General features: G+C 38.1%; 2 protein-coding genes across 8 annotated transcripts; one reads left to right on the top strand and one right to left on the bottom strand.

Moving 5' to 3' along the window:
* Positions 1 to 8,618: 8,618 nt before the first annotated feature.
* On the top strand, positions 8,619 to 33,766 carry PRPF4B (pre-mRNA processing factor 4B). Of its 5 annotated transcripts, none has more exons than XR_008430513.1 (19): positions 8,619 to 8,681; positions 12,433 to 13,626; positions 16,502 to 16,675; positions 16,950 to 17,105; positions 17,836 to 17,917; positions 19,429 to 19,639; positions 22,082 to 22,155; positions 23,520 to 23,610; positions 24,005 to 24,152; positions 25,390 to 25,527; positions 26,715 to 26,868; positions 27,789 to 27,903; positions 28,390 to 28,541; positions 28,990 to 29,076; positions 29,742 to 30,019; positions 30,378 to 31,071; positions 31,592 to 31,678; positions 32,500 to 32,545; positions 33,581 to 33,766. XR_008430513.1 is itself a non-coding variant. In XM_053940685.1 (15 exons), exons 1-15 carry the CDS (start codon positions 8,644 to 8,646, stop codon positions 29,943 to 29,945), a joined length of 3,018 nt encoding a protein of 1,005 aa, XP_053796660.1. In that variant the 5' UTR covers positions 8,619 to 8,643; the 3' UTR covers positions 29,946 to 31,277. The 5 variants fall into 5 exon arrangements, 1 of the variants encoding a protein (XP_053796660.1); XR_008430510.1 differs by having other exon boundaries at positions 29,742 to 30,512; positions 31,026 to 31,071; XR_008430509.1 differs by having other exon boundaries at positions 29,742 to 31,071.
* Positions 33,767 to 41,528: 7,762 nt separating this feature from the next.
* ECI2 (enoyl-CoA delta isomerase 2) lies at positions 41,529 to 69,467 on the bottom strand. 3 transcript variants are annotated; one of them, XM_053962331.1, is made up of 11 exons: positions 69,393 to 69,459; positions 57,287 to 57,476; positions 53,406 to 53,568; positions 52,014 to 52,112; positions 50,120 to 50,311; positions 49,235 to 49,304; positions 47,762 to 47,864; positions 46,068 to 46,188; positions 43,893 to 43,982; positions 42,902 to 43,045; positions 41,529 to 42,079 (listed from the first exon to the last, which is right to left on the bottom strand). In XM_053962331.1, the coding sequence occupies exons 3-11, from the start codon at positions 53,526 to 53,528 to the stop codon at positions 41,924 to 41,926; spliced, it is 1,098 nt and encodes a 365-aa protein (XP_053818306.1). In that variant the 5' UTR covers positions 53,529 to 53,568; positions 57,287 to 57,476; positions 69,393 to 69,459; the 3' UTR covers positions 41,529 to 41,923. The 3 variants fall into 3 exon arrangements, with proteins under 3 accessions (XP_053818306.1, XP_053818299.1, XP_053818291.1); XM_053962324.1 differs by lacking the exon at positions 69,393 to 69,459 and adding an exon at positions 57,971 to 58,026; XM_053962316.1 differs by lacking the exon at positions 57,287 to 57,476 and having other exon boundaries at positions 69,393 to 69,467.
* Between the last annotated feature and the right edge of the window lie 60,744 nt (positions 69,468 to 130,211).

The raw sequence follows: 130,211 nt of genomic DNA, 5'->3' as shown, positions 1-130,211 counted from the left end.
TTCAAATGAGGAAAGCCAGATTCAGTATAAACAGTTATTTAAGTCCTAGAAAATATTGGGATAAAGAAGCCTTTGGGGAAAAAGCTTTGATAATTTGAATTAATTTACGATAACATAACTGTGAAAGTAAGAAGGTGACCTCTCTAGTTAAACTATTGTAAAAATGTTTTCTGACAATGTGACAATGTTGTTTATGGCCATAAACAACAACAAAAGGAGAAAACATCCCAGCAAAATGTACATAGAAGAAACCTAGAGAAAGAGATGTACTCAAGCTTATTTACCTAAATATTAGAAATGCTATCAGAATATTTTGTAACATCATTTCATGGACAGATGGCACCTGCAGATTATTATCTTCTTTATCAAAGAAAAAGAGATCTTTTCTGAATAACAGGAAAGCATCAAATGCCTTCTCAAAATCTCTTTGGAAGAAAGGATGCACTTGAGGTAAGGCAAAGTCTTGGTGTTAACTCTTACAAGTGCAGGTAAGTAGAATTTTACACTAACTGATAAAATTGGTGCTTCAGTTAATATTCCTCTTAAAAATGTAGCCATGACCCAAAGAAAGCTGTTTTGTCACCTAGTTAACTTGCAGAATTCCAAGAAGTATCACAGCATTTCTCTTGGCTCCTGAAAGAGCCTATTTCAGTGGCTGTAGTTTGTTATTGCCTGTAACAAACTACGGCAGAAAACCTTAGCTGCACCTTTTGATCAGCACATACTTTATTCCAAAGACTGGTACTATCACAAACCAAGTAGGAGGCAGTTATTCTTAGTTTTGTTCAGGCTATCTAAGAGCAACTTTCTTACAAAAATATGTAAGTAAATAAGCAAATAAATAGATGTGCCAGATTACTAAATATTCTGCAATGAAGAAACAAAATAGCAAGTTTTGCTATAATACAGATCATACCTGCTGTACATACTGCATTTAAATTAGCTTGAATCCTTCTTTCGAGTTCCTTTTGTGTTGAAACACACAGGATTATCTTAAGGCTTCTTTCTTCTCTTCCTCTCTTTCATTTGTGGGTTTGTTGTTTTTTCATGATAGATTTGTTTGTGATGTCCACTCAATTGATGTCTGATTTTGAATACCTGATCCTGAAATGAAGACAAAGGAGTGGTAGCAGTTCTGTAATTTTCCATACGCTCCTTCAACTCTTCTTTGGATTGCCATTTAAGAAATAAGCAAAGTAAACTAATTGAAAAAGAAACCCAAAATACACTATACCAATATTTTGTAATACCATCAGTGATGGAAAGACTTAAAAATCTGAGATATGAAACTTTCAGGTGATGAAAGACAACGTTGTAGAGAAAATAAACCTTGCTCCTCATTGTGTGCTATGCTTGTGAAACACACATAAAATAAAGCTTCTCAAGAAAAGTAATTTGTTTGAGTTGGGTTTTGTTTGTTCATTTGTTGTTTGGGTTTTTTTTAACCTGTAGGGTAAAATTAGATGTAAGTTTAAGATAAGTAATTTTGAGGAAAGGACTGCTCTGTTTTATTTTTGTGTATACTACAAATACAATACGCAAGTGATTTACAGAAATGTTTAACTGCCATTCACACACATCTTGGAAGTACAGATTATCATTACTGGATGCACACTTGCATTACAAAATTGCTAAAGTGCTTCTCAGCACAATGAAAGAAAAGAAATAGGTAAGCACAAATTATAATCATAAAAATGACAGCATTTGAAAAGTTACTACTGTGTTTGACACACTTGCCACAACAATAAATATCCCTTTCTTTTTATAAGTGACAATGCAGGAAGGAGAAACATGATTTTCAGGTTTCTCACGTGACCTGAATCGCTCTGTTTTACCAGATTACAATGTATTTATCATATAAAAGCTTTATCCTACAATGCACATTTCTAACATTCCTGTCTTTTCTAAGTTTCCTCGAGCAAACTTCCAGTGATCATAATATATGCAGATAAAGAACAACCAACCTTTTTACATAATACATCTACCATGCTACAAGGAATTGATTTTCATTATGATATGAATATCCAGAAATTGTTAAAATAACATAAAATTCTAATTATGTTGTTAAGACTAATACAAAGATCAGTGAAATGCATTAAGAAATACAATGCTGCATACACTTTTAAATATATACCATACTTTGTAAAATTAGGGGGAAAAAAGCCCATTACATGATTGAGAAGAGACCCGGTGTTTGTTTCAGAGTAAATGAAATACTTTCAACCATGCAAGTATCATTTGGCACAGAACAACTTAATTTGACTCAATTTTTTTCGTGCTGACATAGTTTGTATATTATTGTTGTTGTACTAGCAACAAACTACCAAAATACCAAAAATTACCCTTTCACCACCCTCCCAAAACCTTACAAACAAGATATAAAAGCTGATGTTAATTGTTATATAAATAAATGAATCTCAAAACAGTAGTACCAATTCTGAAGATAATTTGTAAAAAGCAGAACCTGATCATGTGAGACATTTTAGCAGACTGATATTACAGAAAAAAAAAATTTAAAGACGTTTTTCCTTACCCAGTGTCACCAAGCCTTATTTATTAAATTGCCCACTCTTTTTAATGTGATGACACAGGAAGCATCAGATTACAAATAGTGCTGGATTCTGGAGTCTCTAGTGACTAAGAGAAAAGGGAGAATAAATTGTTTTGTGACCATGTACAGATTAAAAAAATATTTAAGAATCTTATTGTTTTTTTCATTTGATGTATTCAAGCATAAATAAACACTTTCCTGACTCTCCAATTCTTTGTGCACCAGCGTGGTTCAGTCAAGACACCACTAACACATGTAAGGATGTTGTGATGGAGCTGAAGCCAGTAACTCTGAAGGGTCTGTATGTCACAGGACATAAGGGAGAAATATGTGAACTTTTATATAGCCACTGTATGGCACATTCACGGGGTATAGCAATGTAGAACCTAGTAACTCGGAACATACAACAGGACATACTGCTAAAGAAGACAGCATTTCTGGTCATTTATTTTAGTATATTAAGGTAAATTCCCAACATATTTCCCACAACATAAAATAAAAGCTGTATTAAAAAATAAGCAAAGCCTCAACTCATTAAGGTTGCTAAGACAAGAAATAAAAATTAGGTATTGCCAAAATCAAAGTTGCCTTGGTAAACTTAATTTCATTATTTTTTGTATATCTACTCTGCTCTCTAAAGAATAAAGCAAGGCTAATGAAGCACTACTCATTCTACACACTGAATTTCAAAAGGATTACTAGGAGCAGATATTTGCATACAGGCAAATCAGGCAATTGAAGATTTTGCAAGTGTAGCCACCCACACAGATGAGTTCTTGGCTTTTTGACCTGTATTGAGAGTTCTCTTAATTTTGGGGTTTTTTTTGTGGTTTTATTTTCTTTTCTACACCCAGTAAGTTTTAGGTTTCATTTTTGGAATCAAGATACCTAAGAAGTTAAAACATTAATGCCAGGTTTCACAATGGGGAATATATATACATACACACACCAAAACCCTCTGATGCTTGAACTAATTGTCATTTGAGTAATGGCAGCAATAGTAAATAGAAGTGATTGTGCACCCTGTTAATTTAATGCTGGTTCACATGTCTGAGACTAAATCCTTCTGTCCACTTCAGACCAAACTGTGGCCCAAGATACTCTCATTTTCTGAGACTCCCCATCATTTTACTATTTTCCCACTTTGCTGTGACCCATTATCACTTTACCTAACATGCCAAATTCTGCTTAAGTTCATCTCCTCATCTCATCTTTATCTCTGGCAACAGCTCACAGGTTTTCCAGCCCCAATGGTGTTCAGTATCTAACATCTTTTATATGCTGTCTACAAAAGAATTAAAAACCTTTGCAAGCCAGGTGCCAAAGGAAACTGGCAAGTTTTCCTAGTTCCTGTCCCTGCCTCCCTAAAACAGTCTGTCACAATTAGCTTCCTGCAGTAAGGTATTGTCATTGTTCACTGCATTTTTCAGAGACATTGAAAAAGCCAAATCTCAACAGATTTTTCCATCAGGAATGTGGCCTTTCAATTGTTCTAACAGAAGACACCTCCTGAAAAATGCTTCTATATTTCCTTCAAGCAATGGATTATTTGGGCTTTTTAAATAAAAGGTATCCACAGTCTTGCAGGTTTACATTTCCAAGCACATCTGCTGACAGTCCAAATTTGGTCTGGAGAAAGCAGTGGTAGGAGGTTGCAGGTTTTGCACAGAGGATTTCTGTTTAAAGGGAAATGCAATCAAGACCACTAACCCCTTCTTGTAAAGGTTTCAATATAAAATAACTTCATAGAAACTTCTGAACTCTTTTTTTAAGATTTAAGATTCAATTTGTACATTGCCTTCCACTAACCAGTTAGGCTTTCACATAGGTTAAAAGCTACAACAAGCATATTGTACCAAATAACATTAGCATTAGCAATTACAGTGAGAACTTGATACAAAGTTAGACACAAGCTTAGCGCTAAGAAACTGTGTTTAAAACTATTTCAAAAACTATCCCCATAGCCAGCAGGAAGGCTCTCATTGTATCAGCTCTACAAGCACAAGGAATCAGCAGACAACAGTTCCTTATAATTTTACAGTAAAGCTTCCTTTAATGGAATGAAACATCTGAAAAACACTAGTGAGTTGAAATTTCTTAGTTTCTTTATTGTTTCTTCTGCACCTCAAAAATGTATAGAAATTAGCATGGTGTTAAATAAATATTTAGAAAGGTTTTCTTTGCTCACATTTATCACAAAAATGTAAGAAATATTCAGAAAAAAATATAAAATATTTACAATTCCACAATACTACCAAGAGCTTAAAAAATTTGAAGTATTTAACCTATTAAATTTTTCACTAGGAAGCTAAAATTAAGTAAACTTTCTGTATGCTAACATAACAATGAATAGTAAGTTATAATCTTCAAAATTCATCGCCCCCAGACATAATGGAAATTGTCGAAAGAGCATCTCAGGAAACCCAGTTCCAGGTTTTCTCACTACGGTTGTAAGGAAGATGGATTTTTGATCCCCGCGCCTCCCACCCAAAAGGAATGAAAATACTCATTCAAGAGAAAATTTATCATTTGTTAATAATAAAGCAGTTCTCTTTTCACTTAAAAACCAACAGCTTGTATAAGCACTCATGAATTTTTCACTGCTGTAGTCAACTCTGTTTTGAAATACTGTGAATTTCAATTGTCTTTCCATGTGTTTTCCTTCCTATCCCCTTAGAGAAAAAGTTATACCGGACTGCAGCCTTGTTCTTGGCTTACAGCCAAAATCAAGGGGACACTGTAAGTCGTTGTGAAGCAATTAAAAAAAAACTGTTTTGCTTTTAATTCTAAAAATTGCCATTTTCTCAATTACTTTTCCTCCAGAAATTCTGCTATGACCTTTAAAAAAATTCTATCTCCTGCCCTGTCAAGCAGTAAAACCTCTGAACAAGCCCATGTATCCCAAAGACAACAAAGGCATCAAAACTAGGCAGCATAACATATAATTCAGTCTAAACCTTTCCATCAAAACCCTTCATAATCTAATCTAAACCCCGAATCATGACACAGATGCCTGGCTACAACCACGGGATGCCCTGTCATTCCACATTCCTTCACGTTCCTAACCTTGCCTGTTTCCTTACCTGACCACTGCCACAAACTCCGGGGCACACCTGTGAGGCATCACCTTATTTCACAATCACCTGTTCTTTCACTCGGCCGTACTGAGCAATCAGAACCAAAGCAGTAGTTCAACCCACAAAACAAGAATTTGGTTTATATGCCAGCAGCAGCCAGGGAAACCTTGCTAAAATCAATTAATCACTGCAACCACCTGCAATACTGAATGGTTAAACAGAAAAATGCCCAGACTACCTTTGTGTACTGCCATTCAAGATTTTAACCTACAGACATTAAGGTGAGCACTAAATGCATAGTTTTACAGAGGGCAAAGCACTTGAAATTACCAACAGAAACATTATTTAAGCAATGAGGAAAAAAGTGTAATTGGTACAAAAGTGACATTTGTAGTTAACGCAAAGGGGAACAGAACTAGAATACTAGAGCAATGTCCTTTTTTGATTTAGGAGACAGATTATGCTAGTCAAGGTCTTTCATTTATAAATGGAGATAATATTTAGCTATTAGAAATGTCACGAAATATAGAGCTAAAAAGCATTCACCTAGATAGAACTACCTTCACAGTAATGTTAAGAGTCATTAAAAAGCTACTAATATTGAAATCGTTGGAATATGATGGTCAACTACTCATAGAAACATTCATAATCCAAAATATGAAATGAGACAGGATTTTGCAGAATGAACATCATCAAAATGTGAATATTTACAACACATTTTTAGAAATTTTACACTTCTTACGTTTTCTTTGCTCAAACCAGCATGAAGATGTTTTACAGTAGCTTCTGATGATAGCATTTACAGTTTATACTGAAAGGCTCCATACATTTTGCATTGACCAAAGTTATTTGCAGCAATAAGTTTAAGCTGAGGAGGCAACTGGATGAGTGCAAAAAATAAAACCTGACTTACTGATAAAATCACTGTGTGTGGATGTAACCATATCCTGATAATGCCAAACAAGCTACATGAAGATTGCTTATCTGCTCAGTTTCAGATGATGTGCTCTGAGATGAGGTGTCCTCTGATGGCTGTTTCTGTACACTTTCCAGGCACTTTATAAAGTGATATAAAAGCACTTTCACAGATGGAGCAATGGTAGGTTTCTTTTATCCACAATCCACATGTGTGATTGTCCATGATTTTCCATTAAGACCTACTCAGTCATGTGACAATAAACACATTTAAAGCCATGATCTACATCATGACCCTTTAAGTGGATTTTCTCAGCATCTTGTGGCTCTAGTGCTACATTCCACACATTCAGAAATGCTGCTGTTTCTCAGAACCCAGCTTTAAGGCACAAGCACCTTCCATAGGGTGAGTTGAGCCGTTAGATCCAGCTTTCAAGTGATTTCCCTATGATGTTTACACCTTCATTGAGCTTTAGGGACCTTTAATTTCCCCAGCAAATGTCTGGGATCTAACACTGGAAATGTGACAGATGCTAAGAGGCATAGACTGGGTTTATCTGTCCTTTCTCTTGGAATACGGAAGAGAAGTCGGCATTGCAAGATTCCTCAAGTTGAAAATAAGCTGCTTTTTCTCCAAACCAGGTGCTCATTTCACAGGAGTGAGATGCATGAGGATTATGCTTGAGCTCATGTCACAACAGCAAGGACTCTTATTTTAAGGCATCTGATACAAAGGCAACAACGGAGTAATTTTCTGCAAGATTTTCTTTGTTTTCATTCTTTTCATCTCCAATGCTACATAACTCATTTTTACCTTGGTCCATTTTAGGGCAGCCTGAAATTTGACACGCCATATTAGTTTCACAGATTTGAGCCAGGTGTCTCCTGATCTTACTTTTGATCCTGCTTGTGAAATGGCAGAGCTTGCACCTATATATCTGCACTAGAAATATTTCCACCAGACCAGGCAATCTGGGCTTCAAAATGCTCAAGCAGAGCAGCACACAGCAGGAATGTTGTGATGTCTTCATGGTGATGTGTGGGTTCATTGACAGCACACATTGATATTTGTAGTTAGATTTGTTAATTTTCTGGAGCTGCAATTGGTTAGAGCATGGAGCTGGTGGGTGCAATCCCCATACAGGACATTTACTTAAGAGCTGGAGTCGAGGATCCTTGTGGATCCCTTCCAACTCAGGATAGTCTGTGAATCTGTAAAAAGACAATAAACAAAAGAGTTAAAATCCACTTCATGATTTCAAGTGTCTTATCTGAAGTCTGGGGAGCAACGACATCCAGATTCAGATTCTAGCCCTAGGGATGGCTGCAGATTTCATGACTATCGCAAGGAAGTGAGGGTTCTGCATGAGAAAAATGATGCCATAAATGACTGCTTAAATAACCTGTTGAAATTAAAAACGAAATACAGGTTAGCAACATCTCGGCACGTCTATAACAGCTCCTGTTCGCAGACGGGCAGTAGTAGTAGTGATCTTAAATCTAATACTCATTTTAAAAGGCGAGAACGCTGGTGAGAAACCTGCACCCTGCAGTCCAGGAGGCTCCAGAGCGCCCCCAGACACAGCCCCGCGCCCCGGCCCCGATCCCCACCGACCCCTTCCCTGCAGCCCGGCACAGCCAGGCCGAGCCTGGACAGGCAAACTAAGCGGAGCGACGTCTTTCAACAGGACCACAGAATTACAGAACGGCTTGGGTTGGAAGGGACCTTAAAAATCACCCAGTTCCAAGCCCCTGCCATTCGCCGGGATACCCTCCCACTGGACCAGGCTGCTCAGAGCTCCGGAGAAACCGGACTAGAACGCTCCCAAGGATGGGGCAGCCACAGCTTCTCTGGGAAACGCGTTCCTCTGTCTCAGGGCCCTCACGGCGAAGAGTTCCCTCCCACTACCTGATCCAACCCCGCTGACTCCCGGCCGGACCCATTCCCGCCGCCGCCTCCCCCCGGCCGCCCCCAGAGGCGGGGGGGCGGAGCCTCCGCCGCGCTCCCGGCCCCGCGCGCGGGGTTCACTTCCGGCCCCGCGTCTCCCCCCGCCCCCTCCCAGCGGCGGCGGCGGCAGCGAAGGAGTTCGGAAGTTCAAAATGGCCGCCGCGGCCGAGCCCGAGCAGCGACCGCCCGAGTAAGGACCGGCTGGAGCGGGGGAGGCTTCTCGCTCTGGAGCTTTGGGGAGGAGGAGGAGGAGGAGGGAGGTGGAAGGAGAAGCGTGGGCGAGGGGACTGGGGAGGGAGAACACACACACGGGACGGGGACGACAAGAAGCGGCCCGGGTGGAAGTGGTGAGGGAGGAGGAGGAAGGGAGTATGAAGGGGAGGATGGGGGAAGGCGGCCGCTCCGGGGGAGGGGGGGTTGCTGTAGGCGCCGCTGGCTCCGCGGCGAGGCGGCCCGGCGGGGCCTGGGGCGCTGGATCGGCCCGTGGATTCGGGCGGGCCGCGCGGGGGGAGGGGGGAAGGGAAGCGGCGGCGGGCGCGTGTGCCCCGGAGTCCCGCGTGCGCCTTCCCGCCCTGGTGGTGCTCCGGCCGCGGGGAACCGGGATTGCCGCCGGCGAACCGGGTTTGCCGCCGGTGCGGGGGACGTGGGACGTAGGAATGTGCATCTTCCGCGTGGCTGCGAGGCCGCTGGCCGCCCGGGCGCGCAGGGCTCGGGCATCCCTGAGGCCGATCCGGGCCGGCGCTCCCCGGGATTCCCCACGCCACTCAAACGTACACGCACCCCCACGCACCCTCTCCGAGCGGAGCCGGGGGGCTCCGGGCGAGCGGGTGCCGCGGGGCTGCCCTGGGGCCGCCGAGCCGCTGCCCGCCCTGCGGCGAACCCTCCTCCCTTCCTCCCTCCTTCCTCCGGGCCCTGACCGCTCTCGCGGTATAGAAAGTGCCCGTGCTGGTGGAAGCAGAAAGTGATTTGTTGCCGCCAGCCCCTCCTTCCAGCCCTCGAAATGACTGGCAAGTCCCGGCTCCCGTTGGGAAGCGAAGATCGAGCTGCCGCCTTCCTGCCGGAACGGGGCTCCCGGGCGTGCGTTTTCCAGGCACCCCGGTTAGTGCCCGGGGGTTTTGGGTTTGTCCACACTCAGGAGCTCGTGAACGCAGTCTTCTGGAAATTCTTCTGGGAGTTGACGATTTAATGCTTGCTCTATCGCTGTTCTTTACTTCGTTAATATTTTAGCCATATAAACTGCTTTCTGTGTCTTTTTCTCCTTAAAGAGTTTTGATTTGAGGTTTGATTTTATTTTTTATCCTGGGAGTAGAAAACAGGTGAGGAAAAGCAATGGGGGTACATGTGAGCTATGTAAAACACATGCACGTGAAGAATAGCGTTTAGTATTGTAGAAAGTGAAGTAATAAGGTAGAAGCTGATGATAGGAACCCTGTATGAAGGAAAAAGATGGGTGAAATCACTGCACATCCTTATGAACTTCCTATAATTCTTCTCCTTGAGTTGAAAAATAGGAAAAAGTAGGGCTATAACAGGTTCATGTCACAGTTTCTCTCTATTTAAAGCCATGAGCACCTAAACATGTAGGCATGCCTCATCACCTTCTGAAATATTCTTTAAAAGCTTTTTTATCCGTGTCATTGTATCTCTGAAGCATTTGCTGGAAGTAAAAGTTTATCCACAGTTTAATGAAATTACTTGAAATAAATGTATCCCTGTACATGAAGAAAACTTGAACTATTTCTTGTATATTAATGAACCTAATGTTACTGTTGAGTTACAAAGACAGCTGGCAGTTGTATTGGCAGCCTGTAGTGGCCTGAGCTGCTGCTGTGGTGATGTGTCTCATCTGGCACCTTAGCTACCAGCTGGCTTTTTCAGAATTTAAGATGAGGTTATTACATAACTCCAAAATACATACAATAGCAAAATAACTTCCTTAAAGATTTTGGTATCACTTTCTGCTGTTAAGAGAAGGAAGACTTACCTGGAACAGCTTGAACAGATGTGATTTGTATTTAATATTTTTATAATGTCTTGAAGTACCTTTAATGTGCTAACTGGGGACTTACACAGGATCCTGGGTCCAACTAAAAGAAATTTTGAAGGGCACATATTTCCCTTAAAATTCTCCTTGTCACATTTCCCCACTTATGTCACAGATGACTTGCTCAGAATGGCAAATCCAAGTTGAAGTTTTGCATTTAATGCTTCTTCTTTTTTAAACTTTTTATAATGCCAAGAACAGGATAAAATAAGCTCTTTTAAAGCCAGTTTTTCCTCTTTTGTTCTGATATTCTCTTATCATAATGGTCTGGAGTGTCAGGAGGTAGCAATTAAGAAAAACACCTTTCTGTATGCCTTGAGTAAGCAGAAGTAGTAATAAAAAGCATTCTGAGTTAAGTCTCTGAATATTCTATATTCTTAAGTCAAACAGTTTGTTCCTTTTGGAAGTTGATACTTTCATAGCACTGAAGTTTTAACAAATAATTTTAGCCAATAATTTTAGTGTACTTTGCAGAAAAGTAGGCTTTATTTACTAGTACAAGAATTTGCCTTAACTCAAGCAGGAGAGAGTAAATGTGCACTGCTTGAAGATCCTGTCCTTAATTAGGAAGACACTAATCAAATTCATAGTGAGGTGCTGTCCTATAGGTCTGGCTTAGAATATATATCTCTGATACATTTATTGGATCAGATTATTGATCGTATTCTTCAGAAGCAACTGAAACCAGTAGAGTTCAGAAGATAATTTCCACATTTCTGTGTACATTCACCCCCTGCTCCTGACTGCCATGTCTGGGGGATTTCTTTTCACCTAATGAGGCTTAGTATACAGCAAAGAGCTATGTTTAAGTTATTAAAGTGGTAACTAGTAAATTTCAAAGCTGTAGTTTAGATGGGGTGAGTTTGTAGAAAGGTGAGCTTTGGCATCTGCAATATTATTTCAAAAGGCAGATGTCTGTATTAATAGACAGTAACTTAATTGATGTTCTGAAGGAGATGGGGAGGTATTTGCTAAACACTGTAAAAACCCCTATTGCTAAGCCAGTTTCAGTGGCTGTGGAGGATAATACAAGGAAACGTGTAGCATCAGGACTGAATTTTATATTTTTTGATGTTACTATTTGGCGAAATTATAGTTAATTGAAAATATTCTTTTTAGAAGAAACACTGTATAATATTATTTTAATAACCTGCTGTACACTTATTTTCAGCTGTTTTGGTCAATGGCATTTTACCGGTGTCAAGATTACCATATTTTTGAAGCCACTAATCTGCTGCATACTATCAGAAGGTTGCTCTGAAATTAGACTTCCTTAATTTATCCTGTTCCGCAATAGTGTTCCCTGTATTACATAAATAATATAAATTATTTTACTTTTTTTTTTGTTTTCTAACAGGTGTGTACATTTAGAGTGCAGTTAAGAGAGTTAGTGAGCTCTGCATGAGATTTTGCAAGAAGGTTTCGTAAGGTGGTCAGCATCATACCTTGAAATAAATTTTGATCTTTGGAGCACAACTGTTTTCTGCCCCTTGAAAATGCTTGTTAAAGGCATAGCTTGGGTTAGGCATTGGAATGGAGCAGAAAGTGACATAGGTGAGGATGTACTGACAAATAAATATTCAGCACTGTTGTATGCTATTAACAGGTAGTTCAGAATTGAATGTAAAGGCATAAGCATTGATTCCATCCACACGTTTGGTTTTATCAGTGCATTTGCTGTCTGTTCCTTCCATAATATTTCCTTCTGCAGCTGTAGCTGTCTGTTCCTGAGGAAGTGTGTTTGCTGTTATAACTTACTTAAATTAGCGGTACATTTTTAATTCTCCCAAAGGTAGGTGAATAAATGCCAGTTAGCTTCTATCATAAAGGCTGTCTATTTAACATGAAATAAAGGACTACAGTGGGTTGATAGTACTGATCTCTTTATTTTTTGCAGGGTTGAGGATGCTGAGGCATCCGAGAAAAGTATGAATGAAGAAAATGGGGAAGTGTCAGAGGCAGACCAACCTCAGAACAAGCACAGCAGACACAAAAAAAAGAAACACAAACACCGAAGTAAACACAAGAAACACAAACATTCTTCAGAAGATGACAAGGACAAAAAACATAAACACAGACACAAACATAAGAAACATAAATGGAAAGAGGTGGCTGATGCCTCTGACAAAGAAGATGGACCAGCTAAAAGAACTAAAATTGATTTTTTGGCTCCTCTGGAAGACTTAGAGAAACAAAGAGCATTGCTGAAAGCTGAACTTGAAAATGAATTAATGGAAGGAAAAGTCCAGTCTGGGATGGGATTAATATTACAAGGTTATGAGTCAGGATCTGAAGAAGAGGGGGAGATTAATGAAAAAGCACGAAATGGAAAAGGACCTACAACAAAGTCAAATACTAAGGGGAAATTAGAACCTGTGGACAATAAAACTAGTTCCAAGAAAGCAAGTAAGAGTGAATCAAAAGAAAGGACTAGGCACAGATCTGACAAAAAGAAAGCCAAGGCAGGAGTTGATGGAGTCAAAGAGAAGACTACTAGAAGCAAGTCAAAAGAAAGGAGGAAATCCAAAAGTCCTCATAAGAGAAGTAAGTCTCAAGATCAGACAAGGAAATCTAGGTCTCCAATACTTAAGAGGAGATCTCAGGAGAAAAACAGAAAGTCTAAGTCTCCTCCAGAGGATAGAAATAAGGCTGATGATAAAAGTAAATCAAGAGACCGCAGAAAGTCTCCGCTTGTAAATGAAAGCAAAAGCAGAGATCGTGGTAGAAAATCTAAATCTCCAGCAGAACTAAGAAGCAAATCCAAAGATAGAAGATCACGGTCCAAAGATAGAAAACCTAGGAGATCAGAGACTGACAAAGAAAAAAAGCCAATTAAATCTCCTTCTAAAGATGCTTCTTCAGGGAAAGAAAACAGGTCCCCTAGACGACCTGGCCGCAGCCCAAAAGGGAGAAGCTTATCTCCCAAACAGCGTGAAAAGTCAAGAAGAAGCAGATCCCCTCTCTTTAATGATCGTAGATCTAAACAGAGTAGATCCCCCTCTCGAACCCGCTCTCCAGTTAGAAGAGTGAGGAGCAGATCTGCAGAAAGAAAAAGAAGAGAATCAGAAAGGAGGCGTCTTTCTTCTCCCAGGTAACTTAAAGGTGTATGAGCCATCACAAAAATGTATTATGGGATGAACTATCTTCTAGTTTAGAGTTTATCTCCTCATTTTGTTGGGAAAATAGGTATTGAAAAAAGGTAATCAGATTGTACACTATATTGTGAGCTTACTTTGTATGTATTCAGTGTTTTTTAAAGACTATTTTTGCCAGCTGTCAGAGATGCAATTCACCTTGTGGTTGTTAAAGTGCTAAGTTATTTGCTGCTCACATCCTTACTAGGAACAAGTTTTGTAACTGTGTTCTCCTTTTTATCACTGGTTGGATTCAGAATTTGGCTTCTATTTTGTTTCTTTGTCAGCAGTTCTGTTGCTTTCCAAAACTTCTGTGGAGTGAGAATCCTCTCCAGTATTGTATATTAATGTTAGCTAAAAGTGGATAATTAGCCCCTCTTTTGCCTCAAAAAAAGCCCTAATGATAGAGTCAGTATGTGTGAATGTAAGCAGATTTTTATATCAAGGTGTCCTTCTTTGAGTTTTCTTTATTCAAAATATTGTAGATTTTCATTTGCTAGTGAGATGCAATGTTGCTTTGTTATTGGACTGCTGTATGCAAATATCATATTTTGCATACACTTAAAGGATAGCTATTTAATATGTTGGTGTAGTTGTGGCATTTTTTAAAAAAGACAGATTTAGCCTACGAAAGCAGTTACCTTGCAATTTGAAAGCTAATAATGCCTGGGTGGTGAGTTTCCAAGAAGAGAACAATGTATGTGTATGCATTTTTGGAAGCTAATTCGTTAACTGTAAGAAGTTTAAGAGTCAGAAGAGTTCGGCATTGGATAATAAATAATTTAAAATTTTGTATCAGGGGTTTAGCTTCACCCAGTCTGAGAACTAAGAAGTATGAATTTAAAATGAATTGGAACCACAAAGCTTAATGATTAGGCACCTAAAAATGTGAAAGTTTCAGGTGGAGGCACAGAAGGTTACTCTGGTTTCAGGTATGGGGTATCTTTGGGTACTTTGGAGAATGGTCCTAGTGATGCTCACCCGATCAAGCAAGTATTGTAAATGCTACCAGTTTATCTGGCTGCTTTCTGGTGAATCAGGAATGTGTCAGCACCCAGCCACTGAGTTTTTCTGGCATAGTAGTTGGTTTTTCCTCTGCAGTGTTTTGCATCTTACAGTTTTCATTTTTCTTGACAGCTTGCATTGCAGCCAGCTTGAATTGGTTGTCTAGACACTTATTTCAAGTGATGCATGTGTCTAGAATTTTGCTGTCAAATTCATACTTCTGTAACTGCGTGGTGAGCAGCATGTGAGTGGGGGACTAGTAAAATATTTTCTGCTGGAGGTGTTTGCAGATCAGCAGGAATAATCTTTCCTTGTAAGACATCTGAATTAATTCCACCTGTGTTCAAGTTTTAACTACTTGTAATTACTCAAACTACCGGAGAATTCCAGGAGCTTTAATGAACAGTTTTATCAAAAAAAATCCCAGTAATTTCGTTTTTCAAGTTTGTTTCCAGTGTTCTAAGCTTGTAAGACACTTCTCAGGTCCTTGACTGAAGTTACTCATTATGTGATGTTACTATGAATTCTTAATCATCTCCCACTTTTTATCTCACCCCTGTGATCTCTGAACTAATTTTTTTTTGTAATAGGTATTTTGATTAGGTTTTGGCAGTAAAACTACTCTGTTAGTCAGGAAGCCTGGAACTCTTCATCCTGTGCCTTTTTATGTAATACTGTTCACAAGAACATAATATAAATTAATTGAGCTAAAGGTATTGGCCTACTTCAGCATTTGAGTACAGTAATTCCTTGTAGAAACTGCCAGTACTCTGCACATGCATACATTTTCCTTTTGTCTCACTATTTTGCATCAGTTCTGTATGTCTGACCATTGTCTGTAGTTAAGGTAACTGAAACTGATGTAGCAGTCTCAAAACAAACGAAAAAAGTCACAGAATGGGTGGAATTAGTCTTTCAGACTTAAGATATTTTGTTCATTGATGAGATATAACACCTGTTATTCCAAGTTGTTCCAACTTGATTAAAAAAAAATCAAAAATAAGAAGCAGGGAGAAAAGAGTAGCAACACTTCCTTTGAAACAGGGTAAAACTATTTTCCAATTTCTAATGCAGCCTCATTAGAGTAGTTGTTAAAATTGTAATTTATATTCTTTCCAGTTTTTGACTGACCTCTTGCTGTCATGCAGTTACACTTTATAATCCCATCAAGGATATTTTTATCTTGAATAATTGTGAGTCTGTTTAGGCAAGAATAAACAAATTTTGAATAGTGTATATAGTATCAGACTTGAATGATTTTTTAATTTGAGAAGGGAGGTTTAGATTTTAGTTAAGAATTCTAGTTTTCATCTGCTGTTTTAGAATGTGTGAAATGTTGAAGCCGTGCAGTTGTAGTGCCCAAATTGAAACAGACATTATTGTCACTACTGTCAAGTAGCATGACCCTAAGCCTAAATTTCAATAGCATGGTGGGAAGTTGGTGAAATAATTCTCAAGGTTTTGGGGTTTATGTATTGTTTCAGTACTCTGTCTGGTACACATGAAAACAGGCCACTATTTATGTAAGACCTAAACACAAGCTTTGTTTTAAAACCTCTCTTAGCTTCATGGTAATAAATAATGAACTGTTTCCAGACTTGTCCTGAGCTAGATCTTTGTATGGGCACACAGTTCCCAGGGTGGGGAGAGACATGCAGGAGGGGCAGCCAGCTCTGCAGCCTACTTACCCATCCCTCCCTCAGAAGCCCATCTGGCGGTCCGTCACCTGCAGTAGTAGTTTTCAAGTGAGTTTTTAGAGGGAATGGATTTTTTTTTGTTTTCAGCTTGCTCCTGATTTTTACTATCACTCTCTTCCTCTATTTTAAGAACACGGACCAGGGATGACATTTTGTCTAGGCGGGAAAGATCCAAGGATGTCAGCCCACCCAGCAGATGGTCCCCATCCAGAAGAAGATCTCGGTCCCCCATTAGGAGGAGATCTCGAACACCCCTTCGACGTAGCCGATCTCCCAGAAGGCGGAGTAGATCTCCTCGGAGGAGGTAAAGACACCCTGTGTTGCTAAGTGTATTTTGCAAGATATTACAGGAAGAATAATGATTGCTATCATATGTGTAAAAAGACCGTGCTATTTTTTTTTCCATATTAATATGTGCTAGCACAATTAAATTCATTTTGTCCTCAGTTAATTAAATTGCTTTATTACTTGGAATCATTTAGTGTCTTCATGTTTTCTGAAAAGACTTTCCTTCTTTTCTTAAAAAAAACAAAACAACCCCCAACCCCAAATCCAAATCTCCTGTTCTTACCAAACAGGGATAGAGGCCGGAGAAGTAGATCTCGCCTTCGAAGGAGGTCCAGGTCACGTGGTGGCCATAGACGTCGAAGCAGAAGCAAAGTAAAAGAAGATAAATTTAAAGGTAGTCTTTCTGAGGGCATGAAAGCTGAACAGGAGTCTTCATCAGATGAAAAGTAAGACTATATTTGTAACTTACACTGATTATTTACAACTTGCAGTTCCATTGATACCAAGAATGAACGAACATTTGTCTTGATGGTATAGATTTGAGTTGTCACCTAAAACCATAATCATGTCTTTGTACTTGTGGTCTTGTCAAATTAGTGTTGTGAGAATCTGAAAAACTTTGGACTATGCAGAAAATACCAAGACCTGTTGGCTAGTGGGCAGACTTGTGGGGAGGATGTATCATTAGATTTTTAAATTCAACTTGCTCAGTATCTTGTGAAAACTTCTGGTCTGCTTACTAAAGCTTACTGCTTGAGGAAAAGCTTTAATAGCTGAAAGGATTAACTGCTGTCTGCAAATTGTGTTTCTATTTCCTGAACATCTGACTATTCAATTGTGCAGGAGTATGCATTGTTAATGAAATTATTAAGGAAAAATGATGCTGCAGTGAAAAGGAACAAGGATTTTTTGTTTGTTTGTTGTCTTCTAGAAGAGGGCTGTTAATTGTTGCAATTAAAAATAGAATGCAGAAACTCCCAATGAGATACCAAGAGATAAATTTTCTTTTAAGGAAATGTAAATATATGCAGTGGGATACACTGCATTGCTTTCTGAGGCACTTGAACAGCTATTGTTCAATATATTCTGTGCTTCATATGCCAAGGAACTGCACTTGGTAAAATTCAGTAGGTAATATATTTATGAAGTTATATTTTAAAAATCATATTTTTGTAGTCTTGAAGACTTTGATTTGGAAGAAGAGGATGAAGAAGCAGAGATAAGACAAAGGAGATTACAGCGGCAAGCAATTGTTCAGGTACATAGTTACAGGAACTAATTCTGTGTTTTTAGTATAAAATGTCAGGGTAATGGAAGACTCTTTGCCTACTGCTATATTACAATAGTAATTCCCATTGCTGTATTTTTCCAGTTAGTTCATTGTAAACGTTTGTCTCTCTTAAACTCCACACTTCTATTGTCACAGCATTTCTTTTAAAACTGAAGTGACTCTTCTGTGAGTCATTTTTTGCTACAGTCAAACATTCTCTGATGGTCTTGAGACATATTTAAAATGTTCTTCAGTTACCTTCATCTGTAGTTTTTCTCTGTAGCTGTATCATTGATATAATAACATCAGTGTAACAGTAGGTCATATATCGATTAACCTAACTGGTCAGTTTGTTTCAAGTAGAAGTTGTCCTTGTCAATTTTGTAAAGCCACTGTCATGGGTTCCTCCCTAAAAGTACATGTGAATTGCATGAACTTCTTACTCCAGTAACAAGGTAACAGTAATCACAGGTGTAATGTGTGAGCCAAACCCCTGAAGGAAGCTGTGGCCAAAGGCGGTGTCATTGTACAGTACGGGTGAGCTATCTCTTTTCAAAGGTGGGATTTGGCACACAATTAGAACAAGCAGGCAAAATGCTGTAGCGTATTTATTTAGTATCAGGTACAAATTTACTGGCTTTAATGTAGTGCTTATTTTAAACAGCACTAAAAATACTGTTCATGGTTTGAGTTTTATGTAAAGCCTGTTGTAAAATCTTTCAGAGCTGTGACTGAGCCAAACCATATAAATTCTTTTTAAAGACTGGTTACACCTGATGTTGGTCCAGGCTGGAAGCAAATTGCAGAGCTGAATTCCCTAAATGGAAAAACCTCTGCTTGTATTATTGAATAGTTCAACCTAGACAACTGAGTGGTAGCAGCATTTCTTCATCTTGATTTTTACCTTTTAGGATGGGAAGTGAGATCTGTATAATTTTGTAGTACCTAAGGGGGACCAAAATTGTAAAGATGATGTTTGAAGATTTTAATGCTTTTGAAATTTTTCAACACGAATGAATAAATAGGCTTTATAGTTCACATAAAAAAACCTAAATCTAAAAGCTACTTTTCTGTACCATAACACTAATAAAACTGGGAAATATTCTAGAATGTAGGATATAAAATAAGTAATTTTTCATCAAAGACTGTGTTTAAGTGTTTGTGTGCCAGGATGGTTTAGTAATAATTTTGTTGCTGCTGACATTTTGTTGTGCATAACTAAATAGATAATATTCAGTAATAATCTGTTTTTCCAGAAATGTAAAGACCTAAAGCACACACATAAATATTTCAGTGTTATGGTCTGGACTGTGGTGGATTGTGACAAATTGAATTTTCAGAAGTTATATCCCATTTTGAAAATAATCTGTTGTCTTTATAGACATAGGTGATTATGAAAGCAAAGATTAATGTTTCAGCTGAAAGCCCAAACCATTGAAAGGGTGGATGTGAAAATGTTTAAATTGTGATAAGCTATTAAAAAGTAAATTTCTTTTCAGAAATACAAAGGCCAGACAGAAGACAGTAACATATCTGTACCATCTGAACCAAGCAGCCCTCAGAGTAGTACACGTAGTCGCTCAAATTCTCCTGACGACATCCTAGAAAGAGTTGCTGCTGATGTTAAGGAGTATGAACGGGAAAATGTGGACACATTTGAGGCATCAGTGAAAGCCAAGCACAACCTCATGACAGTTGAACAGAACAATGGTAAGATTCTGACATCTCTCTAGTGCAATTTATGAGATCTCAGACACTTGGCTTCGTTTACTTACATACTTCCAGACTAGGAAGTAGTCCTAGACTACTTTTGGATGGAATTTGGAATGGTTTTGGATGGACTTTTTGGATCAAATTTGTGAATGGTTTTGCAAATATTATGGTACTTAAAACATAGCATTAAAATAAAGCTTCCTTATTAGGAAGGATAATATGAGTGGAACATGTTCTCTGTATTTCTGGTGACTCTTAACACAGTTTGTGCTTTACATTTGGAAGAGCAAATAATGATGCCTGTCTGTATCGTTAAGAGTTACCCTTCCAAATTTTTCATTTCACTCAGGCAAGTTGTTTTCTTAGAGGCTTAGTATAGTCCTAGAGTTTATTTTGTGAGGGTTGGAAGTTATGCTCCTTTTATACCTTTCTTTGGTCAAAGCCATTGTGTCAGAAGAATATAGGTGGGTCTGTAGTAATTAAGAATGATTAAGATTAATGATTAAGAACGATTTTGAGGGTCATTGCTAGTAAGTCCATTTTAGTAGCATAGCTAATTGCTGAAATGGGTATTTTCTTTCTCTTCTCCCCTGTCATGTACTCTATTGTACAGCCATGTTGAAATTAAATCAATTTTGATATAAAACCTGCCTTTTGCCAGCTGCAGCAAAAGGAACATGGAACATCTCACAACGTACCCTGTAGTATTGAAAGTCTGCTGCTTTTCTTGTCTTTTGAAAGTGGATTACTGTACATCTTCCAAGTAGTGAGAGGTGTGTGCAGTTGCTGTATGGTTGTATTTGAGCTAGTTGAAGCTGCTTTGGTTTCTCTCTACAGTTTAATTGCAATAGCAATGTTTAATGAGGGCTGTGGAGCCTGCCCAACCCCTCTGAGGGAGAGTTGCAGTTAGCTTGTATTTCATGTACTGTGCTACACCTATCTTTGGGGGCTAAATATGCTGTCTCTAATGGATGCTTCTCTTCAAAGTAATAAAGCTGCATCTCTTTGGAACTGCTGTACTGCTCTATAGTTTATCCTGGCATTCCCTTGAGCCAGCAGCATTGGTGAAAAGAACTGTTTTACACTTTCTTTGCATACCACAAGTTAAGGCTTATTATGTCTAACAGACAATGTGCTTTTCCTATTTTGTCAAAGCATGTACTGCTCTCTAATTTTGTCTATTAAAGCATATGAAAATTTAAGTCTTAACTGTATAGGCCTTTTCCACATAGACATGTAAAACTGGTTTTTAAAGTTACATTCACATTTGGGTGGTAGAATCTGGGTTGGAGGTGGCTGTAACAACAGCTGAAACCAGTGGGCTGTTTTCCTCTGCAAGAGTAAATTTTTATTTCTATCCTGACCTCTTGTAGGGCCAGAGCAGTAAGTTGCTAAGAAACTAGTCAGTAACTCATTGTAGCCCAGTACAGGTGACTGGAACTAAAAGGAATATTTGAGGAAGTTTTTAGAAGTGTCTGTAGCTCAAAACAGTGGTATAAACTGCCTCCCCACAAGTGTCAGGTGACAGGTCTATGCTTTAAAATAGTGGTATCAGCATGCTGGATGATTTTTTCTGCTGTCAGATTTCAGTCTGGTTATGTGGTATGGAAGGAGTTTGTGCATCACAAGACTTGAAGCCTCTGAGCTAAATTAACCGTTTATTTTTCTCCATTGCATAGTGAAAGGAGGGTTTCCAATTTACCATGTTCATGGAGGGCTGCCATAATGTGTGCATGAATGAAATAGTTTGAAGTTTGCTTGCTTTTACTAATGTGTACTTCATTTATATTTCTTTGCTTTTTATCTTATCAACCAAGTAAAATGTCTTTGGGATTTAAAGATGATTAAAAGGTGAGAAAGGGATAATCTTGCCCATAACAAAAATGTTTCTCTTTAACACATTGCATTTGACAAAAAGCTGCACACTGGGTCCTTCCTAGCAGGGTTGGAGAAAACATTTTCCAAAGAAAGAATTTCTGGGCTTTACAACTTTGGCTTTTAGTAAAATATCTTGTGATTAGCAGAAGAGCATGAACTTATGTATTGAAAACTGTATTGAATTATGACTGTATTTTTTCTATATATACATATAGTAATTTTTTAGTTCTTTCTATACATATATATATATATATAATCATTATTTGTAGGGAGAATGTAAGTATGTAGTTTTTTTCTTTCTGCTGTGCTTACTTGAAAGCTATTGCACATAGTTTTTCAAAGAGATACAAATTTTTGAGTTGTTTGAAGAACTTAAGTAGTCTTGAGTTTTATATTCTAGAATGTGAAATGGTATTTGCTAGAAACATTAGTAGAGCTACCTGTTTGCCAATGTACTGATCTTAGACTGTGTTGTAAAGATACCAAGTGCCAAATTATACTGGCAACAGAGTTATCATTTGACATCTTTTTCATGTTGAGTAATCTGAATTTCATTTTAAGGTTCATCTCAGAAGAAGCTGCTAGCTCCCGATATGTTCACAGAATCAGATGATATGTTCGCTGCATATTTTGATGTAGGTAATTCTTGGAGATGAAATGTATGATTTTTTTTCTGCTTGATTTGTGTTAGAGTCACTGTCATTTGAGGGTTGTGAGAACTTTGATTTGTAAAAGCATGTACTACTAAGTATGTTCTTAATCTTTTGGTCAGCCAAGGCAGGCAGAGTGCTTCTTAATTTACTATTCAGTGAAATAAAACCTGCTGAAATCAGTGGCAATTTTACCAGAGTTAGTGATTGGGGAATTCACCTGCTGTTTGAATACAATGGCACATGTTAAAAACATGAATCTATTTTTAAGTTCCGCTTATTATTGTTACCATGTTGCAATGTTCTAAATATGAGCTTTTTCCGGAGATTCATGTATGATTAATTAAAAAATGTGTAAGATACTGTAATTGACTAATGATGCTGTGTTGGAGTAATCTGGTGGTTTGTTTGGAGATTTTTTGGGATGAAGATATAAATTTCCTGGTTTTACTTTAACACTTTTTCATTAGCTTTTCTCTAAACATGCTGCAGTGACCCTCAGATATTGGCAGTTCAGCGACTACTTTTGAGACTTTACGTGCCATTCTCTATAAATCCTCTGCATTGTTGCTGATTTGCAACAATGAGAAATAATTAAAGACAAGAACTTTCTTCTTAACTTAAACCAAAATTAACAGGAGAATTTTTATGGCAGATACAACACAGGCTGTGGTTTCACTCTAGTAACACTGGTATCCCTCTGACCTGGAAAAAAGATGAATACTTGAAGGGTAGTGTCTGTGTGAGGGTGCATTTCTAAAAGTTCAGAATTTAAAAGTGGGGATTTATATGGCTTGTAAGTGAGCAGCTCCCCTTCCAGAAACTGTTGTTCAATTTAAGATAAACTTTGCTACTCATAGTTTTGACTTTGTGATTAAAATATTGCCCATTCTGTTAGGAGATGTCAACAGCAGTTGTAGAAGTGTTATGGTAGTATGTATAACAGTATGAAACAAGTGGCATGTAATGAACAGAAATTCAAGGCTTAAACAGTTGTTTTCCTTGCAAAATGCTGAACTTTTTTACTATAAACTTACTGTAAATAAGTAGTCTTACTTAGATGGTCCAAAATGTGCATTCTAATGTGACTTACATAAATTCCTTGTGAGTATTAATTGAAACTTTGCCCATTTATGTTTAATAATAATTCTGTTGGTTGATCTCATTCTCTTTCCTTGCATCAGTCTTTAGATACTGGTATGTAAATAACATTAAGTTGTTTCTCCTGCAAGTGTGTTTGTATTGTGAAGAGAACAGTTTTTCAGTAGGGAAAAAGGGCTTTGGGAAGTAAACATCAAAGAAAAATACAGAGCACACAAGCAAAGCTGTTAATTTTCTTTTTATTTCAGAGTGCTCGTCTAAGGGCTGCTGGGTTTGGAAAAGACTTCAAAGAAAACCCCAATCTCAGGGATAACTGGACAGATGCAGAAGGCTATTACCGTAAGTTGTGTTTGTTTATCTGCAAGGACAGGTAGAGGGAGGGTGCTGAGTAAAGGTCCTCATGTATAAAAGTATGGAAATGTTGTTCTAATGCAGATGTATCCCATCTGCATTAGAAAAACCCAGAGCCCTCTCTGAGTGTGTAATGTAATGGATGAAACAAGCATGCAGGTTTTTACCTCAGTTTTGAAAGGACTCCAAACTTAGAGAATCACCCCTTGTTCCCCATAATTTCCACAAAGCTAGGTGATACAAAACATTGTACACCATGAAATTAAAGAATCTTGCTATTTACCCTCATATTTTGTAATGCTAGAGAATGGTTGATTTTTCTTAAAAAGTTCCATTATGCTTATACCTGGTAACTTGAACTTGCTTGGTTTTTATCCCTCAGGTGTTAATATAGGTGAAGTTCTAGATAAACGTTACAATGTCTATGGTTACACTGGTCAGGGAGTCTTCAGCAACGTGGTGCGAGCCAGGGACATGGCCAGAGCAAACCAAGAAGTAGCAGTGAAAATCATCAGGAACAATGAACTTATGTAAGTAATGGGTTTTTTTGATGGTAATAAAGCATGTGGAACACTTGGAAGTTTTTCACGGTGTGACTTGAATCTCCCTTTGTTTCAAGTGAAGTAACAGATCACAGCTGTGATTCCTGCCTTTTCTGCTAATACGAGCCAGATAATGGGAAGCGCTTGAGGACTATATATCCACACTGCTTTACAGCTATCACAGGAAGAATGGTATTTGTATTTTAGTCAGGCACTTTCTCATTTGCAAAATTGCAGGGAACAGTGATAGCAACAAACAAGGTTACAGCTAATTATGAGCCCTACGTTTCTTGAGATGGGAGATGTGAACTGTAAAAATTTTGTTTCAATGGACCAAATCTGTTTGGCAGGCTGTGGGTTGGATCCCAGTCAATCATCTGCAACTTACAAAAAGATCTCCATACATTGAATTATTTTTGTATATTCTCTAAACATCTGCATGTATATGAGATACATAAAAATAGGTGGCATTCTCACTGTTGAAATACAAAATAAAAAAGAGGTCTTTCAGAATGGGTGAACATTAACAAGTAATACCTCTTAAACTATGTCATTTGAGGACTTGACTTGTCTACAATACTTGTTTTTATTATCTGCTGCAGTATTTATACAGTAATTTCTTTTGTCCTCTTCTGTTAATGACAACTTAAATGAAAACCTTTTCCGTGTATTTTACCTTGGAAGTTTTAAAAGTTGTCTTACTGTGTGTATAACTGGATTTGTTTTCATTATATGAATAAGTATCTAGAAAAGTTTTAAAGGCAAAAGGGAGGCTGATAAGCTGTTTCAGTTTGGTATGTTGTATAGGTAATAAGTTTGGATGTGTAATTGAATTCATAGTCAGTTCAGTTTAAATCTTTTAATACTGTTGTATGTGGTGAAGCACTTCTTTAAACAAGTAAACTTCCCAAGTGAGTGCCATTTGAAATTTGTCATGTTACAGGACAAAATCCAGTTTTAGCCTTAGATAGAACTGAGAGTAAGGAAAGTATAAGTAGGTTGCAAAGGTACAGTGAATATCCAGGAATTAAATGAACTTGCCTAGTATGTAGTCACTGACAGCAAACCGTTGTTGTGATCTTGGTTTCTCAGCTGTGGTACATTAAGTATTGAGAAGGCACTTCTCATTCCTGGATAATTATAGCCACACAAGTGAATGTTTAGATTTTAAAAGATACTAGAATTTAACTGATTTTCTTTTATAATCACATTTCTCTGTTTTCAGGCAAAAAACTGGCCTAAAAGAACTGGAATTTTTAAAGAAGCTCAATGATGCTGATCCTGATGACAAGTTTCATTGTCTACGGTTGTTTAGGCATTTCTACCACAAACAACATCTCTGTCTGGTATTTGAGCCTCTCAGGTAAGATAACAAATGTTTGGGGTTCTCTGTAAAAGATAAAGTACTACTGTGTGTTCTTTACCTTTCTGAATTTGGCTGTTGTTTTGATACCTTGTTCTAGTGCCAAGATTCAAGAATACAAGGAACTTTGGAAAAAAAAAATTGTCTGTGGGCACAAATTCACAGACTACTGGACTATTTCTGATTTATTTTTAGCACTGTTGTGAGTTTTCTGCCTGGAAAATATTTGAAACAAGATAATGTATTAAAGATAGTTCATCTCTCTTGTACTGGTCTTAATGATTTTTTTGCATATGTCAGTATTTTGATTAGTTTTCATAATTCTTCTTTTTAAGGGTTTGTGTTAAGATGCATTCCCAGAGAAATTCAGGAAATGCTGTATATTCTGTAAAGAGTACACATATAGTAACAGCCTTAGGGAGAAAATTGTTACAGTGATTCTTTGCATGCTCACTTTCTGTTCAAGTAATTAAGCTCTTGTGACAGGTTGATTGTAGATACTTTTTTATGGTAGATCAGTTATATTAATTGCCTTAGTCCCCATTCCTACCTAGAGACATCAGTTGTTCAAATCCTAAGTCTTCTGTCTATGTCATATTTTAAGTTTTGCCATGTTTGGGGTGAAGATAAGTTATATATTGAAACAATGCAAATTTTGTGAGATTACTATCATATTTCATTAATAAGCTGTAGAACAAATTATTGTCTTGTGCTACACTATCTCTTGATAAGACACTTTTACCTTATTTATGTCCAGTTATGTTTTTGTCCTGGAATGATTGTCTTTCTGTCTGCTGCTTAAGTCACCAAAAAAGTCTCATCAGCTTTTATCTTTCGCCTGTTTCCTTTTTAATTTATGTCTGAAAAAAAATTAGTACAAAGGGTTTATGGTTGCTAAGAAAATCCTGTTCGTTTGCAAATAAATACTCTCATATCAATATTGATTAAAAATATGCTCTGAACTAAGTAAGTCTATTGCAGTAAGTAATTACACAGCATAAGACAGATCTGATTGACCAGCCTTTGTGTTCAATTCTGTAGCTCACAGTGGAATGTTGAATGCTGCATTTCTCAAAAAATATGTAAAGCTAACTGGTTTGTTCAAGTTTGTCATAGAATTTAGGAGGCCACTATCGGTTTTTCTGTTAAGCTGTTTCCAATTCTTTCTTTCCCCTTTCCCTTAACAGTATGAATTTACGAGAGGTGTTGAAGAAGTATGGGAAAGATGTTGGACTCCACATTAAAGCTGTGCGTTCCTACAGCCAGCAATTGTTCCTGGCTTTAAAACTTCTTAAAAGATGCAATATTCTACATGCAGATATTAAACCAGATAATATTTTGGTAAGTAACAAATAATTTAAAACCTTTTTTTTGCATGGTCTGTAGCGTAAAATAAAGTATTTGTAATTAATATAATTCTGTTAATTTAGGTGAAGTGGTGAAGTCAAATTTGCTGAAAATACTAAGGGTTTGCACTTTGATATAAAATGATATTGTGGTATGAATAGTGAGAAAAAATACAACACACCATCTAAATAAAATCTTTTGCAAACAAACATTCATTGCCATCTATCTTTATAGAAAGCAGACTTTCCAAAGTAGGACAGTTTGGGAATATTTCTCTTACAGGAGAAATATTCAAAATTTTCCCATCAATACTTGAGAGATGTTCTTGCTTTCTGCAAAATGGTTGTTTGGGTCTGAATGGAGATTCTGTTTATGTGAGTGAGATGAGGGGGAAAGGTCCTTAATGCCTCTTTTCCAGTAGGGCATGTGAGCTACATCAGAGGAATACAGTGGTTTCCTTTGGTTTTTTTGGACATCATCCCTGTGACAAACTCAGATGTTTAATTTATCTAAAATGTTCTCTTATTACTGTCTCAGCACTAAAATCTACTATTCACATCTCTAAGCATGAGATGTGAATAATATGCTGTTTTATAAGTGGTACTCTGGATACTGGAGTTGCAAGTCTAAATTGCTAAAATTTCAATATCTGGAATGAAATCTGGGTCCACAGATATTTTGTTATGGGAAAAGTACATGAAACTGACCTTTTTTTTGTATTTTGTAGGGTCTGAAGACATTAACTCTCATTTTGAGAAAGTTTTATAATTTTTAGAATACTGAGAGGAAGGAACTTCCAATTTAAAGGCTGAATATTTTTCCTGTCTCTGACTTAAATGTGTTGTCACTTTTACAGTTCTGTTATCAATTCTGTCCACAAATAGTACTAATAGATATTTTTGTTTAACTTGCAGGTGAACGAGTCTAAAACGATACTAAAGCTTTGTGATTTTGGCTCAGCTTCACATGTCGCAGATAATGACATCACACCCTATCTAGTTAGTAGATTTTATCGAGCTCCAGAAATCAGTAAGTATATTTTGGATTAGCTACATCTATCACATACCAGCAAGTGCCAGTATTAGCAGATGAAAATTTGACTTGAATTTATTGTCTAGTCTTAGCAAAATATGACTCTGAGAATACAATGGCTGTCAAAAATTCAGACTTTGAAGGCATGTTCGTGTGACTCTTCATGTATGCTGGTGATCAGCTCAGTGAAAAGTCATTCTCATGGGTTGTAATTATGTTTCAATTTAGAGGTATTGTTCTGACTTCTTGGTTTTTGCTAATTTAAAGCTGATCAGTTTAGGCGTTAGGTAAAAGCTTCCCTTTCTAAAATAGGGGTACTTCAAAAGCTAAAAGGTTTACGTCCTTCTTTTATGGTAGCTTTTTATTCCTAAGAAGAGCAGCACCAATATAGTGTACAAATCAGATTTTTTTTCATTTATCTGCTTTTGTGGTATTATATCAAATTTTGCCTTTATGGAATTAACTGGAATTGCTCTGTTTCAGTTATAGGAAAAATCTATGACTATGGTATAGATATGTGGTCTGTAGGCTGCACATTATATGAGCTTTATACAGGAAAAATACTGTTTCCTGGCAAAACCAATAATCATATGTTGAAACTTGCCATGGATCTCAAAGGAAAGATGCCAAACAAGGTAAGAAAAATAAGTACTTAATATATTAAAGTGCTCTAATGAACAGTAGAACTTAGAGTCTTTGTTCTCCTGGAATTCTGTTTCTTATATATTCTTAACAGTAAGTACTAGACTTTGCTCTGACTGTATAATTTATACTGATTTAAAATCTTATGAAGTGAAAGTATACAGCTTCTTTTTCGTAGACTTAAGTATAAAGTGAAAACAGAAACCTTCTAAGCACTGACCTGAAAAAAATGCGTAAGTCAATTAAAGATACTGTGTCCTTTTTTAAAGGGTTTAAACTGTATCTTTGTACTCAATCTCAACATCTCTTCCTGTCGTTTGGTATTTTTTTTATTAGTATAAAATTACTTATTTTAGTATTATTAGACATTGATGTTAATTGTGAAATGTGTAAGACACAAGAGAACTTGCCTGAAACTCTTGCCTCTTCCTCATTTTCCAGATGATTCGAAAAGGTGTGTTCAAAGATCAGCACTTTGATCAAAATCTCAACTTTATGTATATAGAAGTAGATAAAGTGACGGAAAGGGTAAGTCCTCCATGTGTTGACTAATCCATGGCTTTTTCCAAGCTTTCCTACTACATGGTCTTTCAAATGTACCTTGGCTTCCTAATTAAAAACAAGATTTTATAAGCTATTACAAAGTCTTTTGCAGCAGTATGGACAGATTGCATAGTTATAAAATGGCCAAAGAGATTTTTTTTTTCCCTAGGATGTAGGAACATGATTAAGAAAACTAAATTTAGTCTGGTAGATACACAGGGTATCTCCATATAATCTATCCTTAAATTATTAATAAAAGAAATTCTGCCTTCATTTTGTAGAAGGACATTTAGAATTACATGGTTATATGTATGAGGTCACTATTAATTTTGGTATCATCTTGACATATATTTAAGAATCACAAAATAGTGGTCAGATACGGGAACTGTCCATTTGGACTTCCATGTTCTGAGTTAACTGGGATGTCAGGTTCATGTGTGAACCTGTGTTGGTGGCCTCCCCCTCGACAGTGTTTTTTCCACTCTTTCTCTGCACATGATGATTTTATGAGGCTTTATGGGGGCAGGGTGTTGCTGTTCAGATATGAGACAAGCCTGCAGAGAAGCTGCTGCTGAGGCTCTGTAAAAGGGATGGATAGGGGGTTTGTGCATTACTTCTGTTCTACAAGGCTACCATTTCTGTGTTTGTAGGAGAAGGTTACTGTTATGAGCACCATTAATCCAACCAAGGACCTTTTAGCAGACTTGATTGGGTGCCAACGACTCCCTGAAGACCAGCGTAAAAAAGTGCACCAGCTTAAGGACTTGTTGGACCAGATTCTAATGCTAGACCCAGCTAAACGGATTAGCATCAACCAGGCTCTGCAGCATGCCTTCATCCAGGAGAAAATTTAAACCAGATGAAGAAGTTCAAAGGGTTTGATTAATTAAGATACAAAGACTGAAGAAATTTCACAGCAGTTATTAATGTATATAAACATAAATATTTCCCCTGCAAAGTTGAGGAAGAAATGATACATTTGAATTAACATCAAGGCTGATATTTCTTTTAGAAATGTTAGAGTAATTCTGTTTTGTGTCTTATGTGAAAATTTTCACTGTAGAACTGTTTTAATTGCCAAGACTGCACAAAAGTACAATGCTAATGTATATGGTTGCAGTTCGTATATATTATAAAAAGAAAAAAGCATCTGTTATAAAAAAAAGAAAGAAAAAAAAAAGAGAGCAGTAATACTGGGTGGTTGATTTGTTTTTAGCAGACTTGGCTTCATTTTTGTCTTTACAAAATGGCCAGCATAAATGCTGTTTATATTCACATTTTCCTAGGTGTGTGTGTGCAGGCCACAGCAGCATGCCCTTGGTGTAGTCAGTGCCGAAGGGGGTCTGTTCCTTCTTGAGCCTGCCCGCAGGGATGGTCTCCTCTTTTAAAGCAGGTTGTGTACAACTTTCAGTACACTGAAGGTAAGCTAACCCATCAACATCACCGGTGTTTAAGCTGTTATTTTACTGGAACAACTGGCAAATGAGAGACAATAGCATTGTGGCAGAATTCCCTGCATGTTTGAGAAATGATCTTGTTTTGTTTTCTGGCATTGCAACCGTGGCATAGTTACAACTTCTGTTCTGTTCATCACATTTAAAACTGGGAGAGAGCGCATTTGATGGATAGAGCGCCTTCAGTGTACTGTTTCTTATTAATTTAGTTTTTTTAATCAACTTGCTATAGACTTTGTATACATTTTGTTAAATACAGTTCACTATGACATAGAACCAATACTTACAGAAGAGTTTTCATTTAGTAATTACATATGTTGGGATCTCATTCAAAAGACCTTATACCTAAAGGATAGATAGACAACATAAAGAAATTTTTAACTATTTGTATGTCATTTTGAAAGTGTACTGCTTTATGCTAAAAGTGTTTCATTTGTTCATTGTTTTCATTATTTGTGATCATGTTGTCTTTCAATACAGGCATAAACCTTCCACTCTTGAACAAAGCAGCTGCTTTTTAAAAGCGGTAATTGCTTCTTTACCTTTTATTTCTTTTGTAAATGAAGCTTTTCTTTAAGAAATGTGACTTTAAAGTGTTGTCTCTTGCATAAAACAGTTGACACTTACTTATTGTAAAGTGAAGATTGTTCTGCTGCATGTAAAGTGGACCATGCAGATTTCTGTATGTTTTCAGTATGCATCATTAGATAATAAAGTCTTTTGTGAACAAGGCATTTGTAGCCATTTTTAAAAGAATCTGTCTTCAGTGATGGTAAATCAGGTAATTTGTAAGACCCACCCCTGCATTTCCTATTAATCATTTAATTAAAGGGATTATTAAATGTTATGATCTTTGGGAGAGCTATAGGCTATATTAATTGGATATATAATTATCACTGCTTTAAAACAAAGCAAAAAACCCTACAGATACTGTCTGTCTGCTTTCATTGTAATGAAATTATTCCTGTAGGACATGGGATTAAATTCAGGCTTTAACTAATGTTTGTGCTGTTTTTCTCACTTTTCCTTTTTGATGGTGCTGAAAGAGAAAAAAGGAAAGCGAGTCACAGGCCACTCAACGCCTACTCCATGGGTCTGATTTGCTGAGACACCAACTTCAGCTTCCTAACAAGGTTATTTCTGACAGCATGTGTAGATAAACATTTAGCAACAAGTTAAAAGAGTTGAGACAATTGAATTGGTTATACAGCGTGAGGAAAACAGAAACAACCTTTTCAGGTCCATACTGCTGTTTTAATGTTCTCTTTGACGATATTAAAAAGTTCATGTTTTCATTTTTTTATTAATATATTCTGACAGGGTGTGGAAACCCCACTGGTTTCACGTACTTTATAATACTTTGAACTAAGAAGGATTTTTGTATCCATCTAGGTACATAATGGCAACAGTCATGCACTCTTAGTGCACTCAAGAATGAGGAAAAATGCCACAAAGCAGGTCATTCTGCTGGTGGGGAATACCCCACCAAGGAGGTGTAATGAACTAACTACGAAAACAAGCAGGAGATGGGTGGTTTTATATACCTATTTGGAACCTTCAACCTGTCTCTTCTCAATTTATATTGTAAAATCCCTAATAAAAAACAATTTCTCCCTATTTCTACATGTTGAGGTATCTTTTTCATACAGGAGATGAAAGAAGTTAGCTTTCATGCTTAGTGAAACACTAGTTGCTTGCTAGTTAAATACAGCAAGTGTAACTTGCACTGTTACAACATAGGCAGCACGTCTGAGGGCACTTTTACACAGATGTAGTAATAGCTTAGTCTTTCTGTTGCTTTGTACTTTATTAAACTAGGAATATGAAACAATGAAATGAGTTGGTGATACAGAAACAAAGCAGTAGAAAAGATGCCCCTTAATGCCTACAGAATTGTTTTAAGCTGTTCTGGAGAAGCATAAAGTTGCTCGTTTACTTGTTCTTTGTGTTGTAGGTGCAGCTCAAAAGAAGATGAAGGCTACCAGAAGATATGAACAAAGGTTTCTGTCCTATAAAAGATATGAAAAATACTCTTCATCTAGTTCTGTCTTAATCTTTTAGTTTCCAGCATTTGAATTTAGAATTGATTAACACTGCTGCGTTACTGATAATTCCTGAAACATACTCGATGTAGTAAAATTTTTTACATGGATTGTTTTGTTTCTGGTTGAAGAGATTTTTTATTGCAATTAAATGCAGGTAAACTAGCATTACCTTTAAATTAAGTATTCTTAAAATGATAGAATGAGCAGTAAAAAATCTATTACATTTAGTAAAAAAACTGGGCCATTATATTTGGTTAAAATAAATGTGTTAACCAGAAAACATTTAAGCAGGTGATGCACTTTTTTCTTTAACTTCAGTAGTTTCATTATTTATTTCAATTCTGTCAAACTTATTATCCATACAGAGGATAGCTGGCAAGGGGTTATTTTTAAAAAAGTAGGTTTCAGTCCCCCATCCAGCTGATACTTCTTGTTGACAACAGTAGAAAACTCTTTAGTTCTGGCTTCAAAAACCTCTGGACTTGAGGATTTTTTGACACCATTAAGGCCCCTCTCCAGTTTTGGACAATGCCTGTCCCAGAACCTGAGGTCTCTAAGGAGAGTAGCTGTGGCTGCCATTACAGTCAGCTGAATTCTCACAGTTGTGGCTGGGTGCAAACAGAACAGCTGTGCAACAGTGAACAATTTCTCAGCTCATCTAATGGGGAGGATAACTTACCTTTTCCTCCTGAGCACAAATTTTTAATTTATGTCTTTGCTAGAGGTCCTACATAGAGAAGGTTTGGCTAAATCTACTGTGCTGATTTCTGTTACCTTCTCCCTCATGGTGACAGGGAGCTTCACATTTAACATACTCAGTTTTCCAAGCCTTCTGAAAAAACAAGATTCCAGCCCTGTGGAGTTAGAATGTGTTTTTATTACCTTGGTGTATACAATTTAGTTTAAAAATTAATTGCTGTTCAAGAGTTTTTAATAGAAGATAATGATTCCTTTAAAACCTTTTTAATAATACTTTATCTCCATACATAGGGTAAGTGGCATTAAACCTCTGAAGAACCTTTATGTGTATATTGACCCCCATACAGAAGGCAGACCAGACTGTGATACTGCTGGAGATAGAGGGATCTTCTACAGCATATGTAAAATTGTAATGTGGGTGGAGGATGTTGAGAAGTGGCAATTGCTTGAAATTAATAAACTATGCTTAAAACTTGACTTCATCCTGTCTTCTTTTGTGCCTCCATATCCTACTGCAAAGTTGTGAAATGTATGAACAATTTTTAAATGCACTAGAAATTAAGTGTAGTTCTTTGAAAGGGGTTGCCTCCTTAGATATCAGAGGCATTAGAGAATCTCTCGAAAAAGTCTTCCTGAACATGTAAAATGGAGCTTTTGTTAAATTGCTTGTATAGTTTTGGAAGCCCCCTCAAAAATCAAAAAACCCTCAGAAAACTGAAGATTTAATGTGGATTGACTTTCATTTTCACTGTGTCTTTTTTTATCTTTTATAGCAACGTATTAACCTGTACTGAGTCAGGGGATGAAAGAATTGCATTGTATTGCAGTAAAGAGAAGCTATATATACTTACAGATTAATCTTTATAAGGGGAAAAAAATAGGTGGGGAGTAGTAGCATGGTGAATTGGGAGGGAATGTGTGTTTTCATTTATTGTAAATTTTGTATCACATTATTAATTTAAGTATACTTGTGTGTGGGTACAGAAGTGAGACTTACCAATGTGTTCTACACTTCTGTGTCTTAGTTTTGTTCATCTAAGTATGTAGATAATTAAAACTTAATTTTAACTTGTGACAATACTTACTCTAAATGTAAAACCTTGGCCTTCCATCATACATCTATTGAATTCTTCACTGTCTTAATTACTTCCTCACAAACATTGATTTTGATGATTGTGGCCCAAGTATCTCTATAAAGTAGGTATAAGGTAATTATTTATAAAATAATGAGAATCCATGAACATTTACAAAGATTCAGTGTTTGGCTTAAGTTACTGAGAAATAATTTTACACTTATGGGAAGGTATAAATTAATAGACTGTATCTGATAGAGTAACTGTTGATGGTTCGGTCTCAGAAGTGACTTTTTAAGTGAGAGTGCAACAAAAGAAACCAAGAGGGGTCCCTGAGGATACCTGAAGTACACCTAGTCTGAAAAATGGGACTGATAGTAGCTACCAAGACTAATAAGCAAAGGAAGTCTGTACAGCTTTAAAAAGGAAGGTAACAAAAGTTACTGGGCACAAGAAGGCAGAGAAGAAAGCACTCTTGATTGCCGGGTTAAAATCCTAATTCTGTATTGTTAAAGGAAATGGACCTTTTCACAGACTCTTAGTGAAACTCTGACATGTTCAAGTCTTTGAGAGCCAATTTAAACCTGCAGCTACACTTTCCGTTTGGAGAGGCAGATCTGTCACAGAATCTGACATAGTATCAGGCACAAGCATAGTTTTAGAGGATGAAGTTGAATTCACTGGTGAAAAGACAGGTAACCACCTTAATCTGTCGGAGCATATTCACTTTTCAAACAGCTCTTAACTACTGATAGCTAAATTCCTTGTGTAAAGGGGACAGTTCAGATATTCTACAAATCTTCCTCCTATGTTAAAACAAAGCTCATCCTAAAAATGTTATCCAGATGAGGTACTCAGTGTAAAACAACCTGACATTTGGGCTGCAGCTTTTCCATGGGAAGGGAAAAGGTTTTGCTCAACTAAAGCCAAGCTGACCTCCTTACCATGGTTACTTGAGAATCTGCTAGTCAACTAGGAAGGCAACACAGAGTTGTGTAAATGATTTCATTAAATTTAGTCTAGATTTAATATCCAGACAGATTAGGCCAGCTAGGTTCAGCTGGTAAAGGTGTGTTCCTTTCAGCCTCTTGAATGAAGATGCAGCATCATGGCTGAACATGAGGACTGCCTACAACCAGTGTTCTTTTGGGTGATCTTCACACAGAATAATGAAAATTTGGTCACTGTGAGTTTTTAAGTTAAAACTGAAATGCACAGAATGCCTATCCTTTTACTCCCTTAAATAAATCTGGCAGAGCAAATTTAGGCATAGAGGTGCCTTCTTCTTTCACAGAGAACATCCATCACTCTCTGACAGGGTAGGAAATGGGTGGTTTCACAAGCTGACCCAAATTGCTTTGTAGTTCGTTAAAGCTAATATACCTTGTCCATTCCTATTTGCAAGTAATTTGCAATCTATTTATGTTTATAAGGCCCTAATAAAAAACCTGAGCTGTAAGCTCATGAAAATTCCAAGCGCATATAAGCACATAAAAATCCAAAATAATGCCTAGATCAAAACCTTTTTCTTTCTTGAGGGTTTTCTTTAAAAATAATCCAGAAATCCTAATTTCCTGTAGTAAATTACATAGTAGTTGAATACATGGAATTGAGAGCAATTTGGGACATCTCACAGACGATCTGCTTCAAAGACTGCAACTAATCCTGTGTAGGATTTGTTCCAGACTCCCACAAGAAGGTGCACACCCACTTTACCTTCTCATGCTGCTAGAGCCAGGGGGAGGCTGAGGACCTTTTCTGTACTGTTCCTATTGGATTCACAACATGGTTTTGATTTTCTACTACACTGATCACAGAACAAACACATAAACCAAGACATCAAAACAAAAGTAACATCTAGGCTTCCCTCCTGTTTCCCAGCTGGCCCTCAGTGACAGAAATTTGACTGTGGCAAAGCAGAGTCTTATTCAGAGTATGTGCTGCAATGTTATGAATTAAAAGCTATCCAAATGTCCATAACCCAGCTAGATGCCAGGCAAAATAAATAAATCAAAAATCACAAACCGCAGTCTGATTTTGGTCTAAAAAGTGTTCTAGCTCCAATCTCATTTTTTGCATAACAGTGAGCAGTCCAGTGCCCTGTGATGAATACCCAATGATAATACACTATCGAGAAGAAAAGAAAGTGTTATCAGGGTCTTTATCTGCAATAGGAATGATAAAAGGAAATGAAGCTTGAAAGGCCCAAAGGAAACTGTGGTTTGGTTTAATGGATTTTGAATGCAAGGGGTAGGAGTTTAAAAATGTTTAGTGGTTTCTTGGTTTAATATTCATCACAGAGGAAAAATATTATCTGCCTTTGCTGAGCACTCCTTAAGCCACTGGATTTCCACAGAGTTTTATGGAGTAGGGAAGGAGAGTGGCAGAAGCCCCCAACATGGTTCTCCCGGTTTCTAGTTGACTGAGCAGAGACAGTCATACATAGATCCATTGCTTTCCTGATTTACTATAGAAGGAGAAGGCACAACTGTTACAAGACTGTCCTGTAACAGGAAATGTAATATCACAGACATTCTTCCTAAATCTTTTGAAATACAGACTTTGCAAAACACTTGCAAAAGCATATTGAAAAGAAAAAACCTTCCAAAACCTGGCCATGTGCTCTCTGCTAGCTACAGCACATAACAGCAAAACCTGGGACAATTCCCCTCTCCACCCCATTAGTATCACCTTTCTCTGTTTTTCCAGCAAAGGGAGACCACATTCTCAGAGAGTAAGAACTATGAGGTAAGGGCAGGGTTTGGGAAAGAGAAATGTTTAATAGAAGAGGGTTTTGAGTTCTTACTTCCTATTGCAGAATTTGTTTGTCCTAGATGAGTAGATTAGCAGGAACTAAATTTGAAACCTATCTAAGGTTTGCTAAAAAGTTATTGAAATTGTTCTGAGGTAACAATTTTAGAGCAATTATGTCAATTCTTAGGGTATCTAATTGCAGCATTGCTAGACAATAATTTGTTAGTAGAATCATCAAAAGAAAATACAACAGTAGTAGTATGAATGGAAAGGTGCTTCTCTTCACTGAAATTCATCTTTTTGATTATGAACAATCCAGCTCATGAGTGTTAAAACTTGGTGTTAGCCATGTATTTTATAAAATAATCTTTTCTTCTGACATCTAACTCATTTACAAACACAATCAGCAAAAGCAGTAGCAGCAAATTCTGTGTGCTTTCCCAGGAAAAAGTGCATGTGAAGATACATGCCATTACCACACTTGGATTTTTCAACAGAACCTGTTGTGATATGCAGGGAGTAATGGTTTTAAACTGAAGGGGTGAGCAGGTTTAGACTGGATATTAAGGCCAAAGTCTTTTACAATCAGGGTGGTGAAACACTGGAACAGGTTGTCCAGAGATGTGGGAGATGCCCCATGTCTGGAAAATTCAAGGGGATGTTAGATGGGGCTCTGAGCAACCTGATCTAGTCAAAGATGTCCCTGCTCATTGCAGGGAGGTTGGAATTAGATGACCTATAAAGGTCTTTTCCAGCTCAAGCTGTTCTGTAATTCCTGCAGATCCCAATCTATGCCCTCTCACTTTGATAACCTGATGACTGCTGTTGAGTGTTTCAGCCAATTCTACATCCCTACAACTATGATTTAATTTAGATCCCATCTCCCGGTGTTATTTATTGCAGCTGCATAGCAGAACAGCACAAAATCCTTACTAAACTTCAATTACATTCACTGCTGTCCACTTACACACCAAGCAGGTCACACTAATAAAGGAAATTAGATCAATTTGATACAGTTTGTCCTTGACAAAATGTTTTGTTCTATTACTGTGGATTCTATTACTTCTTGGAAATTTTCAAGAAATTTCTCCACTGATTTTGTGTACTTACCTGTACTTTCTTTTACTTCTTTTTACAATGGCAGAACTTGATAAAAAATGGCATTCTGTACTTGTATCACAAAAGAACTGTAAAGTCACACATTTTCAAAAGATGAGGACTAATGGAACAATATCAGAATGTCAGAAGTTGGCTTTTGTTGCTCAGCTGCTTTAAAAAAACTTTTAAAATGTTCCACAGTCATCACTTTAAATGTCAAAATTAAATAGAACAACATTCAGCAGTGCTATAAGACAGTAAAAATATTCCTTCAATGAAAATTGCAACAACTTAGAAATTGTTTTGTTATCTTCTTTTAGGTATGTTGCTGCAAACTCCATGGAATTTCTGTAAGTATTTTAATTACTTTTTTTAAGCTATGCACATATTTTACAGATTTTAAAATTAACTCATATCAATAAATTAAAATTAATTCATATCAATATGAATTAAATGAAAATTAATTCATATCAATAAGTAAATAATTCCTTATTTCATATCTGTAAAATAGTTACACTACTTTTATCTAAAAGACAAGGTAAAAATACATTTGCAATAAATATTTTACTGGCTGAAAAACATGAAATGCTACACATCACTAGTTATTAATTAAGGTGAACATATTTCATATCCCTAATTATCATGAGGGATACAAATTGGATATATCATTATTTGTGTATACATTCAGGGAAAACAAGGTAAGTGATTATTCAAAGTTCAGGTTGGAGTTCTCAGTCTGCATAAATGTTTCCTATGAATTAGAATACATGGTGGACAAGAAATGCTGTTTGGAATTAAAGTACTGATGTGGTTCTGGTAGTTCCCGGATCTTAACTGAATTGGAAGAGAAAGTCCAGTACCAATAAGAGAAAAACAGCCAAGCAAAACCTCCCTTCCTGCTGTATCAACAACCAAAACCAACAATCAGACAGAGAATAATTATCTACTGAAGAAATTGTACTAATAATGGGATTCATGAATTGTATATTTAGATATCTACAAGCATCTTTAGAGTGCAACAGACTAACATGCTTGAGAGAAGACTCAAGGCTTTTACTGGAACACACTGGCTTTACCTCCCAAATGCCCTTCCTTAACTTTAATGACAAAAAAAATTGACATCAATTAGTAAAAACATGTTGAGTGCTCCAATTAGAAAGTACATAAACATAATTACCTGTTGATATTTAATTCTAGAGTGCTAACACATCTTTATGTGCACTGCTCTCCCCTGTTTAGCCTGGGTAGGTGCCTATGACATTAACTACTCAATTTAACTTGATATAATTATTAAAATATTACTTTACCTGCTCAGAAAAAAATTGTCTTCTTCCAGGCATAAAACATTCATTCTCTTTGATATTTTGAGTCAGCTAAAGTAAGGAAAATTTTGTTCAAATGTCAGAAATTTGTTCCACAATAAGCACAGGGAATATGAAATAAAACAGGATACCTAATTTATTTGGCCAACAAAGTTCACCTCTGTTATGCTACACGGATGCTCAGATAACCTCAAATTTAGCAAAAGGTCCACAAGAGTCCTGCAAAAAAGAAAACCAATTTGAGATACAGTGCATGTGAAAACACTTCTCAGAAATTATCGACTTGCCTTTTTCCTTTGATCTTTTACTAGAAAACTTTAACATGCTACAAGCATGTAATTTAGTTTCAGTGAGCTGAACCTGGCTTTTAACATACCTCAGGTGTTGGGTCTGCATGAACAAGATGGGAATTTTAGGAAGGGACAAAGGTTTTGGGCTTGTTTTTTCCTCCCCAGATTTTACATGTTGCATTCTAAACCTATTCCACCTAATTTTGGCTAAAATGTATTGATACCAATTGGTATTGACATTACGTATATGTTATAGGCAATACAGATTGTATTTTAATGTTTACTTGCTTGCAAATCGAAGAAAAATAATCTTTGAAGAAAATCTTGCAAATGGAAACATTTTGCTTGATTTCTACAATATTATATAATGTGCATAATTGTCTGTAAGTACCCAGGAAAGTTTCTAGGTGCAGGAAACCTTTTACTGATGACCATTGTTAAGTTTTTCATCATAAATTCTAACCTGTTTGAAAACTTTTTATGTCCTTGTTCAGATCAGAGATCTATAACATTACTTTCATGGAAGTGTTCACATCCAGCTGGAGCAAGGGAGAGGCACTTCAACACAGCACACTCATGGATATTCACTGTAAATTCAGTATGAGAAACACAAAAGCTGGCTTCATAATGCAGCCTGAAAATACTGAGTATGTCACTTATAGGCAGAATTTTTTGGGTTCTGACAGACTTTGGATTTCTAATTGTTGATCTCAAATGTACTTTTAGTCAAACAGGTGTTGTATTAGCAGTAACTATAATGAATATAATCAATGAATGTTGCAGATGTAATCAGTGTAAGCTTAGAACACCTTATTTTCTGAAAACTGGTGCTGGTATCTTGCCTCTGGTATTCATGTGGTCCATTTGATTATTTACCTGTGATTCTATACAAACACAGAGGCAGACAGCAGGTGTGTGTATAACTGTGCCAAGCAGGACCTGAATCCTGTTGTACATTGCACCCCCATTAGGAAAATGGGCACCATCCAACAGTGATACCTTGGAAAGGAACATTCAGGAACACTTACATAATTCTCACAATCTAATTATAATAGCTATAATTAATAAGTGACTATATTTCAGAAGAAATTATCCAAAGTTGCTGCTTTGTTGTATGGAGTAAATAGAAAGTGTCTTAAGAGATTCATCAGACTTCATTGTTCTTAATACCAGACACCTATACAATTTGTATAAATTCCTAAAGATGCTAATTCGAAACAAACATTTTGTGAACATAGAAGTTACAAACTTTCTAAGTGATCTGAGTCACTGATTTAACTTTTCCAAAAGTTAACCAAAACCACACAGGAGTTCCATTCCCTAGAGGTAATGCTGATTTACTCTCATTACTCACAGAGAGCAGTGGTTTATCTCCCATTGCTGTAAGAGGTATGCTGGCATCTACTGAGCAAGGCATCCCTGTTTCTGCTGTTTCATCCATCAACAGGTTATCACAGGCTGCATTTTCCCATGAGGAAAGCAAACACATCACACTTTTCCACAGAAAAGGAGTCATACGAAGCAATTAATGGAAAAATACATTGGGGATTAGACCCACAAAACTCAAAACAAACAACTTTTGAGTTGAATGTGAAGTCAAGTGAATGCTTTTTTGTAGTATTATTACATTAATAGGGCTCCCAGGAACTACTTGCCCCCTCACTCAGGATGTTTCACAGAAAGAATAAGAATCACCACAATGGTAATTAAATATTTCTATTTATTTTTTTATTAATACAGTATCTCCTTCCCCCCAGACAAATAAAAAGAATCATTCATAAGATATTTATTGAAGAGCTATCAAAACAGAGTGCTATAGAATCTCTTGCTTCTTTTGGAAGACAATTCGCTTTAGTATTATTCAGAAACATCACTGATGCCTACAGAATAATAAACCTTTTTCCCCAACCTAAACATCCATAATAGATCCAAGGCACATAACACTGTATTAATTTTGGGAACCAGGTTTAACCTAGTACTCAGAACAGAGATATACCACATGAAAAGGTATAAGAATTACAACTTGAAGAGGAAGTTTATTAATGATGAGGGCAGATTAGGCTACTGCCAAATGGTGAATTACCCTACTGGTGAAGATCAGAGTTTTGATTTCTTCTGGAAGAAGCTGACAATAGCATTTACACATTCATCAGACAACCACCTCTCCGTCAGCACTTCACACTCTCTACTGTTGACTGCATGGAGCTTCTCCTTTTCCATACTTCGTAACAGCTGCTTGGACACTGCCAAGGACTGCAGGAGAAAGAGAGGAACATTAGGAAGGTCAGTTTTCTTTTCTATACTTTAGTGCTTCAGGAAATAATACAAAACCCACACTGGAATCCTACCCCAACTGCATTAACATCAGATCTCTTAGCTTTCAGTCAACCTTTTTGCTGGAAGTATTTATTGCATTTAATTCCCTAGACTACTAATAAAGTGGAGAAGGCTCATGGGAAGCAAACAAGCAGCCCCCCCAAGTGCTCACAATCAGAGTAGATGGGCAAAAGAAACAAAACCCATTCAACTGTCTGCAGTGTCAAATGCCACCCACATTATCAGCAGCTGGCACAGCTCTCTCCTCCTGTCCAAGGAAACACAAGACCAGCAAGACTTCAGTAGTCTTGCAAATCCTAAACTAGTGAGCAGGAACACTGAGTTCAGCAAAAATTAAAGCCACTCAGTGTCATCTTGAGTACCCAGAGTGCACACACTATAATAATATTGCAGAACCAGTGGTAAGGTTCTTAAATATAAACTATTGCCAAAATAAAGACCTAAAAGAAGCCACCTAAGGCACTCACAGAAGCACTGCACAGGTGGATTAATCAGTTAATTTGTAAGGCTTTTCAGCACTGCATCTCTGTGGACAGTGCTCTGTCTTAGATGCAGACAGAGTAGAAGAGAAGGACCTGATTCCCAGCAGTAGAGGCACAGATCTGTGCTTGAAGGAAAATATATTGAGCCTCATTATTTTGATTAAGGATGAAGTGAAACCAAGTGACAGGACAAGTTTGGCAAAAGAATTGGGAATTCTACCAGCTTACAAGGTGGAGAAAAATTAAAAATACTGACATTTTTTGGGAGGCTTGCATAAGCTTCTAATCTTGCCCAAACTTCCTTCTGAAAACTGCTGTCAGGGAAGACTTCAGTCACAAGTCCCTGGGCACAGGCTTCTGCTGCAGTCAGCTTTTTATTGAAAAGCAACATCTCACTTGCCTATATAAAAAAAAATAAAGTGTGATTCAACAAGACACAAGACTTGAGTTATCTGACAGGGAAGCTGCATGCTTCCACATCACATTCATTTTACTCTCTTGCTTGTTAATATCTGCCCTCTGAAAAGAACACAGAATAGGTGATGATTATTATTACTGTAATTATTAAGGAATCTCCAGATACTTCAAAGGCCTTGCTCAAGCAGAGCACTCAGTCCCATCATCCAGGCCATAAAGAAGAGGTTAAGCAAGTTTTATACCCAGAATCAACCCCTGGGCTTCATCACTAGGGACTGGCCTACAGCCTACTGTTCATTAGGACTGTACATGTCTTTTTGAGTAGAGCTCCAAGGTTGCAATCTGAAATTACCTCATCATAAATGTGTTTGTTCACTTTTGCAGTGACTCCAAGATTTCTAGAACATGTACTGGCAGGCTGTGTCTCACTGAACAGACTACTCTTGGTACTTGGATGCCTATGAAGCACTTGTTCTGTTCTTTATAGATTTAAACCCTGCTCAAAAAAATACATTATATTAATGCATGAAATATAAGTATTTAAAACTACCCATATTTTTTTCTGTGGGATATCAAAAGAAGCAAAAAGGACTTATGTTGTTCCGAGAAAAAAAAAATTCTGCTGTCTCTTCATTTTTCAGGTTTTTTTCCTTTTTATTTCCTTTTTTTTTTTTTTTTTTTTTTTTCTTTTTACTATAAATTAGTTTCCTTATTTCTAGAATAGACATTGAAATTAAAAGTATGGACAGAAGACCACACTTGCTGTCATAGTCAGAGGGTACCAACACACAAAGGTCAGATGATCCCACAGGCACTGCACAAATTCTTACCTTGGCTAAGCCCATAATTTTTGGAAACAGGTAAGAGGAACATCCTTCTGGGCTCTGCCCAAGTTGACTAAATGGGCTGTGAAATGTAGCCTGGCAAAAAAAAAGAGAACAAAATAAAGGAAACCTTAGATCAGAGCATGGAATTGAAGTACTAGGATTTCATTTTCATTTTAAATCTTCTACTGCAACAGAGTACACCAAACACATCTGACCTATCACCATTATAGCCTTCAAATACCATCTGGTAACATTGCTTCATTCCCTCAATGCACCCCAGAGCCAACTTTGTATAACTCCATTCCCACATCCAACAACCCTATTGATGAAGTTACATTAATTGAATACAGCACTTAGAGAAACTAATGTGTATGTGCAAAATCTTTACAGAAAGGATGTTCATGCACATTTACCTTAAATGTTATTAAATACATATTCCAAATAACTTAGGAGGAAAAAAGCATTTTTGCCTTTCTGAAGGCAAAGCAAGTTTATTCTTCTGAAAAATTCAAGTCACTGAACCTTTTTTCACCAAATTTTAAGCAAATCTAAAAAGAGCCTGTGCCAGAAATGCAGCAAGGAGTCATACAAAATAATACCATAACTGCAAGTCAGAACTGAACAGTGAACAATCTGTAAGAACTGAGATCAATCAACTTTGAGAAGGCTTCAAAAATCTTGAAGGTAATAGGAAAATTGTCATAAAGGATAATCTAATGAAATACTAGGTTAGATGCTATAGAAATCCTCTGAGAACTGTAACCAAGGGTTCAAGCAAAAGTTGTCCCAGTGCAGGCAGGAAGGTACTAGCAGACTCTAAATAATGAACTTGCCATGGACTTTAAACACAAATATGCAGAAAGTGAAAACTGTATCACATAATAAGTATGCAAGTAATATAATCATGCAGAGATTTAAAAAAATACAAAGCAAAAAATAAGATGCATTTATCAATGATAATATATACAAAGTAAAAGGAAGTTCAAGTATGAACTTCAAGCCATTCAAAAAAGAAGGATAATGTTAACAGAACAAAACATTTTATGCATATTTGGATTAAACTTCAACTAAATCTACACTAACTCATGGGTATAAGGAGATGATATTTTGAAGGCAAGTGATTAGACTTCCAAATAGTCTTGATAAAATTGAGAGGTATGAGTAAGAAGATACTACTGATGGACAAGTTAAAGTTTGTTGGGAACAACTTGGTATGTAGCATGTGATACACAATAGTTTTCCTGGCAACTTTGCAGTAAGGGATCCAGGTGTTAGATCAGATCACAAGTATGTAAATCAAATAACACAGTGGGATGTCAAATCAGAAATACAGCCTGCAGAATGTGGAGAAGTTCTTCTGCTCCATTTCATGTTTAGTAAGACATGAGTTGGAGTGATGTGTCCAGCTTGTACCACTATGCTTAAAGAGACACAGAGCAAATGGAAGGAGTCCTGAGGAATGTGACTGCAGGCCACATGAGGAAAGGCTGAACAAATGGCAGCTGTTCAGCTCAAAAAAAAGGAAAATACTGAGAAGAGAAGGTAAACCTGAGATATATCTAATATGCTAAGTACACTGATGGCTAAGGTTATTCCAAGGGACGATGCATATAGACTGTTCTTTAAACTGAGAAACAAGGAAAAATATGTTCATCCTGTAGCAACAAAAGATCAGATGAGAGGGGTGAAAGAGGGAGAAGCCAACATTTTTCTAGTAGAAAAAGAGATCTATGGGCCATAATTGACTGAATAAATCATACACATTATACAAGCATATGTCAGGAGTGACAGTCATCAGTGATCTGTAATTAATTACTTCAGCCAGTTACTGAACTTCCATTCCATAATAAACTTCTGCTCCCCCTTTCACACCTAAAAGGGGCCTTACAAACATCATTTCACAACAACTTAGAAGAGGGGCTCTTAGAAAAGAGCCTCTAAGCTGGTCAGTAACTTGATAAGCTTAACTGCAGCACGGGAAATTCCATGCATGTTAACTACTGGCTGATACACCCCTGTGCTGGTTATTAATATAGGTAGGTGTTCCTTGATGTGATATACAAAGCCTTTAGACTTTTCTGAAGTGTTCTTTTCTTTCAGATTACCCCAAATCAAATAGTATTTAATACAGAAAGAGGCTTTAAGACTGTCTTGGGATAGGCCATGTAATATACTTACCCTGTCAGAAGCATAGACAAGGTCACATAAAGCAAGGACTGTTACACAGATTCCAATAGCTGGGCCATTTACCACTGCAATCAGTGGTTTAGGAAAATCAATAAAATGACCCACAAACTCTCTAGAGAGAAAGAAAAACAGAAGATGCAAGATGTAAGATAGACCTCAAGTGTTTTTCATCCAATATAAACAAATTGGAAAACACGTAATTTGACACCGCATAACAAAACCCATGCTATATGGAAACTATGTAATGTATGGTTTTTGAGCCTTTCAGAAATGAATTACAACAAAACAATAACTATCTGAAACAGCTGCATTTCCTTAGCAACTAAGAATCAAACCTGTACATGTCAGCAGAGCTTTCCTAGTTCCTGTGATCAAGTTATGGAAGTGTTTTCCTCTTTAGCTGCAGTTGCTGAATACAGTGCACTGACAAGAGCCCTCTGCCTACGCATCCATCCCAAGTCCACCCATGGGACAGCAATTCCCTTCACAGACTCTGTTCTGCAGTGAAGCTCCAACAGGCACCAACACTATAATGCTACCTCAACACAGAATTCCCTAGTGCTCTTCTGCACATGTTTGAGAAACAGCATTTTGTTTCATCTGACAGCTGCTTCTCCATCCAAGAGGTGCAAAATGCATTCTCAAAATAAAACATTTTCCAAAAGAGAACAGTGTTGCAAGAACTCCATTTTTCTGGCATCTCTGTGTATTGGTTGTAGTGAAGCACTGTGCCTGTGTAACAGTAACAGCCCAACAAACACAGGCTTCTCACAAAAGCAAGGTTAAAGGCCATAAAGCACACTAGACCCTGCATTGTGCTGAACACCCTGCAAAACACCACACTGCAGGTGGGAACACTTGCCAAGTACCACTGAGTAACATCTTCACAACAGGCTCACACCACATCATTATCACTTTGAGGGGCAACTGTGATCCACAGACAGCTCACCTAAGTAAAAACTGCAAAACTGAGTACTTTACTTGCAGTTCATCTTTAAAACATAATCCAAACCCACTGATTTTCTGTGTATTTTAGCTTTTTCACCAATTGCAAGTGCCTAAGGAAACAATCCAATTTGCAAACATCTCTCAGATGCAATTATCACGTACAGAAGTAAAAGAGAAGACAGAATCTGCTTATGTAAGGGGAAAAAAGAAGCAGACCCTTATGTGAGATGATATCCCTGATCTACTTGGCCTTAGAAAATAAATTCATTTAACAGATGAATTAAAACTTAAAGGCAGAACCAAGATCCCAGAATTACTGGGCAATTTTGAACAAGCTTATTATACCTGTCTCTGTTCAAAGAAGTCTGCCAGTGAGGGTATTTCGGCATTTCCTGTTAGTGCAGACACTGCTAGATATAAAACCCCCCACATTTTTTCATATACAGTTAAAACAGTGTTTTTGTCATTATACCTGTATGTACTTTGGGGATTAAACAAGGAAATCAAGTCTTTAGCATCACTGTACTTTAAAAGACTTCTAATATCAATCTATTTATTTCATACAATTAATACCACTCCTCCCACAGGATCTTTGTGTTTATGCACACGATGAGCCCATAGACACAGTCACCTAAATAGATGGATCTGGGTCTCTGCTGTTGTTTTCTAACAATGCCTTCAAATTATATTTTTCCCCTTACAGTTACTTATGTATATATGAAACTGAGATGTTCTACTTGAGTAATACTGCTCCATCTTTTGCCATCTTCTCCATTTCACCAGGCTGGACATTAGTGAAATTATTCAGATCATTTCCACTACTGTAGTAGTCTCCATTTCCTGCAGAGAACACATAGGAGTAAATGCACCAATGGTTTCTGAGTAGGAAAGAGAAGAGAAGCTTTCATTTATTACATTTACAAAAGAATTTCATCCTGAGTGTCTAATAACATTAATAAATTAGAGGGATTTTCTCAAATTATATACAATATCTTAAAGGACATCTATGGTTTAAAAGTGTTTTGACTGTCAATTTGTTGGAAAAAAAATCAGTAAAAAGCCAAAGGATGCTAGCTGTGAAATATTTGATGTGGAAAAATAATTTTCTTTTTTTTTTTTTCTGTAACTGTCAGATAGAAAAAATATTTTATTTCTTTCCCTGCACACTTCCTTAGGGGTTTTTTGTCTGTCAATTTGCAACCATTCAAACAATTAGATGTGAGAAATGTTTTTTTAAACAGGACAATGGAAATGTAAGTTGATGCATTTCCCTTCACCCACATTCAAACTGATGAAGAAATCAAAAGTAGACAGAATAACCTATTTAATATGTGGTAGAGTTTCATATTTTTAATGATCTATTGAGAAAAAGGAACAGCAGTCTAAAGACAAGACTGACAGCACTGCATTGACATCACTGTACTGGAAGATGGATTCTTCAGTAAGAAACAGATAAGCTGGTATTCAATGTATAAGTCAATTTGAGGCACCGCCTAAGAAACAAGAGGCATTTAAAAGCTGACTATTGCATGACTCAATTGCCTAAATCACCCTATGTTCCATGAGGACATTCACAGGATGGGACTTACGTTACACTGCAGTGCTCTTATTCACTGTGTGAAAAGGAATAGAAAGGTTTTGCAGAGGTGTTTGCTGTTGACTCACAGCTATATAATGTGTTAGACTTTCCAGCTTCAGTTGTGTGACTCGCCTTTCTTATCTTTTAAGGGCTGTGGTGCACAGTCATTGCTACAGAAAGGAAATCCAGCATCCTGGGAATGGGAACCAGGTGCTGGTAAAGCAGACAGTGGAGAAGAATTTGCAAGCAATTACCTCAGAGTGAACATGTTCAAGCCCAAATTCACCTTGAATTCGCACTACTTAGCTGTCAGCCAAAACTCAAGTTTTGGCTAATTTCCTAAAAAGACACTTCTCTGCAATGAGGACGGGCCAGACAGCCAGCTATTCAAAAGTAATAAAGCCTTTAGGAGCATTCCATGTCCATCTTCTCAGCTGAGAAAGATGTTTTGATGTAACAGCAAGCTTGCTTAAGAATTTAAAATTCCAGCTTGAAGAAACTTTGCCAAAACACTTCAGAAAATCTTTGGTCTATAACAGAGGAAAGGATTTCCTCACTTAATTTTACCTTAGTCTAAACACAGGTAGGTATTTTATGTCAGTACTATACCTTGGTATCACATAAAACATACCAGTAATAACTGCTATGGTAGAATCATTTTTTCCAGCTTCTTCAAGCGCTTTGATAATTTCTCTGTACATCTGCATAAAAGGAAAATGAACAAAGTATAAATGTGATACTGCAAAAGAACATAAAAATGAGATTGACACCGACAACAAGGAACTCAAGAGATAGATTAGCTATGATCCTTTTAATTACTGAAAAATTTATCATACACAGAAAGTTTGGTATTACATGTGAAGTACTTTGGACCATAAAGACACACGCTTGCAATACTGAAAACTTGCAGTGCAAATGTAAAGGACGAAATAAGGTCTTTTGGAAAAACAAGCACTGACGTGAAAAAGCCAGTTTCAATACAGCAGTTTAAGTGGACAAAATAACACATTAAAGAATCAGCAGCAGTGGGGTGAAGACCCTGCTCTGCTATCTCTGCAGTTGTGAACCAGGATGATTGTGATGTTTCCAACAGGATGGACTTACTCATGAAGATAACTGTGGGAAACAGAAGATCACCTACACATACATGCAGCAGTACTGAGCCAAAGGCTGCACAAATGCTTTGTTATACTCAACACAGCAGTCAAATCTTGCATCCAAAACACAGGCCAGTCTTCCTGCAGTTTGCTATTTTAATTTAGTCTAGACCATAATCCTATATTAAGTTTGAAAGAAATCAAGAGACACAGAAAAGCCTAATCTGTAAAAATTTAGCCGAATTATTTCATTTTGTACTGGGTATTTATTCCTTAGGTTGTTGTTGGATCCCTCACAAAGGTCAGAACACCATGCTTCAGTCAGTTCTGTTGAACCCATAGTAAGGACCCTTTAAAGATTAAAGTAGCTTCTTCAGAAAGAAAAAAAATCATTAATTCTCCCAAGTTCATTTCTTTACCTGATGGTTGATGGCATTTTTCCTATCAGGTCGGTTAAACATTATCTTTGTGATATTGTTTTTGGTAGTAACTATTAATGTTTCATAGCCATCATGTCTGCCCTCTTCTGGAGAAGCCTCTTTCTTCTGGCTAGCAGATTCTGCAGAGACCAGACTTGAGATAAGTTCAACATATTTCTGTCTGGCATCATCCTGATATAAAAGAAAAGAGATTAAAAACTCAGGTAGGAAAAAATTGAGGAAAAAAAAGAAAAAAATACTTTAAAAAAGTAAGAAGAAAATAACACACAAAGGATTATGAAAAGCTACAACTGAAATCAGTTGCAGTACTAATAAAATGGGTACCTGGGTGGAGGGGGAGGGGAAGGTAACTGCTTCAGGACAAAAGAAAATTAAAATCTCCATTATAACATATTCCAGTTAGGGGGGAGAGAAAGGGAACATGTTGTATCTGAGCACTGCAGAACACGTTTTAAGTCATCTTAAAGGCAGTAGCAATAGATTCACAAAATGAAAGTGCATAGATGCTGGGATGATGACATTTATTTTGCTGGAAGAGTGCTCCCATCCATGATTAACATTACCAGAGAGACTTTTGTCATATTCCCAGCATTTACATGTTTCTATGGATCCTTTGTTTCTGCTTTCCAGTCAGACATTTCTCCAACAAAAGTTTTTATTTTAGAATATGTGTTGCTGAAAATAAGATCACTGAAATGGATCTTATGGCATTTTAAAATTGCTTGAAGACAATAGTTTTCATTTAGCACTAACATGACGCACAGAAGCCTAAAGAATCCTGTCTCCCTACTTCTCAAGTAAGCAATGATTTAGAAGAATTTTAAGTAATTGGTGGTTACAACTTATTGGCTTGAAAGGATAGCGTACTTGGAACAGTTCTATAATCCATAATGAGTAGCACATGGATATGTCTATCCACTCTCCACTCTAACTGGAGGAGCCAATTCCTTTCCTTAAGTATTTCTTGACTACTCCTAAAGGCTGCAGGGCCGTCTCAAAAATAACCCTAAAACCCCAAACTAAACAAAATATCAAAATGCACCCCAAAAATCCCAAAGCAGAACAATATCTGATATTCATGATATTATGCAACCATGTTTTCTTTTAGAAAAATAAAAATACAAAACCCCTCTTCTATATTAAAGAATCTTTTTGACTGAGCTCAGCAACTACTTCTGAGCAGCCGGTCTAATGCAGCACTGACACAGATGAATTGAAAAGCTTGTTTCCTTCATTTACTAGCAGCTGAGATAACCATGGCAGCTCTATGCAGTCAGACTTACTAAAACCTGCATGAAAAAGGAATGCTTATGTATCTCTGCATTTTTATTCTCCCTGCTTCACTTGACTTCTCTAAAGGTTATGCAAGATACTAAAAATATCAAGATATATTGAGAAAGAAAGAATGAAGAGAGGCTCTCAATACACCAATTTTTTGTAGTCTTTTAGTCAATAGCATCAGAGACTGACTTTTTAAAATGGCAAAGTTATGAATATGCTGAATTCAGAGATTTGTGTTTTGTTGTAGGAACTGAGAAGCTCAATCCATTTTTCTTAAAGAGCAGAATGGACCATAATGCAAAATACCACTATTTTCATTGGAAGTCACCACATAAGATCACTTACACAGATACAAGCTGGCAGTAATAATGTAGAACTAGGCTTACACTAAAAAAAATTACTAAAAAAAAAATCTTCAAACAGCGAAGCGGTGAAGTGATTGAGGAATACAGTAGCAAACATTTTGATGGCTGAAGCAGAGACGCTCAACTAACATGCAATATTTTTAGTCATCAGCTACTCACTTAAAGACCAGGCACTTCAAGGCAGAGTAATCTACAAAGTATCTAAGTGGAATTATGAGTTTTGTCACCTGAGACAAATTGCCAAGAGAGTTCCATGCATCCCATTTGGCTTTCTTGACGAAGTCCAGCATACCTGGTTTTGGAGCATTGCAGGGACCTTCAGTAGCCTGAAAAGAGAGAGAAACAGGCTTATTTAAACCTTTGATTAAAGTTCAGATGATTTGGTAGAAAAGATGATGACTGTTCTGAATATCTATCTGATCAGGATACAGAATTCAACTCTGAGAGAGAAGGAATACTGTTTGGACAATATGCTGACAGTTTGCATACTGTGAGGTTTTCAGTGTCTGCTATTTCTAATATTGTATTGGGCTTCCAGAAGCACGTGATCAATATGAGAGACTGCTTTCCAAAACACCCATGCATGTTAAGTTCTCCTGCTGCAAAAACCGTGAAAATTTTATACTCATAAAGAATGTTAAATACTTGTTAGCTGTGTGAAGAGACCTTTGAATAGGAACTATTAATTTGGATCTTACATCAAAGTTGGCCCTGCTATGAGCAAGGGCATTGGACCAGCTGAACTGGAAGAATCTGAGCTATCATGAAGTATTCTACGATCATTTTTTCCTGAAGAAAAATAAACTATTGGAAAGAAATATTTCAAGTGGGAGGCAGGAAAGAAAGAAAGAATACATTTATGAACTGACTATTATTAATCAATAACGCTACCTGGATCCATCAGCTATCTTTAAGGTTTTTTAAATGAGTTACTGATTGCCTTCTCAACATAACAAGCCTGTACTGACCCTGCAGTCAAACCTGATCCACAAATACTTCCTGAAATACCAATACAAGCCCTGCTATGGACATAAAGCTATTTCTGCAAAGGTCTCCTTTTATGCTGTGATAAAGAATAACCTTCACTCAAACTGTGGAGGAACAGTTCCTTGAATTCAAAATAAACAAACAAAAAACCCCAAAACCAACAATGACCATACTAAAATAAAAGAGAGGAAAAATCCCCAGAAATCAACTTCCAAATGTCAAAACCATTATATAATAGGCCCAGATGTCTATAGACACAAGAAATTTAAGAGGAAGCATTCAGCCCACTCTTTTTTTCCTAGGCATAAGCCATTTCCAAAGCTGAATCAAAACTATTATATGGAAGGCATCACACAATGGATGCAATTTTGCTCTATTTATTTGAATAAAGGTTTCTACTCAAAGCATGAAAAAACAGGTTTGCTTCCTTCAGAATTTAGGCATTTTAAGGGGCTGACATTTCAGGAACACAATTTGAGCATATAAAATGAAGAGCCTGTTAACAGACAATACATTTGAACAGCCTGTATTTTAAATAAATTTAAAATAAATATTTTAAATAAATAAACAGTCGCATCCCCTCAGATTATAAATGCTCCTTACCAAAAAAAAATACGTCAAGTCATGCCTACCTGTTTAAACAGGGCATAGAGTTTCAACTTAGTTTCATTCCCAGGATCCTTTTTTAAAAGCTTCAGCTGTTCTTGAGCCTTCTGGAAGTCCTTCTGGCTGGCCTGCATGGTGGCTGCAGTCATGTGCAGGTGAATCGTTGGAACACAAACAGCTTGTGTTGGCCTGGGAGTAAGCGGGGGAAAAAAAATCCCATTACTTGATTTTTGTGAAAGACTAGAGGAGAAACAAATACACTACTTTTTAAGACATTTGAAGTAAATGTAACATTACATACAACACTAATCAAAACAACAACAACAAGATATTAAAAGTGACAGGAAAGTTGCTTTAGAAGTTTGCTATTGCTGTGATATAATTAACCTTTGGAAATTATTAATTTTTATTAATTATTTAAATCTCATTCCCTTGCACTCAGCACCTTGAATAATGCATTCAGTTCTGGGCCCTTCACAAGACAGACATTTTGGTGCTGGAATGTGTCCAAAGAAGAGAATAAAGCTGGTGAAGGGTCTGGAGCACAAATCCTATGAGGAGCAACTAAGGGAGCTGGAGTTTTTTAGCCTCGAGGATAGGATGCTCAGAGGGACCTTGTCACTCTCTTCAACTGCCTGAAAGGAGGCTGTAGCCAGGTGGGGGTCGGTCTCTTGTCACAAGTAACAACTGACAGAATGAGAGGGAACAGCTTCAGGTCGCACCAGCGGAAGTTTAGATTGGCAAAGAAAATCCTCCTAATATCCAGACGGGTGGTCAGGCATTGGAAAAGGCTATCCAGGGAAGTGGTGGAGTCACCATGCCAGGAGGCATTTAAAAGATGTGTCTATGTGGCATCTAGTGGCATGGTTCAGTGGTGGACTTAGCAGTACTGGGTTAATGGTTGGACTTGATGATCTCAGAGGCCCTTTTCAACCTAAATGGTTCTATGATTAGCAGCTTTATACATCCATTAATTAAGATGAGTATGCAGCCTGTCTGCTCTTCGTGATATTTTCAAGTGTGTGTGCTTCTAGCTAGAAACATTTGAATTTGAAAGTCTGGTTCTCCTTTCAGGGCAGCACAAGTAAAGACTAATTTCAATATGTACTTTGGAAAAGGACTGTAAGTAAACCAGCTTGTAGACACTTGAGAAAAAGAAAGGCAGTCAAAATATTCTGGGAGAACAACTTCTCACCAGAAAAAGGCAGTTCCATCAAAACCTCCCCCAAAAGTAGCAAACCTTACCCAATTCTATAATACTTCATAAAAGCAGGTTTACTTCAGTAAAGCTTGGACTCAAAAGCCAAGAAGTCTTATAATTTTGATTTACTTCAAGAGGGCAAAAGCATGTTGTCACACTTCTTTTTTTGTTAAATTGCAATATACATTAAGCATTTTTACTATTTTAAAAATATTTGCAGTTTATGTATGAATCTTCCTTCTCTATTCTAGTAAAAAGGAAAAAGACCCAACTTTCCCTATTCTAACTTACAGACACACCTGTCATGTTAGAACATCATATATGATAGATTTTATAATCAGTCTCATTTGAAAAATTAATGAGTATCTCAAACGGAGACTGACAGAATGCTTAATCAATTTAATGTTAATATTACTGTTACAGGACAATCATTTTAAAATCATGGAAATGCTGCCTTTTTATACACACCTAATGAGGATTTAAAAGATGTTCTACTGCCTACCTCAAAAATGTCCTCATTTCTCTTATTTCTTAAAGAAAATTTATTTTCTGCTGAAAGCCTAAAAGTTGCAGGCAGCAAGTGTGAAGAATGTGAACTGTTCCCCATTATTTCTCTTTAATTTTATGCAGCTAAATGATGTCTTGTAAAAGTATTTGTAAGCCCTACTGTTTTTATGTCCTATTATAGCCCTTCTTTGGTAATAAAATCAAAGTTCTGATATTTTGGAGATATCAAGCATGAATGACAGACATGGAAAGAATATTTTTTGTTACACACAGATTTTCTTTCAAAGTGAAAAGATTTTCAAAATTTGCTTCAAAACCTTGTGCCAGGAGCAAGAAACGTATCTGAACAATACAAAATGGAACAGGCTATCAGAAAAGGTTGCAAGAACAGAAAGTCCTTTTACTTAAGCTGATCAGCTGTAAGCCTTTATTAAGATAGCAGTGCACCCAGACAAACACAGGGTAAACAACTCTCACTGTAACCAACATTCAAGCTGGTGTGTTCAGAAGACTCTGTCAGAGTTTAACAAGTTCATCCCTTAAATACCCAGGAGGTTACTCAGCCAACTTGTGGACTCCGTTTCCAGCATCAAAAAAATATTTTCAACAGGCAAAAGTGCACCTAAATGGATACAGATACAAGATTTTTAACACTGCATCTCTTTCATTAGTCTGTCCTGGAGCCCCAGAACATAACACTTTGAGTTCTTATTCCCAAATGTGTTTTTAAAGTCACATTTACAGGAAGAAGAAATAAGACTGCAGGAAGAGCAGTTGTTTTGGTTTGACTTTTTTTTCTTTCCTCCAATTTTGCTATCCATCTTTGGAATTACTGGAATGCTACTGTCCCCAAGATGATCCGTGTATCTGCTATAAATTTTCTTGTCAGTATAGGCAGTGACTGAGGTAGATCCTGTGATTAAGAATGGAGATTTGGGTTTACACCATGTTTGACAATCTGGATTTCGCTCCAGCCTGGCTGTGGTCAGAATCATAAAAAGGCTGTAAGAATCTCTTTTATATACAACTTGATAATGATCATAAATTAACAAAATTTGAGGATGACATAGCAGCTGGTCTGAAGGTACGTACACACATATTTATGGTTAAGGTTGGTTTGGTTTGAGTTTCTTTGCATTTAGCAAGTCATAATTCTCTTCCTTATTAAGGATGCGAAGTAGACAAGTTAGAAGAGGATGATAAAACAATCAAAAAAGTTTGGCTGGGGAAAAGAAAAGTGGAATGATCTTTCAGTAAGTCCAGGCTCAGAGGAACTTTGCTGTTTGGTTATATTCACTTTTTACTTCTTAGTTAAATGTTTGGGTAAAATTGTTATCTATCCACTTCAAATACTTAATCTTTCATTCTTTTCCTCCTTACCTACTGATTTGTAATAGGAAATTGTGCAACCTATGTGTTTATTAAAGTCTGTTTATAAGAAAAGGCCTTTTATCTTTCATTCTTCCTTGCTGCTTGTCACTCAGTTCTCTGGAGGACATTGATGATTCACCCCATTCCTTCTGTCTTCTGATCTCTACAGACATTTCCTACACATCAGAGATGCTCACCAATTCTCAACACACTAAGGCTAAGCTGATTACTATGATTTCGCTATTAAAATAACAACAAAGAATGAAAACATAAAGGAAAAATTAATTTATTTCACAATGAATTAATCTTGGGCAGGATTTCATTCTTCAGAGGTACATACAAACAGCAGTAAGAAAGCCCCTCGATCCCAAGTAGATCACACAGAGTGAGGAGACGACACCTCTCAGCATGCACAGCAGCACTGCCACCTCTGGCACTGCACAGTGGTGCCATGCCACAGTCTCAAGGACAGAGGAACTGCTGCTGCAGTACAGTGTGCAACAGCTTGCTCCCTCCACCTGCTGCTCCCTTGCTGTGACACTGAGTCCTTCCTAGTCATTCACTGAGCAAATCCATGCCCCAGTTCAGCAGCCGCACAAGACTTTGTGGAAACCAAGCAAGGCAGGCAGAGAGCCTGGAACCTCACTTACAGGCTTTTAATCCAAGCAGAAAAAGAAGCCTAGGAAAGGCAACCAAAAACCCCTCAGTATTTCTCTTTCTCGTCTACTCACTGCAACAAAGTGAAATAATTTCCTTCACAAAGCTTCCTGTTTATTGTCCTGCACCCAGTGGCCGATTAGCTGCCACTGCCCCACTGCTACAAATTACCTTCGCTGTAGAGGCACCCACAGAAGAGTGGTGAGGGCTGGGCAACCTCCCCCAGCTGGGTAAAAAGCCAGCTCCCACCAGAGAGACAGAAGCAAGATGAGTCACAATTTGGCAGCGCAGTCAGAGTCCATGACAAACGCCTGTGCTCTCCTGCAAGACCAGTCACTGGGGACTTCGCAAGTTGTACACTCTGAAAAAAGAAATAAATCCTGGGCATCACTGTCTGAACTTGAAACATGCAGGTTGACAACCATTTTGTATTTATTCCCCTGGTTCAGACATCTCTCTGCTGCCATTCAGTCATTTAGGATACCTTGGAGGCTCATCATTCATCCTATTCACTCTACTTGCTCACTTAAATGTCCCTTATCCCAATAAACATTCAAATGTCTCTTAAATTTAGGACTGCAATTCCACTGAAAGTAATTTCTCACTGTTCATATTATTCAAAAAAAAGACTGCAAAGCCTGTTAAAGGCAGGCCTCTCACTTCTGTGTAGTTCTGTCCCTTGCATAAGGACTTTAGAAGAGTTAAAAATGCCAACATTTTGTAAAATACTGACTGCTCACTTTCTAACTTTTAAAGCGACTCAGCAATTTCCTCATAAAGATTAAACAGAAGTCAAAAGATCTCTTTGCACTGGAAACATCAGACACACTCAGCAGAAGAAAGGGATGGATATACCTGAAATCTATATTCCATTTACTTAGGACAAGTTTTCTTTTAAACATTAGTAGATCCTGGGGAAATAAAGCACATAGAAAAGCAGTTAAAAATCCTATTAGGATTAAAAGCAGCGGGTGGTGCTAGATACACATGGGTTTAAAACTCCTGACAGAAATGGAAAACACTCATTTTACATTATTTTAAGTAGCTTCAGGGAGACAAGCAAGAAAAAGAACAGGAAGTGTTGTTAGACAGAAGCAAGAAGCACATTAAACTGTCACTTGAATGAATCCGGCAACATCTTTTGTCCATTACATGTAATACTTCAGCTCATGTGTACAGCATTCCTTCTTTGCCATGATCTCAAGGTGCTGTCATTTTTTCCATTGCTCTTTCCACACATTGCTCATGCAGAACAGCAAAGGGTACGGCAACCACCCCTTGGCATTTCCCACACACAGAGTTTTGCAGCATCATAAAGTGGCACTATTTCTGCTCATGTTCTTTCCATCTTAAGAGAAAATTGCATGAAATACTGGTGTGCTGGTGCTATTTAAAGATTTGTATGGGTTGGTTTTTGTTTAGTTATGACACAAAGCAATCAACTCCCACAAATCTCACGGTGCTCAGTGTTTGGTTATAACCTAAAACAACCTTCTGATTGTTTTAAACACCTAAAACAAGCATGCCTCTCCTGAATCCTTGCAAAGAAGAGGCAGCACATGTTTCCCCAGCCCAACCCCACCTGATTTGCAGGTGCCAGCCAGACCTCCAATTTCTCTATGAGGTTCAGGAGCCTAAAACCTATCTCAAGAGCTTCACCTGCCCCAGCAAGTGCTGCTCTTAAAGACTGCTATGAAGTCACACAGGAGAACAACCAAATCAGACCTCGTTGCTCTCTGTCCTCCTGCTGTGGGGACACATCCATTCACAGCAAGGAACCACACGTGCTCCCTGCCGAGGTCACTGGGGCAGTCCTTGCTTGTTGGTGCCTGGACAATACCACTCCAACCAGTTACAGGCTTCATTCCCCTTTTTTCAGCAGCACTTCTCTCACTTTGATCCTCCCTTAAAATTATCCTGGTTTTTCTCCCTGGAAGGGAAAAGGGATCTAGAGATGGAATAGCAACTTCAGATCATTTAGTTCAGCTAGATCAAGGGGCGCAGGAGCAGAGCTGGTGGGAAAGTTTGTCACCACTGGCAATTGTAGCAACTGTTAGGAAATGAGAAGTGTGAGGGGAACAGAAACCTGTATTTAAACTGTAACCATGAGAAAATGACTGAACCATCTGAAAAAAAATGACTTAAGTCTGACCTGACACACCAACTTCTCTCATTCCCCCCCCAAGCCTTTATATCAGAATCTCTAACAAGATTTTAAAAAATAAAGCTTAATTACCAAATAATTATGACAATGAGCAAAGCATTAACAGTACCACACTTCCTTGGTAACTAGGAAAACAATATTTATCATTTTCCATATTCACTTGCAGTGTTTTCTGCAGACAGTAAATTTAGGGTGGTACTTCGCTTTATTTTGCTGGCAAGAGGAAGCTATTGTCTATGCTGTTAACATAAAAATTATTAGAAAATTTTAATCTGCAGCTTCCCCAAGTTATGATTCATCATGTCATTGATTATATTCTACTGAAACCAAACAGATAATAATGTAACATTAAGGACTCATAATTTTTTTGCATAGCCCGAGCGCTTATACAGCAATAAAAGAGCTTTCCCCATATTGCTTAAAGTGGAGAGAGCTCATTTCTGCCATATCTCTCCAGTTATTCTCCCCATACAAGCTACCGAGACCTGAGCTGGGAAAAAGAAGAGGCACCTGAAAATGCTAAAGTAAATTGAGCATCCTGTGGCATGTTTGGAACACTCATTGCTCCTTTCCTGTTGGAAAAATAAAGAAGAGCTATGGAGTGTAGCTGGTAAATTTACAGATAAATTCTGGGTAGTTTCTTCTGGCTGTAGAAGAAAAGCAAACCTGTCTTTATGCCATCTTATTACACGCTGTTCCCAAAGAAATTCATATCATTTAACTATACACACTTGTCACCATATACTCTTTTCAGATTGTTTTTTTTTCCTTTTCTTGCTACTGAATTACTTTATCATGTGTGCCTATCAAATCAAAGGTGCCTGCTGCTGCTGTTAGACTTTTAGCTGCAAAATACTCTTCCTTTAAGTTGTATAGACAAATTTCCTTACAAACAGGAGTTGTGTATAATATTAAAAGAAACCTCAGCTTGACAATTTTTACACTAATAAAGGCAAACTGCTTCAGGTTTTTATTTCTAGTCTGCCCTTTCAACTTTGTTCTCTTATACTGGGAAATGTGGGGTACTAGGAGAAGGGAGGTGGTGAGCAAGTGGCTGCATGGTACTCCTCTTGGGGTTAAACCACAACAGTCCTTTTTGATGCCCAATGTGGAGCACAAAGGGTTGAGATAACAACAGATCTGACCACAGCATGTTAGAACAAATTTGTTAAAAGCATTTAATAAATTAGTTTAATGGTTGGTTACAATGCCGTTCCATTTGCTCAGAGTTCTTGCATGTGTGCTCACAGTCTCTGTTCCATCCATGGGGTCTTATCAGCAACCAAATTATTCTCTAGAAATGAATGCATTTGGTTCATTTGGGGAAATACCAAGTTTTATTAACCATGGCAACACCATGAAGGAGTTGATGATTCAGTAGACAGAACTCCATCCTTCCTAAAAAATCCCCAAAATGTAAGGAAACAACCATCCTTTCCTGTTCCACCAGCACAGACTCTGGGAGTACCCCACTATACTGCAGCATGAGTAACTAAATTTATTGTTATTAGGCAATAAGAATGTTTCTAGTGTTCTCATATTTCCAATGTATCTTACTAGTAGAAAGCATCAGTTCAAATATTCTATAAACAATTTACTTACTGCTACTTTAACAAACAGAAAGAAATTAAAGCCAAATTATTTTCCCCTTTACATTAGAATGTTTCAAGAATTGTTCTAAACACAAGTTTGGTGTATAAATCCTTATCAGCTTTTACTATTTTACACTCCTACACTGTTTTGACATATAAAAACTAGAGGATAATTATGCGTCTGTTGGCAAATTGAAGTGCTGAATCACTGTTGTTTAGTGCAAGTGGCTCAGCTGTGCTTGATAGTTTCTTTTTCAGTATTAAAGAATAGCTAAGAATGAAGGCTCTAGATTACCATTCACTGAGATATGAAATGATCTGATCTTTGTGCCCTATACATGCACAGTTTTGTTTTATTTATGCTCTCATCACAGCTGCTGGGAGGGACACTAGGATCATCTCCTGAAATCTCCACAAGAACTCTCTCTTTCCAGCAGATTTAAGTTGACTGGACATGATGAATAACTAAATCATGAGAGAACTTCCTGTACATGCTCAGTCCATGCAGGACATCTCTAAAAGCAGGAAGATTTACAGACAGAAACACACTTCAAAGTTAAAAATAAGAACATTAGCAGAAAAAATATAGAGCTGCAATACTCATACATGTGACATTTGAGAATCACTCAGTTTATTGCAGCAACTGGAGAGCAGCAAACTCAAATACATTCCTTACACATCGTTATCCAAGGTGACTTAACAAAAAGTTATGAACAAATACTCAAAATCAATGGAGAAAGGAAAGTGCCATTTTGATTTGGCTTGCAGGGACAAACCTTGTTGGCTGTATGGATAGCAAGAAAACTTATATTTTAATATCAATGGCTTATGGCCAGCACAGGTAGGTTTCTTGACAAGGATACAACCAGCTTCTGCAGCTTCCACCTACATCGGAACACCCACTGACTCTCCTCACAGTGCAGCTGAATCAGTGAAAGGAAGCAAAAATTTTGTCCGAGGTTTACTTTCTCTCCTGAATCCATGACATCTAGATACAGTAAGGGTGGACCAAAAATACTGAACAAAACAGTAACAAAGCAGTATTTGCCAATGGCTTATCCTGCCCAAATCTAGATCTCTTTCAGACAGCTTATAATTAAACACTTTAGGTCTAAACACAAAGTAGCACACTGCTCTTGGTTTTGTCAGTATTTCCAGCACCCACAATCAAACAGACCAACAGGTTGTCTTTAAAGACCTGGGACAATTTATTTAACAAAAATCTGATAATCTGAAATTGAAATTACAAACATACCAAGGGACTTCACGTCATGTCTTACCAAGTCAGTGTAAAAAGTTTAAATTAGAGAATTTAGAAGGCTGCACCTAAAGCAGCAGCTCCCAAGAAAGAGGTCAGAGGATTGTGTTGAATTGTGCCAGTTCTAAGTGGGGATGCAACACAGGCTGGCTTCTGCTATAATTGTAGAGATCATGAAGAATTATTGATCTGGGAAAGAGGCAGATAACTCATATAACTTGGAAGTTCTTCCTCTGAATAAATATTTGAAATTTAAAATTTACCCTGTTTAATGGTTAGCTTATAAGGACCAAATTATTCAAGAATTGTTGGCCATTCTATAAGCTAAATACTTCTTACACCAGGCCTTATGCCAGAAAAATTACCAGAACACCTTACCAGAAAAACAGTAGCTGCTCTTTCAGAGGGCCAAAGAATCAGCAAAGAATCCATACAACACAATATTTCTAATCCTCAATAAATAATTTTTATTCATAATTAAAAATGGAATCTCTTCTATTCAACACTGGTGAGGCCACACCTGGATTACTGCATGCAGTCCCGAGTTCCATAGTACAAGAGACATGGACATTTCATACTGGAAAGAGACCAGAAAAGAACCACAAAGATGGAGCATCTCACATATGAAGAGAGTCCTAGAGAACTGGGATTGTTCAGAAAGCTGAGTTCCATGACACAAGATTTCCAGAATCCTCAGGATTTCCAGACACCTTGGCTCGATACTACCTAAGAACTGTGAAATCCAGCTCAGTTACATACAGCTTCCTGCTCTGGATTACATTTTGTTGATTTTAACTGCTGTGTGTATTTCCATCCAAAACAGTTTAAGAGTGTGCTTACATAAGGACAGAAGTTTACCAAGACACTTTTCTGGAAAACTATCCAATCATCTCACTACCACCTTTTAAGTTGTCTTTTAAGTTGTATTGGTAAACCAGCATGAGCAAACAAGATGTAGTAAGCCCTGCAATTAACATGAGTATTTGCAGAGAAAGCCTCCCATTAAGAGATTTAGTTGTGCATTCCTTTGACTAGTTAAGCCCAGTATTCAAAACATAATGGATTAGTTTATTCCAATGGCTATGTTTCAGAATCCTGGCCCTTAAAGAGAAATTCAAGATCCACTGTTGGTGTGAAGAACCTTTCTGAAAGACTCTGAAAATTACCTTAAAAATGCAAGGGGAAGCTGATTTTACCAGTATTTTGCAAAATCTTACTGCAAATGGCACAAGGTTTCAAGAAAGGAAAGAAGGTAGTTTCTTTAATATGTAAAACAAAAAAAATTACTACTTGAAAGGTAAGAAAAGTATGATGAGCTCTCTAAACTTCCTATTGACTTGCATCAAGACAGAAAAGACTAAGCTTAGGGGGAAAATAGGTTTAAAATCAAGGCAGATATGTGCTCTGCTTGCTTTTCTGGTGGCCAGGCAAGGGTCTGTGACCCACAAAACTTAGATCACAAACACCAACTATAACTACAGATCTGACCTACCAAAAGGAAGTTTGCAAAGATAAGCATGGTTATCACGAGCAGGAGGAATATAGCAGAGTACCTGAGTACCACAGAAACCAGCACAAGCCAAGGAGAGCTGATAAAGGGAAATCTGTCACAGAAAAAGATGTTGGTTGATAGGGAATAGCAAAGAGGTGAGCAAGGCACACTAGCACAGCCTGAAATACAGCACCAAGAGCCACAACTTCAGAGAGTCAGAAACTAAAATGCAAGAGCCTGTGTAAGACAGCTTCAGGGAGTAAAAAACATACTCCACCAGGCTTTCCTGGTGTAGGATCAGGGTCTGTGTTTTGTGGTAAGACACAACCCTTGTATGTGGACACATTTCCCATGTCAGTGAGCCAGGATGTATTCCCATTCAACTGCTAGTGAGTGGGGAAGTCAGCAGGCAGATGTTCGGGAGGCTGCAGGACATCTGCTGCCCACACCTCACTGAGGTCAGGAGGGAAACAAGACCCCACTTGCCTACATCGGGGGAAAAGTTTCAGGCATAAAAGCAACTTCTACTGTCAGCATCAGAGGTTTTAGTACAGACCCCCAGGAGACTCAGGAGTGTTTGCAAAGAGGGTTTTTAAGGATATGGTCTGATTGCAATACTTGATAGCAATACTTGTTAGCAATACTGCAAAAATCCAGTCTTCCACCTTGTAAAGGGAATTGGTTTAGGGATGTCAGCAGACAGTAGGAAAGAAAAGGAAAGCTGCTGCAATACAGAAATAGGGCCTGGTGGGGGGAAAGTGGGTGAAGAGGCATGCTTGAGAAGATGCCAGCATGAGAACATCAGAAAAAAGCTCCTAAAATTTGTATGTCCATACCCAACCACAACTATCTGAATAACATTGATGGAAAAGATTAGACATTTCCCACCAGGGATACAAGGCAGACTCTCTCTGAGGCCCATTAGGTCCTTATGGCCAAACCTGGAAAAAGGAAACAGAACAGAAAAGGGGATACCACCAGACTTACTGGTCACCTCCAGGATGGCAGCAGCCTCAAAGAGTTTTTCCACAAGGCAAGGCTTACCTGTCCTCTGGGTGTGCTGGCGTACACAGTTCTCCTCAAATGCAGGAAACTTTATTGCATGTCTGTAGCAGTGGAATAATGTATTTACGTGCTCCTCACATATTAAAAAGAAGCAAACAAACACCTGTGATCCATCATTAACAGCAATCAAGAAGCTTTTTCAGGGAATGACCTGGAATACTGAACTGTTTCTAAGAAGGAGGCCCCTGAGTGCAGTCATTTGATGAAACAAGAAATAATCTCAGCTGCAAGAGATCAGTTCTTCCTCTGCCCTCAGTGGAGCAACTTCCTTATAAAAGCACAGTTTAATGGCAAAGCAAAGCCTCTGGGCTTTGCTAAAAGACCCAGGACTTTACATCTCACTGGCTTAGTTGGAGGCAAGGCAGAAAAGAGCCATAGCTCTTTTCTGTGGGTCTATAGGTCTGCAGTCAGAGAGAGGTAAAGGAAAAGATGGAAGGGTTATAGTGTCCTGCTTTGCCATAAATCTATTAGAGGGTGCTTGAGATAATTACCAATTTGCAGTTGCAAAAATGCAACTGCACTACCAAGTAAAGAGTATGCAATTTAGGGTGCAGGATCAATAAACTCCCAGGCAGAAGTACAAAAAGTCTGCAGAGACTGAATAAGGACTGTTGTGCATTGTGCTGGAACACCTGAGCTCCTGCCATGTGAGTGGGCTGTAAACATCCAGATGTTTTGTCATGAGATGATAAGTGGATGCCAAGAAGAGATTTGGAATGCTGCTCAAGAGACAGATGGAAATGAACTTGAACTCTTAAGACTGCTGCCTCCCAAGCTGAAAACCAGATAGTGTAGTGGAGATTTACTGTGAGCAGGAAGTATTCCAGGCACAGGGAGGGACCAACAGGCTACAGAAGCAAAGAGAAGCCAACAGTGTAAGAGAAAATTAACTGGCTTTCAATTCACTTTACTTAAAGACCAGCATTTAATAGTGCTCCTATGAAAAAGGCTTTTCTGAGAAATAAAATAGCTCATGGGAAATTGGTCTTTGACCTCCTTTAAAGTTGCTGAAATACAAAGAAACACACTAGGAAGTTTGGGTGTGACTATGTTACTGTCTCAAGATTGACCAGGAGAGTGCTCTTGGAGAAAGTCTCTGCACTGCTGCCAACTCCACTCTCGCAGGTTGTGCTTGACACATACAAGTCAGATCCCTTCTAAACTACATAAAACTGGGAGATGTCCTCCAGCCACTGACAGGCATTCATCATTGGGATCTCACTACAACTAGCCCAAAGGAAACCCCCAAAACAAGGACAGCACAGATGGAGGTTTCCCAGCAGCAAGCATTTGGTGCCCACTGGTCTGTCTGACCTGCCCTAAGTGCAGATATGGCTTCACAGCAGTGGTGTTGTGGGGCCCCCAACCTCAAAGACCTGAGTGCAAAGACTGTCAAATGCATATTGCTCCAGTAAGACTCTTCTGAATGTGCATTTGTGCCAGCATACCCCCCATCTCAGATGAATTTAACCTTGAAATATTATATATTGCAACATGGCAGGACAAGAAGAGTCTGTGGAACCCACAGTTCCACGTCTGAAAGAATTATGAATGTCCCACTTAGAAAAACAAACAAACCAAAATAAAGTAAGAGCAATTCTTGCATTTTGCCTTTATATTTGCACAAGTCTTTCTCTTTCGGTCTTCCAAGGATATGACTCCTTTTCCAAGTTTAGACTGCAAAAAATGCTTCCTAAATTCACTGGCACAGCAAAGTTGCCAGTGTCTTTGATAAAATTCTGCTTGCATACTGCTAGACAGAAAATAAGGCTCACCTTTCTGGTGCTCCAGTATTAGAAATATTGCACTATTTGTCTTTATTATATCTGATTAAATACTTGTCATGGTTTGACATGGAAGTGAATTTTTTCCAGGAAGTTGGGTCAAACCAATCAGTGGTCAGGTTTGGATATTGGCACCTGGAGTGACCACTGAAAGTATGGACACGCCTCTGAGAACACAGGGGGTTAAAAGCAAGAACTCCCAGGGGAACTGTCTCTTTGGTTCTGGTCTCAGAGAGTGCAGACTCTCTCCTGCCCAGCCATGGGCTGGGTGGGGGAGGGGAAGCCACGCGGCCTTGTCCAGGTAGGCCGAGGGGGCTGAGGGTCTGGAACCGAGCCAGCTCCTGGACGGAAGGGTGGAGAGAAGCGGAGATGCCTTCGTTCCCCCCCTACAGAGGGAAAGTGACAGAGAGCCTGGCGGCACCTGGAAATTTGCCGGCAGAGGAGAAGGAGGAAGGGGGGGGGGATAGTGCCCAGCGTGGGAGACGGAACGCTGGACCGAGATATCAGCCGTCCAGGGAGTCTGAACTTTTAACCCTTTCCAGGAAATGAGGGCTTTGTAAAATATTACTCCTCCTTGATTTGTAGTGGAACAGAGATAGTCTGGGACCTGAGATGTTAGAAGAAGAAGTATTTAGGTGGGAGGAGATGATGAAGTAGCTTTTGGCTGGACTTTTCTTGTTAGCCATGGACTGAACCAAAATCTCCTGCAATAGAGACTGCATTTTAGGGGGATGCAGTGGTGACCCAAGGAGACCTGCTTCAGCTTCTAACAGCACAGGAATGGCAAGAACAGAAGAAAGCTGAGGAGGGAATGGTGATGCCCTCTGTCTTCGGGAAAGAAGATGAGTTCTGTTCTTGGACCCTTGGCCCCAGGGGAAAATGGGGGGGACTGTAGTCCCAGGATGAGAAGCTGAACTGTTGTATCTTTGGGTCCGTGGCAAAGCATCCTTAAAGGAGCCCTATGAGCAGTCTGTCCATGCATGGTGGTGAGAGCACTGTGACATGGAAAGGAGAGTGTCACACTGGCAGATTTTCTCCGGGCGGTTGCCATGTGTGACAGGGAAACACAGGAGGTGGCAACTGTGTTTCCTGGGGGGTCTGTGGTGCAAGAGAGACTTCTCTCTCCCTTGATAGCTTGAGTATTGATTATCTGAAGGGTGGTAATTTGATCAGGAATCCCAGGTGATGTTTCATGGTGGGTGTTTTTGGAAATTGGGAGGAGGAGGGGTGTTTTAAAAGGTCTTCATCCTGGATTTAGTGTATGTGTTTTTTGTGTTAGTAGTAGTTTAATAAAGTTTTTTTTCCCTTTGTTATTAAGCTTGGGCCTGCTCTGCTCTGTTCCTGATAACATCTCACAGCATTTATTGGGGAAGATGCATTTTCATGGGGGCGCTGGCATTGCGCCAGTGTCAAACCATGACAATACTAAAAACATAAACCCATTATTAATACTGATTTATGAACTGCTGTCTCATATAGAATCTTGCCATTTCAAATACATCTGACTCCACCAGCCTAATGATGATCAGCAGGCCAGTCTTTTACGTGTTTTCCCAATTTAGAACTGCTTTCCCTCACTTTCATTGTAACAACCTAGCTACATTAAATTAATATTATTTAGCTGAAAAAGCTTGCCTAGAGAGTTATTTTTTTGAAATGAGGGCAGAAGTCACCCAATTCTCTTTGTTTCTCCCTCTGTCGTAGAATGTTAATGTACTTACTTCAAATAAGTTCTTACAAAGCTTTGGGTGAAAAACATGACAATTTAATGCATAAAGGTCTCACAGTCTTCGGTTAAGATGTGCTCATACCTAACAGACATACTTGGATACTTGAGTAACAGCATTTCACTTATGAAAGTGTGCATTATAACAGTCAAATCTGAATGGTGTTACCAGAGTATCACACATCTTTATATCTATTGGTATGACGATGCCTGCTTCACTACTCTAGGAACTTGCTTTCCAAGTATACTTAACACACCTTACTTTTTCTTGAGTATTAAGCTATTTTTGATTGGAAGAGGAAATTCTATGAATTGGCATACTTTGTGATTCTTAGTCATATACAAGCAACTTTATCAGCGACATATACAAACAACTTCACAATACAGCCATTTTCAATAAAAATGTATATCACACAATTCCAAGTATAATTGCAACTCAAGCCATCCCTTCTGCTTTTCACTGCCCAGCTAACTCTGAAGGTGCACAGTTGCTGCAGAGCATGCTCCTGCACATGACACTTTATTTGGAAACAGCTTAAAGGCAATATGTAATAAATAAAGGCATAGAAGATATTGTGTGATTATCTGGAAAGCCAGAACAGTCTTAGCAAGAAGCCCTAATTGGCTGGACACACAATTAAGCTTGGTTTTGTCAAGGCCAGGCTGGATGGGGCTCTGAGTAACCTGGCCCAGTGGAAGGTGCCCCTGCCCCTGGCAGGAGAGCTGGAATTAGATTAACTTTAAGGTCCCTTCTAACCCAAACCATTTATAATTACATGGTCTATGGGACTGATAAAATAAAATACAGAAAACAAGAAAAGGCCCAAACACACACACTCTTTTGCACATTTCAGTACGGTTTTGGATACCTCACCCCCAGCCTAACCAACAACTTTTCTAGTGGTGAAATATTCGCCTCAGGAAGGCGAAACACAGGTTTCCCACTCCCACGCTGTGTTCAAACACTTAAAGGTGGTTGGTACGGCCGGAGGGGTCCCCCAGCTTTAGCAGAAAGCGACCTGCCCCGTTTTTGGGATGAGAGCGGCGCCCTGCCCAGTGCACTAACGCCGGGGCCATCCAGGGAACGCCAGCGCGGCTCATCCAGCGGCACGGGCAGAGCACCCGCTCTGCACGCCGAGCCCCCGGCACGGACACCCCCGGCCCCGCCGGCCAGCCCCGGAGCGATCGGCACTCACCTTGTCCCGCAGGGAAGCCGCCAGCACAGCCTCCGGACGAAGGTCAGCGCCGGAGCCGCCATAACCACGGGAAAAGAAGGCGGGCGGAGGGAGGAGACGGCAAACCCCGCCCCGGGGATGGATCGCCGCCTCCACGGCCGCGGAGAGGGCGGCCTGAGGGCGGGGCCGGGACGGGCTCGGGTCCGGGCTCTGGGTCTGCTTCTAGGTCTGCTTCTGCCCAGTCGGTAAAAACAGGCGGACAATGCTGTTCCCGGGAGGCACAGAATCATAAAGGTCGGGAAAAGCCTCTGAGATCACCGAGTCCAACAGCTAAACCATGGCACCAAGTGAACTAGCTGAACTTCGTGCAGTTTTTTCTTGAATGCCTCCAGGGATGGTGATGCCACCACCTCCCTGGACAGCCTATTCCAATGTCTTCTTCACTTTTTTTTTCTGTGAAGAAATTCTTCGTAATGTCCAGCCTGAAGCTTTCCTGGTGCAGCTTGAGGGTACATCCTCTCATTCTGTCGCTGGTTGCCTGGGAGAAAAGGCCAATCCCACCTGGGTTCAACCTCCTTTCAGGCAGTTGTAGAGAGTGATAAGGTCACCCTTAAGTCTCCTCATCTCCAGGCTAAACACCTCTAGCTCTCAAAGTACTGATAATAAATGATGGAGAGCAGCTTAGTGTGCCAGCTCCCTCAGTACCCTTGGGTAAAATCCCATCTGGTCCCTTAAACTTGTGAGTCTAAAGGTCCTATAGGAGCTGCTCAAGACCCTAAACTCACTCACAGCAAGGGTAACAAGAAGACCAGGCAGTTCCACATGCTGCAAATTCTGCAGGGTCAGAAATTGAACCAGCTGTGACACAAACCTGGTGGTCGGCCAAGGTCACCAGAGCAGCCAATGGAAAATGAAATTACAGGAAACTGGAGCCCTTTCATAAGATTGTCTCAGTCCCCAAAAGCAGCTTGTAGTGGTCATTGCATCATTAATTACAGCCACTTATTGTACTAACTTTCTATTTAGGAAGCTCCTAAAATGTTTGCATTCTTGTTTGTACACACAAATCACCTGGCAGGCTGCTGGTTGGCTTGGTGTCTGTATTTCAGTGGCACTGGTACTGTGTAAGGGCAGAATAAACACTAGTGTGTGCCCCATCTCCCTTAAAAGATATCACTATTAATTGCTCAGCTTTTGCTCTTTCATATTCAGCTCCTGAAGGTGTATTTAATTTTCCTTTGCTAGCGTGACTTGCTCTGTGAAAGATGTTTTTGTGTTTGCTTAGGTGCTCTGAAGATCCTCACAATCCAGGCACACAGGTCTATTAGTTTCCTTTCAAAAGACATCTAATAAAATCACCTTTTAGTCTTGGGGCCTTCCCCTGCTCCTCCCCAAAATAAATGTGTTTAAGACTCTCCTCAAGGATAAATATTTTGAAGCTGCTAATGACCTCAGAGTTCTCCTTTCTTAAGTGTTTGATTACAGTTTTCCAAATAGTACGTTACTGTTAGAGACTAGCAATCAGGATGGCACATTTTCCCCCTCATATTGTGGAGGTCACAACGTGTGACCTGAGTCAAATCACATGTAACTGACATTTTCTAATGTAGCCTTGTGTTTCAAGTATGGATGTTCTTTGAACATGATATAGGACTTTTCCTTATGATTACAGATCCAAAAGCCTAACATTTCTCAATTTCAGAAACAACCTTTACTACTTTACAGTTCTAACAGACCTACTTAAAAGCAGGTATTTGTGTTTTAGCCTCTCAGTAGCAATTTCCATCTCTGCTACACTAGACTGATGTGAAATTATTTCACATTTGCAAAAGACTTCAAAAGCACTCTCCCAATGTGTAAATACTTCTGTTGACCTATATCTTTATTTTCCCCTATTCAAACAAAACTCATGGCTTACAAATATGTAACTTGTTAGAGACAGTATTTTGAACATATAAAGACAAACTGTGGGCTAAGTTTTGCTCTGAGATATAGGATCAAGGCTTATTCTGTGAATAAGAGAAGAATTTGGCTCTAAAATGCTAGCATTTGTTTTGTCAAGTTAAAGGAACATTTTTTAAACTGAAACCTTATGAACACAACAATTTTAGTCATGTTTTTTGTAAAGGCCAGAAAAATCACTACAGAAATGTAATGTAATGAATATCAATTGAAAGTTTACTGTAGTAATATTGCTAGCACTAAAATAATGAATCTAGAGAGGGCTCCCTAGAGGACTCATTTAGTAGGTTTCTTCAGATTTATTGTTTGACAAACAAGTCCCTCATGGCAATGCCCTCTCTAGCATTTTATTATTAATGGTAAGATGAAAATTTTTGCCTGGCTGCACTTTTATCCTTGGATAAAATTCTCATGTTCTTTCCTTTAGTTCATCTTCACATTTTCTGCTACTGCCTAGAAGTTTAATTTTGCTTAATTTCTTTATGCTGACTGTATGTCAGTTTAAATAGGCCAGGCTTTTTAATAAAGTCACACTGGAACTTCTGCAAATACATGAACATTTTTCAGTTTTGCCTGAAGACTGCAAAAAGGCATCTTTGCATTCAAAGATGGGTTGCATACTATAGGATTAATACAGACACCAGCAATATTCTGTGCTTACAGAGTGGCATAGAGAAATCGTAACCTCAGACTTATTTTTCTCTTCACCTCTCTAAGACCCAGATCACAATCCATGTATTGTGTCTACAAGAGTGCAATTTGCTCTATGTGTCTGTCTCTAGAAACCTATACCTCCAGGTGTCCTCCTTCCTTTTTTCTTCTCTAGTTTTTCTGTCTTTTCCTAGCACTTATCTCACTGCTTAGGTGAGCTAAGACATAACCACTCCCCCTTCTTATGACTAGCTCATCACATAAACTTCTTTCTGTCCTATAGGTTGTGTGTTGTCACAGGCCCCCAGCTGGGTAATAATTAGCATTGACTCCATAATTCCAGAAGGCTGATAATTGCTTTATTATACTATACTATACTATACTATACTATACTATACTATACTATACTATACTATACTATACTATACTATACTATGCTTACAGATAGTACAATACAGACAGACCAGATTGGTCAATTGAATCCAAACACCATCACCAGTGACCAATTAAGAAATCACCCTTTGGTAAACAAATCTCCATAACACATTCCACATGTGCACAACAGGTGCAGCAAGTGAAGATAAGCATTGTTTCTCATTCTTTTCTCTGATCTTCTCACAGCCTTTCACAGGGTGATGCCTGGGAAAGTTGTCTGTTGCTCTCTGTGGCCAGAGAGCTGCTGCCACAGTGGCGTTATCTTTTCCTTACATACGTGATGTGGTTTATCTTAGCATGTTTTTAAGTGTTTCTTCTTTGTGATGTATTCTTATTCCTGGAGTAGTGATCTTGGGGGTCACAAGATCACAGGTCACAAACCTTACAGCTTTCAGTGTGGCTAAATGTTATGCATTATTGTTCTGTCCCTTTATATATGGGCACATATTTATGTGCTAGAGAAAACACTGGGCCCTTCTTACGGAACATCAAATCATGCACTAAGTCTTCAGACCACGAGATCCTGATGTTTTGTTTGCAGAATGATTGCCTGTTGTAATCTGTACTTACGTACTGTGTGTTTCAGCATAATTGCAGGTTCTCTGATGTGTTGATACAAGCCTGCACAAGAAGTGTTTTGTGCAACTTTGTGGTGGAAGGGAGGAATGGTGTTGACACAATCAAAGCTGATTTTGATATACTGAGGTGATCACTCTATCATTTGTATCACCAGTTTCTTCAGGAAATTTGCATCACCAGTTTCTTCTTCTTCAGTTGTGCAACATTCTACAGTCTGACCAGCACAATAATCTTTTTTTCTTTTTCTGTGATGATCATTCCTGCATCTTTGCAATAATTTCTGTAGTCTTTGTGTTGGGTGTTTGATTGTTTTTCTTATAAATTTTCTAAAATAAGCTTTTTGTAGTGTTAGTGGACTGAACTCAGGAGTTGAATATTTGCAGTTCTTTACCATGACAAGGCAGCTGTTCTCTGATGGAAATGTTTATCCAGAAAGTGGATGTGTTGTGTACTTTATTATTCAGAACTTGATTTCCATGACAAATAGTTTTCCCCTTGAAAACAAGTCCAATAAATCCTGCAAGACTTACTTTGTGATGATTTTAGCATGGTTTTTGCACTGATGATGACGACCTGTTTCAGACATGCATGAGAGGGATTTTCATAGCTTTGCTGCTACAGTGTAGAAAACTACAATATTAGCAAAGGGTCTTAATCACTGATGTCTTTGGAATCTCCTGTTTACGTGGGCTCTGTTTTTTCCTCAGCATGAAAGATATGCTCAGTTCCTGACATCAGGAAGGAATTAGACTTGGACCTATTTACTTAAACAGAGGTTTTTTTTACCAACAGAGAAATATAAACATGAGACTTAATCAGGAGCTAACAAATTATACTCCACTTTTCTTGGCTGAATTGCTGGTTCATTTTCATGCAATCATTAATTCTGAAGGAATAGCCTTTTTGCAGCATTGTGCTTGCTTTGGATCTAAAATACCACGTTCTTGGTCCACAATTCTCAGTAGTTACTGACCACCTGGTGCATGCCTTGAGCTGCCTCTGTCTTCTTACACTTTGCTCTAATGTTCCATTCAAAAACATCCCTGTTACTTCAAACCATTGCAGTTATTTTACCATGAATGTAAATTAATGTATCTCATCTAGCTGCAGATTATCCTCATGTAATAAAAATATAATCTCTTCTATCTTGAGTTATGAATCTTTCCAGAACTCTCAGCATTCAGTAAGGTTGGACAATACATACAATTTTTATCAAGATCCTGTGTACTGGACTATCAGTTTAGGCCTATCTCACTGAAATATTTTCACAAAGGAGTATCTGAGGGGCTAAGCCTCCTGTTTGGAAACTACTGTAATTGGTTAGGCACTATACTGCTATTGAAGGACTTACCTCAAGTGTACCATAAAGTTAGCTGTCACACTGTAATTTATTGCTTAGTTCTTCTCTCTCTGTGCTGTAATGTCTCTCAATATTTTCCTCCAGAATTTCACTGTACAGTCCTTCTGATCCCTTTACAATACAGTTGCAGGAGGTGCCTGTGTTGTGCGGGGTCTAGTACAATTTTCTGTAGATAGAATATGGGCAGATTCCTGTTTACTTTGGTCATCCACTATTTACTTACACCATTCAAACACTGGAGAAGGCTGTTTACTTTGTAGTCATCATCATCATAACTTTTGTGTTTCTTATGACCAGCACTTAGCTACTCTTACAAGTCAGAGTTTCAGGTTTAAACAAACTACTTGGCAATCTTGTGTTGAGGCCTCTCTCTCTAACCAGTGTATTGGTGTTCGGAAATTGCTGTGCTTTCCTCATCTTGCTTGGTTTATTGAATGAACATTTAAACCACATAGGAATATTATTCTAAAGATGTTTAACCAGAACAGAAAAAAAAGTGCAACTGCACATAAATTTTTTTATGAAATACCATAACATGGAAAGCAATTTCAAAGATATTTCATGGAGCTTTACATAGTAACCAGCAAATCTATGTATTAAGCTTTTGCAAGACCTGTATGTTTTCAAATATATTGAAGAATTGCAACCCCTATTCACAATCTGTGGAACATTTACATTCTCATCCTCCCGTTCTGAAATGCTACAACTATTTGTGAAAGGTTACATATCATATCTCATTTGTCAATACTTTGGCAAGATATCCATTGAAATTAATCTGCAAATGCAGGAAATGAGAAAATCCTGTTTGAATGTATCTAAAATGATATGTTGGGTTCCACTGGTTTTTCACACTAAAGGAACCTGGTGATGAAACATTATTGCCTGGAATTCAATCAGGAGAGGTAGTTACAGGAGTCTTAATTTACATATGAATCAACAAATGTCAGAAGTGTTGCTAATTAAAGGAATGGAAATCTTCTTAAGCTGGAGTCCCTTTTAGTTTCCTGAACCCTTAGGTGATGCAGGTGTTCATTCTGGGCTCATCAGACCCTTTTGCCAAATAACTGGCATTCCTCTTTTTGTGCTTTCACTTGAAATTAAAAAAAAAAAAAAAAAAAGTGGTTTGGGCCATCATTTTATAGTTGAAACTCTCAGCCAGAATAAGCAAACACACTACTGAAAGGAGCAGTTTTTCTATTTTTCTCAGTCCCTCCCAGTTCACTCCCATGCCTTGTTTTCTGCTGACAGAGCTGTTTTCATGGCCGTGCATTGACCCGGCTCAGGGAATCAACCTGAGTTACAATTAACCAGGTAAAACCCAGCAAGTAAATGAATAATGGTTAATTGTGACCCAGATCAAACTACTTATCCTTTTTGTCACACACGTGAATGCATGCTCATGCCGGTGAGAAGGAGGGAGATGTAAGGGGGCCTGGCAGGCAGTGGGATTGCTTCTTTCAGCAACAGTTACGTCAGCTTATGATATTAAAGCATTTATGCACTGTCTCTGGGGGATTTGTTTTGGTTTCTGTCATAGCCCTGAGGGATTTGGTATGCTTTCTGTCTTGGGCTGTTTATATTCCTAAAATGTTTTATTTTGCAGGAAGCACTATACCTATAAGTAGGTAAAATGTGCCGTTACTTGGCTCCTCCAGGAACCATATTATAAAGTGACAGCAATCTGCATCAATTAGCATGTTAAAATGAAACTTGACAGAGAGCTAGGGGAAGATATTAAATCCCTACACATTTTTTTTTTGTTGACAGAAGAAAGTTAAACTATTAATGGTTCCAGTAAGCAAAAGACTGCATCACAAGCTTTGTACTCTATCAAATAATTGTTGTAGTAAACATTTATCTCATGTGTGAGATTCTCTGGGCTTTGAGGTATTGTAAGTGGCAGCATTCTCTGCTTCTGCTTGTTTGTGATCACCCTTGCACAGCCCACTGTGCAGTGCTGACACCAATGTTTGTGTGGGCATTCAGTGAACCGGATCAGAGAACTGATGCACTTAAAAAATAACCCACACAAGAAAACCCATTAGCTGGACCAGTTTCCCATTTTGATTTATTCTCTCTACAAAAATAGTGGAACTGACACAGCTTGGAGCACATTTACTCTTTGAGATGGCATGATTGCTGAAACATTTACATTTGGACTGCATCACCATGTTGAGTAATACTTAGTTCCTTCATTATTTCACCTTTCCATGTGGTGACCAGTGTCAGCAAAGGAGTTTTAGCAGTAGATCATAGTTGGATTGGAGTTAAGTACAGCAGGGCATTCTGCTTGTACCCAGTGTAATTTGAAGACGGAGTCCTGCTAATTCATTTCCTCCCACAGCCCAGGGCTTGGATGACCTAGCAGACTCCAGTCCACCATAAATCTGTTGACAGGGTATGATGTAGGTCCATCTCAGAGCTTTGCTTGAACTGCTTGCACAACTCAGGTGTCAGAGGCTGGTGATTCCTCTTTAAATTTGAGCTAGGGATTCTGTGGGGTGTTGATGATATTCTTGGAAGCTACCCTAATACATAATATTTTTCCTTTGTAATTTTTATTTGCATTGTTTGTGCTTTTAGGCGAGTTTCATTTTGAAACTGTGGTCAATTTTAGTCAGTATGTATGTCTTGGTTTAAACCCAGCTGGCAACTACATAACACAGAGCCTCTCACTCAGCACACACACAGAGAAACTGATGGGATGGCAAGGAGAATTAGAAAAAAGGTTAAACCCTTGGGTTCAGGTAAGAACAGCTTAATAACTGAAGCAAATAATAATAATGATGATGATAATAAGGGACAAAACAAACAGAGAGGTAAAACCCATGAACCAGAGCAGAATACATTTGCTCACCCCCTACTGACCAATACCCAGCCCAAGCAGCAATTGGCCTCTCCCAGATAATTTCCCCCAGTTTATATACTCAATGTGCTTCTGTAGTATGGAATATCCCTTTGGTCACCTCAGGTCAGCTGTCCTGGCCATGCTTCCTCACAGTTTCTTGTGCACCTCCTCACTAGCAGAGCATGGGAAACTGAAAAATCCTTAACTTAGGATAAGCACTACTTAGTAACAAACATCAGTGTGTTGTAAAAATTTGTCTCAACCACAATCCAAACCACAGCATTATGCCTGTTCCAAGGAAGAAAATCAACTCTATCTCAGTTGAAACCAGGACAATATATTTCATGCTCTTTCCTCTTCCACTGGCCTGACAACTCTTGATGGAGTAGGAACAGTAGGAACACAGAAGGAATGATACATGCCAATGGCAAAGATGTGCATAATGACATTGTGATATTGAGTGACTGGATGATAAAAAGTCAGATGAATTTGGTCTAGAAAATTCTATATGATATGCATTCTATTTTTTATAGATCTGCTAAAGTATTGAGCTGTAATAATAACATCAGTTTTGTGCTCAATAGCATTTAAAACAGAACTGAATCTTTGTATCTTTGCCCACATCTGTATGAATTGGATAGCAATGCCTCTATATCATACAAATCTTATAAGCTTAAGGAAGTAAACCTGCTACCTAGATGCTTTGATACTAGAGGTATATTACTTTGAAATGATGTGAAGTAACGTGAGTGATTTATTTAATTTGTTTAAAAGTTATAATTTTTGTTTTAAATTGGATTGATAAGCAGGTCATATAAAGGAATCTATTAACCACTAGAATAGGAGTACTTTCCTAAGGGAAATCACCCCCACACACACACATCCCTCATATCCCTTAAGGAGTCCTGTAACTTAAGAGTCAATTTAAGTAAAAACTTACTTATTAGTCCAAATTTTGAAATCCTTATACTTAAAATCTACTGTCTCTTGATTTTTCTTTTGTAAATTATCTCTTTTCCTCCTGTAAGTTTTTCTCATCTACCTCTTATTTATTTTTTTCAAATTACTCCCTCAGTCTCTTTTCTCCTGCCTCTTCCCTGCTCCCCAGCAACCCAGCCTCAGACTTCCTCCTGTGTTACTGTTTGCTTTAAATAATTTCATTCAATATTTATCTAAGGCAGGTTAATCCACAGAGCTGAGATGCATCTTTTAGAGGAGAGTGTTTATAGAAATGCCTTTTCCCAATTAGATTTTAGAATGTTTTTGTTTTCGTGCAAGTCCCTAGTCATTAAACTCAAAGAGAAAACCTTTAAATTATGTCACTGTAATGGAGACCATGGAATTTTCCAATTGCATGAAATCACCACTTAGGCAATCAGGAATGTTATGACTACAAATGAAGTGAGATCTTGGGCTCTAGCTTGATTACAGAATTAACTGGGACAGTCCTGGGGCCCTATACTTCTCTGTGGAAGTATACTCTCCCTATGGAGAGAACCTGAGCATAACCAGTAAATGGCCTTGAATTGTAGCTGAAATGAACGTCAAGACTGTTTCTGCTCAACAAAGAAACCCAAGCTGCTTAAAATGGATTTGGCATAGCCAAGAGTAGTTGTTATCATCATTCAGTCCAACGGAACCGATTTTGTACCAAGAAGTAGAATTGTTTCTTGAACAAGGTAAAGTCTGTTGCAAAACACGATGTCTCCTTCTAGCACATATGCACTTAATCTGTGCATCCCAACAGTGCTATAAGCCCTGTGAGCAACAAGTGTTGCCTCATGCTTAAAGGGGCAAATTGTGCCTGACAAAGAATTTTGTATTGCTGCAGTAAGTCCATAGAGTTTTATTCTCTCGGTCGTGGTGGAACTGCTTGGTTGAGGAGAGGATAATGGTCATCTTCCTTCAGTATACAATTGTCCCTTCCTTCAGTATTTAATTGTCCAATGCTTTTAATCATGTGTGGAGAGTGCTTTGCAGATATTTCCCTTAATATTAAAATATTAATTACTTGGAAGGTACAGAGCTGTAGTTTTCCTCTCAGAAGATTTAAACTGGTTTATCTTTGAAGACTCTAAATATGTCTGTTGGTTGATTTTGGATCTGTTTTAACAGTACACAAAGAAAACAGAGTGTTATTTTATGGAGAGAGTACCTGATATATGCAGTTATGGCCATGACAGCAGCTTTTTATGTATGGCTCCAATTCCTACAATGGCCTAGAGACCCTTGGCAGTGACAGTGATTCATTGCTTTCAGTCATGAAAGCTGTTAGTAGAACATCTCAGTGCTCCAAATTATCCTGATTACTATATCACTGACAACAAAATTGTAAAGTTCTTGCAATTAAAATAAAACTTTAGCTTTGACTGAATATGCTGGGATGATATTTTTGAACATGTTAAGTTGGGAAATAGGAATTGCTTTTGCAAAGTTAAATGCAATCCTAAAAAGGCATGCAATGAAATTGTACCAAGTTCATTTTTAATTCCTAGCAAGAAGGTGTCCAGATCATACCAGTCACTGGCACCAGTTGTTATGCTGGTAGACAGCAGCAGGCAGCAGAGAAGCAAAAGGATGAACAGACATGAAGAGTGAGCTGATTTCTACTGCTCATATATTGGAAAAAAGAGAATGATAGAAAAGGTAGGAAGAGAAGAGATATCAGGAAATTACTGAAATAAATTCTCTTCTATGAAAGAGAAGGCTAAATGATGAAACACAGTAATAACATGAAAATAAGAAGGATATAGTGGCATATTATATATATATATATATATATATATATATATATATATATATGCTGTTAACAGGTGAAAAAATTGTAGTAATTTTCTCATTCATTTCTCCTTCATTAAGAAATGTGCCATTAATCTGGGTTAGGAATAAAAGCTAAAACACTTCAGAGCATGTTTGGCTTGTAAAATATTTGTCATGACTATTGCTTTGACAAGCATGTTCATAGTATGCTGTTGGTGTTTTACATCTCTATAACTAAATAGTAAAGCTGCTGTAAAACTGAGCATGAAATAACATAAAATTCTGTAGCCTTCAAATTAAATTCTTTACTAATTTCTCCCTTGGGATTTATAAATAATGTGTACACTAAATTTTTAGAGGACACTGGAGTGTAATACATGCTAATTCATTTTTTCCTTCTTCTCTGGAGAGAACGCAGACAGTTCAAATATAGATTTCAGCTTCTGGTAGACTTTCCTGCTTGGAAAAAAATCCCACCTCCCAAACAGAAGGGACCTTTGCATGCACACACTTGTGACTGTGCATGAATCCTGGCAATAACAATTAGTTTCATTCATCCTGGATTTGGGAGAAAGAGTAAAAGCTAGGAAAAATAGCTAAATCTATTTATTAGTGACCTAAACTGTTGGGGTGGTTTTTGTTTGTTTGTTTGTTTGTTTGTTTTAATAGAAATCACATTGGATAATTTCAAAGGACAAGAGTCTAGTGCAGGCTTTATCCTGATCATAAGAGTTGTTGTAAGCAGTTGTCTGAAATACTTGTACCAGCAGTGAGAGTCTGGAGCAAATGCTTACTGAGAGTGTTTTCAAAGATAAATTTTATGGGAGTTTTCTATCTCGTTACAAGGCTCCCTACAGCTCCTCCTCGTGGTAAAGCACTGGAAAACGAGGGCAAAGAAGACGTTAAGGTGGCATCCTTTGTACTGGACCAGCACAGATAATCAAATACAATATAAAATCCAAATGAAACAAACCTAATCAAAGGATTCATGCTCTGTCAAATAATTAAGCTGAGTACAGATAAACGAGAGCGTTGTAGATGCTTATTTTCCCATAGAACAGTTTTCAGATTGCAAGGTGCAGTGCAATCTGAGTAAGATCAGAAACGTCAGCAATCGGTCACATTTGAAGTATAAATTCTAATGCTGCTTAACTCTACATCTAGGGTTTACTGGTCTTTGGTAATCTGGAACATAGCAGCATTGATGTGTATTTGTAATATCATTCTCCTTATCCCTACTGACAAACACAAGCTGTAATGCTTAAGCCATGCTTCTTTAGTAACTAAAGATTCTTAACACAATTTAAGAAATATAACACATACCCATTGTTTTATAAATAATCATGGTAGCTGTCTTCTTGGAGTAAGGCCATTAGGTGTACTCTAAGTTAATTATAAGGAATTAAATGTAAACTTGAGATAACCTACTAATTTTCTTTCCACCAGTCAACCTTAAAATTATTTTTAGCACCCTTTACTTCACTGTTTATTTGAAGAGTATAAAATTATAGCTAATACAGCTCTATATTCTATGTAATTTACTGCAACCCACCCAGTTGCCTGAGACTGTTACCATTCGCCAATACTGCAGAAATGGCACAAGTCCAGCTTTACTTTTGCATAGGGTGCAAGCTGATACAGATGGCTTTTGCAGAGCAGGAGCTGTCTGGGTTGAACTGGAAAATTTCTGGAGCAGAAGAATTGCTAATGGCTTTCACTTATATCAGTTGTTGCACTTGTAGTGAAATGGGTTCAGACTGAAAAAGGCTGCACTGAGATTACACATTAGGAAGAAATTCTTTACTGTGACAGTGGGAGGCCCTGGAACTTGTTACTCAGAGAAGTTGTGGATGCCTCATCCCTCTAAGTATTCAAGGCCAGGTTGGAGGGGCTCTGAGCAACCTGGCCTAGTGGGAAGTGTCCCTGCCTATGGTAGGGGGGTTGGAACAAGATGCTCTGCAAAGCCCCTTCCAACCTAAACTATTCTATGACCCAACAATATAGATGCCATGAGAATTCCTGCAAATTTTGAGGCAAAACTGAGGAAACTCCAGATTTGCTTAAGCCCAGAAGAGGTCTGCTGAAAAAAATCATCTGCTTGCCAAGACTAGAGTGTTTGCATTTTTCCCTTGCACTACTGATGCAATTTGTAAACAAGAATGCTGCAAAGGCTAGTCACTGCTTTGCAAGTATTGATTACAAGCAAGCACACTTCCTGATTAAACTTTGGTTTAGTTTTTCCCTTGCTCCATCTTTTTCTGGTATTCTATATGGGATTTCATTCCTATACTCCTCTTGATGGAGTGTCTTCAGAAGTGACTGAAATTTTTATACCTACTGAGAGCAAATTAACAGGCATACATCTCTCTTTTACAGATAATTAGAGGAGTTAGGCTTCCTCGGTGTTCTTTGGCTACCATAAAACACAGGAACTGTTTTAAGTATCATAGAAGTGTTACCAATACCTTTGTCATGCTTATGCTTATAGTATCTTTTTAATTGTCCTTTTTGGTCAAGCATTTAATGAAATGCAGTTTATTGATGAAGGTCTGGAAAAACATATTCATCTATCATATTGTGATCTGCAGATATGTCCTTAAAACAAACACTTTCGTAAGTCTCTGTTGTACCTGTCAGCACGTTTTATTGCTGTGTCCCAGCAAGTATGGATTACCAAATCAATTCTAGGTTTTTGCACTGTTTTGATTTGCCAGTGACCTCTCCACAAACTCTGCAATTTACTATTAACAATATTTGTTCTTTGGCTCTAACTTAGGCCAGCAATTATATCAACCTGGCCAGGGGCTGGGTTTAGCACAAGTTGCATTCTTTGCTGCTCCTTTTCCTGAGGCTGCTTCATTCTGGGTCTTTAATCACTGTCTGTAGAAACTGAGCCTAGGATGGAGGAGGAGAGCAATTCTTGAAGCAATAAAAAGGACATTAGAGCAACACTTAACATGGTCCAAACAAATCTGTCTTGTTTGAGGATAACATTATTTCCTGACAGTCCCTTTTCTTTCAGATGAAGTTCAAACCCTTGTAAAGTTCTAGGAGGTGTTTTACTAGGACATTTTTCTTTTCTTTCTAGGCAGATCTGGAAGCTGTCTTCTCCTTGCTCCACATAAAAATGGTAGGACTTGTATCACAGACTGTCAACTGCCTGATCACTTCTTGCTGGATCCATCTAGTTGCTCTTGAATATTTTGAGCAAGATCCCAAAATCCTCTTGATCTCTTTGAATCCCAAACCTCTGTCATCTGCAAGAGTTCAGAATAATTATTCAGTTGCCTTGTGTTTATCCAAATGTCTATATACAAGTACTCTGGTGTCAGCAATTCTGTGATGCTTATCCTCTTATAAAACTAAACCCTTTAAAAATCCCTAAAGTCTAAGAAAGATTATTTACCACCTGGACTAAGAGAATACTTTCAAAAGGGCTTTTAAATACATTCTGAACCAAAATCTTTTATTTCAATGCACGTAGGTAACTGGATGTCTAGCTGACAAAGTTATTGTATGAATGTTGTAGACAAACAGATATCCTGGATAGTTCAGCTTGTCTGGCCCTCTCAGAAATGACACTTGTAGCACCCAGTTCCTTTTATTAGATGCCTTTATTCATGTAGTCATGATGGGCATTACAGCAAGAAGAAACATCAAAAATATTAGGCTTCCTAGCCACAATCTCATGAGTAAACAAAGAATGCTTCAGTAAACATGGTCTGTGAAAGTGAATAATTCTGAAAGGTGGTATTACAATTTTCTTGGTAGATGTCATCATAAGTACTGCTGATTCGCTGAAGTGCATACTTCGGGAAGACAGTATCAGTGAAGTAATTAATCCTTCATGATTCCTTTGTGCCTTGAAGCTTTTGTTTCTTGTCTGACAAAAGAAACATTCTGTCTTTGTGTTGTTGTTTCACGTGAAATTTGTCACTTCCTAGAAATTTATTCTTAGCTGGAATTGTAGCTGCCTTGCTCTTTTGACACAATGATATTCAAACCTCTTTTTGCTGAGAACAAGGGTGCAGCACTTTATTGAATCTGTTTTTTTTTAAGTCTAGTTCAGATGTTCAAGCTACATATGAATTTGCAATGTGATTAAAGCTCTGTGAGCTCTTTGGAGACTGTCCCATAAATTAATGCTTTGGAGGAACACTAGGTGGACACCTGGATCTTCTGAAGCTGTGTGAATAATATGTTACATGTTCTCATTTAGAACAGTATGCACTAAGCCTTCCTTTGTTTCTATTTCCATACCTTTGGCACTTACTGTACAAACCTGCATTCAGTACTATTGTAAACAGCATCAATTACTTGTTAGTGTTATGGCAATAATAGCAGTACTAGTAGGTGGAGGGAAAACACTGACTTTACCAGTTTTGGTGACCATCTCACAGAAGCTGCTCATACGGAAAAGCCACTCTGTACAGCATAAGCCTCTGATCACCCTTATAAATAGACTTGTCACCACTGGTGATTTTATCACTCTAAGGGACTTGATCTTGGCTGTGAAAAGGCAGCACAGTCTTCGGTCTCACATGATGTCCTGGTACAGCTAGAACTGATGGGGTGAGGTATAAAATTGTTGGTCCATTAGTCTCTTTCCCCTTGTGAGTCCTCAGCTGCCATAGCTAGAGTATTACAAGGCAGTAGAGATGTGAGGGACTCTATTCGCAGTGCAAAACAAACACGAAAAGCTAGCCTTGTTAGATGATGCACAAGAATCCTTTGCTTTTTGCAGAATCCTCTAAAAATGAGCTCAAATTATCTAGCTATTTCTTTTTCACATACATTAAAAAGAAGCCATGTCTTAAAGTGTTTTCTATGAGCATCTCAGAAAAACTAGCAGACCTGTGAAAAAATACTAAATTATGTAAATAAATTCTGAGAGGCACACCTTAAATATTTTGTATGTGCAAGCTACAAGAGCCTTATAGCTGCTTTTCAGATATAATGCTTGTTTCTTAATTCTTAGATCTTTGATAGAATGTCATGGTGTAAAGTGAATGTGGTGAATTTTCCTCAGGAGTTTATTATAGGCATATTTATAATACAGGACTAAATTGTTTAAATTTTGATAGAGTCTTGTGGAATACATCCAGGTTTCAGAGTATTAGAGATTCTCTCAAGAAATACATGGAGTACAAAATATTATGCAAGTCAGACTGAATGAAAGGTCATTTTTCTTATTATTTATTTGCAGAGGCTTAAAAGTGTTGGCAAATTTATTCACATAGGTGAAAGGAGACTAATTTATTCAAATCTTGCTCAGAATACTGCTGGAACAAAAAGATGTTCCATTCAAAGTACCCCCACAACAAAATGGGTCTGACATATAGACATAGATGAGAACATAGAGTCATTCATCAGTGTTCTTGTAATCCTGGTCTATTTTGATAATGCTTGAATAGATTACATAGCTGTAGACCATTTTCCTAAACATGGAAGCATTTGGGATGAGAGTGACTGTCAGTACCGTTGGACCACCTCTCTGGTGGCCTGAGTAGTCTCATCTCCAGAGGCAAGAATTATTTTGTTGCTTCTCTTCTAAATGTAGTGGCATTTTAGGTAGCACTTGCTAAGCTTTGAAAGGAACTCAACTTACCAAATAATTTTAAAAGAAACAGTTTGTGAAAACCTGTGAAAAGAGGAACTGAGGCCTTCAGAGACAAACTGTTTTTACTTTCTTCATCATCCATGAAATTGTGCACCTGTGCTTGTGGAGAGTGTGTAATTTTTTTAAAGGTGAGGTTTGTTCTACATGACTGTGTATCACTGAATGCATGATGAAACACTGGTATTCTGGTGTTCCAAGGATTTCAAAAATGAAAAGTAACCTTTCTCTGGGTCCAAGCACCTACTGTAAAAACTGAAGTACTGTCAATTCTTCAGTGGAAGCTAATAAGAATGCTCTTCCTCTACCATGAAGAACAACATCATGTTCTTTCTCATTTGTTTTTCTGTTATTTTTGAACAAAACTACTCAGTATAACAAAGATCAGTTTACTTTCTCTGGCAAAAGCAGCCTGTAACATGATCATCTTTTTGTGCTTCTGTCTCTCTTCAGAAAGCTGATTATATCTTTAAATGACATTATTGGGCAGTATTTGCATCACACATATTTGAAGAAGATTATTTGGATCAATCTTCTGCTTACTGCAGCTGAAACCACTATCTTTGGGAAGATGTGAATGGATCGGCTTCTTGAGTCTAGCTGAGCTGGGTAAAAAGGATCTAAAATGTCACCTATAAAGATATAAAAATAGAAAAATTTATAAACATGCATTGCTTAGTATTATGGTAAATCTTAGGAACCTCTTTCCTTGTTGTTCTGGGTGCTGTCCAGAAAAAACCACCACAAAACAATGAACAAAGAGCTTTCCTGCCACAAAGAACTTACAATTTAAGAGACAACAGTGTGTAGAAAGACAGTGAGGCATAAAGAAATAAACAGCTGCCAGTGAATTCATGGGAGACTGGTACAGTTGTCATTGCTGGGTATTTAAAAGGAAATGGATAAGAGCATGGCTTCAAATCCTTGAGTGATCTGCTCTATCAAGAATAAATATGATTATGTGACGTGCCAAAATTGGTAACTCTTTCTTGCAACAGCTGATATAAATTCCTCCAAATAATGAAATCCATACAAATACACTGTACAGCCTTTGCTATTTCTTCCATTTTTTGGGAAGGAAAAGAAAATGAACACATTTTCTAGTGCACAGTAAACCTTCCTCTGCAAGTATTCTGAGCCCTGGGACTTCAGCGTTATAGGAGTGATCTTTACTCTCCGGTGTTGTAAGACTGAGTATCTCAGCCCTTTGAAAACTATGACCTGAGATTGATGTCATTTCTTGATGGAATCAGTGGTAGCTTTGTCCTCAGTGACCACAGAGCAGCAATGTTCAACATCCTGAGTAGGGTGAGGTAGGCAAAGAACAAGGGAGAGATTCAACTTCAGTAGATAAGACTTTGGCTTATTCATGGGGAGCTGGTGAGTGAGATCCTATAGAAGGCATCACTGAAGAGCAAAGGAGCTCAAGTTATTACTCATAAGGAGCAAAATGTTGTCCATGCCAGGACTCAGGAAAATGAGTACATGTGTCACAGCTTGACAAAACAGGGAACATGTGGCTCAGTTCCAAGGCAAAAAGAATGCATGTAAGAGGCAGAAGCAGACTACAAAGAAAGAATATAAAGGCTGCCCACAATGGCATAGGTGGCAGTAGGGAAGCAAAAGTTCAGCTAGAGCTGAAACAGATAATAAACATCAAGAGCATGCTTACTGCTAGTTTAGCAGCAAAAAGCACAAATGAAAATGACCCATGGCTGAAAGCTCTGGGTAAATTAGTGGCAGAAGATTTAAAAATGCCTCTGTCTTTATCAGCATTTCCCAATCCTTGTGCCCAGAGACATGTTCAAATAGGAGAGATAGTGTTGGATGGCCAGTTGAGAGTTCACTTGAGAAATTTCAATGCATAAAAATACATGGGACCAGATAGGTCAACCAGATGGGTCAACTTTCCAAATGTTTTGGAAATTATAGCTCAAGTCCCCTTGGAAGTCAGTCCTCACTACATGAAGGAAAAGAAGGTCACTGAGAGGAAACAGTGTGGATTTATCAAAGGTGATATATTTGACCAACCCGATTCATGTTATTATGAAATTACTAGATCTCTGAATGAGGAAGGAGCAATGGATGTTGTCAGGTTTGACTTCAGCAGGATGAAAAAGCCTTGCACAGCACTTTTCTGTTACAGTCTGGGTGGTAGAAAAACTGAAAATTCTAATGGTTTCAGTTAATTCTTCAGTCAATTTTTGCATGTTTCTAGTAGTACACCTTCTGCAAACAGCCTTTATACTGTCCCTTATTTCAGTTATTCCTACCTCTACAATTAACATCAGGAATTTATTTTTTTTTCTCTAAATGTTCAATTGCAGATGTAATGATACGAAGTAGCTACTCTGCCCTAGCAAACAAGTCATCCCTTGTTACTCCCTGTCTCCCTTACTATAGATAGCTATGGGCTTTTTGTTGGATTTTTACCCCTGTTGCCTTCTTTATGAGTTAAATATCATTATTATATACTCTGGTTCCACTTGGTGTTGATTCGTGCAACACATTGGTAGCATGCTCTTCTGTGAGCTGCTGTGTTGCTTAAGCAATAATTAAACTCTTACCCCTGTGGTTCATTTTTCCCTACACCAATTTTTCCATTGGTGTCATCCTGAGGTAAACACCTTGATGTTGGTGAATGCAAGTTTGTGTCACCTGTATTGGCAGAAAGAACCATTAGAAAAGAAGCTGCAGTTTCTCAAAGCCCTCTCTGCAAAGAAGTACTGATCCAATGTTTTGGAGTATGTAACATCCATATCACAAAAAGATGATTCTGTGTCTAAGAGCTTAGAGGTCTTAGAGGCTGGCCACAGGGGTCTCCACAGTTTGTAACACAGGACTTCAAATATCTATAAGGGCTTAAAATTAGTTTTGTATTTATTACAATTCCTAACATATCCAAGATTTGGTGCAATGGTAGATATTTTTCCTTTTATCTACTTAATAAATGCATCTAAAAATTCCTTTAAGTTTGCAATTTTCCTTGATCTTAATTCATATAGAATAAAGGAACAAAGTATTCATTAATATCTTATTAAAGCTGATTATAAATTAATATTAACTTACTTAAATTGTAGTGTACTGTGGACCCTTGTAATCATTTATGCATTATGTAACAGAATTATTTTTTTGAAGAAAACAGTTCTCTTCTGATGGCCCTTCACTGTAAAGAAAACACAGTATTCATATAGTTCAGAAATGCCTCATTAGATGCTTCACCTTTAAAGGTTTTCACATTTCATTTTCAGGCTGAACTGTAGCAGCATCCGTGTTTCTAAATGTCAGCACGAATTTGTCTCCTAAATTAATTTAATTATCTAAATATCAAAACTAATTTCACACCTGCAACTCTTACCTAATTCATGAAAGGCAACATAACTATCCTGGCCACAGACTTCCAAACAAACTGTGGCTCTTGGATCTAGTATTGTGGACCCAAGTATTATGTACCCTAGAATCTTAGTTTTTCTTTTCTTGTCTTCAGCATATTTGGTGGCTATGTAATAATGTTACTTTAACATCCCAAAAATGTGTTTTAAATATGCCCATATCACAACATCTAAAGGAAAGAATACTTTAGCATCTCAAAGTATATGAGTACCCCATTTGAAAAATTGGTTGACAGACAGAACAAAAATTGCACTATTTCTTTTTCTGCTTCCTGAAAGACCAAATGCAGAGATGTATCACATCACTGTCACAATGGATCATTCTAATTGTGGTGCTCAACAGTGATGTGGTACTGTTATGATTGCACTATAAAAGGCTTTTCTGATACCTTCCTATTTTTAACTTTCAGTGACATTTGAAGGAAATTCTATTTTTGTTTTTTTTTCAAATCAACATGTTTAACAAAAGGAAAGTTAAAATAAGGTCTTAACTATGTTGGTTTTCTATAAAGATTTTGGGGGAGGTAGGAGGGAAAGCACATGAACTGGATTTAATTAGATAAAAGGGTTGCTTAAATAAGAATGAAACAGACATTTTTTTCTGCTTTTATTATCAACAAGCAATCACAGAGTTTTAAATAAGGGCGAGGCAATGCATCTTCCCAGTCTTGCCCAATGAAAAAATGAGCATTAATTGGCCATCAATAGAATAACCTTGAGGTTAGCAGCAATGCCCTAGCAGGGCACTTGAACACATTAACTGATGATGTTCCATCTGGTCCTGTTTCGCTGCTAAAGGAGATGAGAGTTTATTATCCTCCTCCCATCTCAAAAAACAGTGCTCCTCCCTCTTAATTTCCTTCCTTCCCTGCCTCCCTTCATATATGCCCTGAAGCCTCTCTGCTGCTCTAGCTGGTGCAGTAAGAACTTGCCCTTCCTGTCTCAATCTCTCAACCATTGTGCAAAGGAGTAAGTCACAGCAGAAACTGACTACCTCTGAATTCATTGTGGGTGGCTCATCATTTTATTTAAATAAAATCTGCAGGACTTCAAGTACTTCAAAAATCTTACTTCATGTAGGAAGGTCCTTGTGAGCAGACCAAAACGTTATTTTTTTCTGAAAGCTGCTTTTAGAGTTATGAAAGTTAAGAAGATGCAAAAGACTTTATAGGAATCTGAGATGCAGTAAAGTGAGGCTGGATACATGAATAAGTAAGATCTATAGTGGGAGGAGATGCTAAAAAAGCTGTGGGACATGTGTTGCAAATAGATCAATGTAAGGACAGTCCTATTTTCCCCAAATTCTTTTAAAGTTTCCTGGAAAAAAACTGCTGTAGTCAACTGACTACCACTGTGGTAGGAAAATGCTGTTTCAAAATCCATCTGGATCTGTAGCTTGCTGATATCACAGATAACAACACAGCAATCTTCAAAGTAGTCCCTTGAGCCACTCTTGTCTGCAGGCTGCATCTAGAGTACAGACATTAGCTGTGTAGCTGCTCCAACAGAGGTTCTGCACCACGTTTTCCTGCTGTCTTGGGTGGGTTTTGGCTCAGGTTTTTACAGACCAAAGTTAAAAATGTCCGTTCTTAATTTACTTACTCTCCTTTGACATTTTCTGTAAAATTGTTGAGGTTGTTCTCATGAGAGTAGTAATTGCTACTTCCTGGAATGAACAGGAGGTCTCCTTAACACACCAATGCAAACTGATGCTGTTCTTAAATGTGGGATTCATTCACTTTTACTTCAGGTACAGTTTCGTGATGGAGCTGTGCCTGACAGACACAAAGGAAGCAATGGGGTAAGGGATCCAGTCCAGCTTTCTGAGTGGTGATGAGGCAAAAGACCAGGCTCAGATGGTTTGAACTTTATTATAAGCAGTATTTCTCCAGACACTCATGCTCACTTCACTGGTCAGTAACGCAGCGTTACTGGGACTGAAGGTGCTCTGTGTTGTAATAAAGGTCACAGGCATTTCCCTGTTTCCTTTTTGTTATTGACCATGGTTCTCTGTTGTGCCTGCCTGGAATCCCAGTAACCTGGCTTCTAATGCACTCTTGTCTTCTTTGCAGGCCTACTGGTTCCTGGGGGCTCTTGTTTGCCGGAGCCTTCCCCGGATTGGGGTGACTCTGGATGGTGGTAAAGTCTCTCCTCCAACTCGTGTCTTCAAAGAAAGACTCAGTAGTCTTCAGTCGTCTGGTCTCAAGGTAGTTTATTGCATGTTATCTCAAGGCACACAGACTCCCTGACATTGTCCCTGACTCTGTCTGTCCCCGTCTCTGGCTGTCCTCGTCTCCCCTCCCCGAGGGGCTGGTGCCATCTTTTATATCACACATTACGTATTAGGTGTTTATAGTTTTTTCCCCAATGCCTACTACCTATGTTGAACAGTGACTTTCTACTCTAAACCAATCTGTGAGTGCCAACACCACCAAGAACATGGAGAATAGGAAGAAGAAAGAAGGAGGACAGGGCACGCCCAAATCCCTCCATCTTAGAACCTCTGACCCCCATGTACAAACCTTAGACCCCCCTGTACAAGGCCTAAAACCCCCCTGTACAGCACTCAAAAATCCTACCTTTCACTTTGTGACTACTTCTATTATAATATTTAAACTTTTGTGATTTCTTGTTCTTCCTGCAAGGTTGGTAAATTGTTCCATGGGTCAAGCTCAAGACCACAGGGGTCCCTGGCCGCCTGCCAGGGTCTCAGAGGCTTCTGCCCTGGGCCCAGAACATCCAAGAGTGTCTGAGGGACACCTTGGGTTCCGACACTTGTTCTGCTCCACAGCCTGTACATGAGAAGGCAGGAGGCAGAAACAAGGAGTCAGTCTGATGGGGAGTAACCCAGTCAGTGTAAGTTTGGAAGTAAATTCCACAGAATCACCGAATGGTTAAGGTTGGAAGGGACACCACCCACAGAGAGATCCAGGAGGAGCAAAAGATGGAAGTATTCAGCTCCCTATCTTGTTTTCTAAGATTTGAAACTCTTTCTGAGGGCTTTTGGTGAGTTTCAAGACTGAAATATTTCCCAGCTTCCTCCTGCTGTAACTTTGACATGGTATATTGTGTATATGTGGTATATATGTGTGTCCTTCACTTGCACATGCCAAAGATCATTTGATCATTCCTGCAATACATCAAGGCTGGTTAAGAAATGCATGAAATATGATGCTTGTTATGACACTTAGAGCTGAACTGTCCTTGGCAGCTTCTTCATGTGCTGTGTAATTTCCATGTACCTCTGAAGAAAAAAAAGTAAAAGAGAGACAGAGAGACTGGTTTTCTGCCAGGATATCTAGGAAGAAAAGTGTAATATGAATCAAGAGGAAAAAACTTTTGTTTCAAATAAAAATGTGGAGTTGATACTGGACTCCAAAGGGATGATTGTGGTCTCACCTGCTCATTTTACACTGCCACCAGTTGAATTACACATCACTGCTGCTGGTAGAAGTGTAATCAGGGCCAAGACTGTGAGAGCCAGAGGACTTTATAGTAGATTGTCCCATGGTTGCAATCAAATTATTGTTTAGCTTTCCAGGAGTATTAATATTTTTGAAGCCAATCTAAGGCCAAATTCTTTGGCTTCCCCAGTTCTTTGACTTGTCCTCCAGAAAGATTATATAAATGCAACTAAATAGAACAGCATGTACTCAGCTCAGCTATGGAAACCTCTAATAACTGTATTTTATATGAATAGTTTTATGAACAAATCATAAATTAATTTGTGCCCTTGCATCCTTTTTGAGAAAGCAAGAAATGGAATATTGCAGATATTAAGTATTTGTGCCTTCCCCTAAGTCAACTGCAGCATGTTTAAAGTATGGTAGACTTCAAATGTTATTTTGTCTCCCCAGTTGCTAGTTGGCAGTGAATGCCTTTAAGAAAAGCATCGCGAAATTCAGTCACTAAAAGTCAAGTGTACTAATGTTTTGTAAACTGCAGGACTAATTTGAGAGGACAGGGTTCTGCAAACAAACTTCAGACACTGAAAGAAATCTCCCACCTATAATTGCAAATATTCATTAATAAGGAGGGGACTTGAGACAGTCCATTGAGTATTTTGTAAAGATAAATCCACAGCCTTGTAAAGGATCCAAAATTTTATACTCCTCAGTTTTACTGGAAATTTTTCTCTGCCAGATGAAGTCTAGGTGTTCTTTTTGAAGGAACCTCACTTAGTAAGTATTGTGATAAGTTATTGTTTACATGGATAAAAATGTATAACTATATTTTGAGGGAAACTCTCAAAATTGTTATGTTAATATATGTTGTTAGTTTATATTGTTGTTTAACCATTTGTATTTCTACTTAATATTTATTTAGAAAATAACAAAAAAGAAACAAATTATACTTTCTTTTCTTTGGATTAGAACTTCAGTGCATTGTTTCTGGTCTAGATGTAGTCATGCTGTTAAAAGACAATATACACTTGCTTAGATGTGCTTCTTTATGTCCTGATTGCACTTCTTCTGAAGTCAATGGATGTTAGTGGTATTAGCAACTGCTTTTGAAAATCCTTAGGAGGGATCTGGAAATTCATTACACAAGCTTGGTAATCTGTAGTTTACAGTATATGTATTATTCAGTATACCACAAAGGTGGTATAATTGCTTTTTCTGGGCAGTTTACTTCTGCTTTGGCTTTTTGCTGTTAGTGGTCAGTTTCAGGAGTCTTTTATTTGCATTAACAATAATCAAACTCAATTCCTTCCTGAAAGAATGAATTCAAATTAAAACAAGATAGGAAAATTCGGAGGGTTGTTATTTTGTAGTTTATGGGGGATCCATTCCAGTAGAATCCAGCAGCAGATGCTTTATGGTTTATGTCCAAGGTTTTTCTCATCAATAAGGGCATTAGTGCATACAAAGTGATACAAAGTCAGCAAGCAGACCTAAAACTGGATATAAATGCCATAGTTCTCATCTACAGTGCCCTCCACAGTAGTCTCCCATCAGTCTCAAAAACTGTTTGTTGTAAGTGTTATTGTAGATCATTGTATTTGGTGTGAAGGAGTCTTTAGGATGAGTTAAACACACCTCAAGGCCGCCTGGATACTTGTAGCATAGAGAAGCTGCTAATCCAATGCTCACAATGTGTTTTTTTGTGGAGGCTTAGGGCAGATACAAAGAGAATAAACAAAACCTGCAGTGTTCCTGCACCACCAAACAGACCTACACAAATTAATAGGCTACAAGCCCTTGTAGGTCTCTTATAGAAGTCAAAGGCTGAAGAGATATGTGTCAAGAGGGATGCCCAACGACATGCAGGAATGTCTCATACAACTTCTATTCAGTCATGGTGGACACTAGCAGGAGGTATGAAGTCTCTTTTGGGGTTTGGTTTTTTATAAATGCTTCATTCTTCCCTAAGAGTAATGAAGAGTATTCCCAGACCAATTATTTTCTAGTTTTCGAAAAATGAACTTTGCTAAAGAAATTTCCTTCCCAAAGCTTCCATTAACATTTGACAGGATATCTTAGGGTACTATTCACATATTTAAATAAATGGAAAACTGGCAATAAATCCCTAATGTTTTTGTATATATTTTCGTAGGTACACTATACATTCTTAGTCAAATGTGTTTGGTCACTTGAGCATAGAGAATTTACAAAAACTAAACATGATGCCGTGACTTCCACAGAACAGTGCCAACTCATATTTAGAAAATGTTCAGGACACCTATAGTTACCCAAATGACTGGAACAGAGAAAGGAAGACAAAATAAAAGTGATGATTTTCATCTATCTTATTCAGGGTTTACTTCTACAACAGAAATATGTCAAAACAGTGCATTAAATCCATGAAAATTAAATGGCATATTATAATTTTGAGAGATCTGAAACACTTTTAATGAGCCTGCCTAGCCATAAAAAATCCCATCCTGGATTTCTAATCTTAAATCAAGGAGGCCATCTTATGAAAATGAGAAAGGATTCCTAATTTGTGGCTGTAAGTACTTCAGCATGCTCCTGATATTTCCCTGAAATCTCAGTCACGACAGACACTTGCTGCTGGTTTTCAAAAACCTAAAAAGTAGATTTCTTCCCTGCTCTGATGTATCTAGGCAGCTGAAAAGAAAATAAATTGAGGTCAATATGAAGTAAGTTCTACATATTGGATGTGTGCTGTTACATTTCTTTATGCAATTATTGTATACGCTTTCTAGTGGCATCAGTCAACAGCATTATACTCAGATGGTTCCCATCTCCATGTAGTCTTGAGGCTCTGTGGCCAAGATTGTTCCTACTGCCAGCAGTGTGCTGGTAGCAGACAGTGACTGGTTGTGCCCTGTTTCTTAAGGCAGATGTTAAGCAATACCAGTACCAAGATGAACACTTAGAGGCATTGCTAGTAACTGACTACCCTTTGATTTTGAGCCTCTTTGAGGCTGGCAGTTCAACTAGTTTTCCATGCACATACCTTTCCAGATAGGATGGAAAGATTCTCTGGGAGACTGTGTCAAGAGCCTTACCAAAGGCAAGGTAGATGACATACATTTTCATACCCTTATTTACTGAATGAGTGATCTCATCACCTTTGTCTCCCTCATTTGTCCAAAAATGATGTTCAGGAACATTTGGACAATATTTGATGCATTTTCTTCTCAGGAACTGAGACAAGATTGACAAGCCTGTCACTTCCCAAATCTTTCTTCATCAAAGGGGAGTGACATTTGCCAAAACAGCCTCCTGCCATGCTTACCCAACTTAATGCACATTGGAAAGGACTGGTGTGCATGTTTTGAGTTTGCCCTAGGAGGCCAGTTGTTCTTCTGTTCTCTGTCTTGTTAAAAGACATGTGAGACACTATTGAAATCAATAACACTGTTCACCTGTTTAAAAATGGACAGGATATTAAGTATGTGTTCAGTTGAGGTGCTGAAGCCCTTCCATTTTAAATGGCAATACAATAGGTATTAACTAAAAGATATCATATTCAAAAATTTTGTATCTCATTTTAAGAAGACAAATCAGAAAAACAAACTGAAATGTTTGCCATGTTTTGAGGAAAATTGATCTTTGGAGCTTGGCTTTGTTCCTTAGAAATGTCTCTAGTCAAAGCTGGGAATACTTCATTTCTGAAAGATATAGCAGAGGGAAAATTTTTTTAGGCTGTGTCAGACTATTCACCGAGCTTTTCCTAAGTGGATTATTTGTATCAGTGAGAGCCAGGCCTTCTTGAAATCATGCAGCCAATATTTCACCATGGGAAATTTCAGTGGGAATAGTATAAAGTTTTATTTCATTTCAGATTAAATGAATTCTTCTTCTAATTGCTGATGATACTTCCTAAAGTTGCTAAATGCTTAAAGAGCAAATATTTGTAGCTTCATGGATCTCCTGAATGTTCTTTAAAAAATATCAACAATACTCCTTAGCAAAGAATAAATTTATTTAATTTTGTAAGATCTCATCCTTTCAAAACTTAGAGAATCAAAAGGAAATGGAAATGGAGGAGTTCCTAACTGATAAGGGAAGCAGGTATATTATTAAGGATGAACACTGCATATTTTGCATACAGTTTATTTAAAGTATATACAGTTATTGGTCTTTTCCCTGGGAGCTGTCTAATGCATGTGGAATTAAAATGCCATCAGGAATTTTTATTTGTGTCTGGTTAGCTTTTTCCTTCTGCTTCCTATATTGATCACAGATTTCACACTTGGCTGCCTTTTAACTTCAAAGACAAAATTCCCTGAGCCATATGTAAGGTATCATTGTTCTGGAGGTTTGCCATTTGCAAAATTGTTTCCATCTTTCCTGGATTTGGTCAAAAACGGTTTGGCAATGAGCATTTGATTTATGTACTTATCCCATTTATTTCAGCTTAGTAGGTCTTTCTCCTCTTTTTATCACCCTTTTTGGTGTATTGCACAAGTTTCTGTTGCAATCCCCTGTGCTGTTTGAGGCTAGCTGTGTGCTGCCCGAGAGGTCTTTCACAGTCTTACAGCCTCCTGATCCTGTTGCGTGAGAGGTCACATTTGGGGACTTAACTACAAAACAAGATCACTTAAATGCATAATTTTCAATACATGGGCTGAAGATGGAGAGTTTTGTACATTCTGTATAGGGTCAAACCTGCCATAAATGATAGTTTTCATCCAAACCTGGAACTATGAACTTTATCTGATTATCTGGAATGCTGTCATGGACGAACAAATTTTATCAGCTATATTTAAGTCATAGTTCCACATTGTGGTTATTTTCAAATTTAAAATAGGAAAACAATTTTCTATCTAAGCATGCTGTCATTTCTACCTAAGCATGCTATCATTTAGAAAGCATAGGTCTTGATAAGTCTTGCAAAAAGTTGGTTCTCCTTGAAAATTTTTATCTAGTTTCCTCAATACTATTGCTTTGACCAATTAGAGTACAAAAACCTTGCTCCCAAATATGTACTTTCAGCTTTTAGAGTTTTATTTTAATTTCTCTTCAGGTATCTGTAATAGAATAGGAATAGTCTTGTGAAGTCAGACAATTTTTATAAAGAAAGACAATTTTCTGTGAGAAAATGTTAAGAAAGGAAAATTATATTTTAAATTTCTGTCTATTTTGGTCTTGTGGTATTATACATGCTTCTGCACTAGTGTTTTGTGGGTCTCTAATATCTAGTTACCTCTCTTTCTTCAAAGATATTTGGAAGAGTGGGAACCATTTTTCTACATCATATTACAGAAGATTCAGATGATTTCTGTCACCAAAAAACCCCGAATTTTTTGTTAAAATTAATGAGACGTTTTCCAGTGGTGCAGTTGTTTCCCTGCAGAAAATACCAATTCTGTGACTCCAAACATTTCATTTGATAGAGACTGGGTTCATCCAGTGTTTTTAATATTGCCCAAGTATCCTGGGCATGGGAACAAAGCAGAAAGGCTCATGTGGAAGTCTACATGAATGGCAGACTGTGTAGAACTCCCAAAGACCATTCAGTGGCACAAACTTTGTGTCCTCCCTCCATGCATTTGCAGGAATCTGTATGGTGATGATCCAAGCAAGAAGCCCCTCCAGCAGCAGATGGAGCTCTACGTTACACTTTCTGTGCATGGCCCATAGCGGGTGTATGTCGACATCAGCAAGTCATTGCAGGCACATGCTGAAGTGATTGGGAGCTTGGTATTTGACCCACAAACATGTATGTAAATACAGATTACACTTTCGCAAATCAGGAAGGTATTTGTGGGGCCCTGATGAAGAAATTGTCTCTAGAAGAACGCTTAGAGGAAATGATGTTAGAAATTTGGTTGAAAGAAGAAACAGGAAGGAGCGATGAAATTGGTGAGATGTAACAAACAGAACTGAGAGAAATACTATTATCTATATCTATATCATCTATATCTATATCTGAACACAGTTGCCAGTGTAATAGCTTAGTAAGCAAGAAGCTACATACTTCTGTGGCACTGGGGGAAGATTGTCATGCTTCTTCCTCTGCACTGTTTGTTTGTATTCCTCTTCTTTAGAGGATTTGTATATTCTCCTTCCCATAAAAGTAGTGTCATATTGAGTGAAGACAGATTTCTGCCTCCAAACTCACCAGCAGATCAAACAGTTATCTAGTATTCCTTTATTACTCCAAAGAGTAGCTGCTGTTAAACACACAGAACTGATCCAAATAATCTCTTTACTGTTCAGAAATTCTTTCCAGAGGTATTTTTCATATTCCTTTATTTTCTGGATCATCTGGGAACTTCATTGTCAGTATCTAAAGTACCTTTCAATGAAGAAATTCTTATTTTCTTTTGGTTTGTTTGTTTTAATTTCAGTTTTCATTCTGCCTCCAAACTTATTTTATGCCCCTTTTTCCTTCCCAGACACACTAAGATGCATTTTACAACAAAAAACCCAGTATGATACAGCTTCGTTACACGTCATACTCCGCGACAATATGATTTTCTTCATGGTTGTGTGTATTATATAAAACAGGCATAAAACCAGAAAAATAAGAAAGTTTTGATGTTAAAATGCAAATCCCATTCTGAGAGGGGTGAATCTGTGTAGCTCCTCAGAAGTTAGTGCAGATTCACTGTCCATTTACTTTTGAATGAAATCTGTTCCCTCTAGCATTTGGTGTTAAGACTGATCTATTTCATTGCCTTTGCTATGTTATCAAGTTGTCTTCTTGATAAATTAATAATGTGGTTTTTAAAGAGCTAATTGATATTACTGTAAGAGACCCACAATTTAATTACAGATACTATAATTGCTTCAAGAAGGATACTAGTTCATGTAATTAAAGCATAAACTTAGGAACTATTATAGTATTTAAACTTCAACATTATATATTTTAATTCCATTTGAAAAGTGTTTTGTTGTTTCTTTTTTTTCTTCAATACACTACTTCTTTTTCTGCAAAATCCATAGTCCTATGGTTCTTTCTTCTTGCTCCTCCTCTCTTTTCCTTGAAGTATTTTTTGCTTTATACCGAGGCCTCCTCAAGTGGACTGTGAGATGAAGGCTGATATTGTTGCCCTTCCATTCCTTAATATCTTTAAAAGACAGAATGGTTTTGAGATTACAGCCAATCAACAACTTTACTTTTCATTTTAAAGTCTTGATTGCAAAAATGTGTTGACTAACATACCTTAGAAGTTTGGTATAGATGAAGAACTCATGCTTAACATGCATTTGATTGCCCAAAGTGGGCTCTTGGGATCCATCTTTCACTCATGTCTTGTGAGTCCTCCAGATAAAGACCTCTGTCTCTGCTTCCTAATTGTCACTTCCCATGTTACTTACAAGGTATTCCCTGATCTAATTGCAGACCAGATAGCTCTTAAAATAGCTTAGTACGCAGAAGAAATAATTTACTACAGTCACTTACTGTAGTGTGTGTCAAGGGAAAGGAGAAACATCTTTTCTTTAATTTTGCATTGACATCCAAGGTGGCTGCAATAAGGAACCACAGCCCACTGTAGATTCCCCATCCATATCTTGCTGCAGTCCTTTTGGGCATAAAAATGGATTACAACAGAGCTTCTCAGCAGGCTCGACTGTCTGATTAAAATGTTACTGCTGTTGTCTGTGTTATAACATAAATTGGGGAACTCCCCCCTGGCCAAAGTGCCAGGAGCCTTTCCAAATTGTGCTTGACAAGTGGCCCGTTGGAATCGTTCAGCCCGAATAATCAGAAATGCCAACTTCTGTGCAACTTTGGAGTGCTTCCTAACTGACCTATTTTGGTTGGACAAAATATAGAATCAGTTGCTGTGCTATGCATGTACTGCAATATAGTTTGTTTGTAACAAAAATGTGCAAAACCTTTTCTTTTTTTTTTTTTTTTTTTAACGAAAGGAGGGAGGATGAGCTTTGGTTTTCACTTGTTAGAAACAATGCTAACTAGACACAGTCAGAATTTCAATGTACTTGAACAATGCTACTTACACCCAGATCTATTCTTGGCTTCAGCACTTGTGACAAGACCTGGGGACTGAAACCGACTGCCTCAATATAACCACACATAAAATGAACTCGCCTGAAACTGTGCTTTCAATAAGACAGTAGAATTAAAGTAATTAAATATTAATTTCCTTATTGTTGGAATGCTTCATGGATTAGTGCATTTGGGAGTTTGGGGAAAAGGTCTTCTTTTTCAAATGAAAATATAAGAAAAACAGAAGAATATAAGAGTTTTGGATGTCAGATGGCCTGTGACTAATTAGTACAGTGATGTTGTTCAATCAGCATTACCCAACATCATTTGTGTCCTCTTCACTAGTAGTTTCAGATGAGGGAAAAAAAAAAAAAAAAAAAGGCTGGCATGGGGAATGAACTGTGTTCTGTGTTCTCATCCTATAAGGAGGGAAGAGGAGACAATTTCTCAAAGAAGGGAAAGAAGGGGTAAAAGGTTGAATGACAGACTTAAAAGGACCAGCTGATATGTAGACATTTAGGTGTTAAAAGAGGAAGCAAGAAGACAACGAGCAAATATGCAGTAATAAAGGTATCAGTTAAATCACATTTCACAGGTTCTAGGACTGACAGTATGATAATCTTGACTTTTCATGTTGGTTATCTGTAAACCCGTTATGGGTTGTCACAGAAAACAGCCAACTTTTTCCTGATCATGAATTGCAGATTGTTAGGGGTGCAGCCTGTAACAAAATCTTCTATTGCACTGCATAGCATAGGGGATACAATGTTTAACATGGCTTAAGAGAAAAACAGTCTATCCTGTCAAGGTCAAAAGCGGCTCAGGTTTGCTATAGGCATTAGTTCATCTTCCTGGTCCTTGCTCAGGTTGCCAGTAGAGTATTCCTGTGAGAAACTGTCATTACAGGGAAGTGTGTGAACCCCTGCAAAATGTAGACATAGCACTGCCTATCTGTGTTTGCTCTGGACTGCAAAAGTATTGCAGAGGTGTGATTGCCTTTAAGTAGGAGGGACCATAATGATATCCCTTAGTGTCTGCTAGCTTGGGAGGGCAACCTGGAACCATGACATGGTTCCAGACCTCTCACACTCCCAAAGATGTGTTTTGAGATTATTGTTAATTTCTGGGGGTTTCAGTTCAGCAGGTCTCTTGGACACTACTTTTTTATTTTTTCAACACAGCAACCACTAGTTTGTGAAGTCTCCTCAGCAATCAAGCACAGTACAATTGAATATTTTGTATCTGCTGCCTCAGTCTAAATGACATTGCCCAGAACATGCCCACACTACTTCCCTGTGTGGATGCACAAATAATTTATGCTAACTCTCCTCCTGAACCGATAACCTTGAAGTTACTGCTGTTACCTCCTCACAATGTCTTGGCATGGCCTATTTGTGGTTTTTCTTTCCATTTGCAAAATTTTGGAAGACAGTTTTCTGTTTTGTTACTGTTTTAAGGCAGGTAGAGCTGACTGTGCCACAGCAGCAATAGGTACTGTACAAGTGTGTTGCTATTCAAGGTGCTGTCTCTGGAGAGACGCTTTGCCTTCAGGTGCTGGGTGACGCCGATGTTTGTCACCTGCCAGCTCATGCCACACTCCGGCTGGCTGTGAGCTCCAAAGGGTTAACAGCAAGCCAGCGGTGATGCTGTAATCCTCCAGGGCTGCCAGCACGCTGCACTGTTGTTGTGTCGGATCAGGGGGTTTGAAGGAGGCTGTGCTAGCTCCAGCAGCTGCCTCAGCCATGTGTGTCATTTTGGGTCTCTGCTCCTAAACAACATGGATGGCGTAGCAGGTAAAAAGATTGACTGACACCCACACTGGGAAGGAATCTGTGTCCTTCCCCTCCCTACTGCAGCCAGAAAATGCACGGCCGCTGAGAAAGAGCCCTCACCTCCTCAGAAGACTAACACAGCGTGTCAGAAACGTGTGCCCTTGGGGCGTGGGGGGGAATAAAACCCCATTTGACAAACAACCCTCGTCCTGATTGTAATGGTGAAAACAATGCAGGTAAACCCAACTGCCCTCTGCCCTACTTCTCGTCTACTGTAAGCAAATAATTCTCCAGCAAAATAACCAGAGGGAGCACTTTTTCCACAACATTGCTGTTTTCTAAAATCTGCATTGACTTTGTCCTTACATTGACATTGCAACCATCTGGTACGAGCGGTTTGATATGAAGTGGGGCAAATCCACCCTCTAGCTTCTAAAGAAGTACTCTTAGTGAACCATGCTAGACTTCACTTTTATTTTTAAAAAGGCTATGTGCATTAAACTGGGGAGAGCAAAATCCATTTGGAAATGTCAGAGCTGGACTTCAGCTCCATTTGTAGACATGCAGTATAAGTCCAGGTATTTTTATGGTTTTGATATCAAAACATCTGAAATATTTGGCCACATAAAACCTTTGCAGGATTAAAAAGCAAAAGGAAAGAAAACAAAACAATAGCAAAAAACAACTGCCCCAAAATTATTGTTATTCTAGGTTGAAGACCTAGGCACCCCTTTAGAAGTGGGTGAATCCAAAGTAACAAAAACATCTGTGTCTAGGTTATCAGACTAAATCTCTGGATTAGTCTTCCTCTTGGGAATATCCCAAGGTACTGACATCCATGATAGGAGATTTGTATTTTCTTGGTTACATAGGTGTGTTTTTTTCTTTTGTAAGTCTCTGTTACACAAAATATATGAAGCTTTGGGATAATTACTGGGTGAGGCATCCAGCAGGCCAAGGGCAAAGCTGAGACAGTGACCCATATATTCTGGGATTCATCATTTGCATGAGCCAGGGTAGGGAGGAGGAAGGGAGGGAGGGAGGGAGGGAGGGAGGGAGGGAGGGAGGAAGGGAGGAAGGGAGGAAGGGAGGGAGGGAGGGAGGGAGGGAGGGAGGAAGGAAGGAAGGAAGGAAGGAAGGAAGGAAGGAAGGAAGGAAGGAAGGAAGGAAGGAAGGAAGGAAGGAAGGAAGGAAGGAAGGAAGGAAGGAAGGAAGGAAGGAAGGAAGGAAGGAAGGAAGGAAGGAAGGAAGGAAGGAAGGAAGGAAGGAAGGAAGGAAGGAAGGAAGGAAGGACCCACAAACATGGATGGATCAGATTAGAAGGTCTGGTAATGGATGTTTAGGGAAACATAATAAACAAGAAAAATGTGCTCTTCCTATGGTCTTCCTTTCCATCTTCTAACAAAGCTGATGAGGGATTTTTGTGTCTTACATTCATCCTGTCACATTTGACAGGATCAGTAGACCTTTCTATGATGTGAACTAGTCCTTTTTAACCATTTTCTTTTGACCTTCATTACATGCTGTGCCAGAGAGTCCCACTGCTTCATTCTGCAGCCCATGGAAAACACTTCCCTTTATGATTTTTGAATCCTGAGGCTTGGTAATTTTCATGGGGAGCCTCTTGCTTTCTTCTTTTTCTGAGAAACAGTGAATAATTCTTCAGCAATTCTTCTGAGCAATTCTTCTGCTTGCTACTCAAGATATTTTAGTTATCTACTAATATCCTTGGGTTGTACTTTTTTCTGGATTTGAAGGGCCACAGTCTCTGCCTGAGCAAAGCCTTTCAATGTTTTTATAATCTTTTCTGTCATCTACTATTCCTTGTCTAATTCTACTATAATATTTATGGGTTGGAATGATCAGAAATACATTCACTAGTTAGGCTGTGAGTGCATCATGGATTCGTATAGCAGCATAAAACTTCTTTCTATTACATTCTTTACACCCTTTCTGGTAATTCTCAAACTTCTGTTTATTCTTCTGACCAATGCTGGGATTCATATGACATTTTATAAGAAGTATTCTCAGAGGAAAGAGGAAGAAGGTTTCTCATAATCTCTACTTCCCAAAGACAAACCAACATGGGAAGAAAACATCTGTTTGTTTTTCATTGCTTTAGCACTTTCACTGCTGGCTGAAGAAAGCAACACCCCCAACACCCCCCTCCCCCACCCTCCCTTATCTCAGGATTTGGAAGGGCATCATGTAGTGAGGAACACTGCAGACCAAGAGAGACACACATGGGAAAAGCAGGTGGAACTAATGGCATTTGCAGCCTATGAATTTCACTTGACAGGTGGGAATAGGAAGAAAATGTAGACTTGCGTGAAGTAGGGAAAAGAGGAGCAGAAGAGCTGTGGCTTCTTTTTTTCACTTGGAAGGAAAAGCAACTAGCGTAGGTCAGAGCATTTTATGTGGTGAGATTGGGCAGGGATCAAATAGATTACAAGGCCGTGTAATGCAAAAGCAAGGATAGGTGTATTAATGGTTTATCTGACACTATGAACAAGAATTGGGACATTTTCCAGTGGCAAACTAAAAGCTTGCATACTTTACAGCTGACTGGAAGCTTAACTTATTAACCATACCATTAAGATAAGATTTAAATGCTGGATAGGGTTCTGATGATTTTAATTTTTCAATATTTTTGGGATTTGTGAGTTAATCTGCTGTCCCTATCCAAGTGCAATTTAATGGTGGGGCACTCTTCCAGGTATTTCTTGGGCTAAAAGCAGCATAAGACTCATTCATGGCTGTACAGATGATTGACCTTGCTGTCAGAGAGGGATCAGGAAGCAGCATGTCCTCAGCTGGTGTGTGGGTCACATCATTCATTACCTCTCTTCTAGCTTCCTTGGAAGAGCCCCAGCATTAGGGGACCACGCTTGGAAGTACATGACAAACTGTGCTGCCCTCTGCACAGAGCACCACTGTGTTCTCCAGAGATGGCAGGTGTAGGGCAGACCATGCTATATGTTTGCCTCAGAATAAAGCAGCCCCTCAGCAGCCCATGGCAATGCACGCAGAAAGGCAATGTAAAGCCAACTTTGTTTTTTTCTTCTGCCCTCCTGATTTCTGGTTTGGGAGAGGATGGGGCTGTGTCAGAGAAAGACCAGATGTTTCCTCCAGCATGTTTGTCAATGCCCTCTAATTTTCTTTAGCAAGAACTGCAGAAATGAGCATTCCCTGCATTCAGCAGCTTCTCCTATCTGCCTTAAAATTGAGGCATATAACACTGCTGCCTGAGCTTCCTTTGAAGGTGGCATTGTCACCACAACATACAGATGCTTTCTGTATCTCTCTTATAATTTATGTGTCAAACTTGCAGTAAATTATTTTCATCATTAATAACTGTCTTGGGTGGAAACGCCATTAAATAAGTCATTATTACTCATCTCTGTATGCACGGAGCTTTCAATGGGGACATGTGCTCAGACAAGAAACATTTGAAATGGAGGTGGTGAGCACTCACGGACAGACTGCATTTTTCATACTAGTTATAATGCTGCCACACCATTTCCAACTCATCAATTGGGGTAAGAGGGCAGAATGTAGCCTTTAAGATGGCACATTATCACCCTGTTTCTATGAAGGTGATTAGCGCAGGAGAAATGGCAACAACCATTGCTAAGGAAATGTTGAGGTGCAGTTTGTGAGCTTCAGCAGCTCCTGCTGACTTGAAATGCTACCAACCAAGCAGTGCCTGGAGCAGAAGGGACCTCAAAAGAAAGTAGGAGAGGCTGGTAGGAGAGGATTTGTCACATTTGTATCTTTGGAAAGAAATTGACAGGTTCTCACTATTGTAAAGGATACAAAAGGGATACTGGCCCAGCAGCAACAAACTTGTCCCCACTTTACTGCAACAGATCATGTAGCTCCTTGGCCTGACCTGCAGTTGTAGCTGCAGCAAAGCTAAAGAATTGAGATGAATTAATGCTGGTCTCCAGCCTCTCTAATGCTCCAGGAAGAGCATTAACTTCCTCAGACACTTTTGGCCAAATCCATCCCTGGTGTGACATCATTTGAGTTACATCAGGCTTAATTTTGTCCCAGATATTTTTACTGGCTTTCATAGCAACAAAACTTTCCCCTTACTTCCAATGTAAGGGTGGTGAAATGAATTAGGTCAAAAGAGACTAAACACTGGATAAAAACCTTGATCCCAGTTAGAAGTTTTGCCTGCTTGGGGACAGGTTTTGGCTGGCTATAGTAATCATGGGGTGATTCCAATGTACTCCAGACATTGCATAACTGCCACTTTAATTTACTGCAAATATTATTCAAAGTTGAGGATTTAATTCTTCTGAACATTAAAGCTTACAGCTGGGTTAAACTCTTCCTCATAAGTCACTGTATGTTATATTCAGAGAAGTAAGGAATTTTTTTTTCTGTTCACAAGTTTAATAGTTCTTTTTTTCTCTTAGCTGGCTTTTCTTAGATTTTTCTTTTCAACACCCATGTTATGTGCATGTACTTCCTCCATCACCATAAAATTTTCCTGTTCTACCATTGGCTTCTCTGAAATCTCCAGATGTCAGAATAATTTCTGGATTTGTTTTTAGATGGATTTGTTTAGATTTTCATCTCATGTCAAAACTCGGCATATTCTATTAGATTAGGAACAGGTATTTTACATTCTTACTCTCTTAAAACTTTTTACACTGCACATGTTTCAGTGTGTTCCAGATTGAATTCTTAACAATTCAGCCCTGTAGCAAAATTCACCATCACAAATGTTGCTCCTGATTAATTTAATTAATTGCTTGATTATCATGGTTACAAACAGTTTTAAAAATTACTTTTTAAAAAGGTTCTCGTCTTTAAAATATTTTTACCGTATATTTTTTTTCAAACCCACTCTGCCACCACTCTTCAAAATTTTATTTTCTTGTGTGCTCTGTAAGAACATACTCTTTGCTTTCACAGTTCATTCAGCTGCATTCTGGTCACTGGACAAGAAGCGTAAAGAATAGCACCCAGGAGGTAAACTGCTTTTTCTTTAAAATATACATATGGATTTTAGTGGTGCCCCTTGTGAAAGTCAAATGGTGTTGCTTCTTACCTCTGCTAACCTATTCCATCTCTTGATTGCTTTAAAAGATCATGTTGATTGTTCACAAGAAGGAAAACTCAATTGCAAAATCTTAACTATTAGTAGCAGTGAAAACTTTCTTGTCATTAAAGTCCTTAAATGGATTCTGAACACAAGGAGGCAGAAAATCGGTTGAGAAAAAGTAGTTATGTTGAGTTTACTAAGAAAGGTAGTTTGCCATAATTTTGAAAGAAAGGAATTAACAAGTCAAGTTCAGAAACAGAACTATACTTAAGTTATATTGAAAGAGTCTGGTTTGGTTTTGTCATGATTTTGTAACAGTAGATAATGTGACCATTGTTTTCTCTGTTCAAGTGTTCTGTTAAGATTTTCAGGATTTATTGAGATATCTTTTTAAAAAAAAAATTTTAAAAATTTCACGGGTATTTATGTTTCTTAAAAATTTGTAAAGAAAGAAGAATGGCTCATTTTTACAATTGCACAATATTATTATATTTACAATTGTCTCCCTTTGTCAGAAAAATTACAAGATTGTAAAATGAATTACTTTCAAAACTCTTCAGGAGAACTGCTACACAATACTTCTGCTAAGATTTCCTTCAGAGAAGACAGTAGGAGTAACACTAACATGTTTCATAAATTTGCCAAACTCTTAATTGAAAATAAGGCAAAGTTTTATTTCAACATCCTTAAAACATGATGGCATAATTTTTCTCTTGGAATTTTACTAAATTTTTTGAAGTTTAATTATTTAAAAAAAAATGCTTAATGCTGATAAAAATTTTTATTTGTCTAAAAGGAATGCTCCTTTTTGACAGAATGAAGCACTGTTTTTTAAGTCTTTTTTGTGCTAACATACAGGTAAATTTCCATAGATTTGTCTGTTTGTTTTTCTTTTCCAAAAGCACAAGTAACATGAGGAAGTAAGCTATAGCAAAATTCTACTCTCTTTTGCCAAAATTATCTAAAATGGACTCTTTAAAAATGAAAGTGACTGTCTTGTATGAATCAGTGATTTTTTTTTTCTCCCAGATATCAGCAGCGTTCAATGCTTGACACTTACTTACCCATTTTTCATCTTCATATGCGTTGTCTGATCATACAAATGGGGCAGATTTAAATCCTTTGCACAACCACAGCTGTAGCACGTGAGACTGTGCTAATGGAAAAGAGGAGGGAATGGGCCTACGGCTCTGTTACTTCTCCCAATAAAACAAAACCTGCAACTTTTATATGAAGGTCTAAAATCTGTTAATGGAGATACTGATTCATCTGTTCTCAAATCAAGCCTTCAAATGAGTTTTAGTGCTCTACAAGAGATAAGAAAAGAACTTTGCCTGTTCTAAAGCAATGCCCAAGCTTTGTTTCTTCCAGAATTCAAACAAACTGAAAAGGATTTCTCTGAAACAGCCGACTGAGAACTCTGGGTAACGATGGATGAATAAAGATGCTCAGCATCCTATTTTCCTGCAGAATTCCTGTGTACAGTACACTGTAGCAAATATTTACATTTCAATGCACAGATTGCTCTTTCAAATCTGTGTTTTTTGAGCCCTGGAGCTGCCCAAAGAGGGTTTGGGCTTTACTGGGGATGCAAGTATAATTTAAAAGAGGCAAGTTTGTTTTATTCCTGTCCCAAAACTGTCAGGAATATCGCAGTGTGGCTTCTTTGCTAAGTGAGTAGTCAGAGATGCCTCTTTCTTGACAAATCTTCTGAAAGTCATGGCACAATAACACTACTTGGAGTTATTTAATTTATTAAAAAGAAATATGAGTTCATGTGACAAATATGAGTTGATGCTTTAATAATATGTGCTACTGGATGCAAAACAGTGAAGCATCTCTACTGTCACCTTTCCCATTCTATTGGAAAAATATCACCTTGTGTTTATCATGATATCAGTCAACTGAATAGAAAGAGAAGGGACAGCTAAGGCTAGCTATTATCTTAGACTGGATTTCTTTGCAGAAGTTTCTAAATTTGTGTGAAGAATATCATAGTTACTCAAAAATATATGCAGGTGGTGGTGAACAAATCTATTGTAAAAGTCTCTCAAACAACTAACAACGACTAACTTCTATGTCTTCAGGGTAGTCTGTAGCATAAGATGTGTGGATATGCATTTTTTACTGATTGGACTGATCAGGTCTGGCTAACCCTTCTGCATTAGAGAAGCAATATTACCATGTGCTGGGCTAGGTGTGCATATATACACAGGAGTGCACTTCTCTGGGAAAAAAAATATGTGTGTCCTGAAAAATTTGTGAACTGGGAAGCCAAAAGTAAAAGAATGAAAAAAACAAATAGAAAAAAAGAGCATGAAGATGGTGTTAAACCAGGACTACAGAGAAAAAAACCACACAAATACATCAACACTATGCAGTGTTTTAAAGATGCTTTAATCAAAGAAAAAAGTAAGCAAGCAACCAACAAACCAAAACCAAAATCTCCAGTTCCTCATCCACAAGGATTCTAAAACCATTGCTCCTTGGAAAAGCACAGACATGTCAGAACTGGTGCAAAACTCCAAGGAGAAGGTCAGATTGCATGAAGTAATAACCTGGGAGAAGCACAACAGAATTAATTTTATGCATGTGGATGTCTGCACAAAATAAATACAGTGGTAATGGCTCTATTTATAGTTCTTTTATTGAAGAACCAGTGTGCTGGTTTTAGCTGGGGTAGAGGCAACTTTTTTCACAGTGACCAGTGTGGGGCTGTGTTTTGGATCTGTGCTGAGCACAGGGTTGATAATATAGAGATGTTTCCATTATTGCTCAGCCAAGCTTGCATATAGCTAAGGCCTTTTCTGGTTTTTTGTACTGCCACACTGGCAGGGGGGCTGGGGATGCACAGGAGGTTGGGAGGAGACACAGCCAGGACAGGTGACCCCAGCTGACCAAAGGGATATTCCCAACCATATGATATCCTGCTCAGTATATGAAGTGGGAGGAAGAAGGAGGAAGGGGAGGATGTTTGGAGTGATGGTGTTTGTCTTCCCGAGTAACCATTATATGTGATGGGGCCCTTCTCTCCTGGAGAGGGCTGAACACCTGCCTGCCTGTGGGAAGAGTTGAATTAATTTCTTGCTTTGCTTTGCTTGTGTGTATGGCTTTTGGTGTCCCTGTGAAACTGTCTTTATCTCAACCCATGAGTTTTTTGACTTTTAATCTTCTGATTCTCTCCCCAATCCCACTGGTCCGAGCAGCTGCCTGGAGCTTGGCTGCTGGCTGGGATTAAAACACAACTGCTTTAGTTTGGTAAGTGAGGAACCCTATGGAAATAGTCATTATTATAGGCAATATTAAAGAGGATGAACCTCTCCTACATCCAGTAGTCATAGGGCCCTATGAAACATAGATAACTGTGGAAACTAATCTGAGACTGAAGACTCCTGGAGACACAATGTTTTAGCTTGGAAATAGAAAGGGAAACCAGTCTGAGCATTATACAAAGTTCAAAATTCCCAGTAAAATTCTAGCTTGAGGTAAGCAGGAATGTTTGGTGGTTGAATCCAGAGCACTTTCAAGTGAATGGAAAGATTCTCATTGTCTTCACTGGTGACAGGGTTATAATTTTAAGAAAGTATAAGGACTGGGAGAAAGATAAACTTTTCATTATATTAATTAGATTTCTGTTATAAGGACTGAAATATTTTAAATCTCTGTGCATCAGATACACTTTTTAAAAATGGCTGTGAGAATCTAAGATGTGCCTTTCTGTTCTCTGCTCCTATCTGCTTGATCTATTAACATTCCAGAACAGTTTATTATTTTACATACATCCACTATAAAACTCAGAAGGATTTTTATGCTGGCCATGGCATAGCAACATAGCTAACATGCTTCTATTCTACTCTGTACAGAGATCTAATGCTCAATAAAAAATAAGGGAGACAACTATTATGTGGTCCCATACAAAGGAGGGAGAAATAGGGACATGCTACATTCTTCATGTTGGAGGAGATTAACCTTTAATGTTGGAGGTGAATGATTAATTTCACTGGTACAGCTTGCATGCTGAATTAAAATCCTTTGGAAATGTTTGGAGAATAAGATATCCTCTTATTTCTGAACATGCATTTTCAAATTTTAATTGCATGGTTTACAATTACTTATTTATGTAATTCTGACAGTAGCCCAGTGTTGTACAGAACCCAAAGAAATCCCAGGTGTCCATGTCAAATCATTATTCCTAATATTTTTGAGAACTCTGGATTTTACATTTTTAACACCAGCAGTGAAAATCCATTTGATAAATTAGAAATACCACATTTTATTTCAAATTGTAAAGAAAAAAAAATCTGAAAAAAAGGTAAAATTATCTTTGCGGTGTTTAGACTTGTTAGGAGTAAAAATAGATGATTGTCAAATATTCATCAGTGTTCAGTGGTTTCCATGGAACCTTTTTCTGTTAGAAGCAAAATTTGTGGTGTCTTGAACACAGTGGCACCACTCCATTTACCAACAAAAGGCATAGCATTTCTTTTTCGCAGTAAAATTGGCGAAAGTCAAGTATGTTGCATGAAGAATGGTGTTTTTAAAAAACTGGCGCTAAATCTTTCTCTGATAATCAAAATCAATGGAGTGGTTTGTTCTTCTAAATGTAATTATCAATTAAGTGGAACTTCCTTTACAGCTGATGTGCTTTTTAATAGGTAGCAAAATTCTTTAGCCTTGTTTCATGTATGAACATCTTGATAAAAGCATGAAAGAGCTCAGTGCCTGTAAAGTTGATTTGGTCCCTTTACTATGAAAATTATTTATAAAGGTGGTGCAGCAGAAGCTGCAAACTTCTTGTTCCAGCTGAAGCCTTCTCTGCTGCAATCTCTTTTTTCCCTTTGTGTTTCAGAAATGGCACAAGAATCCTATTCCAGAAATGCATGTTTACATTTGAATTGAAAATTAAATAAAATTTATAACCTATGAAATTGGAGGGTTTTTTCCCCTGTAAAAGTATGAAAGTAATTCCTTTAACTTCAGCAAACGTATTCCTGCTTTGTATCAATGTGCAAAAGGGCACAATTCAGCTCTGTTTGGAAATACTCTGTATGTGCTGGATGGATCTGTTCTGCTGCAGGAATAATGTTTCTTTTTATCCTAAAGAAAGAAAGATGGCAAACATGAAGGAGTGGGTTAATACCTTATAATGACAGGGTGTGCTTCTCAGAGATGGTAACTCTGTTTATTTCTAATTGACACCATTTAGCTGTTCTAAAAATGGGTTATTATCTTCAACCATCTAAACACCCAGGACTGATTTACAGACCTATGAAATCAAGTATTTGGAGTTTCTATTGATTTCATGTCTGAAAATCTGGCCTTTGTTATTTAGCTGCTAATTGAAGCTAAGCCACTAACTTAAAGATGTCTAGATTGAGAATTTTGCTTGCGATCTTGAATACAAATGCTTTTTGTAAATGTGAAGACTGAAGAAACTGAGATATCCTCAGTCACTTCGCTGGATGTCTCAAATATTTCTTTTTGATCACTTTCAGTCACATTCCTTCTGTGTTTTAAACAGGTGCATGTGTTGACTTATGTGAAACATAGCCAAAAAAATCAGGCACACTTTCAAAGCCACAAAACATTGCATGAAAATTTGAAAGGATTGACAGATTTGATAATGCATTTTAAAAAAACCCCAGATTTCTATAATACTGCTCTGGGGGCATGTTAATATATCATTAATGTCCCAAGGTGTTGTTCTTCACCTTAATTTATGCATAAAATTAAAAAAAAATCTGTACCTGCTTTCTAGATATTGAAGAAGCAAGGCAAATGTTTTCAGGAACAAAAATGTTGAATAAAGTATCTTGTCTTGAATATCTGCTTATAGAAATAATCTAATGATTTCCATTGAAAGACTTGTCTCTGTGTGTTTCAGAAGGTGTATTTGCCAAGTACTGAATATGCACTTTAAAACTTCTTTGGTTTGAACTGTGTGTTGTAGAAATGTAGTGTTATTAAATGAAAAGACCCATGTTAATACAACATTCAGGATGAAATAATTTAATTGGCATGTCTGAAAATGAGTGTTTCCCATAATATCAGAAATTCCTTAAACAGTAGCCGTATGTTTTAGGGAATAGATTAACAACAGTAGTGAGCAAAACATTCACCTGAAAGACAGAGAGGGAAAAGAGCTGGTGACATGATCTAATCCTGCAGCCAGGTGCTTATGCTTGACTACATAACCAGTTCTTCCTGCTCTCTTAAATGGATGTCTATAATGACATACAGGGAGGCCTTTCTCTATCAGGATACAACTGTGGGGTTTGTCTGTCTTCTCTAGGTAGTTACCTGTTTCATAAAATTTCATCTTTACATGTATGATTCTATTAAATCAATCCTATGTAGTAGGGACATGCTATTATATTTGTAGTCAAGGATAATCTCATCACTGAAAAAGCAAGAAACAGGGAGTATTTAGGAGGGGAAGAAGGAGAAATCCTCCTGCATCTGAAAATTATCTGTCTCTGTGGACTTGTCATCTGAACTTGTACCATGCTTCAGTAGCTTAGGCATTCATCCTGTGACAGGCAGGAATACATGTTATGGGGCTGTTGGTCTCTCCTGACTTTAAAGAAGCACATAGGTGACTTCTGTGTACTAGATACCAAAATTTTCAAGGTGTTGAGGAGAGCCCTCAGGAAATCCTTATTTTAAGACTCCAGAGAAAATTCTGTGGTGCTTGATCTTTTCTGTTAGAAATTCCCATTCTTCCCTTTGTGTGTTCTGATCTGTCTTAAGGATGGCCACCTTAAGTGATGCTCCTGTCACTGACATTTAGCATTTCCTGAGACTGCCTGTGGTTGTAACTATGCAAATTTCATTGAGGATTTAATAGTAGACTAGACATGTGTGGGAGAAGTGCACGTAGGTTTGGTTTTTTTTCCTTAATGTAGGATATTTGGATAATGATTTATCCAGAAGTTCTTCATCTTGAAGAACTTGCTGGTCTGGTTCTTTCTCTTTTACAGAGAATTTGAAAGTTTAATAGCTATTCAGATAATAAGTGCTATACTTCTGGTAGAAATGTGGGCTAAGGAAAAGGCTTTTTGCACAAGTATTAGTTATTAGTCTTGCCCTTCTCCTACTGATAAAGACTCAGTAACTTCAATGAGAGAAATATTGATTCATCATAAATAAGGATTTTTGTCTGTTCCATGCTTCTGAGTTGAGCATGTAATTTGTGTACCAACATGACTATTAGTTTAAAATGCTGTTGGTTTGGGAAAGACATTTTTGTGCATTTTCTCTTTCTGATAGAAATAGGCTGATTTGACATTTACTGCTGTAAATAATAATATTCTGTGTCTAGAAAAGTTTTTTGCAAACGACATATCCAGATTTAACAACAAAAGGCCTGCCATAGTTTTCTCTATTAGGCCAGCATGTCTCTGATCCAAACCCAGCATTATTTTAAAAACAAGCAAGGATAACTGTTAAATACAGTCAACCTGATCTAAAGCTCATTGTAGTTATTGTGGCTATTTCCATTAATTCCTATGTGCTTTGGATGAGGATGTTCTGAAAGTGCCAGAAGTGAGCGGCTAACACAAATACAAATACGTTTTGTTATAGCTTCTTTTTCCACACATTTGAACACTCCCTCATAATTCTTTATAATGACAGACCACCATCAGACAGAAACTAAGAGTAAGAAGTTTCATTTCAAGAAGTGAGTGTTTCTAGAAAGCTGTGAGCACATTAAGGTAGTGTTATAACATGGAAACCATCTTGCAATCTGAAGCACTGTGGTCAATGATGTTACCAGCTATAATTGACTTTTCAAAGTGGGTTAAAATGCTTATTCACTTGGACAATTCACCAAGAACTGGTTTATGCGTCAGATTAAGTAGGTAAAATAACTTTGCATTTTGTCTTCATGATGATCTCAATATCACAAAACAGATGCACTGCAGCAAGTTTTAAATTCCTTTATGCATCTGCAAAGTCTTATTCTTTCATAAAGACTAATCACTTGCCGATTTGATTTGAAAAACATACAAGCACAAATGAGCATCTGTAAAGAAAATGCATAAATGTTGACTTTGAAATAGATTAACCAAATAAACCCAAAATTATTGAGGGATTATTTGTCTATGAAAAGTATTAATGCTCTGAGATCATTCATATCAGAACTGACATAATTTTCATAATTCTGGAAAAAAAAAATCTTAAGAAACCATCAAGGTATCACTTGTAGATATCATGTGCTCTCAGTTCTTAATTCCAATGTGTCTTTCGACATATGTCTATGACTTCTGTAATAGTGATAGGGAAACCATACCAGCTGGAAGATTTTTGAGACCATTCATCACTCAAATTTAGTGAAAATTCCCAAGGCTGTAATGTGGTCATTGCTAGTTTAAGCAGATTTTTTTCAGACGTATCCTCCAGGGAGTTAGTTGAAGCCTTCGTATTTTTCCATAATGTAGAGAAAAGATTATTGAAAGCGGTATGAACTGAACACACAAAAGATCATGATGGCAAAGCAGAGAAGAGCAGCAGAGGAAGCAGCAGTTAACATTTTGCTAACCGAGTTGCTCAGCTTAGTGAAGTCTGAACGGCAGAGATCGCCTGTAATAGCACCCGTGTGTGATGTACATTGGTATTGTTGAGCAGTTTAGCTACCACGCTATTTCAAAGAAAGCGAGCAGAGCTCTCTCTTAGCAACCAAGGGTGCAGTTTCACATTACACCTAATACACTGTGACTGCAGGCTGCTGAGAATATGAGCAGTCCCCATCCATTACCCGCAGCTGTAGCTTCCCACACTCTTCCTTCCTCTCAATCTAGTGATTGTGTGGCCATGGGGCAAAATGCTTCAGCTTTCTGATCTGAGGGAAGACAAATTTTTATCTTTCCTTCTCTTTTTTTTCTTCCCCACTATTTTGTGAAGGATGAATTTTTCTCAGAGCAGCAAACCAAGCCAACTCCCCTTGCAGCTGTGTGACTACAGGAACCAGGGTAAACTGTAGGGTTGGCAACCCACAGCCCGGCCAGGAGGGCTGTTTGAAGTGGTCCCAGATAAAATACCAGACCTGCCAGTTAGGGAGGAATCAAGTTCAGACCTAGCTTGCAGCTATACCACAGTCAGTACCTATCATAATATGACATCAGATAAAGGTGCATTATACTCAAGCTTAAGGTCTATTTTATACTTTCTTCAGCACATTTCCACATCAGGCTACTACATGCTGCTTCAACTTCAGAGAACATTCTCACATGAGAGGGCTTGTTATCACATTCTGTATCCCAAAAGGTGGACTGAAACACAGGTCTAAATGTTTTCTTAAATGAGGGTTTAGAATCAAATTCTGCAGTAGCAGGATTAGTTACTGTTCCAGAAATATGGTTTAGCTGGCTTCTCTGATACATCCACAATGAGTGGATTTGAGTGTAGATAAATTTTTAAAATTCCAAATTTCCTAGTTTCTAAAATGCAAAATGATTGAGATAATTGAAAAAAATCTGGGTCCCCCCAAATAGGCCTAGCTCAGGAGATCTCCTATGTTTATGATACTGTGCAATGCTTCTGTTCCTATATGAAGTTTGAAATGTGGCCTGAGCATATTTCTTCTTACTGCTATCTAAAATTCCTTAAGGTCTCAGCATACTTCTAAGAAAGGATAAAAGATTTGTTCAAATTCAGAACTCTTTGAGAAAGACTCCATAACAGAAACACAGAAAGAAGTGAGCAGGCAAAGATGTAAATTGGATATCAGTATAAGTATTTCCTTTATCAGTATTTCCTTTATAGCAGTATAAAGGAAATATTCCCGTTTTTTCAACTAGAAGAAAGCAAGACAACAGAATTTACATAGGAAGCCCCAGGAGAAGCAGGAATTGAATCTAGGCATTCTGAATGCCAGCCAAGATGTTAATCTTTCCTTTGTATTCAAGAAAAAAATACAAACAGAAAAGAAAATTCCAGTATTAGTTTTCTGCGGTTTCAAAATATTCCCCATTCCATAAAAGCCAAAAGCTTTTGAAATTTTAAGTAAATGCCTAAAGAATCTCTACTGCCATATTGGATTTTTAATGACTTCTACAAAGTGAAAGGAGTTTAACCAAGGAAGTCTGACCTCTGATTTCCTCGTTCTGTTGCTTTTCTGCATTCCTCAGGCCCTTTTATGGCGTGTCCCTACAATACCCACCAGGTTGCAGGCAGCATTTAGCAGCATCATGTGGCACAGACAGTTAAGCAGTTTACTCTTGATAGGTATTGTCCTGATCTAAATGAGCTGTGGGTGCAAATCCCAACTGGCAGTCCAATCACTGGACCATATGCTATCCTAGAGCAAATGAATCAGGGCTTCTTGTTTCTACCAGAGATGTCATCCTGTCAAAAGTAGGAGCACAGTCTTAGTTGTCACAGTAGGGACAGTGAAAGTGATCTCAGATACTCCTTTAAAACTAAAAACTGAAGTCAGAAGATGCCCATCAAGCTTTGTTAATGAACAGTTCTTTGCTTTTAATAAAAGGTGTTACTAAAACTGGGTGTAGGGCATGAGGAGAGAGACAGATTACTGCCTAATTCTTCAGAATGGGTTTGAGCTGTGCAGACTCCATATCCTGCCTGGGATATGCAGAGAGAGAAAAGCTGGTTTTTGTCCCTGTTGTGTGTCCTTCACACGGGGACTTGTCACTTAAGTGCTCCTTTGCTTCAGAGGAATTAGAGCAGTATAGGGGTGTGAAACAGCTGTGAACAAGAAAGGAATGTGATATAAATTGTTCTAAGCAGAGCTCAAACTTAGCTTGTCGCTGCCTCTGTGTGCACTTCTGCAACTGCTGTTTGCCATAGTCCCACAACAAAATGCCTGAATTATGCATTTTTACATTCCCTGGATAGCTAAACCATGTCACTGACTTCAGCTGAAGTAATTTTGACCTCATGAATGCATTACAAATGGTTTGTTAGGGGACCACCAGGGGATGTGGGAGCAGATGGCTGCTCAAAGTGGAGCTTCAAGGAGATGATGATGTGATTTGGAAATATCATTGCTCCCTGTCTTCTATTTAGAGGACCACTAGGAAACACTATCCTATCTCTCCTCCTACTCTCTCATGCCATGACAGAAAAAAAAAAAAAACACAACAGAAAAACCAAACAAAACAAAGAAACAAACAAAAAAAATCCTGGGAGTCCTTAGCACAGAAGAGCACACAATGCCCAAATTACAAGAGATGGCTACTGTAGGGAAAAAGAGTATAGAGACTAGAAATAGGAAAATGACGAAACCAAGCCCAGTTACCAGAGAGGCTTTGAGGAGTTAACAGCAGGCAGATATCAAAAAATCAGATCTCTGAAAATCCCCCGAAGAGGTAAGGATTTATGTGGTTAAATCTGATGGAAGGATTTAGTGAAAAGGGTCACTGGTCTAAAAAGGTAAGAGGAGTGGAAAATCTTTCAGTGGGGAACAAAGCTGCAAAATAAATCAAGATTAGATCAAGAGTAAAACCATAAGGAGTTTGTAGAGAAAAATCATAGGGGAAAAACTAATATAAGAGTGAGAAGAGGAAGTTCACAGGAGGTGTAAAGAAGGGAGTTCCTATTAAATACTTCAGGTGAGATCTTCACTTTTTTGTGAAACTGGAAACAAATCCAGCAATCATTGTAGGCTGAGCCCAAAAATCTCTCTGTACCTCTGCCAAGAAATTAATAATATGAAGACTGTGCTCTTCTAAACAGAAGGATAAGATTCTGAAGAATTCTGTAGCCTTTTTGAAGAGAGGATATAAACCAGAAATGTTTCAGGGTCCATCTCTGGCTGCTTTAAGGGAGTAGGAGTAAGTGAGCAATACTGTGGACTGTGTTAGAAGAGCAAATATGAAATACAGTATATTCCTTTCAAATATCGTATTTTATATCAAGGACACATCATAAAAATGAAAAAGGAAGTAATTAAGTCCCTGAAGAACTGAATTGGGTTGGGAAACAGTCTAGAAAAACAATCTGAATCTGATGTAGACATCAAGTGATAGCACCATGATACTTCATAGCAAACTTATAGGTGAAATAAAGATGACATTTAAGTACAGGGATAAGAAGACTAAAAATTAAAAAAAAAAAAAAAAGTCACAAATGGATCTGATTAACACTGAAGAACAATATAAAGGAGAGAATTTGAAGTGAAAGGTGAAACATCCCAGGAAATACTAGAGATAAAACAAAACTCCTGGAAATGGATGTAGGAAAAGGGATTTTCTGAGGCTGAGAGGAAAGCCCTTGTGCAATCATATCAGAGAAATGAAGCAAGATGCCAGTCTTCAACAAATATATCACAGAGCCACAGCTTCACCCATGTTCTCAGTCAAAAACCTTCCACTGGTCCCTTGAGAAAAGGCTTGTACCCCTCTCTAGCGGAGGCCTAGGGAAATTGAGTTTTTATTCTCTTTTCTGTAGTAAGGAATATTTGCATTCCTGGATGGTGACAGGGGGAATGGATTAAACAGTCAGGATATGTTGACAGGGAATTAAATTAAGGCTAATTGTGACTTCCATCAAAAATTTTATGGCTCTGATATACCCTAGAAAATGCTTTGAAACAAAAACAGTGAAATCACAATACATTTTCAAGACCTAGAGGAAAGTCAGATTTTCAGTAGTTCTTTGAAAGAATTAAATTTCTATTAAAATAAAATCTGTACTGTTGAATATTCAATGTTCTATAAATATTTGTAACCCTTAAGTTGAGAGAAGAAGAGACATAACTTGAAAATATAATTTTAAAAAATAATAAATAATAGTGGTAGAATGATAGAACCAAGGAAAACCACTTTTATAAATTTTCGAAGATCTGGATGAAAGAAATCTTTCCAAAAAGTAGAGTAGTAGTTTCCTTCCATTTTGCCATTAAAAGAAAATAAAAAAAAAAAGAACTCAAAACATTTAAAGACACAGAAACTGAACCTTTGCTCTTTCTTGAGTGCGAGTTGCCAAAAATTGGTTAGAAACTGTTGTAAAATAGTTGATAATTAAGTATGTACTGTTAAAAAGTTTGGTTATTATACTGTTAAAGGGGTTAAAAGGGTAGTTATAAGAAATACGGTACTCAACGTACCGTATTACACCTAAGTAAAGTGCACCACCCCCCCAAGCAAAACGAGCCAGCCTGGACAGAACTATAATAGGCTAATCAAGCGCCTTAAACCTTCATGCAAATGAAGGATCCCAACAGAAACCAATCCAGAGGAACAAAAAACAGGATAAAACGGGGCACCCGACCCAGTGAATCCGTGCCGCTCCACCTGGAACATCGGGAACATCGCTGCTCAAGAAAGGAAGAAGATCCAGCGCCGGCGCTGCGGCGTCCTCGACGGGAACGCTCCTGCTCGACCTGCGGGCCCCCTAAGCTTTAGGCCTTATTATAATAAATGCTGAAATCACTTTAGCTCCGGGAGAGTGTTCCCGTTTTTAACAATGTGGATTCGACAGGATAGTAAGGAATGCATTAAAAGGACAAGCCAAGTATGGACCATAGAAATGCAAGACACTAGATCTACCTTTTTGTATAGTGGGATGTTCTCTTGATCAAAGAAAAAAAGCATTCCATGCCTTCCAGAGTGATGCACTTGATAATTAGCCTGGTGATGCCAAAAGGTAGCTGAAATGGGTGCTATTCTAGCAAACAAATACCAACTTCTGTAACACAAGCAAATCAGTTATTTCACATGTCTGGAATAATACTCTGATATGCTGATGTTGCAATATTTTACATGCTTAATTATCAACTATTTTACAAGAGTTTCTAACCTATTTTTGACAGGAGTGTAGTGTGGCAATTTTACTGGCTCAATATATTGTGTCTCTTAAAAATCAAGTTGCTAGAGGAAGGATGTAAGTGATTCTGATCAAATGTTACCTAGAGAAATTTTTTTAAAAATCCTGTCTTAAATATTTCCTTTTTCATTTCTTTGTAAATCTCTTTAGTTTTCTTACAGCATGCAGGAAAGAGGAAGTTAACTTCCTGGGGGAATTTTAGTGAAGTCCTAGGTTCACCTGACAAGAGCTCAGGATAGATGAGTACTGTCCAGAGCAGGATATTTAGAAAGGCTACAAATTTGTGAAGAGCACTGGATCAGAATAATACCTGGAGGGTGATGAATCATAATTTTAGAGACTCTATTTACTCTTTCATAGTATATACTACATATATCTTATAATATCTTGAAGAATAATACATATACTTCAGTGTCTTGCTGTATCACCTTACCAATCAATTTACTGCAGTGATCTCAAATGGTCTGAGTACTTCCTGATAGATCTGATCTGGGAAGCTTTTTGCATTCAACCAAGATGATATTCATAGAGAGCAAAGGTGGCACCTTTATGTGACCAATTAAAAGTACAAGAACTAGAGAGAACAGAGAATATTTCTGATCCTCAGAAATATTTAGAAGCCAATGGTAAAAGTCATATTTTAAAAATTGAATGTGTGCTAGCAAGAAAAATAATTAAGAGGCATTGCTGTCCATAAAGCTTTCACCCAGAATGCAAGGTGAACAATATTTAATAAACACTCATTGTGGGGAGAAAGGAATGGATGATTTTAAAAATCTAAGATAAGTGAAGAAGTAGCCCAGGCTACTGACTGAGGCTGAGATTTACAAAAGCTTTAAATAGATTTCTCACTCCTATATTAATGGGCATTTCGTATGATTAGGACAGGAGGAGAGGTTGCTTCTCTTAGAAGGGAAGCAGGGAGAAATGTAGCATGCAAAGAGAAGAGAGTGTATGGCAACTCTTTGTTTTATAGGTTTTTTGCCAGAATATTTTCAGATTGAGAAATGAGTATTCTACAAGTGACTATACAGTACAAAGTGTTTGCAATCTCACTTGTTAAGATTGTTTTAGATAGATGACCTGTGTACAGAAAAACTAGTATTTCAAACAGCTGTACTGTATTGCAACATTTCCCTGCACACCCAACATTTCTCTGCACACCCAAGAAATGTGTGCTCAGTAGAAGGGAAGATCAATGAAAATTAGAGCATCAATTGGATATCAACTGGGTATAAATTTCAAGTGGAAGATATATTTAAAAATGTTTCATGGGAAATACGTGCTTTAGGCAAGAACTCTGTAACTTCAGAAGAGAAGTTTTGCCCTCAAAGGCAATAGATGTGGTTGAGGTGAGGCACAAATGCAGACTGTTCATATCCAGGAAGAAGAATCTGGATTGTTAAGTTTTTTAAGTTGGAGGTATTCAAATTTATGACAATGATAAAAAGTTATTAAATACATAATACCACTGCAGTGTCATGGTATCTGTGACTAATTTTGTGACCTGTTGTTGACAGCCTCGCACAGCCCTGGATTTATTGTGGCCACCCACCTATTGTTCTCCTGAGGGCTGGGATACTTCTATGCATGTCCTGTCTGCTCCAACCGTGGGGAAGAAGACTGGCTGGGCCACTCTCCTTGTGGTTCTTCTCTTGGGAAAGCATCATCACAGAGCAGAGCTTGCATGCAAGTAGCCGCTGGAAGCCAGAAGGGAAAGGCAGAGTGAAAAGGCTGTTCTGTGCCCCAGCTGGTGGAGAGGAGGTATTTACTGCACGTTCAGCCACCAACTGAGCTTGGACTACCTAGGCATGGAGGCTGCTACTGAGAAAAGACCCCTTCCAGCCACCTCTAGAACTCCACTGACCTCTCATTCAAAAATCTTGACATCACTATGATACTGTTAATGGGGAGAAGTATTATGAAGGACTCAACCTTGCAGTCCATAAATGAATGCTGCCCTAAGGGGAGTTCACTACTGAATGGGAAGAAAGATGTCAGGCTGAATTGCTATGGGAGAAGAAAAGAAGAAGGACAGATACAGAGAAGTAACAGATCCTGATCTTTCTAGGCATTATGCAGTTTGCCTAACCTAGCCATTTTTTTTTGTCGATTTAAAAAAAAATCATCTCATCTCCCGCAACTGTATACTTTTGGGCTTTTTTTTTGCATGTAAGGTGCTTGTATCATATGAATTTCTTCTTTCTATTCCCCTTTTAAACCTCTAATACTTTCTACTCCATGTAATTCCTCTGCACTCACTTCTGTTTGGCCACCACTACGTTTTGCTTGTATTTTAGTCTCCCAATGACTTTTTAAAATGTTAGCTTGTATTTCTACTTTGCACTCTAAAGAGAGCTGTCCTCCTGCAGTCTATCAGACCCTTCTTAGGGGTGTGTAAACAGCTAGCAAGGGCAAGTGATAGCAAAATGTAGTTAGCAGTAATTATCCCAGAGAGTGGTAATACCTTGGGCCCGTTCCAAACCTGCAGACAGGCAGCTGAAGTCCCAGCTAGTCATAGCCTTTAGAAAAAGATTGTATACGGTTGAGCAAAAACTCTGTATGAGCACTGCAGTGTGGGACAGGTTCTTGGAATAGTTTCCTGTGGAAAATTTCATTGCTAGTGCACACTGTCTTCCGTCCAAAGTATCCATGGCAATATAAAATATGTTGCAGCTTTAGTATGGAGAGAGAAGTTGAGGCTGGATTGAAGACAGTTTAAACAGGAAATTCACATTTCAAAATGCTGTATATGTAAAACAACTCCTTTTTCACTGGTTTCTGTCTCCAAGGCTGCTGTTGTTTAGCTTGCCTTCTTATTATTTGCTTTTAAAATAGCCTATATATTTACAAAGGCTCAGTCTACATACAAGCCTCATTTAACGTCCATTTGCTACCATTTGCACCACATTACAAACTCATTTACAAAGTGAATGTGAAAACAAATGTGACCCCTATGGAAAGCCTCGCTGAGCCTGTGTATGATTGCGGCCGTATGTAACAGCTCATAAATGGTGTCGGCTGGAAACTGTGTTTAAGTACTACAGCACAGGAGCTTGTCATTTCTGTAACCAGATTGCAGCATCTGTATTTTTCTTGCCCCTTTTCCTGGCGCTGTTAAGCCCGAGAATTCTTTCTAGAGCAGTCATCCTAAAAGCCAAATAGCTCCTCTGGAACAGTTCACAATGCTGTCATCTTTAAAATATGCCATTGTGCTGTAAAGCAGTCTTAAGAGCGTCAGTGTTCTGGCTTGTGTACTAACACTGAAGTACAGAGGAAAATCAAACCCAGAGTCTCCAAAATAGTTGCACTGGCAGGTGAGCAGTAGGAGCAAAGTCAGAATCTGAGCAAATAAGAAATTCTTCTGTTCTCACCCGTCACACTGGGACTCACCATGTTCCATCTCCAGACACATTCATTAGCTGTGCCCACCCCCAAAGCTCCTTTTCACCAGAGTCAGGTATGTGCCTCTGGAGGACTGAAGATAACAGTAACACTTGTGTTACTTATCAGTGCCTATGAAATGTTGCAAAGTGCCTGAGTTCAGGATTCAGTCACACCGCCAAGGGTTAAGGCCTTTCTTCAAGGTCATTCCCTTAGATACAGGAGCTCAGCAAAAGAAGCATCACTTGCAATCAAGCAACTTCAAAACAAAAGCATCAAATACAACCTTCCAGGTAAACAACATTGGTGACTTTTGGATAATCATTTGGTTTTGCCTAAATCTTGAACTTGATTCATGGAGTGTGACTTCTGAGAGACACCCATGTCACTGAGCAGCACTGACTCAGCTCAAACATCAAAAATTATGAAGAAAGTAAAGGATTCCGGGAAAACTGATCCTAACAGTTAAGAGCAGGAGACCTGCCTACAATTACGTGTGTTTACTCACTAGAAACAGTCATCTAGAAGAGGAAAAAACAAAGCCAAGAAAACAAGTAGTGAAACTAAATTTAATTAAAGACTTACCCTCTGGTATGCAGCTTAACTACACTGCTTATGTGAATCTCCATATATATTTTCTTTACTGCCCATCCAACAGATATGAAACATATTCAGTGTGCTTAAAGTATATAGAAGTACTCCTACTAAGTCCGTTGGACTGAAACTTCAGGTGTTGAATGAAAAACAAATGTACACAGTCAAATTAGGGATAATAAGCATAATCCTGTTGTTTCTCATAACAAATGCCCTGTGAGAATCAGTAGCCATCAGGCCTGAGATCATCAGATGGGAATTGGACCCCTAGTTTAATGACAGATGATTGCAGTTATCAGGAACCCTCCCATGCTAAAACCCTCCCATGTTAGCTAAAACCTGCTAAGTTTTCATCTGATGCTTTCCTCATATTCATAGACAAAATGCAGTCAGTTTTATGGTTTTATGGCTGAATATAAGTTCAGCCTTTTGTGTAGGACTCTTTTCCAGTCAGAATTTTCAATAGGCCCACTCCTCACAGAGAATGCAGGCAAGACTCCACTGTCTTCACTGCTAAAATATGATACAGTGCTAATAAAACTCAAAAAAAAAGCAAATATATTTCCAGTTATAAAAAGAAACTTGCAGGGAAACTCCTTTAATTTTCCATTTCTGATAGATGGGCATGTAAGCTCTGTTGGACTGTTACACACAGAAAGTAAAAAAAAAATTCTGCCAGAGGATAGTATTATACATAAATTTCCAGTAAGTATTTGCATAAGGTCTTTCACATAATAGTCTCTAATATAGTTAGGAAAAGTCATAAATCTTTCATTTTCTGTCTGCTGGCTGAATTGTTTTCTCTTTTGTTCTTGTTGCTTTGAAATTTTTTAAAAGGTAATGTCATCTCATCTATCATACACTGATGGTGAGTCTAGTGAAGTTTGAATTTTACTGTTTGCTTTTTTAAAATTTATCTGTAGTTTTTGACACTTCATAGGCATTGTCTCTTCACTTCTTCCAGTGATTGGGATGAAAAATATGGGAATTATTCTGTTGTTGAGTTCAGTTGAAAGAAAGAAATGATTGCTTACATCACTTCCCAGTTTTCTCTAAAATGAAGATGTATTGAGGTAGGTGAAAATATTTGTGGGTAAGGGAAACATGCAAGGGCTGACTGAATTTCTTTGAACTTCAGTCTGGTGGTATTTTGAGGTTAATATTAAGGGTTAGACCAGTTCTTGCATTATTCAAATAAATTTGCCTGTCCTTAATAGAACTCTTGAAGCAGACAATTCAGTGTGATATGACAACTGTCTAAAATTATTCCAGGATAAGAGAGATTTAATTTTTTTGCAAAAGCAGAGAAAAGGGTATGTGTTTCATGTTTGGAAATGTGATTTTTTTCTAGAACAATTTCATTTTGAAGTAGAACACTACTTTTTCAAATGATTAATTAGTTTATAATGAGAAAGATCCCATGAGCCAAACTGATATCAAGTGTTGCATTATAGATCCAAGAGTCACAGCTCTGAGATAGAACAGATAATCCCGTGATGTGAGAAAATAGAGCTGGAACAGAGGTATGGCACACTATGGGAGTGCTCACAGCTATTTGTGATCCAAAGAAGTACATGTATTTAAACTCTTTTTTGCTTCTTTTTTTTTGTAATTTTCTTTGCTACCTTTCCAAAATCAACTCAGTTTTGAAACAGCCCTTGCCCCCTGCTTGATTAAACAGAGATAGAAGGTCTGGCATCAATTTTTTGAAGTCAGAATTGTAGTTGCAGTGATCTGATCTGGAAGATTGGTTTTAGAATTTTTAGTTTGGAAGATGCAAACTTGGAAAGCAAACAGGAAGAGAATAATTATTGAAGGGAAATTAAGAGAGATGATGGCAGTACCATGTTTTATCACTGAGATCAGTGTAACCTTTTCATGATCTTTTAAACCACAGACAATGTTCTGGATTTTAAATGGCACCTGCTTTCCACAGTATGACTGGAGGTAAAAATGGGGAGTTTTTTGGTAAAGTGAAACATTTTTCAGTTTTCATGGTAAATTCCAGTGTTTGTTTATTTTATTGAATGAAACATAACAAATACAGGACCCGATCCAGGAAGTATTTAGTCTTACAGGCAGGTTTACATAAGTAACTGTGTCCATTTCTTCTATACATTTAGCTGTGCTTAAACTCAGACTACTCTCAATAAATTACTTTAAAAGGAGAACCTGGAAAATGTCTTCAAACGAAATATATTTTGGGTGTGAAAATGCAAAAGAAAGAAAGAAGCCACAGTTTCAATTCACAGGAAAAAAATAGTATTTGCTCTTCAGAAAGCATTTTCATAGCTGTATTAGCAACATTTGGGACAACCACCACATGTCTAATATCTTGGGAAATCTGATCACAGTCTTCCTGCTTTTTCTGCCAGAGGGAGTGACATAACAAGAACCTTCTACATAGCTTTCCATTTTAAGCCTAATTTCCATTTTCTTTGTTTATGGTAATGGTCACACACTCTGGCAGTCACAAAAGTACTAAAATCACATCAGTCTCTAAATCAAAATATTTCTGTTTCAGGGTAGGTTGTTTTTAGCTCTCTTTGCCATTTTCAACCTCCCTAATGTTTGCAGGGGACAGTTATTTCGTCTTCCCAGCCTCATTCTTTGTCCCTCCACTCACATAATTAAGCCATGAACTCCAGCAAGCAAGGACAAGGTGGAAGTACCATCCAAACATCCCATCATCAGCACCAGTCATTTTAATGAAATAACATGTTGTTGGATTGAATGCATCCTATGACAACCTATCTAAGAATGCCTGTCTGCTCTCTGGAAGACTCGTGCTTTAAAAAAAAAAAAAGAAAAAAGGAAAAGCCTTTAACCAGCCTAGGGGGTAAAAAGAGAAAAGAAAGGACAGAATATTAGACAGAGCTAGCAAAAGAAAGGAGTTGCTTGAACAGCTGAATAGATACAGAGAAAAATAAGCCACCAAATGTGAATGAAAGGGACTTCAGTGTATGTCAGAGAAAGAAAAGGAGAGGGGGGAAGCACCGGCACCAAAAGAAAAGAAAAGAAAAGAGAGTGATAATGGACAAAACCCCTATGTACTACTTTTTAGCAAAGTACTTCAGGAGCAAAAGTCAAAGCTATACAAGGTCTATATATAAGCTTCTCAAATTATGGAAAAGAAATACTAGTCTTGCTTTGCATGGTGATAGGGGAAAATGTTAAGAGTTTTTGGATCTGGATTTTCACACCTCACTGCATCAAGCTAACGAACTTTATACTATGAACAAGATTATAACACATGATTGAAAAGAAGGAGGAAAGGTTAAAAGGCAGCTGTTGCCATGGGGGAGTTAGAAAGATCATGTTAAGAAGAAAGTTGGAGACATCTTTGTGCACAGATATGCATACATATGCACCTGGTGTGTTGTTCCAAAACATCCACCAAGGCTTCTGACGCGAGGACTAGAATGTGTGACACTGCTGTCATAGTGACTATTAAATTAAGCAATCACTTTTTGCCTGACTTTGCCCTCTCATTGCGCTGTTCACCTACGTAATCAGGTGATTGAAACGTAATCAGTATTGTCTAAACTATTGACTGAGACACTTAGAAAATGACTGCCTCTGTAAGGCTTGGGCTGGACCTCATAGAGTAGTTTCTCAGGCCTTTAGGCATCTGTGGGACACTGGAGAGATAAAAATAAAAATACAAAAGGACACCTGCACTAGTATCTAGTACACTCCCCCCAGAATTCCCCTGAATCTTACCAGCGTGAAGACCTGTCATCTGACTTTATCTCTGTTTTCTTACACTCCTTTGGTGCTTACAGAACAAAATCAAATGATAGCATGACTTGAAATGTCATCTCTATGTAGATAATGCTTTTTCAAATATATCATAAAAGGGAATTAAAGGACAGCATCAATATACAAAAAGAAAGAAATTTCACAGGACTTCAGAGCAGATGATTGCATAATGAGAAGTGGCTGACTTATGCTAAAAAAGGAAAATTTAGGCTGCATGTTAGGAAAGCTTTTTGTCAGTGATGTTTTTGGATCTTTAAAATAGTCCCTGTTGAGAATAAATGCTGGCCCTGGATGTCTAATTTCCTGAAAGAAAGGTGAGCTCTTCACTTGGTCTCTCTGCTCTTTGCTCTTTGAAAAGGCCCTTCCCTCTGGACGCAGGAGAAGGCCTGCAAGGACCAAAAGAGGGCAATGGCCAGGTAGGGATGGGGTGGGAAAAAGAGATACCATCACCGTAGTAAGATTCCTGGCAGGGTTGTAGTTTGTGTTACTGAAAGAAATTTCCTTTCTAAAAATGCTTTCCACTGAAAAATGTGACTTCAATAAACTCCCAATAATTTCTGATATGACACATTCTCAATCTGCCTGTCAGTACAAAAGTTTTCTAATAGTTGATACTATTGCCTGACTGTGCTAAAGTACTCAAGGTGACTTAAAGCTACTTATACACTACAGTTTCTGGCTTCTATGTAGTTCTTTTGTTTAAAGCTACTTTCATTGGAAAGGAAAGCTCTCATTGTGAATCAAAGATATGTACTTCTGACCTCCATACCATGGAAAATCATGGAATTTATGCTATAGGATACATAGGTAAATAATAGAACTTTTATAGAGGCGTGTCATATCAAGATGCTTCTGGAAGAACCTTCCAATATCACATTGCCAGTTTATAGCAGCTTGGGGGAAATATCTACAAAAATATTATTCTTTTATGCTTTGTTTCTTTTATTCTTTCTGAAATATCTGCCACTGGCTACTGTCACAGCTATTGAACTAAGTAGCCTTGTGACTCTGCAGTCATATTCATCTAAGTCAGATAATTTAGAAATGTATGGCTTTTGTCCTTTGCAGAGTATGGTCATTAGTTTTGATTCACTGTGATCTTGAGGTACAAACCCTTTCACTTAAAAGTTCTTAATGAAGATTTTGCTGTGCTGCCTTACTCTCCTTAACCTTGTTCCCAATACCAGTTTCTTATACTCTTAATTTCTGGGGCAGCATTTTCCTTCTTCCTGCTGTTTTTGTCCATTCCAAAGTGCAATATAAATATTTAAATGGGAAAGGGGCGAGAAAATCAATCTTCTGTGACAGGGGAAAGGAAATTCTTATTTGCTGAGAGTTTAATAGATCCTTTCAAACACATTCAAACACTAACACAGATTTTAGTGTTGCACAGAAATAATGCAAATGTGTGTATACGTGTGCGTGCAACCATAGATGTAAAAATGGTGCTGGGCCCATCTGCTGGGCTGGTAGCATTGTAAGCCACCTTTGCACCAGAGTATTT

Source organism: Vidua chalybeata, chromosome 1, assembly GCF_026979565.1.
Source record: "Vidua chalybeata isolate OUT-0048 chromosome 1, bVidCha1 merged haplotype, whole genome shotgun sequence".
In the NCBI taxonomy this organism is placed as follows: Eukaryota; Metazoa; Chordata; class Aves; order Passeriformes; family Viduidae; genus Vidua; species Vidua chalybeata.
The sequence above is the reverse complement of the archived record's forward strand: the minus strand, read 5'-3'. Positions and strand labels throughout refer to the sequence as shown.

Coding starts and splice junctions, on each gene's coding strand:
- PRPF4B (XM_053940685.1), top strand. CDS start 8,644: ATGGCCGCCGCGGCCGAGCCCGAGCAGCGACCGCCCGA. Junction 22,156..23,519: donor TGTTCGCTGCATATTTTGAT/GTAGGTAATTCT, acceptor TTTTTATTTCAG/AGTGCTCGTCTAAGGGCTGC. Junction 28,542..28,989: donor AAGGAAAGATGCCAAACAAG/GTAAGAAAAATA, acceptor CTCATTTTCCAG/ATGATTCGAAAAGGTGTGTT.
- ECI2 (XM_053962316.1), bottom strand. CDS start 69,454: ATGGCGGCTCCGGCGCTGACCTTCGTCCGGAGGCTGTGCTGGCGGCTT. Junction 53,569..69,392: donor CGGCTTCCCTGCGGGACAAG/GTGAGTGCCGAT, acceptor GCTTACTCCCAG/GCCAACACAAGCTGTTTGTG. Junction 52,113..53,405: donor TCTATGCCCTGTTTAAACAG/GTAGGCATGACT, acceptor CTCTCTTTTCAG/GCTACTGAAGGTCCCTGCAA.